Source organism: Stomoxys calcitrans, chromosome 4 (assembly GCF_963082655.1).
Source record: "Stomoxys calcitrans chromosome 4, idStoCalc2.1, whole genome shotgun sequence".
Taxonomy (NCBI): domain Eukaryota; kingdom Metazoa; phylum Arthropoda; class Insecta; order Diptera; family Muscidae; genus Stomoxys; species Stomoxys calcitrans.
Genome location: NC_081555.1, coordinates 44,990,964 through 45,135,142, shown reverse-complemented (window position 1 = coordinate 45,135,142; position 144,179 = coordinate 44,990,964). Strand labels below are relative to the sequence as shown.

At 40.4% G+C, this 144,179-nt stretch overlaps 1 protein-coding gene across 1 annotated transcript; it reads right to left on the bottom strand.

Moving 5' to 3' along the window:
- Positions 1–37,391: 37,391 nt before the first annotated feature.
- LOC106093175 (chondroadherin) lies at positions 37,392–122,426 on the bottom strand. Its single transcript, XM_059367518.1, has 3 exons — positions 122,045–122,426; positions 43,215–43,394; positions 37,392–38,714 (listed from the first exon to the last, which is right to left on the bottom strand). The coding sequence occupies exons 2-3, from the start codon at positions 43,335–43,337 to the stop codon at positions 37,587–37,589; spliced, it is 1,251 nt and encodes a 416-aa protein (XP_059223501.1). The 5' UTR covers positions 43,338–43,394; positions 122,045–122,426; the 3' UTR covers positions 37,392–37,586.
- Between the last annotated feature and the right edge of the window lie 21,753 nt (positions 122,427–144,179).

The window sequence follows — 144,179 nt, the reverse complement described above, 5'->3', positions numbered from 1 at the left end:
CGAAAGAGTAATGCTAGCCGAGTGAAATTTTACTTTTTATTAGTGTAGGTCAGTTGGGATTGTAAATGGGCTAAATCGGTCCATGTTTTGTATAGCTGCCATATAAACCGATCTTGGGTCTTGACTTCTTGAGCCCCTAAAGGGCGCAATTCTCATCCGATTTGGCTGAAATTTTGCACGTGGTGTTCTGGTATCACTTCTAACAACTGCGCTAAGTATGGTTTGAATCGGTCCTTGTTTTGATACAGCTGCCATATAAACCGATCTTGGGTCTTGACTTCTTGAGCCCCTAGAGGGCGAAATTCTCATCCGATTTGACTGAAATTTTGCACTTAGTGTTTCGGTATCGCCTCCATCAACTGTGTTAAGCATGATTCAAATCGGTTCCTTATCTCGTATAGCTGTCATATAAACCGATTTTGGATCTTGACTTCTTGATCCAATAGAGCGCGCAATTCTCATCCGCTTTGGCTGAAATTTAGCATGAGGTGTTTTGTTATGACTTCCGTGAACTGTGCTAAGCATGGCGCAAATCGGTACATAACCTGATATAGCTGCCATAGAAACCGATCTGGGGTCTTGACTTGACAACGGCTTCTCTCATGACTTTTAATATACGTGCCTAATATGGTCTGAATCGATCAATAGCTTTATACAGCTCCCATATAAACCGATGTCCCGATTTTGCTTCTTGAGACCCTACAAGGCGCAATTCTTATTCGAATAAACTGAAATATTACACAATGACTTCTATAATGTTCAGCATTTAATTCATTTTTGATCCGAAACGGACTATAACTTGATGTAGCTCCAATAGCATAACAGTTCTTGTTCAATATTCTTTGTTTGCCTAAAATGAGATATCGCGCAAAGCACTCATCAAATGCGATCCATGGTGGAGGGTATATAAGATTCGGCCCGGCCGATATTAGCACACTCTTACTTGTTAAAATTTCATAAACAGTTAACTTCAAATGTTGAATATGATGCTTTGTATCAATTGGCATAACATTGAGATCTGGAATAATCCATTATCAAGACTATCAACAGTGTAACAAGCCGTTGCCACTCAGTATAACCACAAGAACCTGTTATTTGCCTAGATCATCGGCCTTCTCTGGCAAAAACATAGCCCCTAAATGATTTGGAAAAAGCGCTTTGCTCTCAAGTTGATTGAGAGGATCGATATGACGGATTCTAAGAACCTCATCAATAGGAAGAGAGATTCCCTTTACTGGGCTAGGGTATAGAAGCTAGCAAGGTAACTCCGTATGGTCCATGTACTTATTCGGCAACGGTACATCAGTCAGCCAAAAGACTGTGGTAATCTGGTCAACTAAGGCCAAGAACTGTATTGAGGGTTCCGAAGCTCTAATTATATCGCGAAGGACAGCTTGGTGATAGCGAATTAAGAGAGCTGCATACCTACGAACATGTGGTGTGTGATAAGCGGTGGAAAGCCATCGGGATACTCCGACATTCGTATGTAATTATCAGCATCTCGTCCAGATTGTGATGATACAGACGAGTACGGGGGCCGATTAAAAGCGTTAGCCATTGAGTCTGTGCTATACAGACTCATCAATGATAAAGATGTATAGAAATTATGGAATTGGGAACTTAGTAGACGACTCAACAAACGAGTATTGTGAGAATGAACTGCTGTGAGGCACAGACGATAAGGTTAACGCAACAGTGATGGAGAATTTGAACCCTGATAATGGTCTGATATCTATAGAGAAAATTTTCATCATTTTAAGTCTCTTCGTTTGCCTTTCTACTGTGATACAGGGTATTACAACTTAGAGAATTTTTTTATAGCATCCAGAAGGAAAAGAGATTGACCCATTGATAAGTATACCGATTTACTCAGAATCACTTTCTGATTCGATTTAGCTATGTCCGTCTGGGAATTCGGTTCTAATTTAAAAATCGCTAATTGTTTTCCATACCACATATTTATACCCTACATCAATACTGTGGTTCAGGATATTATAACTTAGTGACTTAGTTTGTAACACCCAAAAGGAAGAGAGATGGACCCATTGATAAGTATATCGATCGACTCAGAATTACTTTCTGATTCGATCTAGCTATGTCCGTCTAACTGTCTGTCTGTCTGCCTGTCTGTCTGTCCGTCTGTCCGTCCATATTAATTTGTGTACAAACTACAGGTGGCAATTTTCATCCGATCGTCTTAAAATTTGGTATGGGCATGTTTTTCGGCCTAGAGACGAAGCCTATTGAAATTGGAAAAAATCGGTTCAGATTTGGATATAGCTTCCATATATATGTTCGTCCGATTGCAGTAATAATGCAGTAAAATAGTTATTTGTAAACCGATTCTGTCGAAGTATGACAAGAAGGATTTTCTTATGACTCTCAATATTACAGTTGAATTTTATAGAAATCGGTTCAGATTTAGATATAGCTGCCATATATATGTTCGTCCGATATGCAGTAATACAGCAATAAAATGGTCATTTGTCAACCGATTCTCTTGGCAGGAAGAATTTTCTTACGAATCCCAATATAACTGGTGAATTTCATAGAAATAGGTTAAGATTTGGATATAGCTCCCATATATATGTTCATCCGATTTGCAGTAATACTCCAATAAAATTGTCATTTGTTAACCGATTCTCTCGAAATTTGGCAGGAAGGATTTTCTTATGTCCCTCGATATTAAAAGTGAATATTTTAGAAATCGGTTCAGATTTGGATATAGCACCCATATATAAGTTCGTCCGATTTGCAGTAATACAGCAATAAAATGGTTATTAGTTAACCGATTCTCTCGAAATTTGGCAGGAAGGATTTTCCTATGACTATCGATATTACTGGTGAATTTCATAGAAATCAGTTCAGATTTAGGAATTCCACAATATCCATGAAGTTTGATCGAAATCGGTTCAGATATATAGCTCCCATCTCCCGTCATTTGTCAACCGTAGTTATTATATTTTGAACATATTTGCTTTGCTCGAGATTTGATACAGTAATTTTAATAACCTATTTGAATACATCCGCCGAGGTCCATCAAAATTGGTTCAGAATTGGATATTGTCCTACTTTTGTATTTAAAGGGTAGGTGTAGGGTATTATAAAGTAGGCACTGCCCGACTTTTGCCTTTCCTTACTGGTTTTCCTTACATAGGTGCCGTTGTCTGTTAACAGCGGAAGACAGGCAGTGACATAGAAATACTTCAAAGTCTCATCATCTTCACCACATGCCCTACAAATACAATCATTCCCTACAAATACAAATAGACATTCTCACAATCCGGATCTTCCCATAGGGAAGATACGATGTGGATAGCGGTCGAACGCACATAGCTAGATACTTCATGTTGATGTAGGTCGTTGGAGATTGAAAATGGACCATATCGGTTCAGATTTGGATATAGCTTCCATACAACCCGATCTCCCGATTTGACTATTTGAGCCCCTGGAAGTCGCCATTAACATCCGATTTGGCTGAAATTTGGCACATACTGTTCTGCTTTAACTTACAAAAAGTGTGCAAGTATGGTTCAAATCGGTCTATAACCTGATATAGCTCCTATATAAACCGATCTCCCGATTTGACTTCTTGAGCTCCTGGAATTATTTGGAATTATTGACTATCAACAAATGCGACTAGTACGGTCCAAATCGGTTAAGAACCTGATATAGCTCCCGTGTAATTCGGTCTCTTGATCATCCTTGTTCGGTTCCTAGAGCTTTAATTTTTGCTGCTTTGACAGAAGTTAGGTATGTAGAATAAAATTCAACTAAAATTTATTTTGTATACATTTTTAGCAGAATCCATGGTGATCGGTTCCCAAGATTCGACCCGGCCGAACTTAGCACGCTTTTACTTGTTATACCTACCGCCATACCACCTAATCAAGTCATTCCGATTGTAAAACCTCCAAATATCATATATCTAAGATATCATCTAAGACCCCATAAAGTATATATATTCTTGATTGTCTCGATATTCTGAGTCGATCTAGCCATGCCGATCTAGCCGTCCATCTGTCGAAATCACGATAGCGATCGAACGCAAATTTTACACAGATGCTTTATGTTGATGTAGGTCGTTGGGGATTGCAAATGGGCCATATCGGTTCAAATTTAGATATAGCTCACATATTAACCAATCTCACGAGTTGACTCTTGAGCCCCTGGAAGCCGCAATTTTTGCCCGATTTGGCTGAAATTTTGCGAGTGGTGTTTTGTTGTGACTTCTAAAAACTGTGTTTAGGACGATCCAAATCGGTCTTGAGCCTTAAAAGCTTAAATTTTCACCCGAGTTCAATAAAATTTGGAACAAAGACTTGTGTTATAACTTTCAACATCCATGCCAAGTATGATCCGAATTGGTCTAAAAACATATATAGCCCCCATATAAACCGATCCCCAGATTTGACGTCTTCAGCCCATAGAAGCCTCAATTTTTACCCGAGTTGGCTGAAATTCGGAACAAAGCCCTATACAACATCCATTCCAAGTTTTATTCGAATTGGTCAATATGGTGATATAGGCCACCGATATGTGCCCATATCCCAATATGAAATTAGAGACCAAAACAATTCAAACACATTCATTCAACCCGGCCCAACATTCAACCCGGCCGAACTTTGCACGCTTTACTTGTTTTTTTTTTTTGCCTTTTTTGTCTTTTAGCTTGTCTCAGAGCGGCACCACTTACTAGAGAAGTAAACACGGCTGATCACCTTAAGTTAATACCTCACAAGTGTTACCTGCATTTAGAGGGAATAGTCACCTCTTAAAAATTTTGCCTGATGCTCTCGCCGGAATTTGAATCCAGGCGTTCAGCTTCAAAGCAACGGTGGCCCTATTAGCTTCGACTAATACCTGGGCAAAAATTTATAAATTGAATTAAATGAGAACCTTAAAATGACAAAGAAAACAAGTAAGAGCGTGCTAAGTTCGGCCGGGCCGAATCTTATGTACCCTCCACCATTGATCGCATTTGTCGAGTTCTATGCGCGGTATCTCTTTTTAGACAATCATAGAATATTGAATTAGAACTGTTATGCTATTGGAACTATATCAAGTTATAGTCCGATTCGGACCATAAATGAATGCTGAACATTGTAGAAGTCATTGTGTAATATTTCAGTTCATTCAGATAAGAATTGCACCTTGTAGGGGCTCAAGAAGCAAAATCGGGAGATAGGTTTATATGGGAGTTGTATCAAGCTATTAATCGATTCAGACCATATTAGACATGTATGTTGAAGGTTATTAGAGAAGCCGGATGAGAATTGCGCCCTCTAGAGGTTCAAGAATTCAAGATCCCACATCGGTTTATATGGCAGCTATATCAGATTCTATACCGATTTACGCCATACTTAGCACAGTTTTTGGAAGTCATAAGAAAACACCTCATGCTAAATTTCAGCCAAATCGGATGATTGCGCGCTCTATTGGCTCAAGAAGTCAATATCCAAGATCGGTTTATATGACAGCTATACCAGATTATAAACCGATTTGAATCGTACTAAGCACAGTTGTTGAAAGTGATACCAAAACACTACGTGCAAAATTTCAATCAAATCGGACGAGAATTGCGCCCTCTAGAGGCTCAAGAAGTCAACACCTAAGATCGGTTTAAATAGCAGCTATATCAAAACATGGACCGATTAAAGCCGTACTTTGCTTAGTTGTTGGAAGTGCTACCAAACACTACGTGCAAAATTTCAGTTAAATCGAACTAGAATTGCGCCCTCTAGAGGCTCAAGAAATCAAGACCCAAGATCGGTTTAAATGGCAGCTATATCAAAACATGGACCGATTTAAACCATACTTAGCGTAGTTGTTGGAAGTGCTACCAAAACACTAGGTGCAAAATTTCAATAAAATCGGGTAAAAATTGCGCCTTCTAAAGGCTCAAGAAATCAAGACCCAAGATCGTTTTATGTGGCAGCTATATCAAAACATGTACCAATTTGGCCCATTTACAATACCAACCGACCTGCACTAATAGAAAGTATTTGTGCAAAATTTCAAGCGGCTAGCCTTTATCTTTCGAAAGTTAGCGTGCTTTCGACAGACAGACGGACGGACGGACAGACGGACGGACTTGGCTAGATTGACTTAAAATGACGTGACGATCAAGCATGTATATACTTTATGGGGTCTTAGACGCATATTTCGAGGTGTTACAAACAGAATGACGAAATTAGTATACCCCCATCCTATGGTGGAGGGTATTAAAAGATACACCAACCTCTTTTAGTTTCAGTGTTTACATATTTTTTGCAAAATTTTCTCTGGGCGAAGAATATTGATTAACATCTTCCCAAGACCCCATACAATGCATCCTGGTCTGAACATGAATTCCTGTAGTTTTAACTACGTTGATGGCAAACATCTTCAACAGACATTGTTGAAGTCTTGGACGTTGTTTACGCTTATTCATGTCTTTGCCCATTTCCCCATTTTGTTGACCAGGTTTCGTTGTATCGCTATAATTCACTTAAAAATTAATTCGCCAACAATTGTCGAAGTAGCACGGACGTGAATTGTTGCCTCGAAAATGACAACAATGTTGTCTCTCCCCCATCACAAGGACTACCCACAGCCGCCGACTAAACAGACATTCACGTAGAGTTCTGAAATTCCTTTATTCTCGTCCTGGCTGGAACCTACTACGCCATGTGCCCTTTATTCTTATTTCTTCTCCTCCATCAGATACTTTTCCATGTCCCAGAATGGGTATTCCGCTCTGATTCTCACACGTACCATACACACACACACATGCATGTTGGTGACTTGCATACGTGTGTTTGCCGCTGTTTGTGTGAAACATGAATTACAAATTTGCGATAGTGCGAAGCGCGATTGTGGGATATTCTGATGACATTTCCGTGTAAAACTTGTGTATTTTAAACTCAAGCCATGGTCTCGCGTCTCCGGCCATCCGCTTTTGTCTGTGAATTATGTCCCAGCACCAGTTCGCAGGAATATTCTGTTAAATACATGAGGAATTATGTGCCATCAACAGGCATACATCAACATGACACATGCACACTCAGCTGAGTTTATTTATGCCACATTATCATTGTAGAAGTCAAGCCTGGGGGAAAGCATCCATAGTCGTAGCAGAATTAACTTACACATATTGACAGGAATCTTGTTGGATAAAAACTTAAAATTTGAACAAGTTACAGCGGCTCTAAGTTCGCACTGACCGAATTGCAAACATCGTCCATTGCAAATCGAAATAAACTTTTTTCTCTGTTCGGAAGACAATTTCATATACATGGCACTAACTTTTGTTAATTTTTGGTTTATCGAAAGCAAATTGACACAAGAAATAAAAACGAACAGAAACTCATGGCACAGGCTGTAAACATGGCTGTTAAATATTCCATTCGTTAGTATCGCTTTTACTGAGCTTGTTATAGCCACCATCATAGGATGAGGGGTATGCAAATCTAGTCATTCCGTTCGTAGCACATCACAATGTTGATCTGCGACCCCATGATCGTCTTGGCATTCTACGAAGAGGTGGAGAACTATCGATAGCCAAATCGGCACTATCGACGGTTGGGCACTATCGATAGCTGCCAAAACCCTATATAGCGCCCATCGATACTATATTCGATAGTTTGGTTTTCACATCACAAAGCTAAATTTGCGTTAATTTGTGGCTCTGGCTCAAAAAAAAAAATTGGTGAAAAAATTGATTAAAAGAGTTATACAAAGGAAAAATTAAAAGCGTGCTAAGTTCGGCCAGGCCAAATCTCTTATATCCTCCACCATGGATCGAATTTGGCCGGTATCTCTTTATAGACAAACAAAGGTTAATGCAGTCAGAACAATTTGTCTGCTGATATAAGCAAACACTGACTGCTGATATTTAATTGAAAATTTTTAACTATCAAATAAATAAAACCAGTAAGGAAAAGAAGAAGTCTGGCGGTGGCGTCTTTATAATACCCTACACCTACCATTTAAATTCAAAAGTAGGACTATATCTAATTCTGAACCAATTTTGATGGACCTCGGCGGATGTATTCAGATAGGTTATTAAAATTACTGTATCAAATTTCGAGCAAAGCAAATATGTTCAAAATGTAATAACTACGGTTGACAAATGACGGGAGATGGGAGCTATATCTAAATCTGAACCGATTTCGATCAAACTTCATGAATATTGTGGAATTCGTCGAGGAAAGCGTTGTACAAAATTTTGGGAAGATTGGTCAATAAATGCGCTTGTAGTGGGTCTAGGAGTGAAAATCGGGCGATATATATATATATATATATATGTGAGCTATACCCAAATCTGTACAGATTTCTATGAAACTTACCCGTATTATCGAGAGTCATAAGAAAATCCTTTCTGCCAAATTTCGAGAGAATCGGTTGACAAATGACCATTTTAATGCTGTATTACTGCAAATCGGACGAACATATATATGGGAGCTATATCCAAATCTGAACCGATTTCTATAATATTCACTTCTAATATTGAGAAACATAAGAAAATCCCTCCTGCTAAATTTCGAGAGACTCGGTTGACAAATCATTGCTGTATTACTGCAAATCGGAAGAACATATATATGGCAGCTATATCCAAATCTGAACCGATTTCTATAATACTCACTTTTAATATCGAAAGACATAAGAAAATCCTTCCTGCCAAATTTCGAGAGAATTGGTTGACAAATGACCATTTTATTGCTGTATTACTGCAAATCGGACGAACATATATATGAGAGCTATATCCAAATCTGAACCGATTTCTATGAAATTCACCAGTAATATTAAGAGTCATAAGAAAATCCTTCCTGCTAAATTTCGACAGAATCGGTTAACAAATGACCATTTTATTGCATTATTGCAGCAAATCGGACGAACATATATCCAAATCTGAACCGATTTTTTCCAATTTCAAAAGGCTTCGTCTTTAGGCCGAAAAACGTGCCCATACCAAATTTAAAGAGGATCCGATGAAAATTGCGACCTGTAGTTTGTACACAAATTAACATGGACAGACCGACAGACGGACATGGCTAAATCGAATCAGAAAGTGATTCTGAATCGATCGGTATACTTATCAATGGCTCTATCTCTTTTTTTTTTGGGTGTTACAAACTAATTCACTAAGTTATAATACTCTGCACCACAGTAGTGGTGTAGGGTATAATGAACATTTTTATACCCTCCACCATAGGATGGGGTATACTAATTTCGTCATTCTGTTTGTAACACCTCGAAATATGCGTCTGAGACCCCATAAAGTATATATATTCTTGATCATCATGTCATTTTAAGTCGATCTAGCCATGTCCGTTCGTCTGTACGTCCGTCCGTCTGTACGTCCGTCCGTCTGTACGTCCGTCCGTCTGTACGTCCGTCCGTCTGTACGTCCGTCCGTCTGTACGTCCGTCCGTCTGTACGTCCGTCCGTCTGTACGTCCGTCCGCCTGTCTGTCGAAAGCGCGCCAACTTTCGAATGAGTAAAGCTAGCTGCTTGAAATTTTGCACAAATACTTTTTATTAGTGTAGGTCGGTTGGAATTGTAAATGGGCCAAATCGGTCCATGTTTTGATATAGCTGCCATATAAACCGATCATGGGTCTTGACTTCTTAAACCTCTAGAGGGCGCAATTCTCATCCGATTTGACTGAAATTTTGCATGTGGTGTTTTGCCATATAAACCGATCATGGGTGTTGACTTCTTTAGCCTCTAGAGGGCGCAATTCTCGTCCGATTTTATTGAAATTTTGCACGTGGTTTTTTAGTACCACTTCCAACAACTGTGTTTAGTATGATTTAAATCGGTTCATAATCTGGTATAGCTGTCATATAAACCGATCTTAGATCTTGATGTCTTGAGCCAATTCAGTGCGCAATTCTCATCCGATTTGGCTGAAATTTTGCATGGGGTGTTTTGTTATGACTTTCAATAACTGTGCTAAGAATGGCGCAAATCGGTGCATAACCTGGTATAGCTGCCATATAAGCCGATCTGGGATCTTGACTTCTTAAGCCTCTAGAGGGCGCAAATGTTATCCGATTTGAAAGAAATTTTCTACAACGGCTTCTCTCATGACCTTAAACATACGTGTCTAATATGGTCTGAATCGATCAATAGCTTTATACAGCTCCCATATAAACCGATCTCCCGATTTTGTTTCTTGAGCCCCTACAAGTCGCAATTCTTATCCGAATGAACTGAAATATTACACAATGACTTCTAAAATGTCCAGCATTCATTTATGGTCCGAATCGGAGTATAACTTGATATAGCTCCAATAGCACAACAGTTTTTTATTCAATATTCTTTGTTTGCTTTTAAGGAGATACTGCGCATAGAACTCGACAAATGCGATCCATGGTGGAGGGTATATATTGGGTTGCCCAAAAAGTAATTGCGGATTTTTTAAAAGAAAGTAAATGCATTTTTAATAAAACTTAGAATGAACTTTAATCAAATATACGTTTTTTACACTTTTTTTCTAAAGCAAGCTAAAAGTAACAGCTGATAACTGACAGAAGAAAGAATGCAATTACAGAGTCACAAGCTGTGAAAAAATTTGTCAAATCCGACTATATGAAAAATCCGCAATTACTTTTTGGGCAACCCAATAAGATTCGGCCCCGCCGAACTTAGCACGCTCTTACTTGTTTAAGTTGCTGTAAACAACAAAAAATAGCGCTTGCATATCAAAACGTTCTGAGTACGTATAACCTCAAAAATTACAAGCTTTACAATTGGCAAATTGCAACGCATGGGTTGTCCAATCCCTCGTATGGACCTGCCCATTTAGAGTCTTACGCCAACAAATGCTGCATTTATTAACCGATTCAGCTGAAACTTGAAATAGTGAGTTATTCTGAGCCTTCCATCATCCGGTCGCATTGTGGCTCAGATAGTACCGTATTAAGATATTCCACAGATAGTACCGTATAGAGCGCATAACAAACCGATTACTGGCTTAGGTGTATGTCTATAGTGGCATGGGGCAGATTAATATCTGCACCCTCTTCTCAATCTAACCTAATATATAGCTGCCTTATAGACCCATCTTCCTATTTAGGGTCTGAATCCCATGAAAAGTGGACTTATTACCTTATTTCGCTAAAACTGTGACTTGTACAAGAGTTCGTTGCACCTGAATCAATTATGTTTCAGACCACCCTCATCTGGATATAACTATGGATTTGGAAGTGGAGTTTTAACAAAATGAGATGATGAATGTATCCATGGTGGTGGGTATCCAAAGTTTGCCGCAGCCGAACCTAATACATTTTTACTTGTTTTGTCTGTGTCAATATATTTAAACGAAAAGACAAGTCTTTAATATCCAACGAATATTCGAACGCAAAGAGACTACTGAGTTATCATTGCGTTATATGTAAAAACTTTCCTCGTGATGATCGATTTAACCATGCAAGCATGTCCACATTATCCAAACATGTCTTTGCAGCTGTCACTATGAACAATTTATGCACTTAATGTCGTTGTACATGCATTGATACTTACTTGCGGAGCATCGAGTTTATTATGGCCATTTATGAACAAGAAAAAGGCAGACATTTTTGTTGTAATTTAAATGTTCAAATATGTAACGTTTATTGAGTCGTCGTTTGTTCTTTGTCCTTGTTATTATTGTTGTTGTGTTTTGGTTTTTTCTTCTGGTTTGTTGTTATTTATTACATTAATCCCTTACATATTTATCATAATTCATTGTACAAATACCTACATGGTATAATATACTATCCTCTAGAGTTCGATAGATAAATAATAATTATATCAATAATAATACTAGTAATAATATGTATGTATGTATGTATGTTGATAGTAGAAACTATTATGCACGCATAGAGAGTAATACTTGTGGTAGGAAGATAGGTTTATTATTTATTTTATTGACATTCGATTTACGATCATTTAAAAACATAACATTTCATTACACTCCTTCAACTTGTATGCTTGTAATTATGAGTATTTGCTTATTATCTAAATATACGAATATGTAGTGAGTAGGGATGTGTTCACAGATACATGTGCAAGTAATTAGAGTTCCATGTACTCGCTCTGGTATGGAGCTGTTCGCTCGTTTGTGTACATACATATGCCATAGACTTGCGAATCCAAAGTGTTTATCTATGGATCAGTTACAAAGGACATTTATCCAGCGACTATACTACATATATATATACAGGATATGCTGTATATTTGCTCAAACCCCCTATATACACCTGAATGTAGGCAATAAAGTATGTGTGTGTTTACATAGACATATTCAAGCTATGTAGTACATCATGCATATGCACTATATTTACAAATAAAATATCGTATCAGCGTTTTATTGAGATAGTACGTAAGCTTCTTCATTTATATACTTAACAACAATAGAGTGTGCCGTGTAAAAAATGTATTATCAAATAGTACAAAAAGATTTAAAACTCTTAAGAAATGCTGGTTTTTTAATAGACCTCGAAAAAATGTTTAAAAATGACGGTTAGAGGAATGGTTCCAGGCGCCTTAGAGACATGCTTTAAAAAGTTTTGCGGGTGACTGCAAATTGAACTAACGACAAGTAAAAAGGGGTCAAGTTCGGTCAGGCCGAACTTTAGATACCCACCACCTCAGGTATACATGTAAACCACCTTTCATCAAAATCCGGTGAAAATTGCATACCTTATGTCCCATAGCAGTTATATGGAAATATTGGTTGCCCAAAAGGTAATTGCGGATTTTTTAAAAGAATGTAAATGCATTTTTAATAAAACTTAGAATGAACTTTAATCAAATACATAATTGCCATTTTGTTCGATAACCTTTCGCCATCTTCCTGGCAAATTTAGTATTCCACGCTCATAGAACTTCTGGCCTTTATCTGCAAAAAACTGAACCAAGTGCGATTTTATAACCTCATCATTGCCGAAAGTTTTACCATTTAAGGAGTTCTGCAAAGATCGAAATAAATGTCAGCCTTTGAAGTGGTTTGAGCTGGTTCACCGTGCTTGGACCATGATCGTTTTCGACTAACGTTGTTGTAAACAATCCATTTTTTTTCATCTCCAGTTATGATTCGTTTTAAAAACGGATCGAATTCATTGCGTTTAAGGTGCATATCAAAGGGTTGATTCGGTTTGTTAAATGAATTTCTTTCAATACATGTGGTACCCAAATATCAAGCTTTTTCACCAGTCCAAGACTTTTTATGTGATAATGAACGGTTGATTTTGGTATATTTAACTTCTCTCCTCAGTTACATGACGATCCAATTCGATTAATGCTTTGATTTGGTCATCATCAACTTCATTTGGCCGACCTGAACTTGGCTCATCTTTAAGTGAAAAATCTCCAGAACCAGAATTTGCGAAACCAATTTTGATACTGTCTTCCTTTTAAGGCTTTATCACCATACACATCTCGTAACTTTTTAGCAACCTGCTCCGCGTTTTTTTCTTTACGGAATAATAAAATAAAATATGACGAAAATGCTCCTTTGTGGGCTCCATATTAAAATTGACGCCAAACAAACAAATGTAAACAAAAGTAACAGCTGATAACTTACAGAAGAAAGAATGCAATTACAGAGTCACAAGCCGTTGAAAAAATTTGTCAACGCCGACTGTATGAAAAATCCGAAATTACTTTTTGAGCAACCCATATGTTCCGATATGGACCAAATACTAATAAGTTCAAGTCATTGCTGAATTTTGTAGAACATAATATTGGTCCTTTTGGTAGCTATATCCAAATATAGACCGATCTTAACCATACACGACACGGATATCGAAAATCCTAACATATGTCACTGTGTCAAATTTCAGCGAAATCGAATTATAAATGCCCCTTTAAGGGGCCAAGACTTTAAATCGAGAGATCGGTCTAAATGACAGCTATTTCAAAATCTTCACCGATCTGGGCAAAATTGAAGAGGAACGTTAAAGGCCCTAACACACTGTCCCAAATTTCGGAGAAATCGGACATTTAATGCACCTTTTATGGGCCCAAGATCTTAAATCGGCGGATCGGTCTATATGGCAGCTATATCTAAATCTGAACCGAATTGGTCCAAATTAAAGGATGATGTCGAAGTCCCTAACACAACTCACAGTCCCCAATTTAACCTGCTTATGGACAAAAAAAGAATCTGTGCAAAGTTTCAGCTCTATATGTCTATTTTTAAAGACTGTAGCGAGATTTCAACAGACAGACGGACGAACATGGCTAGATCGTTTGAGAATTTTACGACGATCAGAAATAATAGTTTGTAGGGTCGGAAATGGGTATTTCGATGTGTTGCAAGCGGAATGACAAAATGAATCTTTCGGTGTTGGGTATATCTTTTGGTTCCCCACAAATGCGCGGAATAATGAGTGATATAATTTTAAAGTATGAAAGATTTATTTAAAACTCATTTTGCTGCTTCGAGACTCAAACTTTGGACCTTTGTATTGAGAAGCAGAATGACATGCTCTGTTCTACAAAAACTATGCCCGCTTCCACTGCTGATAACATTGTGTCTTTAAAAAAATATGTGAATTGCAATGTTTCATACTACAGTTGTCTTCTTCAAACCAGCTTAGCAATTGACAGCATGGGGGTGGGAGTCAGGCGGAACTAAATGGGTTTTGTAATTAAGACGATCCGCCAAACTCGAATTTGACGCTTCCAAAATTTCAGAAGTGGAGATTTTTTTTAATAGTTTACCTTTCCGTATCAATGGTCGTTAGTTCATATTTTACCTATAGGAAGTTTAAAGTGAACTAATACTCTTTAAAAACAATTTCGTAGCTGTTATGGAATAATTGAACTCGTGGAGAGCACATAATTCTTTAGCGCCATAGGTAGTTCAATATTTTCCAAATTTAGTTCATTTTAACTAGTGTTGAGGCTAAATTTTTTTGAGTGTATATGTGTTTGGAACAGCATTTGATGTATTGGCCATAGCGTCCACCCATAGGTAGTTCAATATTTTCCAAATTTAGTTCATTTTAACTAGTGTTGAGGTTAAACATTTTTTGAGTGTACATGTGTTTGGAACAGCATTTGATGTATTGGCTATAGCGCCCACCCATTTGAGTGTACATGTGTTTGGAACAGCATTTGATGTATTGGCTATAGCGCCCACCCATTTGCACTTATAACACTCCTTTTGACTTCACGGTTCAGTCTGGTGAGCAAAGGCATGAGTTGCATATGCCTTATGCTACTTTTCTCTGAAGTGAAAACTTCTACATGTGGGCGGACACCAATTACGACTTCTACAGTATGTTATTCATCTTCTTATATATAACAAGAAAAAGCGTGCTAAGTTCGGCCGGGCCGAATCTTATGTACCCTTCACCATGGATCGCATTGGTCGAGTTCTTTTCCCGGCAAGGATATAAGAAAAGCCAAAAAAGGATATAAGAAAAGATTTGCTCTGCTATTAGAGCAACATCAAGATATGTTCCGGTTTGGGCAACAATTAAATTACATGTTGGAGACCTGTGTAAAATGTCAGCCAATTCGAATAAGAACTGCGTTCTTTGGGGGCTCAAGAAGTAAAATAGAGAGATCGATTTATATGGGAGCTGTATCGGGTTATACACCGATTCAGACCATATTAAACACGTATGTTGATGGTCATGAGAGGATCCGTCGTACAACATTTCAGGCAAATCGGATAATAATTGCGACCTCTAGTGGATCAAGAAGTCAAGATCCCAGATCGGTTTATATGGCAGCTATATCAGGTTATGAACCGATTTGAACCTTATTTGACACAGTTGTTGAAAGTATGAATGAAATACGTCATGCAAAATGGCGGACCCTCCTCTTACCCTAATTTTCAGAAACTCCAGATCTCGGAGATGGGCCGTCCGATTTAAGCGAATCTTTGTGTGCTCTCATATAGTACCCTAAAAATATAAATTTGGTATCCAAATTTCGGATGGGGTACCTAGGAGGACCGCTCACCCTAAAACCTACCAAACATATATTTATACCAATCACGACAATATGGGAATCCAATGCAAGGAATTTAGGATAAGAAAACGTATCTGATATCCAATTGTCGGACCAAGTGTTAGGGGGAACATCCCAACCCACAAAACCAAGTGTTTGGGGCAGTCTCTACCCAAAAACATCCACCAAATGGGACAAATTTACGACCATAGCAATATGGGGCTCAAATGAAAGGTATTTGGAAGTAAAACACGAATATGATATCAATATTCGGGAAAAGTGTCTACGGGGCCACCCCACCCCCACAACACCACCCAATTAGGTGGTATTTGCTGACTATTGCAATGAGGCTCAAATAAGAGGGTTTTTAGAGTAGAACACGATTTCGATTTTCAAGGCCAACTCACTGAGTTGCCGACCATGCCCCAAAACACCCCGAAGCCGGTTATGTTTGCCAACTATGGAAATATGGGACACAAATTAAAGGTATATGGAAGTCAACCACCTATCTTATATCAACATTAGGGACCAACTGTCTAGCGGACGTACCACCACCATAACAAATAAGACGTATTTGTTTATCACAACATTTTGGGTTTTAAAGAGATTGGAACTAAATATTTATAGTTTTTAGGGCCATTACCTCAAACCGGACATATTTGCTGACTTTTGCAATGAGGAGTTTAAATGAAATTAGAAAACGAATTTGATATCGAGTTTTCAGGCCAATGGCAATATGGGGTTCAAATAAATGATATATAGATATATGAGAATAGGGCACGTTGCTGATATATTTCCCAAAACACCCCTAAATCGGGCATATATACCGACCATGTTAATGAGGGGTTTAAATGAAAGGAATTGGGGGTAAAGCAAGAATTGATACCCATTTTCGGGACCAATTTTCTGGGGGTCTACCCCTTTCCCAAAATACCCCACAAACAGCAATTTTTTAGTGATTATCGCAATATGGGGCTCAAATATAGGTATTTGGGAGTATAATACGAATTTGATATCCAAATGTAGGACCATGTATTTAGGGCATCACCCCTTCCCCCCAAAGGGTAAAAATTTTTCGACCATGCCAATATGTGGCTCAATGAAAGGTATTTGAGACTAGAAAACGAATTTGATAACCTATTTTGCGGCCATGTGCTCGGGGGACGCCTCATCCTGTAATCTCCCCTCAAAACCAATTGCAATATGGGATTTAAATAAATGGCATTTGAGAGAAGAGCACGATCCTGATATTTTTTAGGGCCAAGAGCCGGGGGGACCTCCTCACCCCTGAAAACACCACTAAATCAGACATCATGAGAATATCGGGCTGAAATGAAGTATTTTAAGAATGGAGTACACCTTACATCCAAATTTAAATTCGTAGACCAATAAAGATCATTTGGGATTCAGATAAAGGCATTTATAACGTTCAACTCTTAGTCAAGCGATATACTATTTTCGTAGCATGGTATTTCACTAAAAGCTCTTTAATTGTCGAAAATAAATATTCCAGGGGAACTTTTGTTCCATATAAAGTAAAAGAAGGCGCAGCGGAGCGGGCCCGGGTCAGCTAGTATTCAATAAACGTTCAGGCCCAAACAAAGTCAGAATTCGAAAGCACAGCCTAATGTGAATAAAAACTTTTTACAAGTGCATGTGTGTGTGTGTGAAGAAATATGTAGCAATGCAGCAGGATAAATGTCAGTTTGTAGTTTAATGGGTTTGAAATTACATGTGTGTGGCATCTTAAAGATTTAATAAAACTTAGTGTCTTAACAATTATTTTCTCTTTCAATTACATAGTAAATTTTGTATTTTTTCTTGCGTGTGTGTGTATGTGTAGGCAAATAGAGTGTAGCCATGAATGTATTTGTTTAGGATATATCGACTATAGTGACTAGTATGCATGTTTGTATGTACATTTTTTTTTTAATTAAAGTTATTTATTGGCTTTATTGTATGTCTATAAAATGTTTGGTTTTTTTTGTTTATTGAGTTTAGCATTAGATTTGAATGTACAAAATTTGTTTTCGATATATACACAATTCGATTATAAGCATAGTAAGTGTATGTATATAAGTTTGATGTAGGAGTATATTGGACACGAGTAACTCAGTATTTTTTATATCATTATCACAAATAGGCACTGTAACTAACTAGAAATTATGATTTAGTACTACATCAAGTGAAATTTTATGCTAATTTTCTCTATTTTAACAACGGATTTTAATAAATGGTATCATGGTATGTTTTCATCTTAATCGGCTTACATTTTGGGGAGAAAATTACTTTTACGGCATTAAATTGGTCTGCTTTTGATGACAATGCTTAGGTTAAGTTAAATAAAAATCGTTTATAAAATCTCTTATTTTTTTTTAAAAAGAAACCAAACTTAATTTTTATTAGTTGAGGATTTACAGCCTTATTCACAAAACTTAATGAATCCTTAAAATAGGTTTATTTGAACGTTCTATAATGGAAATCTGTCAAATAAATCTATTTTAAATATACATTAAGTTTTGTTAATAAGGCCGTTCGCGTGATGTTATGCCAGGCGTGCAACTACCTATAGCAGCAATCCTTTGTTTAATTTTTTAGCTTTCAAAATCATCGCACCGATCATATAGGGTGTAGTAATATCGCCGTAGAAAAGAAAGCAATGAGTTCTTCATAGAGTTCGATTCTATAAAATGGCAGAAGAAGCTACAGGAAGAAGGCTGTCAAAGCTCACTGCGGTACATTAATGAGGTAGAAAGTCGAGTGCTATTCTTTCGCGCCTCGGATATATCAAATGGCACAAGTCAGACTAAACACAAAAGCTTACTGTAGAAAGATGTCTGTAGTTTAGAAAAAAATCCTTATTGATCTATCGGTTGCCATCTGAAAAGGGAACGGCGAGATCTTTGCGGAGTTCCATGGCATAAAAAGGCAAAAGTACATAAAGGTTGTTGCTTGCGACAAAGAAAAGCATTTAAGCTCTCATAGAGCTGATTTTGTTTCTCTCAACCAAACTCCCTATATTTTGATCTAATTGACCCTCTATACTTTGATTTAATTCTGTATGCCAGATTCGTAATCTACCCCCGAATACCTTTCATTTGAGCCCCATATTGATATAACCGTTCAATTTGTCTACTTGGAGGAGTTTTGGGGTTAGGGCAACTCCTTGGTCACTTGGACCAATCGGGCTCCATAACCACCCCGCTGGCTTCCATATAAACCGATATCCTGATTTAACATCTTGAGCCCCTGGAAATAGCAATTGCTATCTGATTTCTATTTCCAGGGTCATACGTGGTGTTTTTTCATGGTTTCCAACATCCATGGTTAGAATGGTCTATCCCATATATACCGATCTCTCAATTAGTCTCCCATGGTAAATTTTTAGTAGAATGGTATCCAAAAACTCGGCCTGCCGAACTTATAAAGTTTTTATACAAGCCACCACAGAATGGGGCCACCGTAGCGCAGAGTTTAGCATGCCCGCCTATGACGCTGAACGCCTGGGTTCGAATCCTGGCGAGATCATCAGAAAAAAAATTGTCTGAGTTGGTTTTCCCCTCCTAATGCTGGCAACATTTGTGAGGTACTATGACATATAAAACTTCTATCCAAAGAGGTGTCGCACTGCGGCACGCCGTTCGGACTCGGCATAAAAAGAAGGCCCCCTATCATTGAGCTTAAACTTGAATCGGACTGAACTCATTGATATGTGAGAAGTTTGCCCCTGTTCCTTAGTGGAATGTTCATGGGCAAAATTTGTATGTACCATAACCAATCCGTTTGTAACCCCTCAAAATATTGAACTGGGGCCCCATAAAGTGTATATATTCTGGATCATCTCGACATTTTGAATCTATACAGTCATGTCCGTCCGTCCGTCTGTCGAAATCACGATAGCGGTCGAACGCGTAAATCTAGCCGCTTGAAATTTTGCACAGATACTTAATAATGATGAAGCTCGATGGGGATTGCTAATGGGCCATATCGGTTCAGATTTAAACCGATCTCCCGATTAAACCGATCTCCCGATTAAACTTCATGAGCCCCTGGAAGCCGCAAATTTCTTCGATTTGGTTGAAATTTTGCATGTGGGGTTACGCTGGGACTTTCAACAACTGTGTAGGGTCCAAATCGGTTTATAACCTGTAATAGCTCCCATATAAACTGATCTACCAAATTGACTTCTTGAGCTCCTGGAAGCCTCAATTTTCATCCGATTTGACAGAAATGTGTACAAAGTGCTCCGTTATGATTTTCGACAACTGTGTTAAGGACGTTCCAAATCGGTTTATATGGGAGCTATATTAGGTTAAAGGCCGATTTGGGCCGTACTTGACACAGATTTTGAAGGTCATAACAGAATACTACATGCAAAATTTCTTTAAATCGGACAAAATTTGTGGCAAGAAGTCAAATCGGGAGATCGATTTGAATCGTAAAGGAGCACATTGTGCAAATTTTCTGTCAAATCGGATGAAAATTAAGGCTTCCAGGAGCTGAAGAAATCAAATCAGGAGACTGGTTTATATGGGAGCTATATCAGGCAAAAGGCTGATTTGGACAGTTATTGATACGGTTGTTGGAAGTCATAAGAGAACACTTTGTGCAAAATTTCAACCAAATCCGACGAAATTTGTGGTTCCAGCGGCTCAAGAAGTCGAATCGGAAGATCGATTTATGTGGGAGCTATATCAGGTTATAGACCGAGTCAGACCATAATTGGCACGTATGTTGATGGTCATGAGAGGATCCGTCGTACAAAATTTCAGGCAAATCGGATAATAATTGCGACCTCTAGGGGCTCAAGAAGTCAAGATCCCAGATCGGTTTATATGGCAGCTATATCGGATTATGGACCGATTTGAACCATACTTAGCACAGTTGTTAGATATCAAAATACAAAATACTTCGTGCAAAATTTCAGCCAAATCTGATAAGAATTGCCCTCTAGTGGCTCAAGAAATCAAGATTCAATATCGGTTTATAGGTCATAGCGAAACACGTTGTGAAAAATTTCATTCCAATCGGATAAGAATTGCGCCCTCTAGAGTCTCAAGAAGTCAAAACCCAAGATCGGTTTATATGGCAGCTATATCAGGTTATGGACCGATTTGAACCATACTTAGCACAGTTGTTGGAAGTCGTAGCGAATCACGTCGTGCAAAATTTCATTCCAATCGGATAAGAATTGCGCCCTATAGAGGCTCAAGAAGTCAAGACCCAAGGTCGGTTTATATGGCAACTATATCAGGTTATGGACCATCAGAAAACACGTCGTGCAAAATTTCAGCCAATTCGCACTAGGATTACGACCTCTAGAGGCTCAAGAAGTCAAGACCTATATGGCAGCTATTTCAAAATTTCAAGCGGATAGCTTTACCCCTTTTGAAAGTTAGAGTGCTTTCGACAGACAGACGGATGGACGGACAGACGGACGGACATGGCTAGATCGACATAAAATATCATGACGATCAAGAATATATATTCATTATGGGGTCTTAGACGAATATTTCGAGTAGATACAAACAGAATGACGAAATTCGTATACCCCCATCCTATGGTGAAGGGTATACAAATTGGTTATCATTTGGATATAGCTTCCATATATATGTTCGTCCGATTTGCAGTAATAATGCAATAAAATGGTCATTTGTCAATCGATTCTCTTGAAATTTAGTAGAGCGGGTTTTCTCTTAACTCTCGACTGAACCGATTCACAGAAATCGGTTCAGATTTAGATATAGCTCTCATATATAAATATCGCCCGATTTTCACTCCTAGAGACACTGCCAGCGCATTAATTGGCCAATCTTGCAAAAATTTTGCACAACGCTTTCCTCGACGACTACCTCAATATCTAAGAAGTTTACTCGAAATCGCTTCAGATTTAGGTGTAGCTCCCATATATATGTTCGTACGATTTTGAGAAATATTGCAATAAAGTGCTCATTTGTTTGGCAGAAAGGATTTTCTTGCGATTTTAATATTTCTGGTGAATTTCATAGAAATCGGTTCAGATTAAGATATAGCTGACATATATGTATATCGTAAAATTTTCACTTCTAGAGCTAATGCAAGCCAATTGACCAATATTGCCAAAGCTGTGCACAATGCTTTCCTCGTTGCTTTCCACACTATTTAAGAAGTTTGTTCAAAATCAGTTCAGATTTAGATATAGCTCTCCTATTGTGTTGCCCAAAAAGTAATTGCGGATTTTTTAAAAGAAAGTAAATGCATTTTTAATAAAACTTAGAATGAACTTTAATCAAATATACTTTTTTTACACTTTTTTTCTAAAGCAAGCTAAAAGTAACAGCTGATAACTGACAGAAGAAAGAATGCAATTACAGAGTCACAAGCTGTGAAAAAATTTATCAACGCCGACTATATGAAAAATCCGCAATTACTTTTTGGGCAACCCAATATATATGTTCGTCAGATTTTGGGTAATATGCAATAATATTGTCATTTGTCAACCGTATTTTTTACAGTTGGAACATATTTGCTTGAAATTTGATACGGATTGTTTAATAACCCATCAGAAAACATCCCCCGAGGCCCATCAAAATTTGTTCAAAATTGGATATTGCTCCCATTTTGAACTTATAGGGCAGGTGTAGCGTATTATACAGTCAGCACCGCCCGACTTTTGCCCTTCTGTACTTGTTTTGTATTCACTATGTGTGTGTAAATGTCATCGTTGTTCGACTTTGGTCCATACTTAAGGAGTTTTGATATGGCTTTGCAGCAACTCCTTTTGCTACCCATATCCCGTTGTTAAATTTCGAACTGCTTGTCGAACAAAACTCATATCAAGATTTAAACAAAGTTTGCTGTAATCATTTAATTGATACAAAATGGTCAAATCCAATGCTACCTGTTCCAAAATTAAATTAAACTCTTACTCTAAATATGGGTCTACATTGAGCCCGGAGATAATTAAATGAATAAATTTTAAAGAGTTTTTTGTTTCAAATCAGAGCAGTGGTATGAGGTAACCTTATTGGCATGAAAATGAGGAAAAAGTTTTTTGGGTTATATTCCATTTGGGATTTTTCTCTGTCATTTGAAATGTTTAAATAATGCCACTCATTGTAGATGCGGGAGAGACCTTTTGCTATTAGGTTCAATTGAAATGTTTCCCTTTGTTTTCTTTGACGATTCTTTGAATCTTTTTTGTTTGTAACTTAAAGTTTAAGGGTAGTTATCCCTTAAAAATAGTACCAACAAACACCATTACAAATGAGCGGAGTGTTTTACATTGAAGGTCATGTTCGTTTTAAATTTCTGCTCAAATGATATCCTAGTTGGTAGTTTCATCAATGATAATGGCCCGTGGAGTAAAACAAAGAAAATTAAGACAGCAGTACCTTAAGGTTAACGAAACTATCGAACTATGTTGGAGACCATGACTTGGAGATCTGCTACTGGAATGCTTCGGCACTTCATACGGTTTCTGCACTACAAGAGAAGTATGAAGCAATGAGTATCCCTTCAAATCTCCCTATGAGCTTTACGATAAACAATTTTGGGTCCTGGGCCAGGGATATCCTTCTAGAAATTGTGGAGCAAATGAGCTTGCAAGACGAGGAGCACCCATAAACATTTCAGGGGTATTGGAAAATGTGGGCATGATTCTAACTCTTCAAGATGACAGATGGTCACAAATGTCGGGTTGTAAATGCTTCAAAATTATGTGGCCAAATCTGAACTGGAAGAGTTCTATCGCTTTGCTCATGTTGGCTGGAAGAAAAGTCTCTCATATTCCGATTGTCAGTTCTTATTGGAACATATGGTGATAGATAAAATGTTGCATGTAAGGATTTCTGGAAAAAACAACTGTTAGGACGTCAATGAAGATTAAACTAGTGAAAGATTGTTGTATGCGTAGGCCAAAGTTAATAATTTCCCACTAACGTAAATCTTCCTGCGCATTCTTCTCTGCCCGCCTACCTACCACACAAGTAGGTAGGCGTGCAGGACCTATCTTACCTTAAATCAGGTGAGAATGGTCCTGCCCGCCGATGGTGACTACGCCACCCAGGCAATTAGAGGCATAAGCTACCGGAAGCTAAGCTAGTGCAGATTAACCTGCAACACTCAGAGGCAACCACGGATAAGCTGCTGAGAGCCATGCGGAGAGATAGCACTGATGTGGCCCTCGTTAAGGAGCCGTAGTTACGATGTAATAAGGTACTTGGAGTTAGATCACGAAATCTACATCTCATCTCCCCCCGCATGGAAGGTAAGATTAGAGCTGTATCATAGCCAGTAGGGATTTGAACCATAACTCTGATTTCTCGTTTCAGCGATGAAGACTTAACAATAGTGGCCTTGGAGAGACCCCCCAAACCATAACTGGTCCTGGCCACCGTGGACATACCCTACGATGTATGGAACCCCCCAACAGACACAGCTCGGGCATTGGTCGGTTGGTGCGAGAAGAAGGGGCATGACCTTGTGTTAGGGGGTGACGCCAATGCACACCACAGTATCTGGGGAAGCATGGATTCCAACGAAAAAGGTGAGTCACTATGTGTACAACCCCCCTACAGACACAGTTCGGGCCTTGGTCGGTTGGTGCGAGAAGAAGGGGCATGACCTTGTGCTAGGGGGTGACGCCAATGCACAGCACAGTCTCTGTGGTAGAATGGATACCAACGAAAAAGGTGAGTCACTTTTTGATTACATTTTGTCCACGGGCCTAGTTGTATGCAATAGGGGAAACGCCCCTAATTTCTACAACTGGATCAGAGAACAGGTTATAGATATAACGCTTTTGGCGAATACCGACATGGTGAAAGTTTTGGACTGGAACGTTTCCACCCAGTACTCCTTTTCGGATCGCTATAAGAATGTTTTCAGGTTGAGCACGAGAGGGGGTGAAGGATACCATACAGAAACCTGAGGAAGACAGACTGGGATAAGTTCAGGAAACAGATGCAGAAATTAGGAACCCATAAGAGGCCACTGTAGGACACCGCCACCACCGACACCAGTACCGCCACGTAAAACCAGCCAGTCGTAGTGGTCACCGGAGCTGAAGATGCTCAGCCGAGAGAGCAGAAGGTTTTGTAATAAGGCCAAGAGGGAGAACACGGCAGAGGGCTGGGAAGGAGACGAGGAAGGCGAGGAGGAAGGCGAAAAGGAGTTGCTGGGCGAAATTCTGTGGGGAATTGGTAAGCACTAGTGAGGCATCTAAGTTGCACAAAGTGCTCTCGAAGGATTCCATAACGCCTAGCTCCCTGATGAGGGAGGACGTGACTTACACTGAGAGTGGGCAGGAGACGGTGAAACTTTTGGTGGCCAGGTGACCAGGAAGAGGTCGGCGATCAAGATATCGCAATATATACATATGTGGCCTTTACGGATGACCTCATCAGGGACATCGTTGACTAGAAGAAGGTAGTGTGGGCAGTCTGCACTTTCCAGCCATTTAAGTCGGCCGGACCAGACAGAATTATCCCGGAACTGCTGCGGGAGTCCATTGGAGTCACTCTTCCCTGGTTTGAGAGAATTTTCCTAGCGAGCCTGGCATGGTGATATATACCAAGGGCGTGGATGGAGGTCAAGGTGGTCTTTATCTCCAAGGCGGGAAGAATAAAACCACAGTACGACGAAGGATTATAGGCATATTAGTCTGTCATCATTTTTGCTGAAAACACTGGATGGAGGTCAAGGTGGTCTTTATCGCTAAGGCGGAAAAAATAAACCACAGTACGACGAAGGATTATAGGCCTATTAGTCTGTTATAGTTTTTGCTGAAACAATGGAAAGACTGGTTAACCTGAAAGTGAGAGGAGCACTGACGCGGGAAAACTTTTGTGAGGCACAACACGCATACCTCAAAGGCAGTTCGGTGGAGGCGGCCCTATTTGTATATTGAGTTGGCCTTCAATAATGTGGAGATATGATCGATAGTCGCCGCACTGGACCGCATGGGGATCCCTTCCAGTGGACTAGTAATCTCCCAGTGGACCAGTAATCTCCCAATGGACCAATAATATCCCAGTGGACCAATAATATGCTTTATGGCAGGATTATAAATGCGAACCTAAAAGATAGTGTAGTCAGAAGGCAGGTGACCAGAGGAACACCCCAAGGGGGAATTCTCCCCGATTCTATAGAATCTCGTGAATATTGAAATTCTGATGGATTTCGGTGGGGATGGCACGAGGATTATCGCTTATGCGGACGACGTCGTGCTGCTGGTCCCAGACCGGCTTCAGTCGACGATCATCGAGATCAAGAAAGGGCCACTTAGGAGGGTGTAGCTATGGGATACCAGAAATAGGTTGAGGACCAACCCAGGGAACCCGGAGCTGGTGCTCTTCACGCGTAGATATTAGATACCGGAGTTCCGACTCCTGTCCTTGGACGGGGTCACCCTGCGGCTATCGAAGGAGTCGAAGTACCTAGGCATAATCCTCGATTCGAAACTGTCTCGAAAGAGGAACGCCTAGGAAAAAAGCCGATAGGCACTGTGCGTTTTTTACTCCTGCAGGAGAATGTTCGGTAGGTAGTAGGGGGAAAACCTAAGATGATTTTTTGGATGTATACGGCCATCGTGACACCAGTACTGATCTATGCAGCATTGGTATGGTGGAGCGTCGTAGAGAAGAGGACGCGTGTCAGGGAGTTTGAGAAGGTCCAGAGACTGGCCTGCGTCGGGGTAACAAGGGGAATGAAATCCGCACCACAGGCAGGCCTGGAGGCGCAGCTGGATATGCAGTCCCTTGAGGCCTATATTCGGAACTGCGACGCCAAGGTTTCAATTAGGCTGAGGAAGCTCGGCAATCTGAAGGAGGATGGTAGCGGTAACAGTTCAATTCTGGGTGTTATGGACAGGAGGGTAGACTGAGGAGGGTCTCCAACTACTTGGCACCAGTGCCGACTGGAGTGAGGGCATTTGAGATGGAATTGATGAATGGAGAGCGAATGCTGTACTTAAGGAGGATGAGACCTCGATTTACACCAATGGCTCCAAGATGGAGTCAGCGACTGGATTAGCGGTCTACTCTGACGCACTCAATATCCACATGTCATGTTCCTGGGCATGAGGGGATGTCAGGAAATGTGAGAACGGACGAGGAGGGTTTCGTCTGTGGCGAGCAGACCAGCCACCGGTCTTGCCTACTTGTAATTTGTCGAGCTGCTCAACACAGTAGAGGGGATGGCCAGGGCGGCGTCGGTGGCGAGATGGGACTAGGTGGATGGTTGCCGGACTCCAAAGGTGTTCTGGCCTGTCATCGACCGAAGGAGGATGAGAGAGTTGCTGATGTTCGATAAGAGCTCGGTGAGTATGTTGACAAGGGTCATAGCACTTTGCAATAGGCCGCATGGCGGCGCGCATGGGACCACCGCACTATGATTTCTGTAGGCGTTGCCTCGATGAGGATGAAGAGGAGACTATTGAGCACTTGAGCACTGTGTTCATGTCCGGGTCTGCAGGGATGTAGGCTCTCCTTTCTGGGGAGCCATTTCTTCTGGGTAGGTTTCCTCGGATTTGTTGAAGGAATAGAATGGTTCCTACGTGAGTGTCATAAGCTCCGACGTAGGTACATCCGTGCTTATGTGGGGATGGGTGTTCCTTCACCCCCCGCTCGGGTTCTTCATTCCTCCTGTTTTTATAGCCACCACCGAAGGGTATATTTATTTTATCATTCCGTTTGCAACACATCGAAATATCCATTTCCGTCCCTATAAAGTATATATATATATATATTCCTGATCAATGTAAAAATCTAAGACGATCTAGACATGTCCGTCCGTCTGTCTGTTAAAATCATGCTACAGTTTTTAATAATAAAGATATTGAGATGAAACTTTGCACAGATTCTTTTTTTGTCCATAAGCAGGTTAAGTTCGAAGATGGGCTATATCGGACTATATCTTGATATAGCCCACATATAGGCCGATTTAGGGTCTTAGGCCAATAAAAGCTATATTTATTATTAGATTATGCTGAAATTTGGGACAGTGGGCTGTAATAGGCCCTTCGACATCCTTCGTCAATTTGGCTCAGATCAGTTCAGATTTGAATATAGCTGTCATGTAGACCGATCCTCCGATTGAGGTTCTTTGGCCCAAAAAGCTACATTTATTATCCGATTTTGCTGAAATTTGGGACGGTGGGCTGTGTTAGCTCCCTCGATATCCTTCATTAATTTGGTCCTGATCGGTTCAGAGTTGGATATAGCTGCCATATAGACCGATCCTCCTAATTAGGGTCTTAGGCCCATAAAAGTCACATTTATTATCCGATTTTGCTGAAATTTGGGACAGTTAGTTCTGTAAGGCCCCTCGACATCCCTTCGTTAGTTTGGCCCAGATCGTTTCAGATTTGGATATAGCTGCCATATAGACCGATCCTCCGATTAAGGTTCTTAGGCCCATAAAAGCCACAATTTTTGACAGTGAGTTGTGTTAGGCCCCTCGACATCCTTCGTTAGTTTGGCCCAGATAGGTTCAGATTTGGATATAGCTGCCATATAGACCGATCTCTCGATTTAAGGTTTTGGGCCCATAAAAGGCGCATTTATTGTCCGATGTCGCCGAGATTTGGGACAGTTCGTTGTGTTAGGCTTTCCGACATCCGTATCCCATATGGTTCAGATCGGTTTATTTTTAGTTATTGCTTTTAAAAAGACCAATATTTTGTTATACTCAATTGAACAATGACTTTTACCGATTAGTATTTGGTCCAAATCGGAACATATTTCGATATAACTGCTATGGGACATAAGTTGTGCAATTTACACCGGATTTTGATGAATGGTGGTTTACATATATACCCGAGGTGGTGGGTATCCAAAGTTCGGCCCGTCCGAACTTAACGCCTTTTACTTGTTCCTTTATTCGTGTATAATTTCTTGTCCGAAGTCTAACATCTTATTTCTCTTCCCCTTTTTTCTGGGGTAACAAAGTGGGCCAGACTGGCCTCTGAGTGAACTCTTCTTTGCTGGGCAACCCAATTAACCTTACCTAACCTAAGTGGGTCCCAAAAGCGCTTAAAAATATAGTTTTCTTCATTTTGGCGTACTAGAGCCCGGGAATTAAAGCTACTCAGATTTCTTAAATTTAAACAAATTCATGCATTTTTATATTTTGTTGGTTGTTCATATGTACGTATGTACTCCTGTTTATCCTCCAACACTGTATGCTCAATGTCAAAAATAACATTTTCCTTATTCGGAGCTTATGATCGCCGATGTGGTAGTTGGTTGTGAATAATACTTTGAAAAGGGAGCAGGAGGATATGCCAACAACATCTTTTAGAGTATGAACATTCCTTTTATTTTTGTTTTTTTTGTTTTCTTGGCAATGTGCGTGAGTGCCCTTGTTTGTTATCCTTTTCCATTTGACACACTAATCCCTTTGTCGGTTTCCCTCTGTCATTCGTACTGGAGATTTTATTATTTCAGACAAAATGCTTTACAAAACATTTGAATTGAATGCCCTTGCACATGATTTCAATATCAATGACCATGATACAATTGAAAATACTTGAATCGTAACGCAGATGTGGATTAAAACTGTTCCTTTTCATGAGGAAATGCTCTCTGGCATGAAGGTAAGCAATTTCACTCAAACAAACATACACACTAAATATTCAATTGAAAGAACAATGGAATAAAGCATCATAAATGGGATAATACTTTAATGCCATACATGCATATGTGAAAATATTGTAGCTGTAGCTGTATAGCTTTGTATCTCTACAATGGCTTTTATTCTGTATATAAACACTGATTGCCCAGATATACAAAATATTAAATAAAACTATTAAAATTTTAAATGAAACTAGAAATAAATTGCTTACATGTTATCTTGAAAGGATATCAATTAAGGCTGACTAGTATAAATATTAGGGTGTCTAAGAATATGTCAGTTAAAATTGCTTAACATTTGGCTTATATGTGTAGTTCTTATTTATACCCTACACCACCATTGTGGTACATAGTATTATAACTCTGAGCATTTGTTTGCAAAGTTAAGATCGAGAAAAGCTAGACCCATTGATAAATATAGTGATCGGCTTAGAATCACTTCTTGATTCGATTTTTAAATATCCGTCTTTCTGTATGTCTGTCCATGTATGTACAATAGTTAAGGTATAGGTCACTTTCTTGGTCCGGACGAACGTGTAAATAAAACCCAATTTTGAGAGCTTTAGCTCACTCTCAATTTTGAGAGCTTTGACTCACTCTGTTATGGAAGTACCAATTTGTAAGTTTAAGTATCTAACAAGTAAAAAGACGTTAGATATCCACCAACTCGGGTATATATGTAAACCACCTTTCGTCATAATCCGGTAAAAATGCACAATTTATGCCCCCCTTACCAGCCATATCCAAATATAGACCGATCTGAACCATATACGACACGGATGTCGAAAATCCTAATATAAGTCACTGTTTCAAATTTCAGCGAAATCGGATTATAAATGCGCTTTTTATGGGTTCACGACTTTATATCGCGAGATCGATCTATATGGCAGATATATCCAAATCTGAACCGATCTAAGCTAAATTGATGAGGGCTATCGAAGGGTCTAACACAACTCCCTGTCCCAAATTTCAATGAAATCGGACAATAAATGCACCTTTTATGGGTCAAAAACCTCAAAACGAGACACCGGTCTATAATCAGCTATATCTAAATCTGAACCGATCGTGGCCAAATTGCAGAAAGTTATTGAAGAGCCTAACTTTCTAAGATGTGGAGGATTCTAATATAACTTACTATCCCAAATTTCGGCGCAATCGTATAATAACTACGCCTTTTATGGGCCCAAGACCTTAAATCGAAAGATCGGTCTATATGGCAGCTATATCCAAATCTTAACCGATGTTGGCCAAATTGCAGAATGTTGTTGAAGAGTCTAACAAAACTCACTGTCCCAAATTTTCGCAAAATCTGATAATAAATTCACCTTTTATGGGACTCAAGACCTTAAATCGAGAGATCGGTCTATATGACAGCTATATCCAAATCTGAACCGATCTGCGCCAAATTGAAGAGAGCTGTAAAGGGTCCTAACACAACTCCCTATCCCAAATTTCGGCGAAACCATATAATAACTACGTCTTTTATGGGCCCAAGACTTTAATCGAGAGATCGGTCTATATGGCAGCTATATGCAAATCTTAACCGATGTTGGCCAAATGGAAGAAGGATGTCGAAGGGCTTAACAAAACTCACTGTCCCAAATTAAGGCAAAATCGAATTATAATTGCGCCTTTTATGGGCTCAATACCTTATATCGAGAGATCGGTCTATATCCAAATCTTATCCGATCTGGGCCAAATTGGAGAAAGCTGTCGGAGGGCCTAACACAACTCCCTGTCCCAAATTTCAACGAAATCGGAAAATGAATGGGCCATATAAACCGATCTTGAGTCTTGACTTCTTGAGCCTCTAGAGGGCGCAATTCTCATCCGATTTGAATGAAATTTTGCACGTGGTGTTTTGGTATCACTTCCAACAACTGTGCCATGTACGATTCAAATCGGTTCATAATCTGGTATAGCTGTCATATAAACCGATCTTAGATCTTGATTTCTTGAGCCAATAGAGCGCGCAATTCTCATCGGATTTGGCTGAAATTTTGCATGAGGTGTTTTGTAATGAGTTCCAATAACTATAGCGTAAATCGATATATAACCTGATATAGCTGCCATATAAACTGATCTGGGGTTTTGACTTCTTGAACCTCTAGAGGGCGCAATTACCATCCGATTTGAATGAAATTTTGCACGTGGTGTTTTGGTATCACTTCCATGTTTTGATATAGCTGTCATATAAACCGATCTGGGGTCTTGACTTCGTGAACCTCTAGAGAACGCAATTCTCATCCGATTTGGATGAAATTTTGTACAACGGCTTCTCTTATGATCTTCAATGCACGTGTCCAATATGGTATGAATCGATTAATAGCTTGATACAGCTCCCATATAAACCTATCTCCCGATTTTGATTCTTTAGACCCTACAAGGCGCAATTCTTATCTGAATGAATTGAAATATTACACAACGACTTCTAAAATGTGTAAAAACCTCCAAGAGAGCAGTCGTGTTTTTTGTGGCTCTGTATTGAAATAATTCAAAAAAATATTCCTAAAGGAAATGTGTTTTTAAAAGTGTACTATTTTAATCGCATCACAACGTCGCATTCGGCCATATATTTGCACTGTTAAAACAAGCACTTACAATCGCAAAAATAAACTAAAATAATAGGCCCGACAGTGGCAGCATTGTGTTAGAACATAAACTTAAACACAAAAAGTCAATAAGAAAACAGAAAAGCAATAAGCATTAAGAACAAGCACCATACCATTTCGCTCACAGTTTCTGCCGCGCCAATCTAAAACAATGACAGACACTAGTTTTGATTTCTCGCAAAATAACATCAGTGAGAGTGTTGCACCACCGCAGGCGCCAAAACGAATGAGAGAAATAATGCAAGCATCATATATAGAAAGCACTTGCAAAACACCTAGACTCTCTAACTACGAATCACCTCAGCGACTTGTTATGCTCATCGATAAACGGTTTGAAAAACAAAACGAACTTATCCAAACACTAATAAAAGAGAGTGAAACCCGTTTGTTACATGAACTTGATAAGAGAATCAGTGACTTTCAAAGTGAAATTACATCTCTTAAAGAACGTATTGTCAATATGGAAACAGTCGCAGACAAAATAAATGTGATTGAAAAAGATATTTTTGAACTTAAATCGCAAAAGATGGTATATCCACAAAATAGTGAGCTTGAAAATGAAATTAAAATCCTTAAAGCACAGCTAGCAAAGCAAGAAAACTTTCATGTAGCTTCTGAATTAAGAATAAACGGTATTCCTTCGTACAACGGCGAAAACTTAAACATATTATTCAGTAATATTTGCAATTGTTTTAATATTCCTACACCCACAGTAAAATCAATATACCGTTTAAAAAATAAAATACGTCAAAACAATGATGCAACAATTATTGTGGACTTAATGTCATCTTATGATAAAAATTATATCTTGAAATCGATGGCTTTTTTCAAACGCACGAATAAAACCCCTCTCCTATTAAACCATATTGGGTTCGATTCAAATTATGTCGTTCACATCAATGAAAATTTGACAGCAGCGAACTACAAAATATTACAGAGCGCACTTAAACTTAAAAGGCAGAAATATGTGGATTCTGCATACTCTTTTCGTGGACTAATTTATGTTAAAAAAATGAGATCTGATCCCCCGCAACAAATTGATGACATCGAGCAGTTAAATAAATTTTTTCGTCAATCCGATGAAATACCTGAACAAACTTCCAACATTTCTTCAATCGTCACAGATCCATAGCACTGTTTCTTTATTTTTTGCAATTATTCACCTAAAATACACTTATATATTTTTAATGTTATCAATTTATTTTTTACTAAAATTTTTTATTATAATTTATTCATGCTCAATTATCTACATAATAGTCTCAAGCTTTCTAATCTATTTCATCAATCTACAAACTTCAGAAGCATTGCTAACACCTGAAATTCTTGATGAGTAACAACGCTTATAGTTCCAAAGCCAGCCTTAACTGTATGATTAAAATAATGGCAAAACAAAAACCTGGTTTACGTGTGGTACACATCAACGCGCAAAGTCTAAATAACAAAATTGATGAGTTCAGATATGTTTTCTGTAACTCTGGAGTGGACATTATTTGTGTATCTGAGACTTGGTTTCAGCCCACAATATGCGACAGTATCTACAATGTCAATGGATACAAACTCTTAAGAGCTGATAGACAGTCGAATGCTGGCGGAGTAGCTATATATATAAAACTTGGATTACGTTTTACCCTTAAGCTTCGGTCCAATAATGACTCTAGTATGGAGTATCTTTTTATTGAAGTTAGCATGCAAAATAAGGAAACAATTTTGCTAGGTTGTGTTTATAGGCCGAACAACCACGTCGATATCGAACCCGTTAGAAATGTTATTGAAAACTTATCACTCTGCTACAATGATATAATCATCGCAGGCGACTTTAACAGCAACTTGCTACTGGACAACAACATCTCTAACATCATGCAAACACTTGGATTATTCTCCTTTAACACAAGTGTTCCTACTCATTTTACCAACACAAATGCAAGCTTATTGGATTTAGTATTCGTTAACAACTATTCTAAAATACTTTTGTACGATCAGCTGTGTGCTCCTGGTTTTTCGAAACACGATCTTTTATTTTTTATCTATGATGTGCATGTTAATACCACGCCTACAAGTTACACCTACCGGGATTTTAAAAACATCGATCTCAATCTGGTAAACAGTTGCCTTGATAAAATCAATTGGAATTTCATTTATGCACTGAGTAGTGTCGATGACCAACTAACGTTTCTGCAAAACAACCTTCTTTTTCTATATAACTACTGTGTTCCTGTTAAAACCAAGGTGGTGAATCACAATCAGCAACCCTGGTTTAATAATAATATTAAAATTTTAATCAAACAGAGAGACCTGGCTTATCAAAGATGGCAACGTTTTAAAACATCGTATCTACATGATATTTTTAAGCATGCCCGGCGTGCAGTTGTAAGAAGCATTAATGCGGCTAAATACGAGTATTACAGCAGGAAGTTTAAATGTGCTGTGGACAGCAAATCAAAATGGAAAACTATTCGCGATATCGGTATTGGCACTATGCAATGCAATACAACTAACGTTAATTTAAATCAATTAAATGAGCTATTTACAAAAGTGGGTAATTCTAGCACCTCTAACGATTTTTATTCATGTCTCCAGACGGTTCCCATTGAACATGATTTTTCATTTCAATGCGTCAATAGTACTGATGTCATGAAAAGTATCACTTCAATTAAGTCCAACGCTGTGGGTACTGATGACGTTAGCCCAATTTTTATTAAACTTTTGATGCCTCAGCTATTACCGTACATTACGTATCTAATTAACAGCATAATTACAAAATCCACGTTTCCCCAGAAGTGGAAACAAGCTAAAATAATACCAATACTGAAAGCAAACAACGAATTTAGACCAATAGCAATTTTACCTTTTCTATCAAAAGTTTTGGAAAATTTGTTAAGTTCCCAGATAACAGCGTTTCTTGAAAATGAGAAACTGTTGACTGAGCACCAGTCTGGGTTCAGGAAAAAAAGAAGCTGCACAACAACTCTTATTGGTGTCGTCGAAGACCTTCGTAAAAAACAGGATAAAAATATGATATCCATGCTCGTCCTGTTGGACCATAGTAAGGCGTTTGACACAGTAAATCATGATATCTTGTGTTCAAAACTCAATAAGCTGTTTTATTTCTCCGATACCGCCTGCAATCTTATTGCGTCTTATTTGTCAAATCGTTCCCAGTGTGTTGTCCTAAATGAACAAAAGTCGAACGTATTGGATATATCGCGAGGTGTGCCTCAGGGCTCTATTCTTGGTCCTTTATTGTTTACCCTATATATAAATGACCTTCCTGACGTCCCTGAGACATGCAGTATACAAATGTATGCGGATGACGTACAACTATATGCTAGTACAAAAGTCGAAGATATCAATAGCTGTATCTCAAAATTCAATAAAGACTTGCAAGCAATCAGCGAATGGGCATGTACAAATTGTTTAAACATAAATCCATCGAAATCTAAACTAATAATTATTGGCAAGACTCCAGCCTCTCAACCCGATATTAACTTAAGAATTTCAGACTCAACTATTCAGCGAGTGGAGTCATCTAGCAATTTGGGTTTGACTTTTAACACCAAGTTGAATTGGACTAACCACATAAATCGAGCTTCCGGCAAAATTCATGGCATGTTGAGAAACCTATGGAAATTACGTACATCGACTCCTCAAGATATTCGCTTATTGCTTGCTAAAACGTATTTAATCCCAACGCTTCTCTATGGATGTGAAGTTTTTGCATGCTGCGGTTATAATGACACAAGGACACTTAATGTTGCCTATAATAATATTGCAAGATATGTCTTTAACAAAGGAAGAAGGGAAAGAATTTCGGAGTTTTCATACCAAATTTTTAATGTCCAATTTGACAACTATCTTAAAATCAAATGTCTATTACAACTGCATAAAATAATTTATACACAAGTACCTCCTTATCTGTACAATCGTTTACAGTTCGCAAGATCCAATAGAGGAAAAAAACTAATTCTACCCAGATTTAGAAAACTTTCTTCAGAACGACAATTCTACATAGGCACACCACGTCTTTGGAACTCGCTCCCCAATAATATTCAATTGTTAAGCAATGCTTCCGCCTTTAAAACTGAACTTTTTAAATTTTATGCTTGATTTATATAATCGTTTTTCATATTCAACCTATATAATGTTAATTCTTACCATAATTACTCTATAATTATTCTTTAAGTATCGTTTGCATTTTTTGTGTGTTCACTTTTAATTCTAGTACAGTCAATTATAAGATATTTCATCTTGTTGTACTAGTAATGTCAATAAATAAATCAAATCAAAATCAAATCAAATGTTCAGTATTCATATATGGTCCGAATCGGACTATAATTTGATATAGCTCCAATAACACAAGAGTTCTTATTCTATATTCTTTGTTTGCCTAAAAAGAGAAACCGCGCATAGAACTCGACAAATGCGATCCATGGTGGAGGGTATATAAGATTCGGCCCGGTCGAACTTAGCACGCTCTTACTTGTTCTCTTTCGAGATGAGCTCAATGATCGAAAATTTTTGCAATGGAAACCTTTGATTGTTGAAAGTAGAACAAAGTAAATTCATTGGGGGGTAGAAAATCGGTCCCGACTTTAGTCTCTCCTCATTAGCTATATTTTTCAATAAAATTAAATTCATTACCTGTAGCATATTCATTTTCTTAATCCTCATAGCAAAACAAAAAAAAAAAAATGAGAATTTTCTCATTTGAGCACCCATCCACTCTATTATTTTGAGAGAGTGTGTTTGGCATCGAATTTTCCATGTCCATTGATATGTTCAGAGTCCCTAATTAAGGCAAGAACGCATTCGAAAGGGAATAAAGAATGCTGATGGATAGTTAAGTACCCTAATCACTGGGGGATTAATAAAACGAGTGTCCGTAAGCTTATGGATGGAGATGTTGCTGCAAGCTGAGTTGTTTGGGGAGTAAACAAAAAACACATCTTGCCTGTGTGCCTGGCATACTCACCACCACGCACAGATTTGTGTGCATTCCGTTTCCTATTTGCTATTTGATTAAGGACGATAGGTTTGATTAGTTCCAAAAGAGAGTGAGAGAGTGAGAACGAGAGAAAGAGAGAAAGAGAGAGATGAAGAACGATTTTTTATGTCTTGTAAAGTGTAAGCTTAAAGATGATGATTTTCATAGTTTTCTTCCTTGGCAATTTTTAGGTATTTTAAAAGTTCTCCAAATGGAACACAATGTGTCATAAGCATTTTAAGGGATCTGAGTATGTATGTTTGCATGTATGCATATGTATGTAGCTAGGAACTACTTACGACTAGCTAGGATTTATATCGTTATACAAAACTACTACAAGATACTCGTTTCACATATGTTTAATTCTTAGAGAGATTTCAGACTAATTATGGGTAGTACATTTCCTGTGCGGGGGGGCTAGCCTGCAGAACGACGTCATCACATTCAACTGTATGTGTCATGGGGCACTGTCATGGACCCCAGAACCAATAAGAACACCAGATATTTAACAAAGTGATTGGTTGTAAGCGATATCAGTACCAGCGTGCACAGGCTAAGGGCCATGGATGATGCAGAGGAACCCAAATTGCCCTTGGTCAGCTGGTCCTGACACCGTCCAATGGCATCAATGTCTAGCTCGATCATGGAACGCCCATTGACGTCCAGCGGTGATATGCAGAAGTTCTTTTGAAGGAATTCACTCAGATTGTGGGCACCCTCGACCAGCGGCCCATCCAGCAGGGTGTGTATGTGACAGCCGCAGGGAAAATGGTTATTCACCAGCTGCAGGTGTTCAACACCATCGACAATGATGGCATTGGGATCCGGCGTTTCGAGTATGTGATTGCCGTGCATCTTCAGGTGTTTGATATTGGCGGTGTAGGTGAAGTTCAGTTCCTCGATGGAATCAATTTTATTGTTCAGTATTTGCAGGGTCTCTACCTGCGAGAGCCCGGTGAAGGCATCTGTGCAGATAATGCCCAAGTCAGATTCCTGCAGCGTCAGCAGCAGCACATTTGTCAATCCTCGAAATGTGAATGGCTGCACCTCCTTCAGATCCATGTAGGCCAACTTCAGCAAGCCCACTGTGTCCATGCCGTTGAAGGCGTCCGGTTCTATGGTGCGTATGCCCGAAGGGAATATCACATGGCCCACATTCGTCAGGCTCGAAAAGGCCGAGGTGTCGATTTTAATTAGGGGATTGTTGCTCAGCAATATCAACTTGACATTGGAGGTGCCGGCAAAGGCATGGGTCTCAATGCGCGATATTTGATTGTGGCTCAGCAATATGGTGGAGAGATTCTGTAGGCCGGCAAAAGCAAACGATGTCACCGACTGCAGGGGCGTGTATTGAATGGAGAGCTCCTTTAGACGCGGCAAGCCTCGGAATGCAAACTGTTTTACTTTGGTGATGTTGTTGCCGTCCAACGATAGTTTCTTCAATGCTCGTAAACCAGCAAATGAATCAGGTTTTATGACCGGAAAATTGTTTTTGGTCAATGCAAGATTTTCCACGGTGGCGGGTAACTGTCGTAATGGAATTTTCTCAAGTCCGCCAGTATTACAAAGCACCTAGAAAAGCCAGAGAGAGAGAGAGAGAGAGATGGGAAGAAACAGAAAAAAGAACAAAAAGAAATTCAATTCAAATGTTCAAAGCAAAACAGCATTTAGCAATAACATCAGAACAACAGCAACAACAACAAAAACTGATGGTAAGTCATTATGAAAGGGAGTAACAGTCAGTCGCTGGCTACTACAAAGGATGAAGATTTCAACGAATTTATTCTAATGATTTCTACATACAATGAAGGTCAGTGCGCCCGTCCCTTACTCTGGTACGCTGGGCGCTGGTCATGCGATGTTGTGCTTTTGGAGGGTTTTTATAACCGCGGGTAAATTGAATCTACGTGGTTATTACAGAAAATTAAATTAAATCGAGAATTTCTTTCGCTTTGTTTTCATTTGGCCCGTCTTGCCCAGCCACCACCGCTTTGCTACTATGATGTTTGCCAGCAGGGATATTTCTCTTGCCTCTTGCATACGTCATCTCCTTAAATGGGGATTCTTTTGTGCCAGCTACCTTTTCGTGATACAAATGCTCGTTTAGCTCTTTCCTCGCCGGAGGCTATTTTATTAGAGCTTGGCCACAACCATGGTAGTAGAGCAGCACTCCCGCAAATTTTAAAAGTTTCTACAAAGTTTGAATCTGTTTTACATGATGATGATGATGGCTATGCTTTGCTTGTCCTTGCACAGGTAAGGAAATCAAATTGTTGATTTCTTGGCAAACATTTTTCTCTTAACAGATTTCTTCAATGATGTACCAAGGACGAATGATGACAGTTATGGTGAGTTTTTATTTTTATTTCAAACTGCATCACAAACAATATTCGTGCACTGATACAAAGAAAATTCAGCAAGAAATTTGACAAACTTTTCTTTAAGCAAATAAAAGTGAAATATTTGATAATTCTTGTTTGCCAAATTGTATTTCAATGTACTTGGTGCTGTTTTCGAAATGTAGTTGGAAGTAATGTTTAAAGCTACCGCAAAATGCAAAAACAAGTAAAAAGGCGTTAAGTTCGGTCGTGCCGAACTTTCGATACCCACCACCTCGGGTATATGTATGTAAACCACCTTTCATTGCGAATCTGGACCGATCTGGACCAAATTGACAAAGGATGTCGAAGGGTCTAACACATCTCACTCTCCCAAATTTCATCAAAATCGGATACTAAATGCGGCTTTTTTGGGCCTAAAACCCCGAAATCGGAGGATCGGTCTATATGACAGCTATATCCAAATCTGAACCGATCTAAGTCAAATTCACGAAGGATGTCGAAGGGCCTAACACAACTCACTGTCCCAAATTTCAGCAAAATCGGATAATAAATTTGTCTTTTATTGGCCTAAGACCCTAAATCGGCGGCTCGGTCTATATGGGGGCTATATCAAGATACAGTTCGATATAGCCCATCTTCGAACAAAAAAAGAATCTGTGCAAAGTTTCAGCTCAATATCTCTATTTTTGAAGACTGTAGCGTGATTTCAACAGACGGACGGACGGACGGATATGTCTAGATCGTCTTAGATTTTTAAGCTGATCAAGAACATATAGGGTCGGAAATGGATATTTCGATGTCTTGCAACCCGGACGACAAAATGAATATACCCCCATCCTTCGGTGGAGGGTATAATACGTAATAGCTTGAAAAGTTCGGCCTGGCCGAATCTTACATACCCTCCATCATGGATCGCATTTATCAAGTTTTTTGATAGACTTTTTGAAATATATATGAACTGTATGAAGTTATTGACCGATATGGACCGTACTTGCCATGCCGCCGAAGTAATAGAAAAATATCACCTCGAAAATATCAGGCAAATAGAATGATAAATTCACCCTCAAGAAAAAGAAAGTCAAATTGCGAGACTGGTATATATGACACCTGTATCAGATTATGAACCAGTTTACTTGGCACAGTTGTTGGAATTGGTTAAGAATTGCGACCCCTAAAGGCTTCAGAAGTCTAATCTGGAAATCGGTTTATGTGGCAGCTATATCAGGTTATAAACAGATTTAGATCATACTAAGCACAGTTGTTGAAAGTTATACCAACACGACTTACGCAAACTTTCAACCAAACTGGATAACAATTGCCCCCTCTTGAGGCCAAGAAGTCTAATCTAGAGATCGGTTTATACGGCGACTATATCTGGTTATAAACAGATTGAGATTATACTAAACACAGTTGTTGAAAGTCATACCAAATCGACATACGCAAACTTTCAACCAAATTGGATAACAATTGCGCCCTCTAGAGACTCAAGAAATCTAATCGGCTAATCGGTTTATATGGCGGCTAAAACAGGTTATAAACAAATTTAGATCATAATTGGCACAGTTACTGGAAGTCATACCAAAACGACATAGGCAAAATTCCAATTAAAAACTAATCGGGAGATCAACTTATATGGCAGTTATACCAGGATATAGACTGATTAAGACCAACCTTAACAGTGTTGTTGGAAGTCATAGTAAAACGATATGTGCAAAATTCCAGTCAAATAAGATAAGAATTGCGCCCTCCGCAAGCTCAAGAAGTCTTATCGAGAGATCGCTTCATATGGCAGCTATACCAGGTTATGGACAGATTTAGATCATACTTAGCACAGTTGTTGTATGTAATACCAAAACGACATAACCAAAATTTCAACCAAATTGGACAGGAATTGCGCCCTGTAGAAGCTCAAGAATTACAATATAACCTGGATATCGGTTTGTATGGCGGCTATATCAAGTTAAAGACAGATTTAGATCATACTTATCATAGTTGTTGGAAGTCATACCAAAACGACACACGCAAAATTCCAACCAAAATGGGTAATAATTGCGCCTTCTAGAGACTCAAGAAATCGATCGAAGAAGAAGAAGATCGGTTAATGTGCCAGCTATATCAGGATATTGACTGATTAAGACCATACTATACACACTTGTTGGAAGTCATCCAAAGTTCCAACATATCCAAAAGTTCAACCAACTTGGATAACAATTGCGCACCCTAGAAACTCAAGAAGTTTAATCGGGAGATCGGTTTATATGGTGGCTATATTAGGTTTCAAACAGAGTCAGATCATACTTGGCACAGTTGTTGGAAGTCATACTAAAACGACATATACAAAATTGCAACCAAATGGGATAACAATTGCGCCCTCTAGAGGCTCAAGAAGTTTAATATGGAGATTGGTTTATACGGCAGCTTTATCAGGTTATAAACTGATTTAGACCGACCTTAGTTGTTGAAAGTCATAACAAATCACTTCATGCAAAATTGCTGCCAAATCGGATAAGAATTGTGCCCTCTAGAATCTTAAGAAGTCAAAACCCAGTGGGGCAGTGAGTTGTGTTAGGCCCTTCGACCTCCTTCTTCAATCTGGCCCAGATCAGTCCGGATTTGGATATAGCTGTCATATAGACCGATATCTCGATTTAAAGTCTTGACCCCAAAAAAGACTCATTTATAGCCCGATTTAACTGAAATTTGACACATTGACTTATGTTAGGCTTTTCGACATCCATGTTGTATATTTTTCAGATCGGTTTATTTTTAGATATAGCTACTAAATAGACCAATATTTTGTTATACACAATTGAACAATGACTTGTACTTATTAGTATATGGTCTAAATCGGATCATATTTCGATATAACTGCTATGTGACATAAGGTATGCAATTTTCAACGGATTTTGATGAAAGGTGGTTTACATATATACCCGATGTGGTGGGTATCCAAAGTTCGGCCCGGCCGAACTTAACGCCTTTTTAGTTATTAGATGTTGCTAGGGATTTTATTTGGTATATTGACATGGACAGAAACTTTAGAAATACCTAAACGCAACTGAGATTTAAAATCTGTATTCATTGAAGAATGCAAAACATAACATAATGCAAAAACATCAAACTACAGGATATCATAGTTAAGGCAACGAATACTTTCTCTCCTGTATCACCGCATGCGGGAAACATTGGCTGTTAAAGAAGGAAATTCAACATTCGTATGCAGATACCGTAGCAGTTTATGCTAAGAGCAAGTTGCACCCTTCCCATTCGTCGCCGGTCGGACCCCTCCTGGGTTTATCGTTTTTGTCGAGATGTCATTGCTTCTGTTGTCTCGTTTCGCTTTGGCTCGCTGGGTAGTTTTCTTTTGTTGTGCTAACCGAAAACTTTTGTTATATATCATTGTCTGTTTCCGTCACTTGACTTCCCGACCAGTTACTTTCTTTTCCACCAACAAATATTTGCTTTTTCTTCTGTGTCGTCTGAGTCTGGGTCTTTCTTGTCCTTTTACTTTTCACCCCTTTTGTTGCTGTCATTGTCGAAGTCACTGTCATTAGTGTTGTTCTACTTGCTTGCTGTTTAATTTGGAACTCCAAATTGTCCACTCAGGCCTGGATGCCAAACAACGGCACCGCTGCAGTATCAGTGGAGCGCGCATTTTAAACTTTGCTTTTTTCCCCCCTCCTCTTAGAAAGACTTGGGGGGGGGGGGGGGAGAGGTGTTGGATACTCACTTGTGTCTGGGATAAGCAGATGCATTCAGTTGGGCATGATTTCGATGATGTTTCAGTTAGTTGCGAATTCCATAAGCATCCGACGAATGTAATTGATGCGATGACTAACCAGGTATTGTACATTTCACGTTGCTAAACACACGAAGCTCTCCAACTGCAATACAATGATGACGACATCCACTGCAAATACGGACAAGAGAAAGAAAAACAAAACAAATGAGAACAACATCGCCATCATTGGCAGCAAAGAATACTCGAATTCGTGTAGTGTGGTTTATTTTTCTATTTATTTAAAATTAGCTTTGACTGGAGGAGAGATTGGTAGCAATCGATATCACATGGCAGAGTAGGACTTTGGTTCACGTAACCACATCTAGCCAATAAAAAGGAAGAAAAATTCGAACAATGTTAATAAGTACTACTAGTAGGCGAATTCAAATAAGGGAGTTTGAGTCGCCCAGGTGCATTGATTAGCATGCCCTTCTATTGCTCTAAGCTTCAGGGGTAAATTTATGAGCACGAAAGCCAATTTTTAGCTTTGGTGATAATCTTCCATTAAGGAACTGGGGAAAACTTCTCACAAATCAATTCGATTAAATTTTAAGCTCAATGATAAGGGACCTCCTTTTTATAGCCGAGTTCGAACGGCGCGCCGCAGAGCGACACCTCTTAGGAGAGAAGTTTTCACATGGCAAAGTTCCTCACAAATGTTGCCAGCATTAGGAGGAGATAACCACCGCTGATAAATTTTCTGATTTTCCTGCCAGGATTCGAAACCAGGCGTTCAGCTTCATTGGTGGACATGCTAACCTCTGCGCTGCGGTGGCCTCATCTTACATATATGCAGTTGATTTTTGAGATATTTAACTTATTGCGGGGAACTTAACATTAAAGCCATTAACAATGTATTATTGTCTAAGGAAGCAAATATGTTGAAAAAGTCGAGTATGCAAAAGACGTGTCTATTGCTGTTTAAGGAAAGTTTCCCGACACTTCTAGAGACATACTTCAGGAAACTCTATGTACGAAAGAGAAGTGCGCTACCGAAAGTGGTCTGAGTCGAAAATTTTATTTTTCAGCAGGAGACACAAGTTACTCCGGTGTCACCTGTCTCCATGGGAGGAGAAAAAGTTATATTTATTGAGAGCGCAAAATCCATAGGTGTTTTGTTGGACGGTTTAACGATCCGATTTCGTCTCGTACGTTACATATCTTCCTGTCCACTGCGTCTTAGTGGCCAACTCCTAATACGATATTATATGCTTTAATTCGACTGCATTGATTTTATATTTGATCAACGAGGATTATGTATTACGACAACTGTCACTATTGCTTTTTACTTCTCTTTTTATAGCCACCACCATAGGATGGAGGTATACTAATCAAGTCATTTCGTTTGTAACACCTCGAAATATTGATCTTGAACCCCCTAGAGCATATAAATATATTCTGGATTGTCTCGACATTCTGATTCGAACCAGCCAAGTCCGTCCGTCCGTCTGTCGAAATCACGATAGCGGTTGAACGCATAAAGCTAGCCACTTTAAAGTTTCACAGTTACTTAATATTTATGTAGGTCTTTGGAGATTGCAAATGGACCATATTTTTTCAGATTTAGATATAGCTTCCATTAAACCAATCTCTAGATTGGACTTCTTGAGCAACAGAAAGCCGAAATTTTTGCTGGATTTGTCTGAAATTTCTTATGCGGTGTTCCATTTTGACTTTCAATAGATGTGGCAAGTACGGTTCAAATCGGTTTATAACCTGATATAGCTACCATATACGGACCCACCCCATTAGACTAATTTTCAGAACCGCCAGATCTCGGAGATCGGTGATGCGACTTAAGCGAAATTTTGTGTGCTCTCATGTAGTACCCTACAAATAAAAATTTGGTATCCAAATTTCGGATGGGGTACCTAGAGGGCCGCCCCCCTAAAACCTACCAAACATATATTTAGACCAATCATGACAATATGGAACTCAAATGAAAGGTATTTAGGATAAGAAAACGTATCTGATATCCAATAGTCGAACCAAGTGCTAGGGGGACCACCCCAAGCCCAAAAACACCCCCAAATCGAACATATTTACCGACCATGGCAATATGGGACTCAAATGAAAGGCATTTGCGAGTAGAATACGAATCTGATATCCAAATGTGGGACTGGGGGTCCACCCCTTCCCCAAAACACCCCCCAAACAGGACTTATTTACTGACCATGGGAAAATGGGGCTTAAATAAAAGGTATTTTAATGAAGAATACGAATCTGATATCCAAATCCGGGACCAAATGTTTGGGGGCCGCCTCTCCCCAAAAATTTCCCCCAAAGGGGACAAATTTACGACCATAGCAATATTGGGCTCAAATGAAAGGTCTTTGGGAGTAAATCACGAATTTGTTATCAATATTCGGGAAAAGTGTCTACAGGCCCACCCCACTCCCACAATACCACCCAAATAGGAAGTATTTTCTGAGTATTGCAATATGAGGCTCAAATAAGAGGGTTTTTAAAGTGGAACACTAATCCGATATATATTTTCAAGGCCAACTCAGTGAGTGGCCGCCCATCCCCCAAAACACCGCCCAAGCCGGTCATGTTTGCCAACTATGGAAATATGGGGCTTAAATTATAGGTATTTGGGAGTAGACCACGTATCTGATATCAACTACGGGACGTCCCACCACCATAACAACCCCCCAATAGGCCGTATTTGCTCACCAAGATAATTTGGGTCTTAAAGAGAGTGGAACTAAATATTTATAGGTTTTAGGGCCAATACCCCAAACCGGACATATTTGCTGACTTTTGCAATAAGGAGTTTAAATGAGATTAGAAAACGAATTTGATATCCAATTTTGAGGGCAGTGGCAACATGGGGTTCAAATAAATGATATATAGATATATGAGAATAGAGAACGTTGCTGATATATTTTCCGGGCTTAGTGTTTGGGGGACCACCCCAATCACAAAAAAAAATCCCTAAATCGGGCATATTTACCGACCATGTTATGGTGGAGCTTCAATTGATGGTATTGGAGGGTAGAGCAAGAATTGATACCCATTTTCGACACCAATTTTCTGGGGGTCTACCCCTTTTCCAAAATACCCCACAAACAGCAATCTTTTACGGACCATCGCAATGTGGGGCTCAAATAAAGGTATTTGGGAGTAAAATACGAATTTGATATCCAATTGTAGGACCATGTATTTAGGGCATCACACCTTCCACAAAACACCCCCCAACGGGTAAACATTTATCGACCATACCAATATGTAAATCAAATGAAAGGTATTTGAGATAAGAAAACGAATTTGATAACCAATTTTGGGGCCATGTGTTTGGGAATGCCTCATCGTGTAAACTCCCCTTAAACCAATGGCAATATAGGGTTTAAATAAATGGTAATTGAGAGAAGGGCACGATACTGATATTTTTTTCAGGGTCAAGTGTCTGGGGGACCACCTCACTCCGGAAAACACCCCTAAATAAGACATCATGAGAATATCGGGCTGAAATAAAGTATTTTAAGAATGGAGTACATCCAAACTTAAATTCGTGGACCAATAAAGATCATATGGGATTCAGATAAAGGCACTTATATTGTTAAACTGTTAGTCAAGCGATATACTATTTTCATAGCATGGTATTTCACTAAAATCTCTTTTATTGTCAAAAATAAATATTCAAAGGAAAATTTTGCTCCATATAAAGGAAAAGAAGGCGCAACGGAGCGGGCCCGGTTCAGCTAGTATCTTATAGAAAAAATAAACTTTCGTTTTAGTTGGAATTGAAGACAAACGCTTGTCATCGTTGTATTCAATAGCAACCTTGATTTTTCTTTGCATTGAAATTTTAACTTTTGTAGAAATTAGGCCACATGTACCATCGACAGACACTCAAATGTGCGCCTAAATAAATGACTGACTACCTATTCAAAGGATGTGCAGCCACAAAAAGTTCATCTTGCGAAACCACCAACGTGGAATTGGGTTAGGTGTTATATGAACAAAAAAAAAACTACAATGGGACATGCATACAAAACTGCTCACTTTATTCAAATTTAGAAACGCGAAACCTTCACATGCAGTTAAAAGCAACGGATGTAGGAAATGAGGAGAAAATTTGCTAAAAGTTAACACGCACACATAACATAACTGCATCCGACAAGGAAAGAGGCAAATGTCCAAATAACTTTATAGGAAAATGTGCATGTCATTAACAGCAGAAATGTTTGGGAATGCAACTGAATAAAGCGCTTAGCGCTTCAAAAGATCACATGTTTTGTTTCTTCCTCAGTCCATTTAGAGGTTCATCAAATTGCGTTAGCTAATTTTGTGATTTTGCATTACGATTGAAATTTTGTAAAATGTTTCCATACTGGTCGTCACTTTAAAACCATTATTTTTTATTGTTCAATGTTTCCTTTTATTTCTCAATCCGACGATGCTGATTTAACAGTGAACCTGGTCATTTCAAAGAGATGCTTTTAGTCTTCACAAGTAAGAGCGTGCTAAGTTTTGCCGGGCCGAATCTTATATACCCTTCACTATGGATAGCATTTGTCGAGTTCTTTGCGCGGTATCTCTTTTTAGGCAGACAAAGAATAATGTAAAAGAACTGTTATCCTATTGGAGCTATATCAAGAAATAGCCCGATTCGGACCATAAAAGAATTGAATGATGAATATTGGAGAAGTCATTAGGCAATATTTCAGTCCATTGCCCCCCATTGTAGGGGCTCAACAAGCAAAATCGGGAGATCGGTTTATATGCGAGCTGTATCAAGCTATAGATCGATTCAAACAGTTTTAGACACGTATGTTGAAAGTCGTGGTAAAAGCTGTTGTATAAAATTTCTGCCAAATCCGATGAGAATTGCGCCCTCTAGAGGTTCTAGAAGTCAATATCGCAGATCGGTTTATATGGCAGCTATATCAGGTAATGTACTGATTTGCGCCATACTAAGCACAGTTCTTGGAAGTCATAACAAAATATCTCATTCAGCCAAATCGGATGAGAATATCGCCCTCTAGCGGCGCAAGCAAAATAACAGCCAGATCGGATGAGAATTGCTCCCTCTAGAGGCTCAAGAAGTCAAGACCCAAGATCGGTTTATATGGCAGCTATATCAGGTTATGAACTGATTTGAACTATATTTAGCACAGTTGTTGGAAGTGATACCAAAACACCACGCGCAAAATTTCAGTCAAATCGGACGAGAATTGCGCCCTCTAGTGGCTCAAGAAGTCAAGACCCAAGATCGGTTTATATGGCAGCTATATCTGGTTATGAACCGATTTAAACCATATTCAGCACAGTTGTTGAAAATGATAGCAAAACATCACGTGCAAAATTACAGGCAAATTGGATAAGAATTGCGCTCTCTAGCGGCTCAAGAGGTCTAGACCCAAGATCGGTTTATATGGCAGCTATATCAGGTTATGAACTGATTTTAACCATATTTAGTACAGTTGTTGTAAGTGATACCAAAAAACCACGCGCAAAATTTCAGTCAAATCGGACGAGAATTGCGCCCTCTAGAGGCTCAAGAAGTCCAGATTGAAGATCGGTTTATATGGCAGCTATACTCGGTTATAAACCGATTTGAAACATACCCAGCACAGTTGTTTGAAGTGACAGCAAAACAGCACGTGCAAAATTACAGGCAAATCGGATAAGAATTGCGCCCTCTAGCGGCTCAAGAAGTCTAGATCCAAGAACTGTTATATGGCAGCTATATCAGGTTATGGACCGATTTGAATCATATTCAGCACAGTTGTTGGAAGTGATACCAAAACACAGACGAGAATTGCGCCCTCTAAAGGCTCAAGAAGTCAAGACCCAAGATACCAGGTTATGAACCGCTTTAAACCATACTCAGCATAGTTGTTGGAAGTGACAGCTAAACACTAAGTGCAAAATTTCTGTCAAATCGGATGAGAATTGCACCTTCTAGAGACTAAAGAAGTCAAGATCCAAGATCGGTTTATATGGTAGCTATATCAAAACATGGACCAATTTAGACCATTCACAATCCCAACCGACCTACACTAATAAAAAGTATTTGTGCAATATTTCAAGAGCTTGCTTACTACAGACAGACGGACGGACAGATGGACGGACAGACGGATGGACATGGCTAGATCGACTTAAAATGTCATGACGTCCACGAATATATATAATTTATGGGGTCTTAGACAGACCTTTCGAGGAGTTACAATGGAGGGTATAAAAACAAATTGAGTTTGAATTCAACAAAAAAGATTAAAGGCGTGTCGTATCTCTGCGAACATGTGTTCGCTTAATATTTGAAATTAAGAGACCCGACAAGGATTTCCATTAAAAAATTGTGTCTTGAAAAATAACAACAAAGCATTGACTACGAAAGCCGGGCACTGTCATAGGATATGTTCAAATGTATCATCATCTTCCACCTTTTCTACGTAAGTGTGGTTCTAGTCCTATGAGACCCGTTATGATACTGAAAGAGATACTGACCTCTTCCTACTTCTTGCTAGTCTTCCCAGGAGCCTGGAACACCCTTGACTGCATTGTGGAACAGTGAAACGGTCTGTAGGACAACGAAAGCCGTATAGGGCGGCTTTCGTTGTCCTACAGACCGTTTCACTGTTCCACAATGCAGTCAAGGGTGTTCGTTGCGGGTTAACGTTGGTGGCAGTCCTCTGGCCTCTTAGGCCAAGTCGTCTGTCTTTCGTTCCCCCTTATTACGCTTCGGCCCCGAACCCAAACGATTCCGATTATGTCAGCTTCTGAGAAGATGTCCTGGTTTTTAATGTTCTGATATTCAGTTTACTATCCGTAAAGGTGTTCACACTCGACGTTCTTGCGATAATACCATGTCACCCCGCACATAATCGGAATTACCACACATTCGTCACTACATGACTGTGCAGCAGTAGATCGCGCTCGACCTCAAGTGTCGTTTAAGATAACCGATACAAAACCTCTTCCATTAGATCTTGCTATCCTATCGTCGCACAGTGGACCAAACGGCAAAAATTTAGAACTAAGTTTTCAACTTTCTACCATTTGATCTGAGCGGTAAAAAAAAATTATAGACATGGCAAATACAAATTTGCCCATGAACATTCCATTGAGGAACATTAGCAAACTTCTCACATAACAATGAGTGCCGACTCAAGTTCTAAGCTCATTGATAAGGCACCTCTTTTATATAGTCGTGTCCGAATGGCATGCCTCAGTGTGACACCTCTTTGGGGAGAAGTTTTAACATGACAAAGTACCTCACAAATGTCGCCGGCATTAGGAGGGGAAAACAACCGTTTGGATTCGAACCTTGGCTTTGAGCGTCATAGGCGGACGTTCTAAATTCTGCGCTACGGTGGCCTCCATAGACATAGGCTTTCAGGAAAATGGCGTTGCTGGTCAATATTTTTAATACAGGGTGAGATACAGGGTGTTGAAGTTGACTACTTTCCACTTCAAAAACCTTCAAGTGGCAATAACTTTTGATCTAGTGTACCGATTTGCATATTTTTAGACTCTGGAAAAAGAATTTAACGAGATCTTTGCATTATAAACTTAGCCATCGTTTACCGTTAAGGAGGAATGAATAGCTTATTTTTAAAATATCAACATTTTTCCTCAAAAGCTTTACGTGCAACAGCGAAGTGGGCTACCGAATGTGTGTAGTATAAATCTGTGCAAGACAGAACTAGTTCTTTTCAGCAGGAAATACAAGTTGCATACAATGGCACTTGTCTTCTTGGGAGGAGAGAATGTTCCATTTACAGAAAGCGCAAAATACCTGGGTGTTTTTTTTTCTGGACAGGAAGTTGAACTTCAAATCCAACAATTTGGAAAAGGCAAGAAAGCTGACTCTTGCCCTATACACCTGCAAGAGCGCCATTAACAAAAGTTGGGGGTTTGACCGCGTGTTATGCATTGGGTATATACTACAGTTGGCAGACCTATAATGCTATATGGTGTTGTGGACTGGTGGACGGCGATTCAAAAGTCTTCCTACTACTCAATACTTAACCGGATGGCTTGTTTGTGCATAACAGCCGCTCTGAGGACGACACCATCTGATGCACTGAATTTAATGCTACATCTAATAGCCACTGATTGTGGCTAGATAAATTGCTGCGACCACTGCCGTGAGTTTAAGGTAGATTTCTCCATGTTCATGTGGTGGCAACGGACACTGTGTTATCTTTGAAACAATATCCGATGTTACAGGCAGTGTGGATTGCACCCTACCTGAGCCGTTTTTTGATAAAAAGTACTGTACCACTATTCCTGATAGAACCGATTGGTACTACGACATCCAGGATAACAGAAGTTACATAGACTTCTATACGGATGCTTCCAAACTAGACGACCAGATGGGCTTTGGGGTGTGCTCTATAGATGTATAATTGGTCATATCCAAAAGGTTACCCGACCACTGCAGTGTGTATCAAGCGGAGATCCTTGCAATTGAGGAAGTGGTGGAATGGCTAAGTTATAATGTTATAACGACGATTGGCATAAATATGTTCTCAGATAGCCATTAAATCCCTGAAGAACGTATTTCTGAACACAAAAACCGCCCTCGACTGTCGTAGATCTCTCAACGAGATGGCTGAACAGTTCAAAATTCAACTGTTCTGGGTGCCGGGCCACAGAGATATCACAGGGAATTGTAAAGCGGACGAGCTCGCGAAACTAGGTACTACCTTACACACTCCAGGGACACTAGAATCTGTGGCTATGCCTCTAGCGACATTTAAGCTAAGTTTTCAGGACTAGGCCCGAACGACATCAAATGATAGATAGTCACAAAGAGGGGGCTGTGAGCATTCCAAAACTATGTGGCTTAATCTAGACTTGAAGAGGTCTACCGCTTTGCTGTCACTGGGTAGAGCAGACGTCTCAGTCATTTTGACAGATCACTGTCTAATCGGAAAATATGGTGACAGACTGAAGGTTGCCAGCAACGGCTTTTGGCGAAGATGTGAGGACATCGAAGAAGAAGAGACTTAGGACACCTTTTGTGTGTGTGTCCCGCACTCGCAGTCAGAAGGAGTTCCACTTTAAGTTATCATTTCTTTGAGCATCTGTCTGAGTTAGCAGATGTGAATATTTGCAAGTTTTTAGGCTTTTTAAAGCGATATAGATGGTTCAACGATAAGAACTGGAAAGCATCTTCCTTCTTCTGTTTCTGCGGTATCATAATGGACGAAAATGTCTAAATCAGTCTGATGGCAGACTGTCACCTTAACCTTACCTAACCTATACCCACCACCGAAGGATAGGGGTATTTGTGTATTGAAATCACGCTACCGTCTTTAAACATAGAGATATTGAGCTGACACTTTGCACAGACTGTTTTCTGTCCATTGGCTGGTAAAGTTGGAAGATGGGCTATATAGGACAAACCGCGATTCAAGGTCTTAGGCACATAAAAGCCACATTTGTTATCCGATTTTGCTGAAGTTTAGGACAGTGAGTTGTGTTAGGTCACTCGACATCTTTCTTCAATTTAGCGCAGATCGGTTCAGATTTGGATATAGCTGCCATATAGACCGACCTCTCGAGTTAAGGTCTTGGGCCCATAAAAGGCGCATTAATTGTTCGATTTTTCCACAATTTGAGACAGTTGCGTTGTATTAAGCCCTTCGACATCGTTATTCACCTTGGCTCAGGTCGGTTCAGATTTGGATATAGCTGCCATGTAGACCGATCTCTGGATTTAAGTTCTTGGGCCATAAAAGGCGCATTTATTGTCCGATTTTGCTGAAATTTGGGACAGTGAGTTGTGTTAGGCCCTTCGACATCGTTATTCATCTTGGCTCAGGTCGGTTCAGATTTGGATATAGCTGTCATATAGACCGATCCCCCGATTTACGGTTTTGGGCCCATAAAAGCCACATTTATTATCCGATTTTGCTGAAATTTGGGACAGTAAGTTGTATTAGGCCCTTCGACATCCTTCGTCAATTTAGCTGAGATCAGTCCAAATTTGAATATAGCTGCCATGTAGACCGGTATCCCGATTTACGGTTTTGGGCCCATAAAAGGCGCATTTATAATCCGATTTGACTGAAATTTGAAATATGTGAGGCTTTTCGACATCCGTGTCGTATATGGTTTAGATAGGTTTATTTCTGTACAACTGTTCTTATTAGTATTTGGTCCAAATCGGAACATATTTCGATATAGCTGCTATGGGACATAAGGTAGGAAGTTTTCACCGAATTTTGATGAAAGGTGGCTTACATATATAGCCGAGATGGTGGGTTACTTGTTTTTTATCTGATTTCGCTTAAATTTGAAACCTTAAGTAGTTTTAGACCAACCGCCGCCGTACGGTAAAGGTCGAACTGTATTTAAATATAGCTGTCATATAGACCGATGTGTCGATTAAGCGTCTGAAGCTCATAAAAGCTTTGTTACTTACCAGATTTTGTAGAAATTTTAAATTAAAAAATGTAACTGGGACTTATAATTATTAGACCACTCAATATCCGTGTCGAATTTGAGTGGATAAGTTATCCAATTTTCACCGGATTGTGACGAAAGGGGGTTTTCATATATACCCGAGGTGGTGGGTATCCAAAGTTCGGCCCGGCCGAACTTAATGCCTTTTTACTTGTTTGAGTTGCTATGCCCTTATCATGAACTGATCAATTGGCTCCAAAATCGAATATATCTTCCGTATGAACTGATTTCCCTAATTAATTTTTTGGTTCCCACTAAGGCACAAACCCTATTCGAGTTGGTTGAAATGCTACAAACAAATTTAGGCCTAACCAAACTATAACTCTTATCTTTTTCGACTTGCCTACTCTTGAATCCTGCACAGAGTTTAGCTATGCTTTTAGTTTTATGAAATTTCAAAAAGTAGACAAGTGCCAGTATATGCATTTATTGATTTTTAGTTGCACATAGACAAATTCTACAGTGCTGTGCACACATGAAAGTGACATCAAATATGATTGTTCATTGATTTACATAGTCAATAAATGTCAACATTAATGGTTATTTGCATAAAGAAATGTACGGAAATTACTCTCGCTACTAATTGGACACTACGTAGTTCAGCTAGCTAAACTCTGGCTGTAGGAAGGAGTTGGTGGAAACCATCAGAGCGTTTGCCATTTTAATGTATTGGAGATTTCCAATCAAGCCAAAGACAAAAGTTTTGCCAATGCAACTGACAGCAAATTGAAAAATTATGTGTAGTCACAAGTGGCCCGGAGACCACACACGGATATATCCAAATTCAGCATCTAGGAGTATGCTGCTGCAACTGCCAAAACTAAGTGACACTGCAGCAACAAATGCTGAGTTCCATACAGCCAAGGCAACCAAGGTTTCGGCAATGTTTGCTGCTGCATATGATGCATACAGCTGTGTGGGTGTTAGTTTGACTGTATGTGTGTGTGTGTGTGAGTATGGACACTATGCGGATGTGGCCTCGTACATAAATCAGCTTCGATGCCAATGCTGAATGGTGTCGGAGTAGGAGTTGGAGGAGGAGGGCAGGCAATTCTCTACGAATATTTGCAATTTTATGTGGTTCAGTAGTGTTAAGGGGCGTTTTGGCAAAGTCAAAGTTTATATTAGTTGCTAATAATTCTTTGAAAGTCCATGCCAGACTAGACCGTAGGGGTGGGACATCATATGCACACACACACACACACACACACACACACACACACACATGCACTCACATCGCTGCGGAGTTTTTGTGTTTGTGAATCATCTTTGGCCTTCGGTCGGTCGTATCCATGGCACGACATTGCAAAAGTTGTCGAAATTTAAATATGCTGTGACTTGCCTTAAAACCTGAACTGTATTTAAAATGCAATAACTTTTTACCGGAACATATTTCAGAGTTGACCAGTAAACTCCTTCCTAATGGTTTTGGCAATGAAATATGACCATGACTACAGGTCGGCATACCTTTATTTCTATGTGTATGACTGCTGGCCAACGAAAGCCACTTAGGAAAATGCCTTCAAACGAGTTCTGCTATTTTATGCCTCTGTCTACTACAGGTTTTTCCCCTCTACCTCTTTCTCTCTACTATAGTTGAACACAATTTACTCGCAGTTTCACTCATTTGCAGCAGAGCCGAACGAATGGAAATGTTGTGGCCGGAATTTGTTTAACTATTTGTAGTGAGAGCTAGTCACTGGAAACATCTTCGTTAGTTATGTCAACATAGAATTGCTTGAATTTATTTTTGGCCTGATAATTGCGTTTGGGGCTACATCACTTCCATATATCGTTTTCATTTTTGTTTGTGCTCGAAGGAGTTTAAAGGACCTCGCTAACACGGAAAGTATTCAAATTTGTTTAAATTATTTTAAATAAAATGCCAGGCCTATAAACACAACAAATGTCAGTCGTATTCTTTCAAGGTAGACTGGTCGATGTTCTCTTTGCAAGACTAAGACTTTCAATGGAATAAGAAACCTTATTTGGAAACCTGTTTGCCTAGAACCCAAGTAAAAACCTTTCCTCAAAGAGGTGTCGCACTGAGGCACGCTATAAAAATGAGGTTCCCTATCATTGAACTTAAACTTGAATCGGAGAGTACTCATTTATATGTGAGAAGTTCGCCCCTGTTCCTTGATGACCGAAACATACTTAAAAAATAGCCGTTGAGTGGAGCCAGCGTGTTTTCATTTCGCTCCTTAAAGAAAAGTATCCGTATCTTTGAATAGGCACTACCTATTAGTAAAAATTTTAAAGCCTTTTTGGAGTAGGCTCAAAATGAACTTCAAAGACCCAACAGCTGCAGTGGTGGTGTCAGACCGCAGTATGTTGTCCTCCCCTCCCACAGGTGTGGGCGCCTTGGCACCTGAAGACAAGAGTAATAATTCAAGCGCAAAACTAGTCTTCAGAGTTATTAATGAGGAAGAGACGGATAAACCAGAGGTATGCACAGTTCATCCCCAGCCTTTAACTAAATGTGCTGTTTCCGACTCGAATTTAGACAGCGACAGTGTCAATGAGACAGTCATCGCAGCCGAATCGAGACATGAGGGCAGTGGGATGACGGCAGAGGTGAGCAATCGCTTTGCTTAGCTCACAAGCAGACCGGGAAATCGATCCGCGGAACAACGAAGGAGACAGAGTAGTATATACCGACAGCACAATTGGGCGAAAGTGCATAATGCTGGAAGGGATAGAGCTTACATTCCAGGCACTTCTACGAAAGCTGGAAAGGGAAGAGCATAACAATGCTAAAATACTGTAGAAGAACAAGTAAAAAGGAGTAAAGTTCAGCCGGGCCGAACATTGGATACCCACCACCTCCGGAATTTGGACCAAATACTAGTAAGTACAAGTCATTGTTCAATTGTAAATAACACAATATTGGACTTTTTAGTAGCTATATCTAAAAACAACCCGAACTGAACCATTTACAACACGGATGTCGAAAAGCCTAACATAAGTCACTGTATAAAATTTCAGTCAAATCGGTTTACAAATGCTCTTTTGTGGGGCCAAGACTTTAAATCGATATATCGGTATATATGGCAGCTATATGCAAATTTTGATCGATCTAGGCCAAATTGCACAAATATGTGGAGGGGCTTTACTCAACTCTTTGTCCCAAATTTCGGCAACATCGGAAAATAAATGAGCCTTTTATGGGCCCAAATCATTAAATCGAATTGACGAAGGATGTCGAAGGGCCTAACACAACCCACTGTCCCAAATTTCGGCGACATCGGATAATTAATGATGATGATGATTTTAATGGCCCCAAAACCTAAAACCGAGATATCGGTCTATATAGCAGCTATATTCAAATCTGAACCGATCTCTACCATATTGCAGAAGTATGTCAAGGGGCTTAACTTAAATCACTATCCCAAATTTCGGTGACTTCGGACAATAAATGCGCCTTTTGTGGGCCCAAAACCTTAAATCGATGGATCGACCTATATAGCAGCTATATCCAAATCTGATCCGATCAGGGCCAAATTGCAGAAAGATATCGAAGGGCCTAACACAACTCCCTGTCCCAAAGTTCAGCAAAATCGGAAAATAAATGTGGCAGCAATATCCAAATCTGGACCGATTTAGGCCAAATTGACGAAGGATGTCGAGGGGCCTAACACAACTCACTGTCCCATATTTCAGCAAAATCAAAAAATAAATGTGGCTTTTATGGGTATAAGACCCTAAATCGGAGGATCGGTCTATATGGCAGCTGTAATCAAATCTGGACCGATCCGGGCCAAATTGACAAAGGATGTCTAGGGTTCGAACACAACTCACTGTCCCAAATTTCAGCCAAATCGGATAGTAGATGTGGCTTTTATTGGCCTAAGATTTAAAATCGGCGGATCGGTCCATATGGGGGCTATATCAGGATATAGTCCGATATAGCCCATCTTCGAACTAAACTAGCTTATGGACAAGAAAAGAATCTGTCCAAAGTTTCAGCTCAATATCTCCATTTTTAAAGACTATAGCGTGATTTCAACAGACAGACGTACAAATGGGCAGACGGACGGACATATCTAGATCGTCTTAGATTTTTATTATGATCAAGAATATAAAGGGTGATTTTTTTGAGGTTAGGATTTTCATGCATTAGTATTTGACAGATCACGTGGGATTTCAGACATGGTGTCAAAGAGAAAGATGCTCAGTATGCTTTGACATTTCATCATGAAGAGACTTACTAACGAGCAACGCTTGCAAATCATTGAATTTTATTACCAAAATCAGTGTTCGGTTCGAAATGTGTTCATTCACCGTAACGTTGCGTCCAACAGCATCTTTGAAAAAATACGGTCCAATGAATCCACCAGCGTACAAACCACACCAAACAGTGCATTTTTCGGGATGCATGGGCAGTTCTTGAACGGCTTCTGGTTGCTCTTCACTCCAAATGCGGCAATTTTGCTTATTTACGTAGCCATTCAACCAGAAATGAGCCTCATCGCTGAACAAAATTTGTCAAAATTTGAACACATTTCGAACCGAACACTGATTTTGGTAATAAAATTCAATGATTTGCAAGCGTTGCTCGTTAGTAAGTCTATTCATGATGAAATGTCAAAGCATACTGAGCATCTTTCTCTTTGACACCATGTCTGAAATCCCACGTGATCTGTCAAATACTAATGCATGAAAATCCTAACCTCAAAAAAATCACCCTTTATATACTTTATAGGGTCGGAAATGGATATTTCGATGTGTTGCAAACGGAATGACAAAATGAATATACCCTCATTATTCGGTGTTGGGTATAAAAAGTGCTCCCCGCTTTCAAGTACTCTGGGAAAACTAAGCCAGCCCCACCGCAATGGAGACGCCAGACAGTGTCCTGTGGAGGAGGACAAAGTCGGAACAGGGACGAAGGAAGCTCGCACGGTCCCTGAGTCTTCATGGAGGACTGTGACAAAAAGGATGCCACAGCCATCACAGAAGGAAAGATAATCCCTGAGAAAGGTAAGGAGCCACCCTCTTACGCCGGAATGGCAAGGAAGCACAACAGAGATGAGATGACTTATGCAGTCATTGATATCGGCTGTGCATCTGGTAGGATTCCACCAGATCGTCGGTCCTAGGTGAGTCATTTAGTAAACGATCGGGTTATCGAACATGCATTGAACTCTGAAGGAAGTCCACCCATACGAATAATGAGCTGCGAGTATAGAGGGGACATCTTTTGCGTCAGCGGAATGTATTGATGCCGTAAAAAAGCTCGTTGGACATATACAAACTCCCTGGGGCGCAAAACTCCACCTTGTGAGAAAGTTGGACATCCCGTAGCTAAAAAGGCGGTGGTCTTCATCAAGAATGTGAGCGGCAAAATCGCGACGGAACGCATGATGGAAGTCTTAAGCAAACAAAGCCAAGAGTTGGTCGTGGAGAAATGGGAGGTGTTCCACAGGGAGGAGAAGGAGGAAGAAACTCTACTTGTAGTGGGCATTGCTAAAGACTCCTTGACAGTTTGGCTAATGGCATGGCGTGCTACTGGACCGGGGCCGTCTTTTCAAGTTTGGAAAAATTAGGATAGGCAAATATCCTCATATTGAGCCATCAGGCGGTGCAGTGGCGGGATACTCGATACCGCCTAACGGACAAGGAACCGAAGAAGAGACAATCAACGTCTCTCCCAATATTGGGAAGACAAGGATAAGCAAAGATCCTAATACTAAAACATCAGGCAGTGCAGGGACGAGAGACCCAACGATGGACCCATCAACGACTTTCTCGAGATTAAGAAGACTTGGATGTATAAAGATCTAATGCTGAAACATCAGGCAGTGAAGTGACAGAGAACACAATGCCGCCTGACGGACAGGGAGCCGCAATCAGGTCGGTGGAGTCTGCCCTGCACGAGGATGTGCATAAAATAGAAGAATCCTTCGATGCCAACACGTATACATTGGCGATTTGCATTGACTCCGTTTAACAATGTGAGGACTGACACATTGATCCAATCCATACACCAGTAAGGGTCTTTAGAGACTGAATAAACCATGTAATAAGGAACAGGTGAAATAATTGCGGGTCCCATGAAGTAAAGATACGGGAGAAAGTGTAACATGGCACGCCACAGGGGGGCATTTTATTTCCTCTCCTTTGGGTGACCACCAAAATAAGCTACTGAGGGGAATCACAGATGTTGGGTACTATGTAGATGGGCCGTAGACTAGAAATGAGGCCTGAATCAGAAGATAGTTCACTTGCTTTACAGGAGCGCGATTAGACCAATACTTACTTACGCCTCAGTAGTTTGGTGGACTGCTATGGAGAAGAGGTACAACATAAGGACCATAAAAGGGGTTCAGAGAACATGTTGTCTTAGCATAAGCGGAGCGCTGGGGACCACGCCCACTAGGGCACTGAAAACTATTCTAGATATCCGAACCATTGCTATACAGATTAAATGTGAGGCAGCCACTGCGGCTATGACACTTAAGTCGATGTGAGAATGGATTGAGGATGGTTGCAGCTCATACCATCGCGGTATACTCGAGGCGACGATAGGAAACCTGGATAGAGTGCGAGGCACTGCTGCCAGCTACACAGTCTTGGATTGACGGAACCCTAGTATTGACATCTGGAAGATCATATTAAACGGATGGATCAAAGCTAGAGGACAGAGTGGGCCTGGGGGTTTACATTGAAAACCCTGGCACTGACATATGTTTTAGACTGTCTGACCATAATACGGTCCTGCAGGCGGAGATCCGGGCGATCACGGAAAGCGTGAGGTGGTGTGGTGCTAACGCGAGGACGTCGAGTCTGAACATCTTTACGGACAGTTAAATTGCCATAAGGGCAATAACAATCAGGAAGGTAATGTCAAGAACAGTCTTCCAGTGTAAGAAGGTTATTAACGCCTTCTCTGAGGATGGCCATATCCGCATCGTTTGAGTGTCCGGCCATAATGGAGTAAGGTGAAATGAAAGGGTAGGTAGGATTTGGCGGTGAAGGCTAGAGGACTGCCGTCAATAAACTTGGTTAACCCGAAGCCTTTTGAGTCGACGCAGTCCTAGTTAAGGGAGTGGGTGACGAATGCGCATGCAACATTGGGGAACAGCGAAACGGTCAGTAGGACAGCGTAAATCCTATGAGGGATCCAAATCGTGAGAAGACGAGGCTATTACTGAAAGGAAGCAAGAAGGAGGTCAGTATAGCTGTTGGTATCATAACGGGAGACATAGGACTACGAGCTGACTTATGTAAAATCGGTGCGACAAGTGATAGCATGTGTAGGGCATGCGGGGAAGATGATGAGACGTAAGAGAATTTCTTTGGCACTGCCCGGCTTTCGCGTCTAACAGATACCGGCACTTTGGTGGGGACACAATACCAGACATGAACCAACTTAGGGAGTGGCATTGAAAACAATTAAGGATTTTGTAAGTACCACGGAATTCCTAACTTAACATTTTCTTTTTCGAGGTTACTTTATAGTTTTTAGAGAGTGCAACAAGCCGATTACTGGCTTAGGTGTATGTGCATAGTGGCATGGGGCGAATTAATATCTGCACCCACTTTTCAACCTAACCTAACCTATGTAAAAGGGTCTACCGGGTGGCTATTAGTAAACGACATACGCAAAGTTCTTTGGTAAGGCGAAGGTTTATGACAGGAAAGCTATCTTTGACAATTTTTTGAGGTTCTATCTGGGATTTGAACTTAGTCATTCTGATGGTTTAAACAAATCAGCAGCTGGACAATCAAAGCGAAGACATTCGATGGCAACGACCCATTATTTTGCATAAATACATATAGCCGTTGCAATTTTTTTTTTTTTGGTTTTTACCACAAAAACCCATTATCGAAGGATGGGGCGTAGAAATCTAAGACGATCTAGCCATGTCCGTCCGTCTGTCTATTGAAATCTCGCTACAGTCTAAACAATTGATATATTGAGCTGATACTTTGCTCAAAATCTTTTTTTGTTCATAAACAGGTTAAGTTCGACGATGGGCTATATCGGACTATGTCTTGATATAGCTCCCATATAGACCGATCCGGCGATTAAGAGTCTTAGGCCCATAAAAGCCACATTTATTATCTGAGTTTGCTGAAATTTGGGACAGTGAGTTGTGTTAGGCCCTTCGACATCTTTCCACAATTTGGCTCAGATCGGCCAAGATTTGGATATAGCTGCCATATAGACCGATCCGCCGATTAAGGGTCTTAGCCCCATAAAAAGTTCATTTTTTGTCCGATTGCGCCGAAATTTGAGACAGAGAGTTGTGTTAGGCCCTTCGACATCTTTCCACAATTTGGTTCAGATCGGCCAAGATTTGGAAATAGCTGCCATATAGACCGATTCGCCGTTTAAGGGTCTTAGGCCCATAAAAGGCTCATTTGTTGTCCGAATGCGCCGACATTTGAGACAGAAAGTTGTGTTGGGCCCCTCGACATCTTTTTGGAATTTGGCTATGATCGGATCAGATATATAGCTGCTATATAGACCGATCTCTCGTTTTAAGGTCTTGCGCCCATAAAAGTCCCATTTATTATCCCATATTGCCAAAATTTGGGACAGTGAGTTGTGTTAGGCTCTTCGACAGTTTTCTTTAATTTAGCCCAGATCGGTCCAGATGTGGATATAGCTGCCATATAGACCGATCTCTAGATTTAAAGTTTTGGGCCCATAAAAGGCGCATTTATTGTCCGATGTCGCCGAAATTTGGGTCAGTGAGTTGTGTTAGGCCATTCGTGAGCCCTCTTCAATTTGGCTCAGATCGGTCCAGATTTGGATATAGCTGCCATATAGACGGATCTCTCGATTTAAGGTTTTGGGACCATAAAAGGCGCATTTATTGTCCGATTTCGCCGAAATTTGGAACAGTGAGTTGTTTTAGGCCCTTCGAGATTTTTCTGAAACTTGGCCCAAATCGGTCGAGATTTGGATATAGCTGCCATATAGACCGATAGCGCGAGTAAAGTCTTGGCCCCATAAAAGGCGCATTTATAATTCGATATCTCTGAAATTTGAAACAGTGACTTATGTTAAGCTTTTCGACATCCATGTCATATATTATTTTTAGATAAATATCTACTCAAAGACCAATATTTTTTTTTACACAATTGAACATTGACTTGTACTTATCAATATTTGGTCCAAATCGGCACATATTTCGATATAGCTGCACTGGGGCATAATGCATTTTTCACCTGATTTTTCCGTTAGGTGGTTTACATATAAGCCCGAGGTTGTGGGTATCCAAAGTTCGGCCCGGCCGAAATTAACGCCTTTTTACTTGTTGACCTTTAGACTGAGGTAGTGAAATCATGATCTCTACGTGTAAAGCCAGGCAAGGCATTTTAAAACAATACTGTTTTCCAAACTTTTTAAAAGGGGGCTTTTTTATGCTGTCCCATTTTAGATAGAAACAAAAGAAAAAAGTTCTTCTAAGCCGGACAATATTCAACAAAAAATCATGAAAATATTATGAAAGTTATTTTTTCACTTTCAAAAATATCTACATCCAACATTGTACTCAGTTACAAATGCTAACCAAGATGGTGTGTTATTGTTGTTCTGACAAATTTAATCCTTTTCTTTTTGTTTACCATGGGTAAGGGTTTTTATTATTTTATTGCTGCAAAATAGCTACTTCATGGAAGTTGTTATGCGCGTATCATCACAATAATGCTCAGTCACTAAAGTTGCTACGGCGACAACAAACGCGTAATGTATTTTATTATGCTTCAACTAATTCGGTTTAATTGAGCGGAAATGCATTGTGGCGTTAGTGTGTTTGCCTTAATGTGTGTATACATGTGAGTGTGCTTTCAGACGAGTGTGTTAGTTTCCGGCGGGAAGGAAGTCATTACACACAGAAATGTTTCCTACCGAACAGATAGACGATATTCTTTTGGGTATGCTGTGGTGGCACTCAATTTATGCGAATCGTCAGAACTTCTTGTTGCTGGCTGCCAAAGTCTTGGGCAACACAAACAAGCGAATGAAGTCAAATCCAGTCCGTTGATAAGAAGGTGTTTCCTTAGCTGCAAGTGCACGTGTATGGGTGTAAGCTCTTGTCGGAGTTAAGAACACCGGCTGCTTTAAAATAAATCTTACTCATGTGAGCTCACTTTGGAGGGAATTCACTAGTAACGTAAAATAAAGTGAAATAATCTTTCTTGAGGAGATATTGCAAAATTATTAAATTTTCAAATTTGCATATATACACATGCTTACAACACATAAAACGCCAGACACACACACACACACATGGATATGGACTGGCTCACAAACACAACATATGTATTCATACCCCACATACACATACACATGCATACAAACTGAGATTTGTGTTGGTGTTTGCGTAGAAGAATATGCAATAAATTGTGATAAACTACTTAAACCATAAACATGAAAACTTGAACCACAAAACATAAACCGCAAAAACTTTGCATACGTTAGAAGACAACATTTATTTAAACGAAAATCCATTCATAGTACACCAAGGTCCGTCCGACATTAAGGCCGCTCGAATTTTGTATGAAAACTTTCAATTTTGGAGGAAGCCACCGTGGCATACTGTTGAACATTAGAAACAGGTATAGAAATCATGTTAAGTTCGGCCGGACTGAATCTTGCAAAACCCACCACCATGGATTCTAGTAAATGTTTACAAAGGATTCGGACCATGCATGACACGATTGTGGAAAGTGGTAACAGAACACTACATACAAAATTTCAGCCCCATCAGATAAAAATTGAGGTTCTCAGGGGCTTAAGATGACAAATCAGGGGATCGGTTTATATAGCAGCTATATCAGGTTATACACCGATTTGGGCCATGCTTGTCACGATTGGCATAACAAAACCCTACGTTCAAAAAGTCAGCTCAATCGGATAGGTTAGGTTGAAAAGAGGGTGCAGATATTAATCCATCCCATGCCACTATGGACATACACCTAAGCCAGTAATCGGCTTGTTGTGCGCTCTAAAAACTCTAAAGTAACCTATAAAAAGACAATTTTAAGTTAGGAATTCTGTGCTATTTACAAAATCCTTAATTGTTTTTAATGCCACTCCCCTAAGTTGGTTCATGTATGATATTGTGTCTCCACCTAAGTACCGGTGCCTGTTGGACGCGAAAGCCGGGCAATGGCAAAGGAAATGCTCCAACGTCTCACCATCTTCCCCGCATGCCCTACACATGCTATCACTTGCCGCACCGATTTCACACAAGTGAGCTTGTAGTCTTATGTGTCCCGTTATAATACCAATAGCTATATAATGACCTCCTTCTTGCTTCCTTTCAGTAATAGCCTCGTCTTCTCACGATCTGGATCCTCCCATAGGATTTTCGCCGTCCTACCGACTGTTTCGCTGTTCCACAATGTTGCATGTGCATTCGTCACCAACTTCCCTAACTCGGACTGCGTCGACCCGAAAGGCTTCGGGTTAACCAAGTTTATTGACAGCAGTCCTCTGGCCTTCGCCGCCGAATCGCCTGCCCTTTCATTTCCCCTTACTCCGCTATGGCCCGGCACCAAAACGATGCGGATTTTCCCATCCTCAGACAAGGCGTTAATCTCCTTCTTACACTGCAAGAACGTTCGTGACCTTACCGTACTGGTTGTTGTTGCCCTTATGGCAATTTTACTGTTGGTAAAAATGTTCACACTCGACGTTTTCGCGTTAGCACCACACCACTTCACGCATTCCGTGATCGCTCGGATCTCCGCCTGCAGGACCGTATTATGGTCAGGCAGTCTAAAACAGATTTCAGTCCCTGGGTTTTCAATGTAAACACCCAGGCCCACTCTGTCCTCTAGCTTTGATCCATCCGTGTAACATGATCTTGCAGATGGCAATACTAGGGTTCCGTCAATCCAAGACTGTGCCAGACTGATGGCAGCAGTGCCACGCACTCGACCTCAAGGTTCATCTCAGGTATCCGATGGGACACCTTTCCCCTTCCTTCCAGGTTTCCTATCGTCGCCTCGATTATACCGCGATGGTATGAGCTGCTCTTATCCTCAATCCATTCTCCCCTCGCCTTAAGTCTCATAGCCGCAGTGGCTGCCTCACACCTAATCTGTATGTCAATGGCTCGGATATCTAGAATAGTCTCCATAGCTCTAGTGGGCGTGGTCCTCATCGCTCCGCCTATGCCAAGACAACATGTTCTCTGAACCTGATGTATGGTTCTTACGTTGCACCTTTTCTCCATAGCAGTCTACCAAACTACTGAGGCGCAAGTAAGTATTGGTCTTATCCCGCTCCTGTAGAGCCAGTGGACTATCCTAGGATTCAGGCCCCATTTCGAGCCTACGGCCCGTCTACATAGTACCTAATATCTGTGAGCCTTCTCAGTACGCTCCTGAATGTGACACTTCAAATTCAGTTTCCTGTCCAAGATCAATCGAATAACAACTGCGGCTTTATGTGTATCAATATGTCAAATCGGGAAGGGTATATGTGGAAGCTAAATCAGGTTATAGACCGATTTAGACAATTTTTGGCACGATTATTGGAAGACGCAACGGAACAATATGTGTAAAATGTCAGCCCAATCTGTGAATAATTACAGCTTCTCGGAGCACAAGAAATCAATTCGAAGGACCACTTTATATTGGAGCATTGTCCAAATCTGAACAGACATGGCCCTTTTATAACCCCAAAGACCTACATCAATCAGAAGTATTTGTGCAAAATTTTGTGACGCTAGCTATTCGCATTTGAACGCTATCGTGATTTCCATAGGCGGACGGACACGACGGACGAACGGATGGATGGATGGACATGGCTAAATGGACTTAGAATGGCAAGTCAATTAAGAATATATTGACCTTAGGGTCAAAATTTGGTGTTGCAAACGGAATGACTAGATTAGTATACTCCCCATCCTATGGTGATGGCTATCAAAATTCTCAGGACATCGTAATACCTACACATGTGGCCTTAACGGATGACCTCATCAGGAACATCGTGGACGAAGAGAAGATAGCTTGGGCGGTCCGCACTTTCCAGGCATTTAAGTCAGCCAGTCCTGACGGAATTATCCCGGCACTGCTGCAGGAGTCCCTTGGAGTCACCCTGCCATGGCTTGAGCAGATCTTCAGGGCGAGCCTGGCATGGTCTTATATACCGAGGGCTTGGAGGGAAGTCAAGAATAAACCACACTACGACGAAGGATTATAGGTCTATTAGTCTGTCATCGTTTTTGCTGAAAACACTGGAAAGACTGTTTGAACTGAAGGTGAGATGGGGACTGACGCCGGAGTACTTCAGTGGGGCACAACAAGCATACCTTAAAGACAGGTCGGTGGAGACGGCCCTTCACGAGGTGGTACAGGAGGTCGAGACGTCTCTCCGACAGAAGGATTACACTTTGGCGGCCTTCTTGGATATTAAGGGGGCTTTCAATAATGTGGACTTAGTCTTCGTTACAAGTTTGGCTATGACCATAGGCATGACGTTCTACGGGAGAAAATCTACCATTTTCAAGATTGGAAAGACTAAGGCATGCAAAGATCCCAGTGAGACAGGAAACTCAATACCGCTTAACAAACAGGGGACTGACGACGAGACCATCACCGATTATTCCGATAATAGGAAGACCAGGATAAGCAACTCTTTGGTGAGCAGTTTTTATAAAGCTTCTTAAATGGCATAGTACCTCACGATTGTCGCCAGTATTAGAAAGGGACAATCACCATTAAAAATTGTTTTTGATGTTGTCTTCAGAATTCGAACGCAGGTGTTCAGCTTCATAGGCGGATATACTAATCTCTGCGATACGCTGGCCTCCAGACGATGTTATAATACTTCAAAGGGGGTAAGCATCCGAACCAGCCATGCAGAAAGGCCGAAAGGTTCTTGCAGATGGCATACGACTGGGCTAGACCTAGGGGTCTCCAGGCTAATTCCGAGAAGACTGAAATCCATCTGTGCACGAAGAAGACGAAGGTGGTCCAATTTGAGGCACCACGTTTACTCTACAAAATGATTTCGATATGTGACAAGGTCAAGTACTTAGGAGTGATCTTGTACAGGAAACTGATTGGAAGTGTCACATTTATGAGCGAACTGAGAAAGCTCAAAGACGTAGGGCACTATATAGACGGGCTCTAGGTTCGAAATGGACCTGAATCTGAGGATAGTCCACTGGCTCTACTGCAGCGTGATAAGACCTCAGTAGTTTGGCGGAGAAGAAGTGCAAAGTAAAGATAATAAGATAAGTTCTGAGACCATGTTGTCTTGGCTTAGACCGTGTGATGAAGACCATGCCCACTAGGGCACTAGAGACTATTATCCTATTATAGATATAGGGACTGAGATCTATTTTCGACTGCCTGACAATAATATGGTTCTGCAGACGGAGATCCGGGCGATCACGAAATACGTGAGTTGATTTGGTGTTAATGCGAAGAAATCGTGTTTGAACATCTTTACGGACACTTAACTGCCCATCAGGGCATAACAATCAGGATGGTAAGGTCAGAATAAGTCTTGAGTCTAAGAAGTAGATTAACGTCATCTTTAAGGAAGATTAACGTCCGTCACCTCGTTTGGGTGACGGAATAAGGGGTAATGAAAGACCAGACTATTTGATAGTGAAGGACAGAAGACAGAGTGGCAATGAAATGGCTAACGAACGGCAAATAGTTCGTTAGCTATTAGAATGCCACTAAGAAATGGATTTCGCTGGATTCGAGCCTTCACTCGCCAAACCCTCTCAGGTTTGTTGCACATTTTTTTTTATCACCACCATGGCGTTTGGCAATGCTACCAGGATCATTATAAAATTTTATATAGCGATATACATACATTTTGTTCACTTTGAGGTGTTTTAGTTCGCCAACCAAAAACGGTTGTGATTTTCCAATCAAATATAACGACATCACACTATTAAGCTTAAACTAAGTCACAAATAACATTCTTTTGTAAATAAATTCTGAAGCAAATGGTTTTGATGGCCTGTAAACAATATAATGAACTGCCAACAAAACAAGTAAAAAGGCATTAAGATCGGCCGGGACGCTCTTTGGATACCAACCACCTTGAATATATATATATTAACCATCTTTCGACATAATGGGGTAAAAATGCATAACAGCCATATCTAAATATAGTCCCATCTACGCGTAAGAATTTAACAAATCTCATAATATCCAACTGATGAATTCATCGGTTAAAAAATTCACCTTTTATGGGTCTTAGAACTTAAATCGGGAGATCGCTATATAAATATGACAGCTATATCCTAATATAGACTAATGTCAATGTCAACCAATGTGTCAAAGTTCAGCGAAATCTAAAAATAAACGTGCTTTTATTGTCCCAAGAACTTAAATCGGGAGAACGGTATAGGTATATGGTAGCTTTGTCCAAATGTAGTCCAGTCTTAACCGTACTCTGTACGAATGACGATGGGCCTAATAGAACCCTTTGTGCTGAATTTCAGCGAGGTCGGTTAATAAATTCACATTTTATGGGTCTAAAACCTTAAATCGGGAGATAGGTATGAATGGCATCTACATCCAAATCCGAACCTATCTACGCCGTTTTGAAAAGAGACAACTCATTATACCTAATTTCAGCGAAATAGGACTATAAATACGCCTGTTATGGGCCCATGACCTTCTGACTACAAGTGCGGGACACACAGAAGGTGTTCTATAGTCTCTCCTTCTTCGATGTCTTCACAGCTTCTGCAAAAGTCGTTGCTGACAGCCTCCAGTCTATCAGCATGTTTTCCAACTGGACAGTCACCTGTCAGGACAGACACAATGACTGAGAGGTCTGTTCTAGCGAACGACAAGTCTAGATTAGGCCACATAGTTTTGGAATGCTCACAGCCCCCTCTTTGTGACCATCTATCATTCATTGTCCTTCGGGCCTGGTCCTGAAATCTCAGCTTACATGTCGCTAGAGGCATACCCACAGATTCCAGTATCCCTGGAATGTGTAGGGAGGTTTTTTGTCCCGCAAGCTCGTCCGCTTTAGAATTCCCTGGGATATCTCTGTGGCCCGGCACCCACAACAGGTGAATTTTGAACTGTTCAGCCATCTCGTTGAGAGATCTGCGACAGTCGAGGGCGGTTTTTTTGTTCAGAAATACGTTCTCCAGGGATTTAATAGCTGCCTGGCTGTCTGAGAAGATATTTATGGCAATTGTCGAAATGACATTAGATCTTAGACATTCCACCACTTCCTTAATTGCAAGGATCTCTGCTTGATACACATTGCATTGATCGGGTAATCTTTTCGATATGACTAGTTCTAGATCTTTAGAGTCACCCAAAGCCCATCTGGTCGTTTAGTTTGGAACAATCCGTATAGAAGTCTATATAACTTCTGTTACCAGGCATATTGTAGTTCCAATCGGTTGTATAAGGAATAGTGGTACAGTAGTTTCTATCGAAAAGCGGCTCAGGTGGGGTATATTTCCCACTGCCTGGAACATCGAACATTGTATCAAAGATAGCATAGTGTCCCTAGCCGCCATATGACCGAAGAGAAAGTTCCCTTAACTTCACGGCAGTGGTCGCTGCAATTTGGGTAGCCACAATGTTCAGAAGCATAACATGTAGCATTAAATTCAGTGCATCAGATGGTGTCGTCCATCCTTTGGATCCGGTTAAGTATTTAGCAGTAGGTGGGCTTTTGAAACGTCGCCCACTAGACCACAACACTATATAGCATTATAGGTCTGACAACTGCATTACATACCCATTGCATAACTCACGGTCTAAACCCCCAATTTTTGCCAATGGCTCTCTTGCAGGTGTATAGGGCAAGAGTTGCCTTTATAGCCTTTTTCAAAATGTTGGATTTAAAGTTAAATTTCCTGTTCAGCAAAACACCCAGGTATTTTGTGCTTTCTGTAAATGGCACATTCTCTCCACCCAAGGAGACAGGTTCCACTGTAGAAAACTTGTATACCCTTCTGAAAAGAAATTCTTCTGTCTTTCACGGCCCTAAACCTAAACCTCTTTCGTTAGCCCACTTTGCTGTTACACGTAGGGATTTCTGAAGTTTACCTCTTAGAGTGCTGGGATACTTTTCCCTAAACGCAATTGCCACGTCAACAGCATACGCGACCACTTTTGTGCCTTTTTCTTCCAGAGGCAATAATATATTTTTATTGGCTATATTCCAAAGTAGAGGAGACAGTACACCTCCCTGAGGTGTTCCTCTGCTGACCCATTTTTTCAGATCCATACATCCCAAGCCTGCCGCAATGCATCTTTTAGTAAGTAAGTTATTAATAAACTTTCTTACGGTAGAGTTGATGCCTAGGAATTTCAACTAATTCATGATTGACGTCGATTTTACATTATTGAAATCACCTTCAAATGCTACCATTATATATTCCTTCAATATACCATTATATATTCTATGTAGCCTTCTAGGTCGTGAAGGGCTGTTTCAGTGGATTTGCCTTTACTATATGCATGCTGCTGCCGCGACAGGCGATCTCCAGGGATCTTTGCCCTAAGATATGTTTCAATCAACCTCTCAAGAGTCTTTAGCACAAAGGATGACAGACTAATAGAATGAAAATCTTCCTCCATCCCACAGGTATATATGACATTCTGATACAAGCAGAGTATCAGAAACAGATTACAACACTTGGTATTGAAATTTTAACATGTTGGGATACCTCACAAATGTGGCCAGCATTAGTAAGGGGAAAACCACACCGGGATTTGAACCCAGGCGTTCGGCGGACATGCTAACCTCTGCATGATGATGATGGCCCCCACATAGTTATTATTAGATTTGGTATAAACATTTTTGTATGGGATTCTGCTCTCATCTTCTTAGTGACATCATTCGCTCACACCTAATACACATCTAAGGGTAGTCGCACTTAAGAAAGACATCACTGTAACTCCTCAAACTTACTATATTTTGAAAAATATTTCAACTTTATGACCGGCAAAAAGTGGATAGTCATTCTTAGTGATATGAGCAAATACAGAGATACTCTCGTGTGTGTGCAAGTGGGTTTTGGTTGCTTTGTGTGTGTGTGTGTATGCCCAGATAAGAACTAACCCGTAAGTAACCCTTTGACTTTCGGATATGATACTTTTGAATCTGGCTTGACTGGGTAGAGTGGAGTAATTTTGATTTAATCACATCAACTATCATCACGAACTTCATTACTGTCACAAGTGAAAGCCATCAAATCTTAAAGACAACAACAAAAGCAGCAGCGGCAGCAGCACCACCATCAGCATTGTATGAACCAAAGTCGTTGTCATATCTTGGTGAATAAGAGTAAGAGACAAAACTCCCACGCACACAGGGTGCTTTTAAGCCTTTTGTTCCTTGTTAGCCAAGTCAGCATCAGTGTGCAAGTGTGCTTTTCGCAGTGTGGAGACAGACGTATGGAGTGAAAATAAGGTTGAAAGTTAAAACATTTTTCTTGTCTTTCTGCTTTCTGTTTGTCTGGTCCTTTTTGAACGGTTTGAGGCATGGCGTTTGTGCGTCGCTGTGTGTGTGTGTGTGTGTGAAAAGGAAGAACTCAAGTTTCCTACTGTTGAGTGCGTTTTTATCCCGGCGGTATTGAAATATCTGTGTCTGATTCAATGATGTGATCCGAGGCGGCCTTAAGCAACTTTTTGCGATTACGAGAAAATTAAATTAACTTAAAGTCTAAAAGTTTTAATGTTATCTATCACCGAAGTGACTTTTATGTTAATCACTGGCGTACGTACACCAACACTTCCGTAGTCATCACTACCCCGAAAAAGTGCTATCTATGTCCGTCCATCCGACAGACAGACACAATCACCCCGAAGGTTATTGCAGTTAAAGCTATCGTTGGGAAGGGGGTTTTTCAAGTTTATTCACTTTTGCAAATTCCCACCTACGACCCACCCTTCACCCTTAACCATGCCATCCAAATGTTCAAAATCGCCTACATCTCCAGTTCTGTCTGTGTCTGTAATGTTAATTAAGTGGGTAAAATCAACAATTAAGAAAATTACAGTCGCCCCACACAAAAACTCCCAAAAAACACCTAAAGGTCAGCCATGAAACATATTACTAAATTATCTATGTGTTTTTGTTTTTTGCTAAACTCATTTGGATGCTGATTGAAACAACCGTTTTTTAGACTCAAGGCATATTTAAATTGGGAATTCGTTCCCGAAATGTTGAGATTTCCCACAAAGGCAAAATAAAACAAAAACAAAAAATGACTTCGATTATAATCAGCAGATGAAAACATCTGCCTTCTATGTCATCACTATGAATGACCAAAACGTTTACAATAAAAAATTTGTTCCTGGAATTCGAATATTATCTGTCCATGGAAAAGATACACGGGTTTCGATAAAAACCGATTAGTGTTTACTTAAGGTTACATTTTTATGATGACTTGTGTCCACAGTGTCTACAGATAGAAATAACAAGTAAAGAGGCGTTAAGTTCGGCTGGACCGAACTTTGGATACCCTCCACCTTGAGTATATATGTAAACCATCTTTCGACGAAATCCGGTGAAAAATGCATACCTTATGCCCCATAGCAGCTATATCGAAATATGTTCCGTTTTGGACCAAATACTAATAAGTACAAGTCATTGTTCAATTAGGTATAACAAGATATATCTATATTCGGCCGGGCCGAATCTTATATACCCTCCACCATGGATCGCATTTGTTCAATTCTTTTCCCGGCATCTCTTCTTAGGCAAAAAAGGATATAAGAAAAGATTTGCTCTTCTATTAGAGCGATATCAAGATATGGTCCGGTTTGGACCACAATTAAATTATATGTTGGAGACCTGTGTAAAAAGTCAGCCAATTGGAATAAGAATTGCACCCTTTGGGGCCTCAAGAAGTAATAAAAAGATCGATTTATATGGGAGCTGTATCAGGCTACAAACAGATTCAGACCATAATAAATACGTGTCATTGATGGTCATGAGAGGATACGTCGTACAAAATTTCAGGAAAATCGGATAATAATTGCGACCTTTAGAGGCTCAAGAAGTCTAGATCCCAGATCGGTTTATATGGCAGCTATATCAGGTTATGAACCGATTTGAACCTTATTTGACACAGTTGTTGAAAGTAAGAATAAAATACGTCTTGCAAAATTTCAGACAATCGGCTAGGAATTGCGCCCTCTACAAGCTCCTGAAGTCAAGACCCCAGATCGGTTTATATGGCAGCTACATCAGGTTATGAACCGATTTGAACCATACTTGGCACAGTTGTTGGATATCATAAAATACTACGTTCAAAATTTCATTCCAATCGGATAAGAATTGCCCCCTCTAGAGGCTCAAGAAGTCAAGACCCAAGATCGGTTTATATGGCAGCTAAATCAAAACATGGACCGATATGGCCCATTTACAATACCAACTGACCTACACTAATAAGAAGTATTTGTGCAAAATTTCAAGCGGCTAGCTTTACTGCTTCGGAAGTTAGCGCGCTTTCGACAGACAGACAGACGGACGGATGGATGGACAGACGGACGGATGGATGGACAGACGGACGGATGGATGGACAGACGGACGGATGGATGGACAGACGGACGGACATGGCTAGATCGACATATAATGTCGCTACGATCAAGAATATATATACTTTATGGGGTTTCAGACGAATATTTCGAGTAGTTACAAACAGAATGACGAAATTAGTATACCCCCATCCTATGGTGGAGGGTATAAATATAAACCGATCTGAACTATATACGACACGGATGTCAAAAAGCCTGTATCAAATTTCTGTCAAATCGGATTATAAATGCCCTTTTGTGGGCCAAGAGTTTAAATCGAGATGTAAGTCTGACAGCTATATCTAAAGCTGGACCGATCTCAGCCAAATTGAAGAAGAATGTCGAGTGCCTAAACTTAACTCACTGTCCCAATTTTTGGCGAAATCGGACAATAAATGCGTTTTTTATGGGCCTAAAACCTTATATCGAGAGATCGGTTTATATGATAGCTATATTCAGATCTGGACCGATCTAAGCCATATTGCACAAGTATATCGAGGGGCTAAACTTAACTCACTGTCTCAAACTTGGGCGACATCTGACAATAAATACGCCTTTTATGGGTCCAAAACCATAAATCGAGAGATCGGTCTATATGGCAGATATATCCAAATCTGTACCGATCTGTGCCCTATTGCTCAAGTATGTGAAGAAGCTTAACCCAACTCGCTGTTCCAAATTTTAGCGACAACAGAAAATAAGTGCGTCTTTTATGGACCCAAAACCTTAAATCGAGAGATCGGTCCATATGGCAGCAATATCCAAATCTGCACCGATCTGGGCCAAATTGCAGAAAGTTTTCGAAAAGCCTAACCCAACTCAGTGTCCCAAATTTTAGCAACAACGGACAATAAATGCGCCTGTTATTTACCCAAACCCTTAAATCCAGTGTTCGGTCTAGGTTAGGTTAGGATTAAGTGGCAATCTGCCATCAGACTCATTTTGACGTTTTCGTCCATTGTGATACCACAGGAACCGAAGAAGGAAGATGCCTTCTAGTTTCTACCATTGAACCATTCAGATCGCTTTAAAAAGCCCAGTTATTTGCGCATGTTCACATCCGCTAAATCAGACAGGTTCTCAAAGAAATGAGAACCAAAAGTGGAACTCCTTCTAAATGCTATAGCGGAATACACACACAGAAGGTGTTCCATGGTCTCTTCTTCCTCGATGTCCCTACAGCTTCTGCAAAAGTCATTGCTGGCAACCTTCAGTCTGTGAGCATGTTTTCCGATTAAACATGATTGAGACGTCTGTTCTAGCCAATGACAGCAAAGCAGTAGACCTCTTCAAGTGTAGATAAGGCCACATAGTTTTGGAATGCTCACAGCCCCCTCTTTGTGACCATCTGTCATTCGTTGCCCTTCGAGCCTGGTCCTCAAAACTTAGCTTACATGTCGCTAGAGACATACCCACAGATTCCAAGAGTCCCTGGAGTGTGTAAGGTAGTACCTAGTCTCGCAAGCTCGTCTGCTTTAGAATTCTCTGGGATATCTCTATGGCCCGGCACCCAGAACAGGTGAGTTTTGAACTGTTCAACCATCTCGTTGAGAGATCTGCAACAGTCGAGGGTGTTTTTTTTTTTGTTCAGAAATACGTTCTCCAGGGATTTAATAGCTGCCTGGCTGTCTGAGAAGATATTTATGCCAACCCTCGTTATGACATTATATTTTAGCCGATCTGGTGGGCATGAAGGTTCCCCTCTTTTGGTGAAATGTTTTGATAGGATGCTAAACGTTCAGCATCAGAGGGCTTTAAGAAAGCTGTTTGGACTGGAGATTGGAAACGGTCTTGGCATAAACCCAAAACGATGGTGCTCTTCACCTGGATGAGAAGATGGGGTTTTCAGGAGTTCTGTCATGGATGGAGTGGAGCAGCCGATGTCTCCGGAGGCCAAGTGCTTGGGCGTGGTTCTTGACCAGACACTAAGCTGAAGCAGTAACTTCAAGGCAAGGGATGGAATCGACCCTTTTCCTGTAGCCACTCGAAAGGGAGGCGTTGCGGTCTAAGAGCGAAGACAGTACGCTAGATGTGCACGGCCATTGTTCGGCCGATTCTGACCTTTATGTATAGTAAGGCATCGGGCTCTGGGCAACTGTTGTCCATAGCGACAGCCCTTAGGCTGAGGGAGTCAAGTATTCTTCTGTTCTGCTGGGGAATGGAGATGTGGTGTGCCGTCGTGCTATATGCGTCGAGGCTGATAAGTCCTTACTTGTTGGCGGGTTACAGTTCTTTCTTGTTGGCGGGTTGGACGTCATTTTTCCGACAATAGATCTCTCGGTTGAGGGAATCTTAACCTTCCCAGGACCTTTTGTATATAAGGATGGGTCTAAATTGGATGGGGGAAACGGGACAGGAGTCTTCATTGAACTCCTTAAAATCAGGGAATCATATAGGCTTCTGGACCGGTGCAGTGTCTTTTGGTCGGAGGTCTTCGCGATACTGGAGGCACTCGAGACGATGTCTTTGAGGGGTTGGTGTTACGTGGACAGTCAGACAGCGCTGAAAGCTCTCGCGTCGGTCCATATAAGGTCAACTCTGGTTGGAAGGTGAAAAGAGTTTCTGCGAACCATAGAAACGACTGTCAGGCGCTGCTGGGTCCCGGGCTACCAAGTGGTGGAAGAGATCGTATCGGTCAACGAGCTGGCCAGGAATTGATTGCAGCAGATCGTGCTGCGGAATCAGTGAGCCCTCTTCTGTGCAAGTTTTTTGGTAGGGTGGTCGCCTTCAACCATCACAGCGAAGGCCCTAAGGGCGCGCTTTTCATGGAACAGAACGTCGCTTATCCTGCGGTTGAGGAAGCATGTCTTAGGTCTGCTGACAAGTCCTGGCTGGCCATTGTTACATTATGTATTAGATGTAGCGCTGTGCACAGGGATGAACAGACTTCTGCTGGGTATGCGATGACGGGGAGATGTTACAGATGGTCGAGGACACTTTGAAGACTTTCGAGTACCTTTTCGTCTACTAGAAAACTGTTCTATATGTTCACAGGTATTTCAGTTTGATTTTGTATTATGACTCTAACTAACATACATTACTCGGTTAGGTGAGATTAGGTTGAGGAATAGGGTGCGAATTGTAAACCGGCCCATACCACTATGGCCATACACCTAAGCCAGCAATCGGCTTGTTGTGCGCTCTAAAATCCTTATTATGCTCAGAAAATCTATTTTTGTTCTCCATTCTCTGCCAACTAAGTTGGTTTAAGTCCGTTATAGGACCCTGTGTGTCGTTGTGCGAATATGTGTTTGATGTACCTAATACAAACATATGCACTTCAATGGCTGTGTGTGTGTGTGTGTGTGTGCAGAAATAAAATGATATTACTTACATACTTGTACAAATTTAATACGACTACATTATGAATTGATGTGCATCCGTAAATTGAAAACACGTCAGAGCACTTTGCTATTCCCGAAATGCCGCTGCAGCACCTAACGACAATTTCGCAAAGGGGGTGGCCATAAAATGAGCTCTTAAACTATCAACCATAAACTAACTGGCAACAGTGGCAGCGTCATTTGGCCGAAGACTCATTGTGCCAACATCATCAGCATCTCTAATAACTGCCAACTATTCATTTGGACTGATGATGACGTTGCTCATGCCGCATTTGCACTGAATGTGGACTAGCTTGGGACGACCGAAGCGACAGCTGGAGCACACCAGTCGGACGAGCATCAGGCATTTGATGCAAAAGTGCACTTGTTATTTTTATGGACAGTTAAGTGCAAGCTAAGAATTTTTATATCATCCTTGGTGTGAGTACTTATGATATGGAATAATTTTATTGCCCTCCAGTGTCGTTACTGCCGGGCTGCAATAAGTAGATCTCCTTGTAATGCATGGTGCATAGTGCAAGGACTGGTGACTTTCCATGAGCGGAACTTAATGAAACGAATTCGAGCGCTACAAATAGCTGACCTGAATTCCCTCAGAGGGTTTCGCAAACAATTTCGAACTATTTTCATGCATTACTAATGCAAGCCATGTGTGTAAAGTGGATATTCCATACAATGGCTTCAAACCATGTTTTTTACATTGACAATTTTAAATTACCTCCATGTTGTATTTGTATTAGACAATGGCATTGATGCATAAAATGTTAAATTACCAATGGCTTTGGGGAGATGTGAATGGATGGATTACATGCCTTAAAAGGAAATTTAACTAAACAAGTAAAAGCGTGCTAAGTTCGACCTGGCCAAATCTTATATACCCTCCACCATGGATCGCATTTGTCGAGTTCTATGCGCGGTATCTCTTTTTAAGCAAACAAAGAATACTGAATAAGAACTCTTATGCTATTGGAGCTATTTCAAGTTATAGGACCATAAATGAATGCAGAACACTGTAGAAGTCATTGTGTAATATTTCAGTTCATTTGGATATGAATTGCGCCTTGTAGGGGCTCAAGAAGCAAAATCGGGAGATAGGTTTATATGGGAGTTGTATCAAGCTATTGATCGATTCAGACCATATTAGACACGTATGTTGAAGTTCATGAGAGTAGCCGTTGTAAAAAATTTCTTCCAAATCGGATGAGAATTGCGCCCTCTAGAGGCTCAAGAAGTCAAGATCCCAGATCGGTTTATATGGCAGCTATATCAGGTTATGTGCCGATTTGCGTCATACTTAACACAGTTATTGAAAGTCATAATGAAACACCTTCTGCAAAATTTCAGCTAAATCGGATGAGAATTGCGCGCTCTATTGACTCAAGATGTCAAGATTCAAGATAGGTTTATATGACAGCTATACACGATTATTGACCGATTTGAGTCATATTTGACGCCGTTGATGGAAATTATACCAAAACACGACATTCAATATCGGACGAGAATTACCCCCTCTAGAGGCTCAAGAAATCAAAACCCAAGATCGGTTTATATAGCAGCTATATCAAAACATGGACCGATTTGATCCATACTTAGCGCAGTTGTTGGAAGTGATACCAAAACAACACGTGCAAAATTTCAATAAAATCGGACGAGAATTGCGCCCTCTAGGGGCTCAAGAAGTCAAGACCCAGAATCGGTTTGAATGGCAGCTATATCAGGTTATATACCGATTTGCGCCATACTAAGCACAGTTGTTTAAAGTTATAATAGAACATCTCACGCAAAATTTCAGTCAAATTGGACCAGAATTGCGCTCTCTAGAGGCTCAAGAAGTCAAGACCCAAGATCGATTTATATGACAGCTATACCAGGTTATGAACCGATTTAATCCATACTTGGCACAGTTGTTAGAAGTGATACTACAACACTATGTGCAAAATTTCAGTCAAATCGGATGAGAATTGCGCCCTCTAGAGGCTCAAGAAATCAAGACCCAAGATCGGTTTATATGGCATCTATATCAAAACATGGACCGATTTGGTCCATTTACAGTCCCAACCGACCTACACTAATAAGAAGTATTTGTGCAAAATTTCAAGCGCCTAGCTTTATTCCTTCGAGCATCTAGAGGGCTCTAGAAGCTTCTTGAGTCTTTAGGGCGCGAAAGAGAATTGCGCCCTGTAGAGGCTCAAGAAGTCTAGAGCCAAGATCGGTTTATATGGCAGCTATATCAGAACATGAACCGATTTGGTCCATTTACAATCCCAACCCACCTACACTAATAAAAAGTATTTTTGCAAAATTTCAACCACCTAGCTTTACTCCTTCGAAAGTTAGCGTGCCTTCGACAGGGCGGACGGACGGACGGACAGACGAATGGTCATGGCTAGATCGACTTAAAATGACATGACGATCAAGAATACATATACTGTAGGGGTCTCAGACGAATATTTCGAGGTGTTACAAACAGAGTGACGAAATTAGTATACCCCCATCCTATGGTGGAGGGTATAAAAATAAAACTGTAATTTTGAATTTTGCAAACGGTCATGTGGCCTCTTCCAGACTAGAATCATTTGGAAGGAAGCACACCGACATTCGCCTACATAGCTTAAACGTCTATTTAAATTGATTGCTTCTTTCTACTTGCATGTATCTCCAACCGCTTTCGCTGTGCCTGCCAACACAGCTTATTTTTGTCATGCTTCAGCAAACTGAAACTTGGTTCAGATTTTCAAATCTTTTGCAAAAGATAAAGAACGAATATTTCCTTTTTACAATTTAGAATCACAAATTATTATTACAGTTGTAGCACTGATGGCCGAACAAAAACATACATGTGAGGGTCACTTTATCCCTGCTGACCATGGTTGTGCGAGTTTCTCTGCTATTTCTTTCATCTCATTCTTTCCATTGCTATACTTGGATAATTTGTATGTAGTTCTAAATATTTTACAACCCTACATACGGAACTGTTTCCCTGCCATTGCGAATGGGATTCCATGTACCTTTGTTCAAATATACGATTGCAACCCATCCCAGTTGTAACGTTTTAACCGAAGGTATGGAAACTTGCAACGTTGGCGACTTTTTGATAAACGCATAGCGAAAAAAGATGGTGTCCATACACGGTGGTACAATAAATATACGGCATTTTACACAGGGATAGGAAAAAATCCCTGCGAAAAGTAAACGGCAGCCTGAGGGAAGGCAAGTCTAAGGGATATAAATTATGTCGCCAGTGGAAATATTTAAATGATTTGAACATAAATTACAAGACGAATTGTGACATACAGCCAGGACTAGCAGAGAGCTGAAATATTCTTTAAGGCAAGAAAGAAATTCCACCAAGTGATCGAAATGGAAAGTTAAACTCGTTTTAACTCTATAAATGGAGAAATTGAGAATACATTGCATTCAGTTGTGGCCAGATAATATTTTTGTCTCTTACGAGAGTTGCTACTTCTAATTTGGATCCCAACAGTACCAGTGTTGCCGGAACTTTCATGGAAAGTCGAACATTTTTCACTCAAAACTTTCTTCATATGGGAGCGAATTGTTTTGTTTTCAAAAGGCAAGAGTATCCCTGGTGCCCAATTTGGGCACTCCAAATGAATGGCAGGAGGCAAGGCATATTCAAACCCAACTCCAACAAGGCAAGCCATGTGCCAACAAAGACCTACAGTCCAAAAAGCCTTACGTTCTTTCTACTCAAAACCATATAAAGAGTAGGCCATACAGTGCACTGCTCAAACACAAACAACAAGCCTATGTCAAGGAAAGATCGATTGAGACTGTCTTGCGCTACGATGTGCATAAAATAGTAAAATCCTTCAATACCAAGACGTGCACATTGACAGTATGCATAGATATCGAGGGGGGTTTTAAATGTGTGCGGAACGACACACTGATCCAATCCTTAGACCACTATCGGGTGGACAGGGTCCTTGGAGACTGGATAAACTGTACGCTAATGAAATTCTTGTTTAAACCGATGAGTGGATCGGACGTTTTTATACCCTCCTCCATAGGATGGGGTATACTAATTTCCTCATTCTGCTTGTAACTCCTCAAAATATGCGTCTCAGACCTAATAAAGTATATATTGGGTTGCCCAAAAAGTAATTGCGGATTTTTTATATAGTCGGCGTTGACAAGTTTTTTCACAGCTTGTGACTCTGTAATTGCATTCTTTCTTCTGTCATTTATCAGCTGTTACTGTTTAGCTTGCTTTAGAAAAAAGTGTAAAAAAAGTATATTTGATTAAAGTTCAGATTAAAGTTGTAGTAAACATGCATTTACTTTCTTTTAAAAAATCCGCAATTACTTTTTGGGTAACCCAATATATTCCATGTCCGTCCGTCTGTCCGTCCGTCCGTTCGTCTGTCTGTCGAAAGCACGCAAACTTTCAAAGGATTAAAGCTAGCCGCTTGAAATTTGGCATGAATACTTCTTATTAGTGTAGGTCGGTTGGGATTGTAAAGGGGCCATATCGGACCATATTTTGATATAGCTGCCCTATAAACCGATCTTGGATCTTGAATTTTTGAGCCGCTAGAGGGCGCAATTCTTATACGATTTGGTCGAAATTTTGCATGAGATGTTATGTTATGATTTCCAACAACTGTGCCAAGTATGGTTTAAATCGATCGATTTAAATCGATTATTGTTAGCTAAATTTTCAGGACCAGACCCGAAGGACGACGAATGATTAACGATCACAAAGTGGGGGCGGTAAGCATTCCAAAAGTATGTAGCCTTAACCGGTCTTGAAGAGATCTACCGCTTTGCTGTCATTGGCTAGAACAGGTGTCTCGGTAATTGTGTCCATCATGACAGGTCACTGTCTAATCGGAAAACATGCTGACAGATTTAAGGTTGTCAGTACCGACTTTTGCAGAAGCAGTGAGGACATCGAAGAAAAAGAGACTATAGAACACCTTCTGTGTGTATGTGTCTCGCACTAGCAGTCAGAAGGAGTTCCACTTTAGGTTCTCATTTCTGTCTGATTTAGAGGATGTGAACATTCGCAAGTTGTTGGGCTTTTTAAAGCGATCTGGATGGTTCAACGGTAGGCATCTTCCTTCTTCGGTTCCTGTGGTATCACAATGGACGAAATCGTCTAAGTGAGTCTGATGGCAGACTGCCACTTAAACCTAACCTAACCTAATCTAACCATCGTTAATGCCGAGAGTCTTAAAAAAAATCCGTCCTCCTAAATTTTGAATGAATCGGTTAACAAATGACGATGTTATTACAATATTACTCCAAATCGGCCGAACATGTATATGGTAGCTATATCCAAATCTTAACCGATTTGTATAATCACCACCGAAGGATGGGGGTATATTCATTTTGTCATTCCGTATGCAACACATCGAAATATCCATTTCCGACCCTATAAAGTATATATAATCTTGATCAAAGTAAAAATCGAAGACGATCTAGACTTGTTGTACGTCTGTCCGTCTATACGTCTGTCTCTTAAAATCATGCTATAGTCTTTAACAAGTAAAAGCGTGCAAAGTTCGGCCGGGCCGAATCTTATATACCCTCCACCATGGATCGCATTTGTCGAGCTCTTGCCTCGGTATCTCTTTTTAGGCAAACAAACGATAAAAGAATAGAATTGCTATGTTATTGGAACAATATCAAGTTATGGTTCATTTCGGACCATAATTGAACTGAATATTGGAGACCATAGTAGAAGTCATTGTGTAAAATTTCAGCCAAATCTAATAAGAATTACGCACTTTAGGGGCTGAAGAAATAAAATAGGGAGATCGATTTATAGGGGAGCTGCATTAGGCCATAAACCGATTCATGCCATTTTCGACACGTATGTTAAAGGTCGTAAGAGAAGCCGTTGTACAAAATTTCAACTAAATCGGATAATAATTGCGCCCTCTAGTGGCTCAAGAATTCAAGACCCCAGATCTGTTCATATGGCAGCTATATCAGGTTATGAACCGATTTGAACTATTCTTTGTACAGATGTTGAAAGTCATAACGAAACACCTCATGCAAAATGTCAAATCGGATAATAATTGTGCCCTCTAGCGGCTCAAAAAGTCAAGATCCCAGATCGGTTTATATGGCAGCTATATCAAAATGTGGACCAATATAGCCAATTTACAATCCCAACCGACCTACGCCAATAAGAAGTATTTGCGCAAAATATCAAGCGGCTAGCTTTATTCCTTCGAAAGTTAGCGTGCTTAAGACAGCCAGACGGACGGACGGACATGGCTAGTTCGATTTAAAATATGATGAAGATCAAGAATATATATACTTTATGGGGTCTTAGACGAGTATTTCGACGAGTTACAAACAGAATGACGAAATTAGAATTCCCTCATCCTATGGTGGAGGGTATAAAACTAGGCATATTGAGCTGAAACTTTGCACAAATTCTTTTTTTGTCCATAAGCGGGTTAAGTTCGAAGATGGGCTATATCGGACTATATCTTGATGTAGCCCTCATATAGACCGATCCGCCGATTTAGGGTCTCAGGCCAATAAAAGCCACATTTATTTTCCGATTTTGCTGAAATTCAGGACAGTAAGTTGTGTTAGGCCCTTCGACCTCCTTCGTCAATTTGGCCCAGATCGGTCCAGATTTGGATATAGCCGCCATATAGACCGATCCCTCGATTAAAGGTTTTGGGCCTATAAAAATCGCATTTATTATTCGATGTCGCCGAAATTTGAGGCAGTGTGTTGTGTTAGGCCCTTCGACATCATTCGTTAATTCGGCTCAGATTCGTCCAGATTTGGATATAGCTGCCATATGGACCGATCTCTCGATTTAAGGTTTTGGTCCCATAAAAGGGGCATTTATTGTCTAATGTTGCCGAAATTTGGGACAAAGAGTTGAGTTAAGCCCCTCCACATATTTCTGCAATTTGGTATAGATCGATCAAGGTTTCCATATAGCTGCCATGTAGACCGATATCACGATTTAAAGTCTTGGCCCCAAAAAAGGCGCATTTATAATCTGATATTTGACGCAGTGACTTATGTAAGGCTATTCGACATCCATGTTGATTATGGTTCAGATTGGTTTATTTCTAGATATAGCTACTAAAAAGACCAATATTTTTATATACACCATTGAACAATGACTTGTGCTCATTATTATTTGGTCCAAATCGGATCATATTTCGATATAACTGTTATGGGACAGGTATTAATTTTTCACCGGATTTTGATGAAAGGTGGTTTACATGTATACCCGAGGTGGTGGGTACCCAAAGTTCGACCCGGCCGAACTTAACGCCTTTTTACTTGTTTTTCAATTTCAATAGGCTTTGAGAAAAAAATGGCTCTGCCAAATTTGAAGATGATCGGATGTAAATTGCGATCTGTACTTGGTGCGCAAATTAACATGGACAGACAGACGATCATGGCTTCATTGAATCAGAAATTGATTCTGAGTCGATCGGTATACTTATCAATGGGTCCTAGCTCTCTTCCTTCTGGGTGTTACAAACAATTGGGCTTAGTTATAATGACCTGTACCACAGTAGTGGTAACCGAAATTCAACACCCAAACATTTATTTAGCCTATTTCAATTACACCAAGGTAAGAGTCGTACTTTGATTGAAAATATAAAAATTGCTAAAATGCCCTCGGTTTAAACAAATGTTATGTTTAATTCTTTTATTTACACTTTTTTTAGTTTTTTTTCGCAAACTATTCCGAGTTTCTATGTTGAACTTCAACAGTCATCTTATTTAGGTACATTATGTGGGGAGAGCGTTGGCAATGTATTCCGGGAAGTGTTACCGGACACTGCGAGTACTCAATGCTTGGCTTACATGGGTCTATTGCTATTTGGTGTTTGGTGTGTGCTTTTCATTATGAGTGTAGTGGTGTGGAGTGGAGCAGCCGCGGCAGCAGCAGCAGCAGCAGCAGCAGCAGCAGCAGCAGCATTTATTAGCATTCTGCTTTGCAAAATAACAAAAACTAATTTAATTTTCAATGCCTTCCCATTTAAAGTGCATATTACTGTGAGTTGCTCGAATTCGTAGTCTTGTGACCGCAACATTGTGGCAACGTTCCGCTTCTCTGATGCCCCATCGTCGAGCTGCCCTATTGCCTTGCTGCTAGGAATGTTTGGTAGTTTTCGAGAATGCGTTCGCCTTGTTTGCAATTGTAATGGCCGGGCTGCAACGACTATGGTTTCATACATTTTTAAGGCGAGAACGTTTCACTTCCAATTTTGCTGTATTGCCCCACTCGCCTTCATTCATTTCTCTGGTTGTTGGCGTTGTTGGTGGTCGGAAGTATTCATGTTGGCGCAACATTGACTGCGAGCGAGCGACATTCCGGACAGCAAAACTAATTTTTGGCATATTCAACATATTGTTGGGATTGCCAATGCTGTTGCTATTGCCGTTGCTGGTTGTTGGTTGCTTTTCTATTCCATTTTTATGTGTTTTGTGAACACTATTCGCTGTTCATTGTTGTTTTCGTTAAGGATGAATAATGAGTGCTGGTCCTGCGGAATGTCCCTGTGTCCTGGTGAGCGTTACCCTTGTCCTGGGGATAGCATGGCAGCGTAGCTGTGGTAACAACATTTTTTGTAGCATTGAAAAATGAAATTAAAATAATTAATTCAGTGGAAAATGCAAGCGGTTTTTTTGTGTGCCTTAGACATTCATAATGATACGAATTAGGGGGAATTAGGTTTAAGTCGAAGGAGGGACTACAGAATAGTGGTGTAATTTAATTTCGGGCATTTGCCAATAGGCATCTTCCTACTCTTTTGCTTTAAAAAACATAGCTCTTAAGCGGAAGCATTCAAGCTTTCAAAAAAGGAATATTGAAGTTTCTGAAACCAAAATAGCAAGCATATCTTAAAAAATCAAACAAATTGTGGATGATTTGTTAGGAATAGAGGGCATTATTTTATTACACCTTGGTCGCCCATTTGCTCAATCCTTTTACAATTTCACACATGCATATTTTTATATCCGCCACCATTCTGTAAGGCCCCAACCAAACTATTATCATTTAGGTCGTTTGTTCAAATCACTGTATATAGGGTAACTGACACTAAGTATTACCATATGATCACATTTTTTTGTGTGAAAACATTTCTATTACCACCACCATAGCGTGAGAGGTATATTCATTTAGTCATTCCGTTTGCACCGAAATCCCAAACGGGAATCATCGAATATAAAATTCCGACCCTTCATGTATATTCATACATTCACGATCGTCCTAATATTCAGAGAAGATTTAAGAAAGTCCGTGTGTCTTACCGTCTGTTTTCTTAAACGATTTGAGGATGTCCGTGTATCTGCCCGTCTGTCCTTTTGGCCGGCGGACTGTTGTAATTACGTTACAGACTTAAAGATCAAGATATTGAGCTGGAATTTGTTACAGATACGTATTTTTAGTACGCCAATGTTAAGTTCTTGAACGGGTGAAATTCAACCATATTTCGATATAGATGTCACATGGGCCTATCTGCCGACATAGGGTCTTAAGACTATAAAAGATGCATCTATTATCAAATTTCGCGGGAATTTAAAAAAAGTAGAAAGGCATTAAGTTCGGCCGGGCCGAACTTTGGTTACTAACCACCTCGGGAATATAAAAAAACCACCTTGCATCAAAAACCGGTGAAAATTGTATATCTTATGTCCTTTAGCAGTTATATCGAAATATGTTCCAATTTGGACCAAATACTAATAAGTACAAGTCATTGATCAATTGTGTATAACAAAATATTGGTCTTTTTAATAGCTACATATATCTAAAAATTAACCGATTTGAACCATATACAGATCGGTTTATACCATAAGGATGTCGAAAAGCCTAACATAAGTCACTGCGTCAAATTTCAGTTAAATCAGATTATGAATGCGCCTTTTTTGGGCCAAGACTTTAAATCGAGAGATCAGTCTATATGGCAGCTATATGCAAATCTTGATCTATCTAGGCCAAATTGCAGCTATGTCCAAATCTGAACCGATCTGAGCCAAATTGACGAAGGATGTCGAAGGGCCTATAACAACTCACTGTCCCAAACATAGAGATACATAGAGATATTGAGCTGAAATTTTGCAGAGATTCTTTTTTTGTCCATAAGTAGGTTAAGTTCAAAGATGGGCTATATCGGACTAAATCTTGACATAGCCCCCATATAGACCGATCCGCCGATTTAAGGTCTTAGGCCCATAAAAGCCATATTTACTATCCCATTTTGCTGAAATTTGGGACATTGAGTTGTGTTGGGCCCTTCGACATCCTTCGTCAATTTGGCTCAGATCGGTCCACATTTGGATATAGCTGCCATATAAACCGATCCTCCGATTTAGGGTCTAAGGCCCATAAAAGCCACATTTATTATCCGATCTTGCTGAAATTTAGGGCAGTGAGTTGTGTTAGGTCCTCGACATCCTTCGTCAATTTGGCCCAGATCGGTTCAGATTTGGATATAGCTGTCATATAGACCGAGGGCCATAAAATATGCATTTATTGTCCGATGTCGCTGAAATTTGAGACAGTGAGTTTGCTTAGGCTCTTCGAAGTCCTTCTTAAGTTTTGCCCAGATCGGTCCAGATTTTAATATAGCAGCCATATAGAACGATATCGCGATTTAAAGTCTTAGCCCCATAAAAGACGCATTTATAATCCGATTTCTCTGAAATTTGACACAGTGACTTATGTTAGGCTTTTTGACATCCGTGTCGTATATGGTTCAGATCGGTTTATTTTTAGATATAGCTAGTGTACTTTTAGTATTTGGTCCAAATCAGAACATATTTTGATGTAACTGATATGGGACATAAGGTATGAAATTTTCACCGAATTTTGAGGATAGGTGGTTTACATATATTCCCGAGGTGGTGGGTATCCAAAGTTCGTTCCGGCCGAACTTAACGCCTTTTTACTTGTTTTTTATACCCTCCACCATAAGATGGGGGGTATACTAATTTCGTCATTCTGTTTGTAACTACTCGAAATATTCGTCTGAGACCCCATAAAGTATATATATTCTTGATCGTCGTGAAATTTTATGTCGATCTAGCCATGTCCGTCCGTCTGTCCGTCCGTCCGTCTGTCCGTCCGTCCGTCCGTCCGTCCGTCCGTCCGTCCGTCCGTCCGTCCGTCCGTCCGTCCGTCCGTCCGTCCGTCCGTCCGTCCGTCTGTCTGTCGAAAGCACGCTAACTTTCGAAGGAGTAAAGCTAGCCGCTTGAAATTTTCCACAAATACTTCTTATTAGTGTAGGTCGGTTGGTATTGTAAATGGGCCATATCGGTCCATGTTTTGATATAGCTGCCATATAAACCGATCTTGGGTCTTGACTTCTTGAGCCTCTAGAGTGCGCAATTCTTATTCGATTGGAATGAAATTTTGCATGACGTGTTTTGCTACGATATCCAACAACTGTGCCAAGTATGGTTCAAATTGGTCCATAACCTGATATAGCTGCCATATAAACCGATCTTGGGTCTTGACTTCTTGAGCCTCTAGAGTGCGCAATTCTTATCCGATTGAAATGAAATTTTGCACGACGTGTTTTGTTATGATATCCAACAACTGTGCCAAGTATGGTTCAAATCGGTCCATAACCTGATATAGCTACCATATAAACCGATCTTGGGTCTTGACTTCTTGACCCTCTAGAGGGCGCAATTCTTATCTGATTGGAATGGAATTTCGCACGACGTGTTTTGTTATGATACCCAACAACTGTGCCAAGTATGGTTCAAATCGGTCCATAACCTGTAATAGCTACCATATAAACCGATCTTGGGTCTTGACTTCTTGACCCTCTAGAGGGCACAATTCTTATCCGATTTGAATGAATTTTTGCACGAAGTATTTCGTTATGATATCCAACAACTGTGCCAAGTATGGTTTAAATCGGTTCATAACCTGATATAGCTGTCATATAAACAGATCTGGGGATTTGATATCTTGAGCTTCTGGAGGGCGCAATTCCTATCCGATTTGGCTGAAATTTTGCATGACGTATTTTATTTTTACTTTCAACAACTGTGTCAAATAAGGTTCAAATCGGTTCATAACCTGATATAGCTGCCATATAAACCGATCTGGGATCTTGACTTCTTGACCCCTAAAGGTCGCAATTATTATCCGATATGCCTGAAATTTTGTACGATGGATCCTCTCATGACCATCAACAAACGCGTTTATTATGGTCTGAATCGGTCTATAGCCCGATACAGATCCCATATAAATCGTTCTCTCTATTTTACTTCGTGAGTCCCAATGGGCGCAATTGTTATACGAATTGGCTGAAATTTTACACAGGTCTCCAACATATAGTTTAATTGTGGTCCGAACCGGACCATATCTTGATATCGTTTTAATAGCAGAGCAACTCTTTTCTTATATCCTTTTTTGCCTAAGAAGAGATGCCGGGAAAAGAACTCGACAAATGCGATCCATGGTGGAGGGTATATAAGATTCGGCCCGGCCGAACTTAGCACGCTTTTACTTGTTATATCCTCCACCATTCTGTTTCGTCATTCTGTTTTTACCACCTCGAAATATGCGTCTAAGACCACATAAAGTATATGTATTCTTGATCGTCGTGATATTTTAAGTCGAACTAGCCATGTCCGTCCGTCCGTCTGTCTGTCTGTCCGTCCTTTCGTCCGTCCGTCCGTCTGTCCGTCTGTCTGTCGAAAGCACTCTAACTTTTGAAGGAGTAGAGCTAGCCGCTTGAAATTTTGCACAAATACTTCTTATTGGTGTAGGTCGGTTGGTATTGTAAATGGGCCAAATCGGTTCATGTTTTGATATAGCTTATATGGCAGCTTTTGTTTTGACTTCTTGAGCCTCTAGTTGGCGCAATTCTCGTCCGATTTGACTGAAATTTTCCACATAGTGTTTTAATGTCATGTGTGCTAAGTATGGTTTAAATCGGTTCATAACTGATATAGCTGCCATATTAACCGATCCTGGGTCTTGACTTCTTGAGCTTCTAGGAGGCGGAATTCTAATCCGATTTTAATAAAATTTTGTGCATAGTGTTTTGATATAACTTCCAACAACTGTACGAAGTATGGTTCAAATCGGTCCATAACCTGATATAGCTGCCATATTAACCGATCTTGGGTCTTGACTTCTTGAGCTTTTAGAAGGCGCAATTCTTATCCGATTTGGCTGTAATTTTACTCGTGGTGTTTCGGTATCACCTTGAACTTTTGTGCGAAGTATGGTCCAAATCGGTCCATACCCTGATATAGCTCTCTTTACACCGATCTGGGATCTTGAGTTCTTGAGGCTCTGGAGAGCGCAATTCTCATCCGATTTGGCAGAGATTTTGTACAACGGCTTCTCCCACGGCCTTCAACGTACGTGTGCAATATGGTCTGAATCGTTCTATAGCTTGACACAGCTCCCATATAAACCGATCTCCTGATTTTGCTTCTTGTTATACCCACCACCGAAGGATGGGGGTATATTCATTTTGTCATTCCGTTTGCAACACATCGAAATATCCATTTACGACCCTATGAAGTATATATATTCTTGATCAGCGTAAAAATCTAAGACGATCTAGACATGTCCGTCCGTCTGTCTGTTGAAATCACGCTACAGCCTTTAAAAATTGAGATATTGAGCTAAAACTTTGCACAGATTCTTTTTTTGTCCATAAGCAGGTTAAGTTCGAAGATGGGCTATATCGGACTATATCTTGATAAAGCCCCCATATAGACCGATCGACCGATTTAGGGTCTTAGGCCCATAAAAGCCACATTTATTATCCGATTTTGTTGAAATTTGGGACAGTGAGTTGTGTTAGGCCCTTCGACATCCTTTGCCAATTTGGCTCAGATCGGTCCAGATTTAGATATAGTTGCCATATAGACCGATCCTCCGGTTTAGGGTGTTTGGCCCACAAAAGCCACATTTATTATCCGATTTTGATGAAATTTGGAGAAGTGAATTGTGTAAGGCCCATCGACATCCTTCGTTAATTTGGCTCAGATAGGTCCAGATTTGGATATAGCTGCCATATAGATCGATCCTCCGATTTTGCTGAAATTTGGGACAGTGAGATGTGTTAGGCTAGGTTTTAGGTTTTGGGGCCATAAAAGACGCATTTATTGTCCGATGTCGCTGAAATTTGAGACAGTGAATTTGGTTAAGCTCTTCGACGTCCTTGTTCAATTTTGCCCAGATCGGTCCAGATTTGAATATAGCTGCCATATAGACCGATCTCTGGATTTAAGGTTTAGCGCCCATAAAAGAGGCATTTATTGTCCGATTTCGCCGAAATTTGGGACAGTGCTTAGTGTTAGGCTCTTCGACATGTTTATGCAACTTGGCCCAAATCGGTCCAGATTTGGATATAGCTGCCATGTAGACCGATATCTCGATTTAAAGTCTTGGCCCCATAAAAGGCGCATTTATAATCCGATTTCACTGAAATTTGACACAGTGACTTATGTTCGGCTTTTCGACATCCGTGTCGTATATAGTTCAGATCGGTATGAGGTATATGAGTATAAGGTATGAAATTTTCACCGAATTTTGATGAAAGGTGGTTTACATATATACCCGAGGTGGTGGGTATCCAAAGTTCGGCCCGGCCGAACTTAACGCCTTTTTACTTGTTTTTATACCCACCACCGAAGGATGGGGGTATATTCATTTTGTCATTCCGTTTGCAACACATCGAAATATCCATTTCCGACCCTATAAAGTATATATATTCTTGATCAGCGTAAAAATCTAAGACGATCTAGACATGTCCGTCCGTCTGTCCGTCTGTCTGTTGAAATCACGCTACAGTCTTTAAAAATTGAGATATTGAGCTGAAATTTTGCACAGATTCTTTTTTTGTCCATAAGCAGGTTAAGTTCGAAGATGGGCTATATCGGACTATATCTTGATATAGCCCCCATATAGACCGATCCGCCGATTTAGGGTCTTAGGCCCATAAAAGCCACATTTATTATCCGATTTTGCTGAAATTTGGGACAGTGAGTTGCGTTGGGCCCTTCGACATCCTTTGTCAATTTGGTTCAGATCGGTCCAAATTTGGATATAGCTGCCATATAGACCGATCCTCCGATTTATGGTGTTAGGCCCATAAAAGCCACATATATTATCCGATTTTACTGAAATTTGGGACAGTGAGTTGCGTTGAGCCCTTCGACGTCCTTCGTCAATTTGGTCCAGATCGGTCCAGATTTGAATATAACTGCCATATAGACCGATCCTCCGATTTGGGGTCTTAGGCCCATAAAAGCCACATTTATTATCCGATTTTGCTGAAATTTGGGACAGTGGTTTGCTTTAGGCCCTTCGACATCTTTCTTCTATTTGGCCCTGATCGGTTCAGATTTGGACATAGCTGCCATATAGACCGATCTCTCGATTTAAGGTTTTGGGCCCATAAAAAGCGCATTTATTGTCCGATGTCGCCGAAATTTGGGACAATGACTTGTGTTAGGCCCTTCGATATTTGTCTTCAATTTGGCTCAGATCGGTCCAGATTTGGATATAGCTGCCATATAGACCGATCTCTCGGTTGAACAATGACTTGTACTTATAAGCATTTGGTCTAAATCGGATGATATCTATAGAGCTATAGAGCATAAGGTATGCATTTTTCACTGGATTTTGACGAAATGTGGTTCACATATATATCCGAGGTGGTGGGTATCCAAAGTTCGGCCCGGCCGAACTTAACGCCTTTTTACTTGTTTTTTTTTTTTTAATTTTGTTGAAAAAATATGAAAAATATAAAGTGCTCGTAGTTGAGTCCCGAGTCGGACAATCTTCCCTGAGTCGGAGTCGAGTACAAATTGTTCGAATCCACAGCCCTGAATGCGACACTTCTGGGGGGAGAAGTTTTTACATGGCAAAATACCTCACGAATGCCGCCAGCATTGGTGGGTTATAACCACCGCTGGACATTTTTTGACCCTAAACCACCATTGTGGTACGGGGGTATTATAAATTTGGCATTTGTTTGCAACGCTAAGAAGGAGAAGAGCTAGAAGCATTGATAAGTATACCGATCGACCCAGAATCACTTTCTGATTCGATTTAGCCATGTCGGTCTGTCCGTCCGCCCGCCTGTTCGTCTGTGAGTCCATGTATTCTTGTAATTAAAGTGCTGGTCGTATTTGTTGTCCAATCATCAAGAAATTTTGCACGTATCACTTTTTTTGGCCCAAGAAAGGACGCTATTTATTTGTAACCAGTAAGGAAGTGCAAAAGTCGGACGATGCCTACTGTATAATACCCTACACCAACCCTATAAGTACAATGTGGGAGCTATATCCAATTCTGAACCATTTTTGACGGACCTCGGCGACCAAAAATGTGTTCAAACTGTAATGACAACATTATTGCAAATTACCCAAAATCTGATGAACATATATATGGGATCTATAACTAATACTGAACTAATTTCCATGAAATTCGCCAGTCATATCGAGAGTCATTAAAAAATCCTTCCTGCCTGAGAAAATCGGTTAACAAATGACCATTTTATTGCAGAATTACTGCAAATCGGACGAACATATATATGGGAGCTATATCCAAATCTGAACCGATTTTTTCCAATTTCAATAGGCTTCGTCTCTAGGCCGAAAAACACGCCCATACCAAATTTGAAGTCGATCGGATGAAAATTGCGACCTGCAGTTTGCACCGAATAGGAAAGACAGACAGACGGAAATCGAATCAGAAAGTTATTCTGAGTCGATCGGTATACTTATCAATGGGTCTATCTCCAAGCTAATTCGCTAAGTTATAATACCCTGTACCACAGTAGTGGTATAAGGTATAAAAATCGGTTCAGATTTAGATATATATGCTTCGCCCGATTTGCACTTACATGGTCATAGTAGCTACAGTTTTCAACCGATCTGCACAAAATTGGTACGGATTGTTTTGTTACTGTTCTTAATATATGTGCAAGATTTCATCCAAATCGGTTCAGCTTTAGATATAGCTCCCATATATTTGTATCATTCGTCCTTGCCAAGCCAAAAAAGTGAGATGTGCAAGATTTTGTGACGATTGGAAAACTAATACGACCTGTACCTTAATTACAAGAATACATCGACTCACCGATGGACAGACGGACATGGCCAAATCGAAAGTGATTCTGAGTCGAACTTATAATACCCCGTACCACAGTGGTGGTGTAGGGTATTAAAAAACGAATTAATTTTGTATTTCATAACTTTCAAGACAAACCCATCATCAAACACAGTCCGACATCAAATTCTTACCAACAAACTCCACTACAATTCATGTGAACTGTGAACTGCGACCAGTTGAATTGTTATCCATGGAAATAATTTATCTAAATGAGCAATTTGCATGGCCATACAAATGGTGTAATAAGAATCAAAATGATTGCGTTGAATTGCAGATTTTGGGTTGAAGTCTTCCAGAAATGCATGAAAATGTAATTGAGATTACAAACTTAAATAAAAACATCCATAAAGCATGCAAAACATAGAGAAGGCAAATAAAACCACTCTGGCGAACAAACACAAATGAAATTTGCTGCATTTTGACTGGAGGACTGACACCAATACCAGCACAAACGGCAAGCGGGTGTACAATGTGACTATCCATGGTATTAATAAAGCGAACAGCTCGAACCAACTACAATGGGGGAAATGTGAAGACAACACCCCACAAACTACCACACATACACATTTGCCCTCACCAACACATGACCGTACAGATCTTAGACCGGAAATGAAGGAAATAACCCAAAAAGGCAGGGATAGATTGAACGCAGCGAAACCTAAACGAACGAATTTAGCTTGCGAAGAAAGAAGGCAACACCAAGATTTCACAACATATTTATGTAGATGCTGGAGTAAATGGTCCAGTTAAGTATTTTCTTTACCAGAGCAAACAAAAACGAAATATCCCAGTGCAAACTACACAAAAGACAGAATGAAAGTAGGAAAAAAAAAAGAACCGCATCACATCAACGCAGCAGAATTATGTATTCTGCACACAAAATACAACATACAACGCACAGAGAAGATGCATTGAAGTCATCTTGAGGCAGCAAGGATTGAAACGAGACGTTGTTGCTGGACAACCACAAGACTCTCTGAACAGCATGTAAGGACTCTGAAGCAGAAGACTTTGGAGTGTTGAGGCCAAAAAAGGCGAATATATCCACTTCAGTGTTCAACATAAAGACGAAGAATATATGGCCACCATTATGGAATTACCAAAACACCAATGCAGTCACCGCAAGAAATCGACTACAACCACAGGGCACATGCTTGTTGGACTGAGCTCAGAAGATGGTCAAGACCATTGCAAAAAAAAAAAGAAAACGCGTTTTCACACGCAAACACAAATGTACGCGCCTTGCAAGACAATGCTCCAAAAAGTTTGCCTCAGATGGATCGCTGTTGCAACATTAAATTTCCCAAAATGGGCAAAAGTTTTGTCTCTTAAATATCTTCCTCAAGTGCTGTTTATTATAACATTTGCATGCATCCATCAAGGAGGTGCATAGAACAGGTATGCAGATCTCTATGTAGCGCATAGTCTTAAATTCAAGTGTGTGTTGTATACAAAGGAACTTGGAGGCCACAAAAAACGAATACTAAGACCGACCATGACAATGTGGTGCACAGAATATGAGAATTTGTATAAAGAGTAGGAATCGAATATCCAAACTAAAAGTTGTTTCTCTGGAATAATAAGTGCAGTAGGTGGGGGCTAGAACTGAAGCTCTTAGAAACAAAATTTTACATCAAAATCCAGTTTAAAATTTCCCCTGAACATTCCATTAAGGAACCGGGGTTATTTATAACCTACACCACTACTGTGGTACAGGGTACTATAACTCAGAAAGAAGAGAGAAAGACCCATTGGATAGGCCCACCTTACTGTGGTTCGAAATCGAAAAATTCTCAAAATCCTTCTGTAACTGTGAAATGGATAAAAATGTTCCAATTTATTTTTATGGAAAACTAGTCAAACCGGGCCCGCTCCGCGGCACCTTCTTTAACTCTCTAATGTCTTTTTGGGGTGGGGACACTTCGCCCAGTATGTGCCATGTAAATTCTCCCCAAAGAGGTGTCGATCTGCTGCATGCCGTTCGAACTTGGCTATAAAAATAAGGTCCCTTATCATTGAGTTTAAACTTGAATCAGTAAGCACTCATTGAAGTGTGAGAAGTTTGCCTCAGCTCTGTTCATGGGCAAAATTTTACTTTACTCCCAAATGACTTTCTTTTGAGTCCTATACTCAATTCTTATCCGATTTTGACATCCAACAACTGTGTTAAGTATGTTCTTAATCAGTCCATATCCTGATGTACCCGCCATACAAACCGATCTCCCGATTAAATATTTCCTGTTCACGGGTAAATATTTCCGGTTCACGGGTAAATATTTCCTGTTCACGGGTAAATATTTCCTGTTCACGGGTAAATATTTCCTGTTCACAGGTTATTTCGGGGGTTGGGTGGCCACCCAGACACTTGGCCTTCAAGCAAATATAAGCTTCGTGCTCCACTTATATTTGTGCTCCATATACATTTTATATGTGACCCATATTGGCATGATAAATAAGTTCTGTTTAAGGTTGGAGTGGGCCCCAGGGTCTTTGTCTCAAAAATGAGTATCAATTTCGTACTCCCAAATAGCTTTTATATAAGTCACATAATGCATTGGTCGGTAAATACGTCCGATTAGGAAGGTATTTTGGGGTGGACCCTCCCGATTCACTGATTTCACTGAAATTTAAAACAGTGATTAGCTTTAGGCCTCTCAACACAGGACTCAAATATGGTTAAGATCGGACTATATTTAGATATAGCTACCATATACACCGATCTCCCGATAAAGGGTCTGAAGGCCATAAAAGCTTTATTTTGTTATTCGATTTCGCTGAAATTTAGAAAACTGTGCAGTTTTAAGCTTCCTAACATACGACCCTAATATGGTACAGATCGGACTATATTTAGATATAGCTGTCATATAGACCGATCTGCCCCAGGTGGTGGGTATCCAAAGTTCGGCCCGGCCGATCCTTTTTACCTGTTCTATTTGAAAAAGCCATTCAAAGAACTTGACAAATGCGATCAATGGTGGAGGGTATAAGAGGGCCGAACTAAGCAGGCTTTTACTTGTTACACATAAGAAGATGATTGGGGTATATAATATTTTGTCTAACATTCCAGCGAATTGGTTAGTATTTTGATGATGTTTTTGATACCCTGCATCACCACTGTAGTACAGGGTACTACAGCAGCCGGTTGTACGCACCGGATTGACTCGATGGAATCCTCATCGGCAAGGGCTGCCGCCTCAGTGTACGTGTTCGTCTTTTTTCGTCATGGGAGAGGCACATCCCGGAGTGCCTTCTCCGTATGCTTCTGGTCCGTGCCGGGATTGAAAAGAACCCCGGACCCTGGTTCTGTTCCGTTTGCCAGAACCGCCTTCATCATCGGTCAGTGTCGGTGAGGTGTAACCGGTGCTTGGAGTGGGTACATTTCCGTTCTTGCTCTGGCCTAACCTCGCTACGGGAGTATAGTCATACTGGCTATGTCGCTAGGTGCTGTGCGAACATAGCCAGCAGTGGGTCACAAGCGTCGCCGTCGTCGCCTTCGGCGTCCTCGTCGTCGGACTATGTGACCCCCCCGACCTCTCCCGTACGGCAATTTATGCAACGACAGCACCCTAGCCCTACTATTGCCAGGCCAGTGTCGGGAAATGTATCGTTCTTGCAGTTAAACTGCAATGGACTGCGAGGCAAGATTGATGAGATTGTAGATTTTATGAGTCGGAAGAGCATATCGGTCGCAGCGATCCAGGAGACAAAGCTGACTAACACCTGCAGCTTGCACAGTTGTCACGGCTACAATGTGCTACGTAAGGATCGCTCAAGGAATGGAGGTGGGGGATTGGCCTTCGTTATACACCATTCCGTGCAGTATAGACCTATCTCGCCTGCGCCTAACGCTAGTAACCCATACATGGAATGTATGGGGGTAGCAGTCAGGTCTGGTACTGCCGAGTTAGAGATATACAACGTGTATATACCGCCGGTTGGTAGCTGTGTCCCGATTAATGGCCAGGCCTACAGCCCCGACATAAGTGGGTTGCTATCTGGCCATAGTCGTCTGGTTCTGGGGGATTTTAATGCACATCACTCGTCATGGCATTCTCCCCTAGGTAACGACCAGCGTGGCATAGATTTGGCAGAGCAGATAGATAGCTCCACGTTTTGCACGGTGAATGAGGATGCCCCCACTAGGATTACGAGGAGGTGCAGCAGCTCGCCAGACATCTCAATCGCATCCCCTGATCTCCTGAGTGACGTATCCGGGCAAGCCGTCATCTCTTTGGGGTCAGACCACCTCCCCATAATTCTCACCATCGACCGACCACCCGACTTCATAACCTCTGAGCGCCGGACGTTCATCAATTACAAGAAGGCCAATTGGACCGGTTTCAGAGAGTATACCAATCGCCGCTTCAATGAACTGCCACCCCCCTCTGATGTGCTTGTGGCCGAGAGGAAATTCCGAGACATCATCAACGCAGCAGCCGCTCGCTTTATACCAGCCGGTCGAATACCGCAAGTGCGACCCAATTTCCCGGCGAAAGCAGTGGTACTCGCAGACGAGCGTGATGGGATTCGTGCTATGGACCCCGCTAACCCCAGAATCAGCGAGCTGAATCTGGAAATAAACAGGGTAGTCAACGAACATAAGCGGAATTTGTGGCTGGAACACTTGGAGCAATGTAACTTAGGCACCGGTGCAGGCAAATTGTGGGCCACTGTTAAATCTCTCTCGAACCCCGGTAGACGGGACGACAGGACCTCAGTCACTTTTGGCGAGTTAACCGTGACCGATCCGAAGAGATGCGCCAGGTTGTTCAACCGTCAATTTATTGTGCATCCCGAGAGAGACAGGGCAAGGAGGAGAGCCATTCGCCGTATTCGTGGTCTCCGAGCCGATGAACAGCCATCACAATTTACCGTGGGCGAAGTTACGAATGTCATCCGTGGCGCCAAACCTTCCAAGGCGTTGGGCCCCGACGGAATCTCTACATTGATGCTGAAGAATCTGGATTTACCTGGAGTTGAGTACCTTACCACAGTCCTTAACCTGTCATTGAACACTCTTATAGTTCCCGATGTCTGGAAATTGGGCAGAGTGATCCCGCTACTGAAGCCTGGTAAGGACCCGAGTTTGGGGGAGTCGTACAGACTGATCTCTCTTCTCTCACCAGTGGCTAAGACGCTTGAGGCATTACTCCTCCCGAGCCTCATAGGAGAATTTCCATTCGCCGAGCATCAACACGGATTTCGGAGACTGCACAGCACAACAACAGCTTTGCATGCCATCACCACACACATTTGCCGTGGCTTCAATCAACCCAGGCCATGTGATAGGACGGTCCTCGTGGCACTGGACCTATCGAAGGCATACGACACGGTCAGCCATGCCAAATTATTTGAGGACATCGCCAACACGTCCCTCCAGCCAGGCCTGAAACGTTGGGTCGCGAATTATCTGTGTGGCCGCCAGTCATTTGTGGAATTTAGGGATAAGAAGTCAAAACACCGTAGAGTGAAACAGGGAGTTCCCCAAGGTGGGGTGATATCTCCGGCTCTGTTTAACCTCTACCTATCCTCCATCCCACCTCCTCCAGACGGCATAGAGATCGTATCATATGCGGACGACTGTACGATCATGGCATCATACCCCCCACCCATTGATGACATCTGCGATAGGCTGAACGTCTACCTCAACGAGCTTGCCTCATATTTCGCTGCAAGAAATCTGAAGATATCCGCCAACAAATCTTCAGCCACACTGTTCACTGTGACTGTGATGGTCGATGGAGAAATGATTCCGACCATCAAGTGTCCCAAAATACTTGGCGTCACATTTGACAGCTCCTACACTTTCTCCCCACATGCCACAGCAATCTGCAATAAAGTCAAAAGTAGAAACAAGGTCCTCAAGTCACTCGCTGGCAGCACTTGGGGTGCAGACAAAGAAACCTTGTTGACCACGTACAAAGCAATTGGCCGGTCTGTGGTAAGTTATGCAGCGCCAGTGTGGTCACGTCAACTTTGTGACACGCAGTGGAATAATATTCAGATCTGTCAGAATGTCGCCCTCCGAACTGCGACGGGCTGTCTCCTTAGTTCTCATGTGGACCACCTCCATCAGGAGACAAAGATCCTACCAGTGCGAAGACATAACTACATGCTGTCTAAGCTGGTTCTGGCTCAATTACGTTCCGGCAGATGCAGCCGCCTCAATTCCCACAGAGCTAGGATTGATGCCGACGTGCAAGATGTATGTCCCGATTGTAACCAGGGACCGCACGATACACGTCACCTGTTTAACTGCCCCGCCAGACCCACTCGACTCAGACCCAGATCCCTGTGGACGCACCCCATCTTAGTCGCGGAGTTCCTGGGTCTTGACACTCAACAGAATCAAGCAGACGAAAGATAGTACACAATAAACTGCTACAACAACAACAGGGTATTATAATTTTGTGCATTTGTTTGCAACGCTAAAAAGGAGAAGAGCTTGACCCATTGATATGTACACCGATCGGCTTAGAATCACCTTCCGATTCGATTTTGATATGTCCCTCTGTCTGTCCATGTATTCTTGTGATCAAGGTAGAGGTCGCATTTGTTGTTCGACTTTCACAAAATGTTACACAAGTCACTTTTTTCGTCCAAGGACGAACGCTAATAATTTTGAAAAAAAACGGTCCAGATTTATATATGGCTCCCATATATATCATTCATTCGATATGGCCTACTAAGGCTGTGGAAGCCAAAATTTTGTTCCAAAATTTCGCATAATATGTTTTTTTGTCGCCCAAATACATGTGCTGAATTTCATAAAAATCAGTCGGGATTTAGATATTGCTCCCATATATGTATCTTTCATCCGTTATGGTCTATTAAGGCTGTAGAAGCCACAATCTTGTTCCGATCCTTACAAAATTTTGCATGATATTTTTTTTTATGTCGAAATACGTGTGTAGAATTTCATAAAAATCGCTTCAGATTTAGGTATAGCTCACATATATATCTTCCATCCGGTATGGTCTTTTAAGGCTATAGAAGTCACTATTTTGGCCCGATATACGTGCTTATTAATATGTTGAAATAGCTTCGATATGGCTTTTTCAGACTGTAGAAGCCCTACAATTTAGCCAGAGGTGTTTTATTTGACGTCTTAGTACTTGTGCTAAATTTCATCAAAGTCGATCTAGATTTCATCCCATATGGCCCTTTAAACAATCGACACAAATTGTGTTAGGTTCTATTCAATATTTCAATATGTATGCAAGACTTAAGTCTAACTAGATTTCAACATAGCTACATGTATTAATAGTAGTATGTTCGTAGACTCGGTGATGTAGTGTATTATATAGTCAGCTCCGTCCGACTTTTGCCCGTCGTTACTTCTTTACTTTTGTTAAATATTGTAAAACTTTATATGTTGCTCTGGTTCAAATTTGTCTCAAAAATGGTTATGTGATTTCAACTGGACATTGTTCCGATCTCGACAATCGGTTTTAAATAATAATTATTTCCGAAGTATTAGACCTTGTCAGATATCGAAATCGTGTGTAATTTAATGCACCACGTTTCCTCACTAAGACGATTGAGATATTTGACAAGGTCAAATACTTAGGTGTGATCTTGGACAGGAAACTGAATTGGAAGTGTCACATTCAGGGGCGTACTGAGAAGGCTCGCATATGTTGGACACTATGTAGACGGGCCGTAGACTCGAAATGGGGCATGAATCAGCGGATAGTCCATCTGTCTACAGGAGCGTGAGTAGATCAACTGAAAAGGCTCACAGATGTTGGACGCTATGAAGACGGGCCGTAGGCTCGAAATGGGGCCTGTATCCGCGGATAGTGCAATGGGTCTACAGGAGCGTGATTAGACCAATACTTACTTACGCTTCAATAGTTTCGTGAACTGTGATGGAGAAATAGTGCAATGTAACGATAATGCAACAGGTTCAAAGAACATGTTGTTTTGGCATAGGCGGAGTGATGAAGACCACGCCCACTAGGGCACTAGAGACTATTCTAGATATCCGACCCATTGATATACGGATTAAGTGTGAGGCAGCCACTACGGCTATGAGACTTAAGGCGATGGGAGAATGGATTGAGGATGGAAGCAGCTCATGCCATCGCGGTATAATCGAGGCAACGATGGGAAACCTCGAATGAAGGGAAGAGGTTTCCAATCTGATACCTAAGATGAACCTTGAAGTCGAGTGCGAGGTATTGCTGCCATCGCCACAGTCTTGGATTGACGGAACGCTAGAATTGCCATTTGGAAGATCATGTTACACGGATGGATCGCAGCTAGAAAACAAAGTGGACCTGGGGGTTTACGTTGAGAACCAAGGGTAAAGAACGGTTATTAGAGATTCAAAATCTGAAGTTCATCATGCCAGTTAACAGGGGTAACCGTTTAATAGAGGCCCGGATAATCGAGTTTCAATTGTATTAACATTCCAAAAGTGAACTTTGATACTACTGGTATACCTAAAATGATAACAGCTGATCGTGGTGAGTATAATGACTTTCAGTATAAACGTGGTGAGTATTTAACCAGTAAGGAAAGACAAAAGTCGGGCGCAGCCGGCTATATAATACCCTACACCGCCGGGTGTAGGTAGTACTTTCTATATGTAGAACTTATCCCGAAATCTAGTCAGACTTTAATTTGGATACCAATTGACATATCAAATAAAACGTTGGAAGATTTTCCTACGATAGGACAACAAATTTGGATTTCCACATCCTTAAAAGGCCATATCAGATACAAGATTATATGTGGAGTTATTTAAAAACCTGTACTAATTTTGATGACATAAACATAAAATTTTCTTTTTCGAGGTTACTATTTAGTTTTTAGAGCGCACAACAAGCCGAAAACTGGGTTAACTGGATATTTGCACCTTCTTTCAACCTAACTTAACATCAAGTTATTGACCGATATGGACCATACTTGTCATGGCTGTTAAAAGTCATAGAAAAATACCACCTTGAGTAAAAATTGCGCCCTCCAGTGGCTCAGTGTGTCAAATTCGGAGATCGGAGATCGGCAGCTATATCAGGTTATCAACCGATTTAGAACATACTTGGCGCAGTTGTTGGAAGTCTTACCAAAACGATATATGCAAAACTTCAACCAGATTTGCAAAGAATTGCGTCCTCTAGTAGCTCAAGAAGTATAATCGGGAGATCGGTTTATACGGCGGCTATATCCGGTTACGGGGAGGTCATCGTAGCGCAGAGGTTAGTATGTCCGCCTATGACGCTGAACACCTGGGTTCGAATCGTGGCAGGACCATCAGCAAATTTTTCAGCGTTGGTTATCCCCTCCTAATGCTGGCGACATTTGTGAGGTACTTTGCAATGTAAAAACTTCTCTCCAAAGAGGTGTCGCTCTGCTGCACGGCGTTCGAACTCGGCTTTTGCATACCAGGTTAGGGACGGATTTAAACCATACTTAGCACAGATGTTGGAAGTCATGTTGGAAGTCATCAACGTTATGTGCAAAATTTCAGCCAAATCGGATAAGAATCGCGACGCCTAGAAGCAAATAAGGTCAAGACCCAAGATGGGTTTATATGTCAGCTATATCAGGTTATAAACTGATTTAGACCATACTTAAAACTGTTGTTGGAAGTGATACCTTAACACCACGTGCAAAATTTCAGCCAAATCGGATAACAATTGTGCCCTCTAAATGCTCAAGAAGCCAAGACCCGGGATCGGTTTATATGGCAGCTATATCAAAATATGGACCGATTTGGCCCATTTACAATCTCAACTTACCTACTCTAATAGAATATGTTTGAGCAAAATTTCAAGAGTCTAACTTTATTCCTTCGATAGTTAGCGTCCTTTCCACAGACGGACGGACATGGCTAGATCGACTTAAAGTGGAATGACGCTATGACCAAGAATATATATACTTCAAGGGGCCTAAGACGCATATTTCGAACTGTTACAAACCTATGGTGGACGGTATAAAATTAATTTTAGTTGGGAAAAAATATGATATGTTAATATGTATTTTGCAAAAGTCCCAGCAACGATGCCAAATGCGTCTTTCCGTTGTATAAAATTTGAATCCCCCAATATGTATGCTCAATACGGTTAAGAAGGTTCAGTTTTACATAAAGGGTCAGCATAAGATTCGACGAAATGCTATGGAGGTGAATAAAAACAAGTTTGGTTTAAAAATAATTTTGGTAGGGAAAAATGTGATATGCTCCCATAGCATGCTCCAACAAAGGATCGATCCGATCATAAAATTTTTGAATATTTTAAGTCACACCAGAGCCACATTTAGCTCTCCAATGGGCAAGTTTTTGGATCCCTATCAAATGAAATGTACTTTAATTCTCTGCAAGATGACTTTGAACTGTACGCAAACGAAGAAAAACATTCGTACAGCCAAACAAAACAATTTATGTATATGGTGGTTGTGTCCAAATTGCAGCATTACGTGCTCCTTCTCTGATGCACCCTGGCAGAGTAACAACCTCACTTGGCTATCTTCTGTAGGTACGAGTATGTGCCTGCTACAGGAACTTGTTACAAAAGTTTTGCATCAACACTAAAAAATTCATAGTTTTGTGCTGCATAAAGATTTTTTATTCGCACAGCCTTACTACAGCCAGGACACAGACAGCAGCCAGCAATCGTCAACAACGGCTGAATTGTTGCTCCCATTTGTTTTGGGGGGGCTTTTCGACAGAAACAGTATTGTTTTGGCAAAGAGGCGGATTTGAAATAAATTTGTTGTAAGGCACAAACACACACATACACACACAAGTATTTAGATATTATTGTCGTTTCTCCCGGCTCTCGGTATCCAGATTAAATCGCACTTTCCCAGTATGCTTTACGATGCTTGCTGTCTTAGCGTTTTGTTTTTTTTTTCTTATTATAATCATCTGATATTGATGTGAACGCAGCAAACTTCCGCCAAGTACAGCTGAAATAACAGCATTTCGAAAGCCACTACAACTGCATATTACATTGCCCTTTGAACTTTTACTGTGCACAATGATTGCATAAGCATGCGACAATCGTTGTCTTTTTTTTTTCTCAAATTCCTACAATATTTACCAACAGCCCAGGGATGCACTTGACAATTTTCCTTTTTGCGTTTGTTATACCCTCCACCATAAGATGGGGGGTATACTAATTTCGTCATTCTGTTTGTAACTACTCGAAATATTCGTCTGAGACCCCATAAAGTATATATATTCTTGATCGTCGTGAAATTTTATGTCGATCTAGCCATGTCCGTCCGTCTGTCCGTCCGTCCGTCCGTCCGTCCGTCCGTCCGTCCGTCTGTCTGTCGAAAGCACGCTAACTTCCGAAGGAGTAAAGCTAGCCGCTTGAAATTTTGCACAAATACTTCTTATTAGTGTAGGTCGGTTGGTATTGTAAATGGGCCATATCGGTACATGTTTTGATATAGCTGCCATATAAACCGATCTTGGGTCTTGACTTCTTGAGCCTCTAGCGTGCGCAATTCTTATCCGATCAGAATGAAATTTTGCACGTCGTGTTTCGTTATTATATACAACAACCGTGCTAAGTATGGTTCAAATCGGTCCATAATCTGATATAGCTGCCATATAAACCGATCTTGGGTCTTGACTTCTTGAGCCTCTAGAGTGCGCAATTCTTATCCGATTGGAATGAAATTTTGCACCACGTGTTTTGTTATGATATCCAACAACTGTGCCAAGTATGGTTCAAATCGGTCCATAACCTGATATAGCTGCCATATAAACCGATCTTGGGTCTTGACTTCTTGAGCCTCTAGAGGGCGCAATTCTTATCCGAATGGAATGGAATTTCGCACGACGTGTTTTGTTATGATACCCAACAATGTGCCAAGTATGGTTTAAATCGGTCCATAACCTGATATAGCTGCCATATAAACCGATCTTGGGTCTTGACTTCTTGAGCCTCTAGAGGGCACAATTCTTATCCGATTTGAATGAATTTTTGCACGAAGTATTTATGATATCCAACAACTGTGCCAAGTATGGTTTAAATCGGTCCATAACCTGATATAGCTGTCATATAAACAGATCTGGGGATTTGACTTCTTGAGCTTTTAGAGGGCGCAATTCCTATCCGATTTGGCTGAAATTTTGCATGACGTATTTTATTTTTACTTTCAACAACTGTGTCAAATAAGGTTCAAATCGGTTCATAACCTGATATAGCTGCCATATAAACCGATCTGGGATCTTGACTTCTTGACCCCTAGAGGTCGCAATTATTATCCGATATGCCTGAAATTTTGTACGACGGATCCTCTCATGACCATCAACAAACGTGTTTATAATGGTCTGAATCGATCTATAGCCCGATACAGATCCCATATAAATCGTTCTGTCTATTTTACTTCGTGAGCCCCAATGGGCGCAATTCTTATACGAATTGGCTGAAATATTACACAGGTCTCCAACATATAATTTAATTGTGGTCCGAACCGGACCATATCTTGATATCGTTTTAATAGCAGAGCAACTCTTTTCTTATATCCTTTTTTGCCTAAGAAGAGATGCCGGGAAAAGAACTCGACAAATGCGATCCATGGTGGAGGGTATATAAGATTCGGCCCGGCCGAACTTAGCACGCTTTTACTTGTTTTTTTATTAAAGTCAAGTGAAAACCTGCGAAGTTTTTGGAGACGGTAAGAAAATTTAATGCATTATAAGTTATGCAATTTATTTGAGAATTTTCGTAGAAATTATTATACCCTGCAACACCACTGTGGTACAGGGTATCATTATACCCTTAAGGTTGGGTAAACTAATTTCGTCATTCTGTTTGTAACACCTCGAAATTTGCGTCTAAAACCCCATAAAGTATATATATTCTTGATCGTCATGACAAATTTATGTCGATCTAGCCATATACGTCCGTCTGTCTGTCCGTCCGTCCGTCTGTCCGTCCGTCCGTCCGTCTGTCCGTCCGTCCGTCCGTCTGTCCGTCCGTCTGTCTGTCGAAAGCACGCTAACTTTCCAATGAGTAAAGCTAGCTGCTTAAAATTTTGCCCAAATACTTCTTATTAGTGCAGGTCGGTTGAGATTGTAAATGGGCCATATCGGTCCATGTTTTGATTTAGCTGCCATATAAACCGATCTTGGATCTGGACTTCTTGAGCATCTAGAAGCCGCAATTCTTATCCGATTGGAATGAAATTTTGCACGATGAGTTTTGTTATGACTTCCAACAATTGTGCCAAGTATGGTTCAAATCGGTCCATGACCTGATATAGCAGTGATATAAACCGATCTGGGGACTTGATTTCTTGATCCTCTAGAGGGCGCAATTCTTATCCGATTTGAATGAATTTTTGCACGAAGTATTTAGTTATGATGTCCAACAATTGTGTCAAGTATGGTTCAAATCGGGCAATAACCTGATATAGCTGCCATATAAACCGATCTGGGATCTTGACTTCTTGAGCTTCTAGAGGGCGCAATTCTTATCTGATTTGAATGAATTTTGGCACGACGTGTTTTGTTATGATATCCAACAACTGTGCCAAGTACGGTTCAAATCGGTTCATAACCTGGTATAGCTGTCATATAATCCGATCTGGGGACTTGATTTCTTGAGCTTCTAGAGGGCGCAATTCTTATCCGATTTGAATGAAATTTTGCACGAAATATTTTGTTATGATATCCAACAACTGTACCAAGTACGGTTCAAATCGGTTCATAACCTGGTATAGCTGCCATATAAACCGACCTTGGGTCTTGACTTCTTGAGCCTCTATAGGGCGCAATTCTTATCCGATTGGAATGAAATTTTGCACGAAATATTTTGTTATGATATTGAACAACTGTACCAAGTACGGTTTAAATCGGTTCATAACCTGGTATAGCTGTCATATAATCCGATCTAGGGACTTGACTTCTTGAGCTTCTAGAGGGCTCAATTCCTATCTGAAATTGGCTGAAATTTGATATGTTTGACGTAAATAAGGTTCAAATCAGTTCATAACCTGATATAGCTGCCATATAAACCGATCTGGGATTTTGACTTCTTTAACCTCTAGAGGTCGCAATTATAATTCGATTTGCCTGAATTTTTTGTACGACGGATCCTTTCATGACCATCAACTCACGTGTGTATTATGGACTGACCCGATCAATAGCTTGATACAGCTCCCATATAAATCGATCTCTCTATATTACTTCTTGCGCCCCCAAGGAGCGCAATTCTTATTCGAATTGGCTGACATTTAACACAGGTTTCCAACATATTATTTAATTGTGGTCCAAACCGGACCATATCTTTATATCGCTCTAATAGAACAAATCTTTTCTTTTAACCCTTTTTTGCCTTAAAAGAGATATCGGGAAAGAACAAATGCGATCCATGGTTGAGGGTATATAAGATTCGGCCCGGCCGAACTTAGCACGCTTTTACTTGTTATATATAAGAAGATGAATAACATACTGTAGAAGGCGTAATAGGTGTCCGCCCACATGTAGAAGCTTTCACTTCAGAGAAAAGTAGCATAAGGCATATGCAACTCATGCCCTTCCTCACCAGACTGAACCGTGAAGTCAAAAGGAGTGTTATAAGTGCAAATGGGTGGACGCTATGGCCAATACATCAAAAGCTGTTCCATACACATATACACTCAAAAAATTTTCAACCTCAGTAATTGTTAAAATGAGATAAATTTGGGAAATATTGAACTACCTATGGAGATGCAGAGATGCCGGGAATAGATCTCGACAAATGCTATCCATGGTGGAGGGTATATAAGATTCGGCCCGGCCGAGTTTAGCACGCTTTTACTTGTTTACAACTTTCAAGGTGGATTAACTCAACAGTAGTTCATCGATGAACTTAATATAATTTTTGGCGATGAAGTGTTTATCGATGGAATGGTGAATTCAACCGAGGTCGTAGTTTACTCTAAGTCCTGACCTGAATGACCTATCGTGAGATTGAGACACCCTTAGGTATTAGTGGGACCAGCATACATTCAAAATTGCATAGACATTTGACTAGCAAAAAATTTGATCTCGTTGGATCCAATTTATCAATTGCTCAAAAAAAGGCTCGTTTAAAGATACCCAGTAGAAATTTTGCACAGCGACTTTTTATTGATGTCAATCGTAGGGCATTGGGTCGTATATGTTCAGATTTCCATATAGCCCTATATAAAACGATCCCCGGTTTTTACTTCTTGAACTCCTAAAATCCTCAATTTTCATCCGATTGGGATGACGTTATGAGCGGTCACCTAGGTCATAATGCCCAACGGACACTACGTCCAAATTTTTTGGACGTTATGTCCTCTTTAATGACGGTAATTTTTTTGGCGTTTTTGTCTGTAGGCGGACCCAAAAAAATTTTTAGGCGTTATGTACGATGGTCGTTATAACTGGTCACCTCGAGAATATATACACATAACACGTCAGAACACTAATATTTTGATGTGTTGCAAACGGAATGACAAAATTAATATGCCCCCACAATTCGGTGGTTATAAAAATGTATGAAACCGGGACCAATTTCAGAATGAAAGGAGTGCGAAGTCATGGTTCTTCAGACACAGGCTAAGCGAATACCTGTTCACCAAAATACTCAACCACAGGGCCTTTGTCACCCTGCAACCAACAGCACCATCTCTCCCCTCATTCGTGCGGGCATCCTAAAATGCTTCCACGTTACCAAGATGCTCGCACAGGAAGCAATCAGTGATTTATTTCTGGCTAGCTCGTCGGCCACTTCGTTCCCCGCCATAGTCAATGTCCCTAGACACAAAAAACCCTGACAACTATTTTAAGGCTAAAAGAAGCTCTTTGCATTTTCTAACCAATCTCAACTTCAGAGCCTTCAGCGCCGCCTACCTGTCCGAATCTATCGTCACAAACTGATCGAACCACTACTCCTGCAATAACATCGATTTCAGTGCCTTTAGAAAGGCGAAAACCTCAACCTGGAACACCTTGCACCCGTCCATAAGTCTATCCGTGATTCTAAGGAGACTCCTTGAAGACTTCTGACTGGTCGCTTCCATCCAATTTAGACCGATCTGTGTATATAAAAGAACCCATAAACTCAAGCTAAAGTTACAGCACTAATATGGGACAGGCTAACAGGGTTCCAAAAGGAAGAGAGACAAATCTAATGATGGGTATAAATATCGACTCACAATCTCTTTCTGATGCGGTTTAGCTAAGTCTTTCTGTCAATCCGTCTATCTGTTCGTCCGTCTGTTTACCTGTCCTTGTTAATTTGTATCAAAAGTACAGGTTGCAATTTTCATCCGATAATCTTCAAATTATTTTTTACCTAAAGACGAATCATAATCTGAAAGAGGTTCTACTCATATTTGGATATAATGCCTTAATATATGTGTGTTCGATTTCTTAAGTGATATGCACAGAATTTGGCGCGACTGATTCTCTTATGACTCGTGTTATTACGTAAGGAAAAGAGGGTGCGGATATTAATCCGCCCCATGCCACTAAGGACATACATCTAAGCCAGTAATCGGCTTGTTATACGCTTTAAATATTAAAGAATGACCTCTAAGTTAGGAATTGCGTGCTGTTTATAAAATACTTAATTGTTTTCCATACCACGCTCGTTGGTTCATGTCTGGTATTTCATCCCCACCTAAGTACCGGTGTCTGTTAGCGGTGAAAGTCGGGCAATGACAAAGGAAATGCTATAACGTCTCATCATCCTCCCCACGCACCTAACACATACCATCATTTGCCGCACCGATTTTGCATAAATGAGCTCGTAGTCCTACATGTCCTGTTATGATACCAAAAGCAATATTAACCTCCTTCTTAATTCCTTTCAGTAATAGCCTCGTCTTCACACGATCTGGATCCCCCATAGGATTTTCGCCTTTCTACCGACCGTTTCGCTGTTCAACAGCGTTACATTCGTCATTCGTCGACCACGCCCTTAACTCGAACTGAGTCGACGCGATAGGGTTCGGCTTAGTCAAGTTCATTGACAGCAGTCCTCTAGCCTACACTGCCAAATCGCCTGCTCTATCATTCCCCTTACTCCGCTGAGACCCAGCATCTAAACGATGCGGATTTTGCAATCCTAAGAGAAGGCGTTAATCTCCCTTTTACACTGCAAGACTGTTCCTGACCTTACCGTTCTGGTTGTTATTGCCCTTATGGCAATTTTACTGTCCGTAAAGGTGTTCACACTCAACGTACTCCAGTAAGCACCACTCCACCTCACGCATTATCCTTTCTTTGCCTATAAAGAACTTGACAAATGCGATCCACGGTGGAGGTTATGTTAGATTCGGCCCGGCCGAACAAAGCACGCTTTTTTATACCCTCCACCATAGGATGGGGGTGTACTTATTTCGTCATTCTGTTTGTAACTCCTCGAAATATACGTCTAAGGACCCACAAAGTTAATATATTCTTGATCGTCAAGACATTTTAAGTCGATCTAGTCATGTACGTCCGTCTGTCTGTCGAAAGCGCGCTAACTTTTGAAGGAGTTAAGCTAGCCGCTTGAAATGCTTCTAATGAGTATAGGTCGGTTGTGATTGTAAATGGGCCATAACGGTCTATATTAAGATATAGCTGCCATCTGAACCGATTTTGGATCTTAACTTCTTGAGCCACTAGAGGGCGCAATTCATATGAAATTTAATTTTGCATGAATTGTTTCGTTATGACTTCCAAAAACTCCGCCAAATATGGTTCAAACCGGTACAGAACCTGATATTGCTGCCATATAAACCGATCTGGGATCTTGACTTTTTGAGCCTCTAGAGGCTCAAATTATTATTCGATTTGGCTGAAATTTTGTACAAGGGCTTCTCCCATGACCTCCAACATACGGTCTGAATCGGTATGTAGCCTGATACAGCTCCCCTATAAACCGAACTTTCTATTTTACTTCTTGAGCCACTAAAAGGCCCAATTCTTATTCGATTTGACTGAAATTTTACACATAGACTTCTACTGCGGTCTCCAACATTTGATTCAATTAGCATAGCAATTCTTTTCTTTTATCCTTTTGTCTAAAAAGAGATACCGGGAAAGAAATCGACAAATGCGATACATGGTGGAGGGTATATAAGATTCGGCCCGGCCGAACTTAGCACGCTTTTACTTGTTATGTATGAGATGGGGCTCAAATTAGAGGCATTTGGGAGTGGACCACGTATCTGATATAAACATTCGGGACCAACTGTCTAGGTAACGTCCCACCACCTAACAATCCCCAAATAGGACGTATTTGTTCACCAAGACAATTTGGGTCTTAAAGAGAGTGGAACTAAACATTCATAGTTTTTAGGGCCAATACCCCAAACCGGACATATTTGCTGACTTTTTGCAAAAGAAGTTCAAATGAGATTAGAAAACGAATTTGATATCCAAACTTAAGACCAATGGCAATATGGGGTTCAAATAAATGATATATAGATATATGAGAATAGAACACGTTGCTAATATATTTTCCGGGCTTTGTGTTTGGGGACCACCCCAATCCCCAAAACATTCCTAAATCGGGCATATTTACCGACCATGTCTACCCCTTACCCAAAATACCCCACAAGCTGTAATTTTTGAGTGACCATCGCAATATGGGGCTCAAATAAAGGTATTTGAGAGTAGAATACGAATTTGATATCCATATGTAGGACCATGTATTAAGGGCATCGCCCCTTTCCCAAAAGACCCCCAAGGGGAAAAAATTTTTCGACCATGTCAATATGTGGCTATTTTATGGAGTACACCTTAAATCCAAACTTAAATTCTTGAACCAATAAAGATCATATGGGATTCAGATAAAGGCACTTATATTGTTAAACTGTTTGTCAAGCGATATACTATTTTCGTAGCATAGTATTTCACTAAAAGCTCTTTAATTGTCGAAAATAAATATTCCAAGGAAAATTTTGTCCCATATAAAGTAAAAGAAGGCGCTACGGAGCGGGCCTGGGTCAGCTATTATTAGATAAATATTGACCTAATTTGATTAAAAATCATTCTGCATACATGACGTACTCAAAATTTCCATCGAATTACACTTAAATCGACTGAAAATGCTTTTCTACAGATAAAATTTCAGTTAAATAATGAAACGAGAATTCATATAGAATTATGTCTTAGAACAATTTTTGTTAAATGTTTGTCTTTCGGAACAATTTTTAAACAAAAAAAATTTTTGGCAAGAAAATTTAATGAAGACTTTGGCTTAAAGAAACATTTAAAACCTTTCATTCAAAACAATCACAAAAATTTTTTCTTTTGAAAAAATTTCATTGCGATTCGTTCTTTAAAAAAATTGCTTCATTCCATTAACGACAAAAAATACCCAAGAATAGAATTTCCTTTAAAAAAATTCAAGCTCGAGTTAGTAAAGAGGTATTGTAATAAAATTTGGTTTGGTGCAAAGTGGACGACTGAAACCAGTTACGTCAATTTTCCCATCATTTTAGGGGGAAAAGTTAGCAATTTTTTACATTCCAAAAATCAAACAAGAAAAATTTTATTAAAATTTTGGCTTTGAAAATAATCCCGAGGTTAAGTTGTCGCTAAAGAGTTTTTCGCTGAAATTAAGTCCTAAAAAGAAGATCATTAAAATTAATTTTAAGGAAAATTTTTATTCCAATTCTTTCATAAAAATTTTGTATTAAGAAAAAATTTTAAATTAAAATCTTGTCTTTACAAAAAATTTTATACAAATTTTGTTTTCAAAATATAATTTCGAGGGGGTCCGGCCCATGCTGACGTTTTGTCACTTGAGAATGCAACGCTGAAATTTTGTCTTTAGGAAAATTTCATTAAAATTTGTTTAGAAAAAATTTCATTAAAATTTTTTTTCTAACATTTTTATACCCACCACCGAAGGATAGGGGTATATTCATTTTGTCAATCCGTTTGCAACACATCAAAATATCCATTTCGGACCCTATAAGGTATATATATTTTTGAGCAGCGTAAAAATCTAAGACGATCTAGACATGTCCGTCCGTCTGTCTGTTGAAATCACGCTACAGTCTTTCACAGTAGAGATATTGAGCTGAAACTTTGCACAGATTCTTGTATTGTCCATAAGCAGGTTGAATTCGAAGATGGCTATATCGGACTATATCTTGATATAACCCCCCTATAGACCGATCCGCCGATTTGGGGTCTTAGGCCCATAAAAGCCACATTTATTATCCGATTTTGCTGAAATTTGGGACAGTGAGTTGTCTTAGGCCCTTCGACATCTTTCTTTAATTAGGCCCTGATCAGATCAGATTTGGATATAGCTGCCATATAGACCGATTTCTCGGTTTAGGTTTTGGGGCCTTAAAAAGCGCGGTTAATGTTCAATGTTGCCGAAATTTGGGACAGTGAGTTAAGTTAAGTCCCTCGACATACTTCTGCATTATGGCACAGAACGATCCAGATTTGGATATAGCTGCGATATAGTTTTGGGGCCTTAAAAAGCGAGTTTATTGTTCGATGTCGACGCAATTTTGGACAGTGAGTTGTGTTAGGCCCTTCGACATCCTTCTTCAATTTCAATCAGATCGTTCCAGATTTGGATATAGCTGCTATATAGACCGATCTCTCGATTTAATGTTTTGGGCCCATAAAAGGCGCACTTATTGTCCGATGTTGCCGAAATTTGGGACATAGAGTTGAGTTAAGCCCCTCCACATATATCTGCGATTTGGTATAGATCGATCAAGATTTGCATATAGCTGCCATATAGACCAATATCTCGATTTAAAGTCTTGGCCCCAAAGAAGGTGCATTTATAATCCGATTTCACCGAAATTTGACTTATATTAGGCTTTTCGACATCCATGTTGTATATGATTTAGATCGGTTTCTTTTTAAATATTTTAGTAAACACAATTAAACAATGACTTGTACTTATTAGTATTGATCCAAATCGGATCATTTTTCGATATAACAGCTATGGGACATAAGGTATGCAATTTTCACCGGATTTTGATCGAAGGTGGTTTACATATATATTCGAGGTGGCGGGTTATCCAAAGTTCGGCCCGGCCGAACTTAACGCCTTTTTAATTGTTTTTTAATTTTTTTTTAGGCAAAATCAATTAGGGTTGGCTGGGCGAACCACCCCATTTTTCTGTTTGTAACCCCTTAAAATATGCGTCTAAGACTTCATTCTTGATTGTCTTGACATTTTAAGTCGATCTAGCCATGTCCGTCTGTCCGTCCGTCTGTCGAAAACACGCTAACTTTCGAAGGAGTAAAGCTAGGCGCTTTAAATTTTGCACAAATACCTCATATTAGTGTAGGTCAATTGGGATTGTAAATGGGCCAAATCGGCCCATAACCTGATATAACTGTCATATAAACCCATCTTGGGTCTTATCTTCTTGAGCTTATAGAGGGCGCAATTCTTATCCGAATGGCCGAAATTTTGCATGAAGTGTTTTATTTTGACGTTGACCAACAACTTGGTTAAGTATGGTCTAAATCAGGCCATATCCTGATGTAGCCGCCATATAAACCGATCTCCCGACTAAACTTCTTGAGCTTCTAGAGGGCGAAATTCGTACCAAATATGGTTGAAATTTTGCATATATGGTTTTGCATGGCTTCCAATAACTGTGCTAAGTATGGTCTAAATCGGTATATTATCTGATGTAGCTGCCATGTAAACCGATCTCCTAGTTTAACTTTTTGAGCCTCTAGAGTGTGCAATTATTGCTCGACTTGCCTGGAATTTTGGAAGTGGTGTTTTCCTATGACTGGTGTTCTTCGATTCGAAAAAGTAATTTAAAGAACTTGACAAATGCGATGGAAGTGGGGGGTATATAAGATTCGGCCCGGCCGAAGTAAGCCTCTTTTACTTTTTTTATTGAAAATTTTCAAAACAAATATTTGTTATTTTGTGGTAATTTCGATGTGGGCCTAAGTGAAAGATCTTTTTAAAAAAGTTTTAACTGATATGTTTTCATTACAGACATTTTTTTGTCTTACAAATCCCCAAAATTTTGTCTTTAAAAATAATTTCACTAAAATTTTGTTCTAAGAAAAAAAAATGTTTTAGCGAAATTTTGTCCTAAAATATTTTATTGAAATCTTGTCTTAAGAAAAATTTTACTGAATTTTTGTTCTTATAGATAATTTCACTGAAATTTTGCCAAAAAAAAAAAATAAATAAATAATATAAATAATCATTTTTGGGGAAGGCTCTATCCCTTCAGCCACCCCTCTGGCTACGTCCCTGAGCTCCAATATATGTGTTTGTCCGATATGTACTTATATTGCAATGATATCTTCATTTGTAAACCGATTCTCACGAAATTTTTGACGAAGGTTTCTTTTATGGGTTGAATTTTTAAGAGCTGTAGGAAAGTTTTCAAAAACACAAGTAAAATTGCGTTAAGTTCGGACGGGCCGAACTTTGGTTACCCACCACCTCGGGTATATATGTAAACCAAATGTTTTGCACATTTTGCCCATGAACACTCCACTAAGGAACTGGGGCAAACTTCTCACATATCAATGAGTGCAATCCGAGTCCGAACGGCGTGCCGCAGTGCGACACCTCTTTGGAAAGAAGTTTTACATGGCAAAGTACCTCACAAATGTTGCCAACATTAGGAGGGGAAAACCACCGCTGAAATTTTTTTTCTGATGGTCTCGCCAGGATTCGAACCCAGGTGTTAAGCGTCATAGGCCGACATGCTTGCCTCTGCGCTACGGTGGCCTCCTCCATCCTCTATCCATTCTCCCATCGCCTTAAGTTTTTAAATGTCTGATTCCCCATATGGTTATTTACCCAATAAATAGGTTATTTGGGTATTTATAAATTTTCCAATATTTTGGAAACTTAAAACATTTTGCACCATTTCATTTTTAAATTTCTAATTTTTTGTATATAAACCTGAATTTCTGATCGGACTATAGTTATTTATACCCGCTATATAGACCCATCTCCCGACTTAAAGTCTTAGGGCAATAAATTGCTAATTTTTCATCCGATTTCGCTGTTTCAAAAATCATGAAAATCGGATGAAAAATTATTTTAGTGACTTAATTCTCTATATCGAGAGATCAGTCAAATATGGTGCGATCTGGACAATGTTCAATAAAAATATGTAGGGTCCTACCAGATGTCACTGTTCCAAATTTCATTGAAATCGGATAGAGTGAGCCACTCTATATCGGAAGATCGGTCTATATGGCAGTTATATCCAAATATGTTTTGATCTGAACCACATCTTGCAAGAATGGGGTCTACCAAAACTAAATGTGTCAAATTTCATAGAAATCGAAAGAAAATGTTCCTCTTACGGGCTCAACAATCTATATTGGAAGATCGGTCCATATATGGCAGCTATATCCAAATGTGGACCGATCTGGACCGACCACACAGTGCCAAATATCATCGAAATCGGATGAGAAATGCTTCGCTTACGGGCTCAATACCCTATACCGGGAGATCGTTCTATATGGAAACTTTATTCAAATATGGTCCGATCTGGATCACATCTAACAAGAATGGGTTGGGGTCCACCAAAACTCACCGCGTCAAATTTCATCGAAATCGGATGATAACTGCTCCTCCTACGGGCCCAACCCCCTATATCAGGAGATCGGCCTATATGGCGCCTTTATCCAAATATGGTCCGTTGTGGACCTCATCTCACAAGAAACACTCACTGTGCCAAATTTTATTGATATCGGATGATAAATGCTCCTCTTACGGGCTCAACACCTTATATCCGGAGATCGGTCTATATGGCAGCTATATCCAAATATAGTCCGATCTGGACCACATCTAACAAGATGGGTAGGGTTCACCAAATCTCAATGTGGCAAATTTCATCGAAATTGGGTAAAAAATGAATTTTTTTAAGGTCTTAATATCGGGAGATCAGGCGTTCGGTCTGTACGACAGCTATATTCAAATATGGTCCCATCTGGACCACATCTCACAGGGGTGAGATGGGATCTACCAGAACTCGCTGTGTCAAGTTCCATCGAAATCGGATGAAAAATGAGCAATAAATTGCTCATTGCCTCAAGACTTTAAGTCGGGAGCCGATATAGCGGCTTTATATAACTATAGTTGGATTTTATGAGATAAGAAGGGCAGATTTGTATACTAAGTTTACGAAGTCACAAAAATTGTTTGCGAAATGTTTTATATAGGCAAGATATCTGCAAAATTATAAATACCCAGCTATATGTGTAAATATCCGGTTGTTTACCCAATTTACCGGGTAAATTCATTTTGGGTATCTACCCATCGCCCATCTCTACCCACATGGAAATATCTGAATTTTAATTACATTTCATATTAAGTAAAGTCTTTTGCCTGAGACTTTATATACAATCAGATGCCATTGTGCCCAAAGTGAGTTAAGATTTATTACTGCCAACTAAATGCTGTCTGTAGACTACTATCAAGTGCAGCAATATATGAATTCAAAACTTAAATTAAAACTGGGAATAAGTAAAGCTTTTACTAGGGATGAGTTAATTACTTAAACGTAAAAACAAGTAAAAACGTGCTAAGTTCGGCTGGGTCCAATCATGGGTATCAACCACCATGGGTTCCCTCAAATATTTACCCCAAATAAGATCAGTTTTCAAAAGTCTTTTGAAGGCAAACACGGTGGTACACGCAAACCGGGAAGACCAAAAGCCCGATGGAAAGATCAAGTGGTGGGAAACACCTCGAAACTTGGTGTCAGAGATTTTAGAATGAGCGCAGAAGATTCGGCTAGTGGAACAAATATTCTGTCATTATCATTAGTCATAGCCGCTTAAAGTAAGGTCACTTTACATTTGAAGTATTTTATGATAATCAAATCGGGATTTAATTGCGGCTACTATGGTTTCAAGAATTCATAACGGGGTATCGGTATTCAAGTTAAAGACCCGATTCGGATCATGCTTGTCTCGTATGTTGGAACAGAAGTCTATGTGTCAAATTTCAGCCAAATCGGGCAAAAAAACCGGAGCTCTGTGGTTGCTCAAGAAGTTAAAGCTGTAGATCGGTTTATACGAACGCCATATCCAAAATCTGAACCGATATGACCCATTCGCAACTTCCAGCGACCTACATCAATAGGAAGTCTTAATGCATAATTTGAAGAGGATATATTTATTCGTTTAACCGTTATCGTGATTTCCACAGACGGACGGATGGACGGACGGACGGATGGACGGACGGACGGATGGACGGACGGACGGATGGACGGATGGACGGACGGATGGACGGACGGACGGATGGACGGACGGACGGATGGACGGACGGATGGACGGACGGATGGACGGACGGATGGACGGACGGATGGACGGACGGATGGACGGACGGATGGACGGACGGATGGACGGACGGATGGACGGACGGATGGACGGACGGATGGACGGACGGATGGACGGACGGATGGACGGACGGACGGATGGACGGTGTTACAAACGGAAAGACTAAATTAGTATTCCCCCATCCTATTGGTGGTGGGTATAAAATACATTGGGTTTTCTTGAAGCTAAGGTTAAGATGCTAAACTAAAACAAGTAAAAGCGTGCTAAGTTCGGCTGGGCCGAATCTTATATACCCTCCACCATAGATCGCATTTCTCCAGTTCTTTTTCCGATATCTCTCTTTAGATAAACAAAGGATAAAAGAAATGAATTGCTTTGCTAGTAGAATTTTGGAGACCACAGCAGAAGTATATGTGTAAAATGTCAGCCAAATCGATTAAGAATTGGGCCTTTTAAGGGCTCAAGAAGTAAAATAGGGATATCGGTTTATAGGGGAGCTGTATCAGGTTAAAGACCGATTCAGACCATATTTGACACGTATGTTGGAGGTCATGGAAGAAGCCATTGTACAAAATTTCAGCCAAATTGTATAAGAATTGGGCACTCTGGAGGCTCAAGAAGTCAAGATCCCAGATCAGTTTACATTGCAGCTATATCAGGTTGTAGACCGATTTGAACCATACCTGTCACAGTTATTGGAAGTCATAACAAAACACCTCATGGTAAATTTCCGCCAAATCGGATGAGAATTGCGCCCTCTAGTGGGTAAAGAAGTCTAGATTCAAGATCGGCTTATATGACAGCTATATCAGGTTATGGCCCGATTTCAACCATACTTAACACAGTTGTTGAAAGTCATAATAAAACACGTCATGTAAATTTTCAGCCAAATCTGATAAGAACAGCGTCCTCTAGTGGATAAAAAAATCCAGATTCAAGAGCTATATCAGGATATAGACCGGTTTGAACCATATTTGGCATAGTTGTTGGAAATTATAACTAAACTAAATTTCAGACAAATCGGATGAGAATTGCGTCCTCTAGTGGCTCAAAAAGTCAAGATGCCAGATCGGTTTATATGGCAGCTATATCAAAACATGGACCGATTTGGATCTTACTTAGCGCAGTTGTTGAAAGTCATAATGAAACACGTCATGAAAATTTTCAGCCAAATCGGATAAGAACTGCGCCCTCTAGAGGTTCAAAAAGTCAAGACCCCAGATCGTTTTATATGACAGCTATATCAGGTTATATAAAGATTTGAACCATATGTAGCACAGTTATTGGAAGTCATAACAAAACACCTCATAATTTCAGCCAAATCGGATGAGAATTGCGCCATATAGATGCCCAAGAAGTCAAGACCCAAGATCGGTTTATGTGGCAGCTATATCAAAACATGGACCGATTTGGATCAAACTTAGCGCAGTTGTTGGAAGTGATACCAAAACATCACATGTAAAATTTCAGTCAAAAATGGCAACTATATCAAAACATGGACCGATATGGCTCATTTACAATCCCAACCGACCTATACTATTAAGATGTATTTGTGAAAAATTTCAAGCGCCTAGCTTTACTCCTTCGAAAATTGGTGTGCTATCGACAGACAGACGGACGGACAGACGGACGGACAGACGGACGGACAGACGGACGGACAGACGGACGGACGGACAGACGGACGGACATGGCTAGATCGACTTCATCCTATGGTGGAGGGTATAATAAAAATGTGATTAACTCAGATAATAAATATTCACACGAAAGTCATAGCATAAGACTTATTTCATTCGCATAATTTGCACACAAAATACATTTTTATTTAAAGAATTTAGCCAAGAGTAAAAAACATTGTCATCAAAGGAATCATAAGACGGCTAAGGTAGCCTTTATGGAAAATCCCATACAAATGTGTGTGTTTTTCTAGTGCCGCGTAACATCTCTCACATATTTGGCATTCAACAAAAGAGCACTGCTTAAATCTGGCATGAATTAAACGCTCACATTACCACAATTATGTTTCAACCAAGGACATGAGACATTAAAGATATTAAGGGACAAATATGGCAGTGGACTACTGACATTCTTCCCTTTGGCAAAACCAGCATGGGTGTTTGTCTTTGTGTGCGTGTGTGTGTGTGTGTGTAACAATCAGTTAAATTACCTCTTTGCAATGCAATATGCGCTGTCCAAACGGCTGTGTGTGTGTGGCGGCAAAACAACAACGTTTTGAGTTCCCCAATGCTATGGACATGGGATTTATGCCAAACAGACAACGCAAAGTAGCTGTGAATGTGCTTCGGTTTGTGGCAACAGCAGCAACACGGTCATACAGCGATAATGATGCGGCTTACAACATTGTCAGATATCGCAAAACCGACAAGATTTGATTACCAACGAAACGGCACAACATACGGCACACACGCACTCCACAAGGACATGGCCTGGTATCACTTTCATCTGCTGATTCGTTATGAGCGCCGCGGATGACCGAAATTATAAACGGATATGCTAAATGATAAACGCACACATTCACACGCGCGCTTTCACACCGGCACGCACACACACAGGCAACCGCACATCTATTTATGAACATCCCTTTTGGAAGAGTGTGTGGGCGTTATGCCAACAATACAGTTTGTCGCAATAGATTACCCACAATGATATCACAATGACCAAAACCGAGTCACAATCACACACACGCACTTTAGTCGAGTCGATCCATGGTCTGGTCACTAGTCGGTCAAGGGCTATTCGAAAACGTTAACGCCACGGATCCACCTGTTATGGCCAGATGATTTCACCGCTAAAATAAATGTTCCGAATACTACTATCGCCACCCGCAATGCCACCGAGTACATCTGAGTGAGTGATGAATGAGTAAATGATGCAGCGAGAACGAAATCGTGCGAGCGAGCATTCAATTGCAGATGCACTTGCACTTGGCTATGACAGTGGGTCTTTGTGGCATATGCCGAGGAGGGACGACTCACTCATATGGTGGTGGTGGTGGTGGTGGCGGAGAGAAATGGTAACAATACTTCGAGCGTGCTTGCATGGCAGGACATATGGTCCATCCGTATCCGGTACCGGTGTCAACAAGATTCAATTCGCAACTAATTTGAAATCCTTCTAAAGGATTATAAGCTCTAACGGCTGAACAATTTCGCCGAGCATTGTAGCCTTTACAAAACCGCACACAATCGTCTAGGTTCGCTCCGCTCGGCTGGCACAAGCTTTTTGGGGCAGCAGCAAATGATGACAAACGAAATCGAGTCAACCTCACGAACACTTCGTCAGCAAGGAAAGTTTGGAGCATCGTATTCTGGTTCGTGTTGGCACGACCAATAAACAACGTTGTATGGCCATGCTTCCAGTATTTCTGAAATTCTCTCTCCCACTCTTTGCTATGTCACAAACACAAAAGCTTTTCGTTTCGCCGCCACTTGGATACGACTCTCTCACCCATTCTCTCTTTTGTCATTTCGTTTTTCAATTTCGTGGTGTTCCCTAACAGTATCGCAGTACCCAAAACCTTCTGTGTGTAGTAGGTTTAGGTTTGTTTTGCCTGCTCTCTCTGTACACGGACACCAACAACACGTGGTGGGTGTCCTGACAGAAGCAGGCTTAGCAATTCAAATGTGCGTAGCCGTTGATTAATGGTGTTTTGAGATTTTATTATTTTGATTATTAATTATCATTGTTTTGGTTTCCCATTGTGCTCGCATCGCTGTTGGCTGAGTTGGCCGTTTAATGTTGCCCCTTTAGCTCATTGTGACAATGTACAACTTGTTCTCGCAACTAGCATTGAGGCAGACAAATGTAGTCACTTCAGAATGTTTGGGTTTGCAACAGAGCTATGGGGAGTATGGAGTGTGGCGATGTGTTGCTGTGTCATGTGGAATTGGCTATTTTAAGCTGACGAAAACAAAGAGAATTTTAAAGGGGTGCAGTTATTGTTACGGCTTTTGAGCATAAGGACATAGCTTAAATACATTGACAAAACTAACAATGGGAGAAATTGTAAAATTTCTTATGATGAAAGAAGATTACCGTCTGATGCAAGTTGTATGGTCAATACTTACATCTCGGAATATTGGTCTGTGACCCCAGAAAATACATATATTTTTGATATTCATGAAATTTTAAGTCGATCTAGTCATGTCCGTACGTCTGTCGAAAGCACACTTACTCTAATATAAATCGATCTACAGGTTATACTTTTTATACCCTCCACCATAGGATGGGGGTATACTAACTTCGCCATTCTGTTTGTAACTACTCGAAATATTCTTCTGAGACCCCATAAAGTGTATATATTCTTGATCGTCGATCTAGCCATGTCCGTCCGTCTGACTTTCCGTCCGTCTGTCTGTCAAAAGCACTCTAAATTTTGAAAGAGTAAAGCTAGCGGCTTGTAATTTTGCACAAATACTTCTTATTTGTGTAAGTCGGTTGGGATTGTAAATGGGCCATATCCGTCCATGTTTTGATATAGCTGCCACATAAACCGATCCTGGGTCTTCATTTCTTGAGTCTCTAGAGGTCGCAATTCTAGTCCGAGTTGACTGAAATCTTGCTAGTGGTGTTTTGATATCACTTCCAACAACTGCGCTAAGTATGATTTAAATCGGTCCATAACCTGATATAGCTGCCATATAAACCGATCTTGGGTCTTGACTTCTTGAGCCTCTAGAGGGCGCAATTCTTACCCGATTTGAATGAAATTTTGCACGACGTGTTTTTTCTGATATCCAACATCTGTGCCAAGTATTTTTTAAATCGGTAAATAACCTGATATAGCTGTCATGTAAACCGATCTTGTGTCTGGATTTCTTAAACCTCTAGAGGGCGCTATTCTGGTCCGATTTGACTGAAATCTTGCACGTTGTGTTTTGATATCACTTCCAACAACTGCGCTAAGTATGGTTTAAATCGGTCCATGTTTTGATATACCTGCCATATAAACCGATCTTGGGTCTTGACTTCTTGAGCCTCTAGAGGGCGCAATTCTTACCCGATTTAAATGAAATTTTGCACGACATGTTTTTTTACGATATCCAACAATTGTGCCAAGTATGGTTCAAATCGGTTCATAACCTGATATAGCTATCATATAAACATATCCGGGGACTTGACTTCTTGAGCTACTAGAGGGCGCAATTCCTATCCGATTTGGCTGAAATTGTTCATGACATATTTTATTCTTACTTTCAACAACTGTGTCAAATAAGGTTCGAATCGGTTCATAACCTCACATAGCTGCCCTATAAACCGATCTGGGATCTTGACTTCTTGAGCCTCTAGAGGGCGCAATTATTATCCGATTTGCCTGAAATTTTATACGACGTATCCTCTCATGACCCTCAATGACACGTGTTTATTATGGTCTGAATCGGTCTATAGCCTGATGCAGCTCCCATATAAATCGATCTGTCTGTATTACTTCTTGAGCCCCCAAAGGGCGCAATTCTTATTCGAATTGGCTTACATTTTACACAGGTCTCTAATATATAATTTAATTGGGGTCCAAACCGGACCATATCTTGATATCGCTCTAATAGCAGATCAAATCTTTTCTTATATCGTTTTTTGCTTAAGAAGAGATGCCGGGAAAAGAACTCGACAAATGCGATCCATCTTGGAGGGTATATAAGATTTGGCCCGGCCGAACTTAGCACGCTTTTACTTGTTAAGCCTCTGAAGGTCGCATTTTTTATTTCCAATAACTGAAATTTGGCACGATGGCTTCTTTATGACCTCATATAGGGTCCAAGTAAAACGATTTTCTGATTAAAGTTCTTGAGTCCCTAGAGAAAACTATTCTGGTTCCGATTTGGCTCAAATTTTACATGGTGACTTCTTTGATGATCTCCAACATTTAAACCAAGCATGATCTTGAGTATATTTTTGACTTCTTAGAGAGCACAATTCTTTTATTGCTTCTGCTTGATTCTGTTATGTATCCAGATCCAGGAACTCTGTCACTAAGATATGGTGCGTCCAGAGGGATCTGGGTCTGAGTCGAGTGGGTCTGGCTGGGCAGTTAAACAGGTGACGTTTGTCGTGAGATCCTTGGTAACAATCCGGACATAGATCCCGCACGCCGGCATCAATCCTTGCTTTGTAGGAGTTGAGCCGATGCATCTGCCGAATTGTAATTGAGCCATAGCTACTTTGGTTTGCAGGGGAAGGTCAATTGCTTCAGGTGCAATAAGAGGCGTTCGCTCTCCAAGGACTACAATCACCCGGTAGCTATTTACCGTATCTGCTACCGTGTCTGCATGCATGTTGTCTAGACCCGCTTGATATGCCGCTTGATCTAGAGGTTCTCTCTTAAAGCGATGAATCTCACGCTCTAGATCAAGCAGATTCAACTTAAGGCTTCTGGGCGGTGAATACCTATCCACAAGATACAATCACATGGCAGCCAGTTGTACGAACCGTATTGACCCAATGAAATCCGTCCTTTTTTCGTTATGGGAGAGGGAGAGGCACATCCCGGAGTGTCTTCTCTTCACGCTTCTGGTCCGTGCAGGGAACCTGGATTTGTTCTGTTCAGGCAGGTTTCACTGTAGGCAACTTGTAACTCCTGCTGAAAAGAAATACTTCTACCTTGCACGGATTTATAGGTAAATCACTTTCGGAAGACCACTTTGCTATTGCACATAGAGCTTCCTGAAGTATATCTCTTAGAGTGCTGGGAAATTTTCGCTCAAATAATTCCCCAGAGATCTGGCGTTTTAAAAACTCAAAAAGAAGGAGGGTTAGCCCGTTACGGATACTGAAGAACGAAGCATCCTGTCTTCACAAGGAACTAAAAAATACCATATCTGAAAATATTTGAAAACTCGGTTCAGCCGGTTTTGAGTCTATATGGCACAGACAATCAAAATTACAACAAAGGGCACATTTGAGTTCTATATTGTAGTGATTGGCATATTTACCCATTTGGTGGTTTTAAGGAATTTTTTGTTTTTAGATTACTTTAAGAGTACAAACAAAATTTCGTTTGAATCACCCCACCCAGATCCAGATCTGGCGGATTTGAAAATTATGGTAAGGGGGATGGTCCGATTTTGAGCAATACCGACATAATTTGGTAATTTCTTAACCTATCCTCACGAAATTTTGTCATTCTCTTATGACTCTTGATATAACAGGAAATTGGTTCAGATTTAGATATAGATACCATATAAAGACGGAGGCTACCGTAGCGCAGATTTTAGCATGTCCTCCTATGACCCTGAACGCCTGGGTTCGTATTCTGGCGAGAACATCAGAAAAAAATTTTCAGCGGTGGTTATGCCCTCCTAGTGGGCCTCACAACATTTGTGAGGTACTATGCCATGTAAAATTTCTTTCCAAAGAGGTGTCGCACTGCGACACACCGTTCGGACTCGGGTATAAAAAGGTGGCCCTTAACCTTTAACGTTGAGCTTAAACTTGAATCGGACTGCACTCATTGATATGTGAGAAGTTTGGCCCTTTTCCTTAGTGGAATGTTCATGGGCAAATTTTGCGTTTGCATTTACCATATAAAGGGTGACTTTTTAAGAGCTATTGGAAAGTTAAAAAAAAAACCATTAAACTCAGAAAAATGCATGAAATCTTAATTTGAATCGATAGTATGGTCGAGACAATTATTCATGCAAATGTTGACCGTGACTGCGCCTCAAATAGTCTATCCGCTAAGCCCAATTTAGGCATACCCATTCCAACATTTCATGAGATTTAACCTAGCCCTACAAAAAAAAAAAAAAAAAAAAAACATGTTAAAAGGCGTTAAGTTCGGCCGGACCGAACTTTGGATACCCACCACCTCGGGTACATATGTAAACCACCTTTCATCAAAATCCGATGAAAATTGCATGCCTTATGTCCCATAGCAGTTATATCGAAATATGTTCCGATTTGGACCAAATACTAATAAGTAAAAGTCATTGCTCAATTATGTATAACAAAATATTGGTCTTTTTAGTAGCTATATCTAAAAATTAACCGATCTGAACCATAATTTACACGGATGTCGAGAAACATAATTAAGTCGCTGTGCCAAATTTCAGTGAAATCGAATTATAAATGCGCCTTTTATGGAGCCAAGACTTTAAATCGATATATCGGTCTACATGGCAGCTATATCCAAAACTGGACCGATTTTGGTCAAGTTGCAGAAAAATTTCGAAGAGCCTACCACAACGCACTGTCCCAAATTTCGCCGAAATCGGACAATAAATGAGCCTTTTATGGGCCCAAAACCTTAAATCGAGAGATCGGTCTATATGACAGCTACATTCAAATATGGACTAATCTGGGCCAAATTTAGGAAGGACGTCGAAGAGCCTAACACAACTCGCTGTCCCAAATTTCCGCGATTTCTGACAATAAATGCCCCTTTTTTGGCCCAAAACCTAAAACCCAGAGATCGTCCTTTAAGGGAACTATAACCAAATCTGGACCGATCAGGGCCAAATTGAAGAAAGGCTTCGAAGGGTCTAAGACAACTTGCTGTCCCAAATTTCAACGATATCGGACAATAAATGCGCCTTTTATGGCCCCAAAACCTAAAACCGAGAGATTGATCTATATGGCAGCTATATCCAAATCTGGACCGATCTAGGCCAAATTTACGAAGGATGTTGAAGGGCCTGAAACAACTCACTGTCTCAAATTTCAGCCAAATCGGATAATAAATATGGGTTTTATGTTCTTAAGACCCTAAATCGGAGGATCGGTCTATATGGCAGCTTTATCCAAATCTGGACCGATCTTGGCCAAATTGATAAAAAATCTTACTGTCCCAAATTTCAGCAAAATCGGAAAATAAATGTGGCTTTTATGGCCCAAGACCCTAAATCGGCGTATTGGTCTATATGGGGGCTATAGCAAGATATAGTCCGATATGGCCTATCTTCTAACTTAACCTGCTTATGGGTAAAAAAAGAATCTATGCAAAGTTTCAGCTCAATATCTTTATTTTGAAAGACTGTAGCGTGATTTCAACAGACAGATGGACAGACAGACGGACATGTCTAGATCGTCTTAGATTTTTACGCTGATCAAGAATATATATACTTTATAGGGTCGGAAATGGATATTTCGATGTGTTGCAAACGGAATGACAAAATGAATATATCCCAACCTTCGGAGGTTGGTATAATAATAATAATAGGATTCGTCATCGTTATAGTTGGTTCACCATTTTATACCCTCCACCATAAGATATGGGTGTACTAAATTTGTCATTCTATTTGTAACACCTCGAAATATGCTTTTGGGGCCCCATAAAGTAGTAAAGAAGGAGTAAAGCTCGCCCCTTGAAATTTTGCACAAATACTTTCCAGTGTTTTGGTATCACTTCCAACAACTGTGTTAAGTATTATTCAAGTCGGTTCATAATCTGGTATAGCTGTCACATAAACCGATCTTGGATCTTGACTTCTTGACCCAATAGAGGTCAAAAGTTATCCTATTTGGCAGAAATTTTGTACAAAGGCTTCTCTCATGACCTTCAACATACATGTCTAATATGGTCTGAATTGATCAATAGCTTGATACAGCTCCCATATAAACCCGATTTTGCTTCTTGAGCCCCTACAAGGCGCAATTCTTATCCGAATGAACTGAAATATTACGCAATAACCACTACAATACTCAGCATTTATTTATGGTCCGAGTCGGACTATAACTTGACATAGCTCCAATAGCATACCAGTCCTTATTCAATATTCTTTGTTTACTTAAAAAGAGATAGCGCGCATAAAACTCTACAAATGCGATCCATGGTGGAGGGTATATAAGATTCGGTCCGGCCGAACTTAGCACGCTCTTACTTGTTTTTGCTGTTTACATCGAAAAAAAGTCTTCGTACTTGTCATAGTTTTTTGTGTAGACTTATGTAACACCTTATGCTAATCGTATTATCTGGGGGCTATTACAAAAATCATATTCGATACAGGTTGCCACCGTTACCTCACAGTTACCTTAACTGTTGTTTAAATTGCTCACCAAGTAAAACACATTGTATGTGTGGGATAATCGAAACCACGAATTTTCGCAAACGTTTTTAGATTGTTTTGTTGAAATTGGCACTGGTGGCTGTTATTCGGTTGATGTGGCCGCTATTTGCTTTTTACTGGGAAATACATGCACACACAGAGAGAGAATGAAATGAATCATGACGTCTGTGTGCATCGAAAACCTCTTTGTTTTTAATTAGTAAAACCAAAAGTTATTTTAATTTTCGGTTTTGATTGAAAAGCGATTTTGATCAAATCGATTTAGTGCAAGCATTGGCCAAATACACCCAACACACTCCCCCTTCGTTTTCAACTGCAACAAATCACAGTCCTTTAAAAAGTGGACGCAAAAGACTAAAAAAAGCACAATAAATATCAAAATAAATTTTGTGCATATGTTTCAATTAAATTCAATTTGCAAACCATTATTTGTTGTGTGTGTGTGTGTGTGTGAGTGTGCTAGGACATACCCATGGACTCGTACACATATACTACGCTACACACAAACACCCATCGCTGTGGGAATATGGAACTGCTATGGCATGGGAATTTGGTTTCACTTGAATGTGTGCCTTCGTTTGGTTCGTTGTTTTTTCTAAGTTCCCTCTTTTGTTTTTGTTGTTGTTTAGGAATTTAATACGTTTTCTATTTGCCGAGGAGGGCAAAAAGGCAAAAGTAAATATTGAAACATTTCCATATGGTAATTCATTTTATATTTATTGTATGATTGTGTGAGAGTTATGTTTGATCATGTCCACACTCACACAAACACACAGATATGGTATGCATATGCTAGGGCGAGCTATTGAGAAGAAAAAAAATCATATGAATGACGAAAAATCGTTCACACATACTTGTACATGGGTATCCTACACAGCCTCGCTTGCATTTTGATGGTAACCATCACAATTTTCTCTTTAGATAAACATACACAACGAACAATGCTACAAACTCACGCTCCGGTAGATATGTATGTACTCTGTTCATGCTAACATGGCACATACATTCACACAGACATACATATCTTTCAGTATGAATGAGTAGGAGAACACATTTGCACTCTTAACAGAGTCGCCGACAAATGTACTCCTTCCAATTCTAGAATTTCCGCTTGGCTGCATAGACTTCTTTGCAAGTTTCGAATACGTTGTTGCTTGCATGCTCATATCTACGCACAGTGTTCGGTTATGCCGAAGGCCAAAGTCTTATGTAATGTATATTACAACACTAAACATTTAAAATTGTATTTGTGTTCATAACATATGTAGAGGCTATTGTAGGTCCTGTACTTTTAACGAAGTGGTACACAACTTTTGAGTTTAAATCTGTTAGGCTTGATTGAAGATCAATATAGACATACAGGGTGGCTGATGAAAGCCGCTACCAAAAAAAAATGTAATAACTTTTTTTCTATTTAATAATAATAATTTAATAATTAATTTAATTAATTAATTAATTAATTTAATTAATAATAATTTAATAATTAATTTAATAATTTAATTTAACATGAATAAAAGAAAAATGTATTCCATACACCGAAAAAAAAATGTAGCAATATTCATCATTGTAGCAATATTCATCAGCCACCCTGTATAAGTAATATTATACGACGTCATATGACATGTCGGTTTCTGTATATGAAATGTCATATGACATGTCTGTATCCACATGTCTGTCAGTTACGAATAGAGCGCAGATCTATTAGAATAGAGCTTCATTTAGAATCAAGGCAGGCGAAAATGTGCTAAATTCGGTCGTTCTGAATATTGGGAATGTTGTTGTTGGGATCTGGGTCTGAGTCGAGTGGGTCTGGCCGGGCAGTTAAACAGGAGACGTGTATCGTGCGGTCCCTGGTTACAATCGGGACATACATATTGCACGTGGGCATCAATCCTAGCTCTGTAGGAATTGAGGCGGCTGCCGATCTACCAGAACGTAATTGAGCCAAAACTACTCTCGTTTGCCGGGGGAGGTCGATTTCTTCAGGTGCAATGGGAGGCGGTCGTTCTCCAAGGGCTACATTCTCCCGGTAGTCATTACCGCATCTGCCACCGTGTCTGCATGAATGTTGTCTAAACCTGCTTGATATGCCTCCTGATCTAGAGGTTTTCTCTTGTAGCGCTGAACCTCACGCTCTAGATCATGTAAATCTACCTTAAGGCTTCTGGGCGGTGGATATCTATCCACTAGATGATGATTTGGATGGTCTCTGCGATAACAGCCCAAAAGGTATTGCTTAGACAGCATGTAGTTATGTCTTTGCACTGGTAGGATCTTTGTCTCCTGGTGGAGGTAGTCCACATGAGAACTGAGGAGACATCCCGTCGCAGTTCGGAGGGCGGCATTCTGACAGAACTGAATATTAATCCACCGCATGTCACAAATTTAGCGAGACCACACTGGCGCTGCATAACTAATCACAGACCGGCCAATTGCTTTGTACGAGGTCAACAAGGTTTCTTTGTCTGCAGCCCCAGTGCTGCCAGCAAGTTACTTGAAGACCTTGTTTCTACTTTAGACTTTATCGCAAATTGCTGTGGCATGTGGGGAGAATGTGTAAGAGCTGTCAAATGTGACGCCAAGTATTTTGGGACACTTGATGGTCGGAATCATATTTCCATCGACCATCACAGTCAGCTCAGTATTCACCTCACGCGTATTTGTAGTGAACAATGTGGCTGAAGATTTGGTGGCAGATATCTTCAGATTTCTTGCAGCGAAATATGAGACAAGTTCGTTGAGGAATGGAGGATAGGTAGAGGTTAAACAGTGCCGGAGATATCACACCACCATGGGGAACTCCCTGTTTCACTCTACGGTGTTTCGACTTCTTATCCCTAAATTCCACAAATGACTGGCGACCACCCGTCGTTTCAGGCCTGGTTGGAGGGACGTGTTGGCGATGTCCTCAAATAATTTGGCATGGCTGACCGTGTCGAATGTCTTCGATAAGTCCGGTGCCACGAGGACTGTCCTATGACATGACCTGGGCTGATTGAAGCCACGGCAAATGTGTGCGGTGATGGCATGCAAAGCTGTTGTTGTGCTGTGCAGTCTTCGAAATATATATTGATGCTCGACGAATGGAAATTCTCCTACGAGGCTCGGGAAGAGTAATGCCTCAAGCGTCTTTGTCACCGGTGAGAGAAGGGTGATCGGTCTGTACGACTCCCCCAAACTCGGGTCTTTTCCAGACTTCAGTAGCGGGATCATCATTCCCATTTTCAAGACATTGGGAACTATGAGAGTGTTCAGAGACAGGTTGAGAACAGTGGTAATGTACTCAACTCCAGGTGAATCCAGATTCTTCAACAACAATGTAGAGATTCCGTCGGGGCCCAACGCCTTGGAAGATTTGGCGCCACGGATGACATTCGTAACTTCACCCACACTAAATTGTGATGGCTGTTCATCGGCTCGGAGACCACGAATACGGCGAATGGCTCTCCTCCTTGCCCTGTCTCTCTCGGGATGCACAATAAATTGACGGTGGAACAACCTGGCGCATCTCTTCGGATCAGTCTCGGTTATTTCGCCAAAAGTGACTGTCTACCGGGGTTCGAGAGTTACTTAATAGTAGACCACAGGTTGACTACACCGGTGCCTAAGTTACATTGCTCCAAATGTTCCAGCCACAAATTCCACTTATGTTCGTTGACTAGCCTGTTTATTTCCAGATTCAGCTCACTGATTCTTGGGTTAGCGGGGTCCATAGCACGAATCCCATCACGCTCGTCTGCGAGTACCACTGAGCGGCTGCTGCCTTAATGATTTCTCGGATTTTCCTCTCGGCCACTAGCACAACAGAGGGGGGTGGCAGTTCATTGAAGCGGCGATTAGTATACTCTCTGAAGCCAGTCCAATCGGCCTTCTTATAATTGATAAACGTCCGGCGCTCAGAGGTTATGAAGTCGGTGGTGGTCTGACCCCAAGAGATGACGTCACTCAGGAGATCAGGGGATGCAATGTCTGGCGAGCTGCTGCACCTCCTCGTAATCCTAGTGGGGGCATATTCATTCACCGTGCAAAACGTGGAGCTTTCAATCAGCTCTGAGAAAGCTATGCCACGCTGGTCGTTACCTAGGGGAGAATGCCACATCACATATTCCGAAGACGAGGACGCAGAAGGCGACGACGACGACGCTTGTGACCCACTGCTGGCTATGTTCGCACAGCACCTTGCGACATAGCCAGTATGACTATACTCCCGTAGTGAAGAGAGGCCAGAGCAAGATCGGAAATGTACCCACTCCATGCACCGGTTGCACCTCACCGACAGCGACCGATGATGAAGGCGGTTCTGGCAAACCGAACAGAACCAGAGTCCGGCGTTCTTTTTAATCCCGGCACGGACCAGAAGCGTGCGGAAAAGGCACTCCGGGATGTGCCTCTCCCATGACGAAAAAATACGAACACGTACACTGAGGTGGTAGCCCTTGCCGATGAAGATTCCATCGGGTGAATCCGGTGCGTACAACCGGCTGCCACACCACCATGGATTCCAATAGCGAAGTTAGTTGGAGGGCACATTTATACTTTATGTACAAAATTTCTGCCAAATCATGAAAAAGTTTAGTATTTTTGGGCCGAAGCGAAAAGACTAATCAGGAGTTCGTCTACTATAAAATATCAGGTTATAGACCGATTTGGACCAAATTTACCACGGATGTTGGAAAACTTAACAGAACACTACGTGCAAACAAATTGGACAACAATTGCGGCTTTAAGAAGCTCATGTGTCTTATTAACATATCATAAGACAAAAACATGTCGTGAAATAGCACTTAATCGGCCTGTTATGCGCTCTAAAAGGAATTCCATGCTGCTCACAAAATCTCTAATTGTTCTCCATTTCACGAACCTATGTTGGTTCAAGTCTAGTATCGTATCCGCACCTTAGTGCAGGAATCTTAAAACTAGTTGCGAAGGACTGGCATTAGGATAAGAAACCTTACCATTATCTTCCTCACATGTTTGACGCACAGTATCATTTGCTGAAAGTATTCCGTAATGATGCCAAAAAACCTTATAACCTCCTTACAACCTCCTCTCAGTAATAGCATTTCACCGTAAAGGATTTTCGCCATTCTACCGACCGTTTCACTGTTACGCAGAACTCTATGTGTGCTCGTCGCACTGAAAGGCTCCGGATTCATCATATTTATTAAAAGCAGTCCTCTGGCCCTTACGGGTAACTCGGCTGCCCTCTCCAGGACTGTCCATGACCTTAGATGAGGTTCAGTTAGGTTCAAAAGAGGGTGAGGATATTAAAACATTCCCTTACCTCTATAGACATACAATTAAGCCAATAATCGACTTGCAGATGCATATTTGCCCATGAACATTCGAGTAAGGAACAAGGACAATATCAATGAGTGCTCTCCGATTCAAGTTTATGCTCAATGATATGATATGATGAGGGTACTCCTTTTAATAGACGAGACCGCCGCAGAGCGGTGAGAGAACTTTTTACATGTCACACCTCGGAGGCCACCCCAGCCCAGAGGTTAGCATATGACGACAAACGTCTAGATCCAAATACCCGCGGGAACAGCAAAAACTAGTTAAAGCGTGCTTAGTTCGGCCGGGCCGAAGCTTATATACCCTCCACCATGGATCGCATTTGTCGAGCTCTTGCCACGGTATCTCTTTTTAGGCAAACAAAAGATAAAAGAAAAGAATTGCCATGTTATTGGAACAGTATCAAGTTATGGTTCATTTTGGACCATAATTGAACTGAATATTGAAGACCATAGTAGAAGTCATTGTTTAAAATTTCAGCCAAATCTAGTAAGAATTGCGCACTTTATGGGCTAAAGAAGTAAAATAGGAAGATCGCTTTATAGGGGAGCTGCATTGGCCTGCAAACCGATTCATGCCTTTTTCGACACGTATATTAAAGGTCATGAGAGAAACCGTTGAACAAAATTTCAGCTAAATCGGATAATAATTACGCCCTCTAGTGGCTCAATAAGCCAAGACCCCAGATCGGTTTATATGGCAGCTATATCAGGTTATAGACCGATTTGAACTATATTTGGAACAGTTGTTGGAAGTCATAACACCTCATGCAAAATTTCAGACAAATCGTATGAGAATTGCGCACTCTAGAGGCTCAAGAAGTCAAGACCCAAGATCGGTTTATATGGCAGCTATATCAAAACATGGACCGATATGGCCCAAGAAGGGGCTAAAGAAGTAAAATAGGGAGATCGGTTTATAGGGGAGCTGCATTAGGCTGCAAACCGATTCATACCTTTTTCGACACGTATATTAAAGGTCATGAGAGAAACCGTTGAACAAAATTTCAGCTAAATCGGACAATAATTGCGCGCTCTAGTGGCTCAAGAAGTCAAGACCCCAGATCGGTTTATATGGCAGCTATATCAGGTTATGGACCGATTTGAACTATATCTGAAACAGTTGTTGGAAGTCATAACACCTCATGCAAAATTTCAGCCAAATCGTATGCCATCGGTTTATATGGCAGCTATATCAAAACATGGATCGATATGGCCCATTTACAATCCCAACCGACCTACACTAATAAGCGGCTAGCTTTACTCCTTCGAAAGTTAGCGTGCTTTCGACAGACAGACGGACGGACAGACGGACATGACTAGATCGACTTAAAATGTCATGACGATCAAGAATATATATAATTTATAGGATTTTAGACGAATATTTTGAGGAGTTACAAACAGAATTACGAAATTAGTGTAGCCCCATCCTATGGCGAAGGGGATAAAAAGATGTCAAAATGCCTAACACAACTCACTGTCCCAAACTTCAGCAAAATCGGATAATAAATGTGGCTTTAATAGGCCCAAGACCTTAAAACGGCTGATCGATCTAATATATGGAGGCTATATCAAGATATAGTCCGGTATAGCCCATGTTCGAACTTAACCTGCTTGTGGTCAAAAAGCAACATATCGAAATATCCATTTCCAACCTTATAAAGTATATATATTCTTGATCGTCGTAAAAATCTAAGACGATCTATCCAGGTCTGTCCGTCCGACTGTCCGTCTGTCTGTAGAAATCACGCTTTAGTCTCAATAAACCGCCATCATTCGATGGTGGGTATAAAAAGTTGATGTACTTTGCTGGCAAAACTGGTTGCTATCGCAAATAACGAAAAGCTCAATACACACAGCTTTGTAAAGCAAGTTTAGGCTCTGTGCCACTTATATCTTTTATTTTCAACTCATCATCCTTCTATTCATATTTTGGATAACGGTACTTGGTCTATTCTTACAAATTAATCCTTGAAAATAAACAACAATTCCAAACACATGATATTACAGCTGATCGAACTGGTTAACCTGTGGAAACATATGATCGAAACATATGATTGAGAGATGTTCCAATTCAATAGTCATTAATATAAGGGTAGTTCACAATGATATATATTTTGTAACACCACGACAAAAAAGGTCTCTCAAGTGTTTGTATTTTGTAAAGATATCAAAACCAGTTACACTCTGCCACACAATAATTCACGTTCCCAAGATACTATGACTTGAATGGCAGCATTAGATCAAATTATGCCTCGCAAGTACTTCTGGATGCAAACGTTTGTAAACATAGATGTTCGCATGGGGGTTTACACATAAACACCCATACATGTGGATGTTATACATTCAAAGACTCATACACACATACATATGTCACTCACTCACTTCCAGTAACAATTGGAATTGTGAATTTTGTGACTCACGTCGCATTACAAATTCAATTACATGCTTAGGTTCATTTTCAATAAAGCAAATTTTCGTGCTTATTTCCCTGCGCTACTTACTCTGTATGTGTGTGTGTGTGTGCAATTGTGAGAAAAGCCAAAAATAGTCTTACATAATGCCGCCACTGATATCGCATGGAACATGTAAAATATCTGTCTTTTTTTTTTTCTTTCTCTGGTAAAATGCAAAAGATAATATTAAGAAAATAAATTACAATTGTGATGATAAAACAACAGAATGTCGGCAGAATTTGCATTTGGCTAAACCAAAAGACTTATCGCTGGCATTCGAGAAACTGGTTAACATTTGCCAAGATTTTGGATAATTGACTGTCTTGGGATGTGATATTCGATGTAAAAAGAATTAATTTAGTCAGCGTAACATATGCCTAACCGTTGACAATATGTAGAACAGGTTTTGTAACCACCACCATAGAATAGGCGGTGTACGAATCTAATCATACCGTATGTAGCACCTCGAAATATAAATCTTTAGCTTTATTGATATTCATGGTCCTCTTGACATTCTAATTTGATCTAGCCATGTCTGTCCGTCCGTCTGTTGAAACCACGAGAGCGGTCGAACGAATAGAAATATCCGTTAAAAGTTTTCTACAGATATTTTTTATACCCTCTACCATAGGATGGGGGTATACTAATTTCGTTATTATGTTTGTAACTCCTCGAAATATTCGTCTAAGACCCCATCTTATATATAACAAGTAAAAGCGTGCTAAGTTCGGCCGGGCCGAATCTTATATACCCTCCACCATGGATCGCATTTGTCGAGTTCTTTTCCCGGCATCTCTTCTTAGGCAAAACAGGATATAAGAAAAGATTTGCTCTGCTATTAGAGCGATATCAAGATATATAATAAACACGTATGTTGACGGTCATGAGAGAATCCGTCGTACAAAATTTCAGGCAAATCGGATAATAATAGCGACCTCCAATCGGATAAGAATTGCTCCCTCTAGTGGCTCAAGAAGTCAAGACACAAGATCGGTTTATATGGCAGCTATATCAAAACATGGACCGATTCGAACCATACTTACCACAGCTGTTGGAAGTCGAAACAAAACACCTCGAGCAAAATTTCAGTCAAAGGGGATAAGAATTTCGCGCTCTAGAAACTCAAGAATTCAAGACCCAAGATCGGTTTATATGGTAGCTATATCAAAATATAGACCGATTTTGCCCATTTACAATCTCAACTGACCTACACTAATAAAAAATATTGGTGCAAAATTTCAAGCGTCTAGCTTTACTCCTTCGAAAGTTAGCGTGCTTTTGACAGACAGACGGACGGACAGAGGGAAGGACACGGCTGGATCGACTTAAAATGTCATGACTATTAAGAAAATATAAACTTTATGGGGTCTTAGATGAATATTTCGAGGTGTTACGAAATTAGTATACCCCCATCCGGGTATGGTGGAGGGTATAAAAATGATGCCATTCAACTAAATTTATTTTGCATAAATTTTTAGCAGAATCCTTGGTACGTAGTTCTAAAGATTTGGACCGGTCGAACTTAGCACGCTTTTCTTGTTTCAGTGTACTCTTGTATTTGACAAGTGGATGCTTGTGTGAGTACGGGCGGACGTTCAGAATAACATGCGTGGTGGCGTAATGGATTGGCGCTTGCTCCTTATTCTATTCTTATAGTAATTGCATATCTCATATTTCGTCATCTCCCCCCTCTCCGCTTCGGATCGAAACAGGCGACTGGTACTTCATCTTCATATTTTTCGTCTAGTCTTCTTCTTTCCTTTTTTCTCTTTTTTCTTTCCAGTTTATCACAATGGGTCGGACTAGCCTCCGAGTGACCACACCTTTTCAAAGTTAACCAACTCCCACATTTCGATAGGTTGAGTCCCGTATTAGCCTTAGCTCTGAAAGTTTGAGTTTAACCCTCATTTTAGAAACTAATGAACGAACAAAGATATGTCCACTCAAACTAGAGATTTTAAAAATTTTGTATATACTGTGGACATTTTTTGAAAAATCGTCATTTTTGTGTCCTTCCTCTATGCCGTCCGGTGTCATATGCAAATGCATGCTAGGTCTTGAATACGTGTCAACGACGGGTAAATGTTGACAGATATTCTTTTTTGTGAAACTACGTGCTTTTATTAAGAGATTATAAACTCACACACCCACACACACACACATGTCTATTTTGCATTTTGTGTGAGTTTCTATTTGAATGTGTATTGATAACAATTTCCGTTTCCTTTATTGACACCATCTTTGTTAACTTTGTTTCATTGAATTCGGCAAATTCGCGCTTTCCGGACGCTTATGACAGCTAGCACACCTTGAGTGCGAATATGTATTCGATTATAAGTGCTCGTATGTGCCTGTGTTTGTATGACATCTGAGACGATGATGAAACTGTGGGTGCGAAGGGAACAAATGCGCTCAATGGAAAATTGTATGGAAGTGTGTCTTAGGCCCTTGTTTCATTACCTACATACACTCGTAAATAAAAAATTGCATTTTATTTACATGGAATCTATGGCAAAAGAGCCCCCACTTACACATACTACAATATATACGTGCACCTCAACCGAACTCTCATACATATTCGACATAAAACACAGCAGCACCAAAAGTGGCTTTGTATGGGTGCTGGCTGGCTGGCTGGCTGACTGGTAGGTTGGATGCCACTTAACATTTTTCACTTGTTTTCCTTTGTTTTGCAGCGAAACGTGACACTTTTGTTGACGTTCTGTCAATCCAGTATGCGAGCTTTCATCTTTTCCCCCCTTGCAAGGGGAAAAATTGTTGGAGGGGGGTCCTCATCGACTAGCATACGCTCGCACCGACATACAGACGGCGAACCACTCGTGCAGTACACTCTTCTCCAAATGAATGAAGGGTATAGTTTTGCAGATGCTTGTGAATTCACACCCAATGGGATATATCCAAAATAATTGCTCGCTTCTCTTGTCACTCGGCACCGAGATAATAAAAAGTATCGCTGTTTATTTTCAATCCCATAACAGCAGCAGTGCCCAAAGTTGGATACAATAAACTACGAATACGACTATGACTATGACTACGACCACCCTTGGATATGAGGAGAAAGTGATGATGATGGCATTGTTGTCGCATTACAGGTATCCTTGCTTTGGCGTTCCCTTTCATTGGGTTGTCACAAAGAGTTTTTCACAGTTTTTGTAAAGTTTTCCTTTTGCAGCGCCTGATTGCTCACAAAAAGGGGTGGGGCAAAAGGGGAAATCAATACCTCAATCACTTACGACACATCGAGAATCTGGCATCCAAAGAGAAAATGCCATACGATATGCAAAGCGTGTCATAATGAAGTTAAGGCCTGAAGGACATTAAAAGCAATGACTAATTTAAAAATGCTTTCATTCGATTGTGTGAAATCACTTTCGCTGTTAACGCACTCAGTTGAGAATTTCATTAAGACCAACGAAGGAAAACGTGTCTCGAAATCAATCTAAATAAACTACCTATGCAGTCCCACATGTCTAAGGGACTTAAATTGGGAAATTGGGCTTCTTTTGCGCTTCAAGGAGCAGAGAATTAGGGGGTTTATTTCATATAGTCAAAATGCAAACAACAGATTGTGATGTGGAATATCTAACTGCCTAATAATGTATTTTAATGGTATGTAATTGATTAGGTTACGTCTGGACGGCGTCCAGAGATTTCAATAACACCAAATATGGAACGAATGTAAAGGACCATGTCCATTTAGACACACAATTTACCTACAGATTAAGTATGGAGCAGCAGTTGCGGCTATGAGACCTAGAGCGCATGATACTTGGCAGTAAGTCACACTAAGATGGCATAACTGTTTTGTGGACTCACAACCTTAAATCGTCGTATAAATGGATCATCCAAAAATTTAGACTAGGCAAACAACCTAAAACGATGACATCAGGCAGTGCTGTGACAGGAAAGTTAAAGGGGCTTAACATAACTCTCTGCCCCAAATTTCATCAACATTGGACAATAAATGCGCCTTTTATGGCCCCAAAACAAAAACCGAGAGATCGGTCTTTATGGCAGCTATATCCAACTCTGAACCGATCTGTGCCATAATGCAGACGTATATCAAGAGGCGTAACCTAACTCACTGTTTAAAATTTCGGCGACATCGGACAATAAATTACGCTTTTTATGGGCCCAAAACCTTAAATCGATGGATCAGTCCATAAGGCATCTATATGCAAATCTGATCCGATCAGGGCCAAATTAAAGAAAGATGTCAAAGGGCTTAAGACAACTCACTGTCCCAAATTTCAGCAAAATCGGATAATAAATGTAGCTTTTATGGGCCAAAGACCCTAAATCGGAGGATCGGTCTATATGGCAGCTCTATCCAAATCCGAACCGATCTGAGCCAAATTGACGAAGGATGTCGAAGGGCCTAACACAACTTACTGTCCCAAATTTCAGCGACATCGGACAATAAATGCGTATTTTATGGCCCCAAAACCAAAAACCGAGAGATCGGTCTTTATGGCAGCTATATCCAAATCTGAACCGATCTGCGCCATAATGCAGAAATATATCAAGGGGCTTAACCCAACTCACTGTTCCAAATTTCGGCGACATCAGACAATAAATTACGCCTTTTATGGGTCCAAAACCTTAAATCGAGGGATCGGTCTACATGGCATCTATATGCAAATCTGATCCAATCAGGGCCAAATTAAAGAAATATGTTAAAGGGCTTAAGACAACTCACAGTCTCAAATTTCAGCAAAATCGGATAATAAATGTGGCTTTTATGGGCCAAAGACCCTAAATCGGAGGATCGGTCTATATGGCAGCTATATCCAAATCTGGGCCGATCTGAACCAAATTAAGGAGAGATGTCGAGGGACCTAATACAACTCACTGTTTAAAGTTTCAGCAAAATCGGATAATAAATGTGGCTTTTATGGGCCTAGGACCCTAAATCTGCGGATCGGTCTATATGGCAGCTATATCCAAATCTGGGCCGATCTGGCCCAAATTGAGGAAAGATGTCAAAGGGCCTACAAAAACTCACTGCACCAAATTTCAAAAAAAAAATCGAATAATAAATGTGGATTTTATGGGGCTAAGAACCAAAATCTGAGGATCGGTCTATATGGCAGCTATATCAAAATCTGGACCGATCTGAGCCAAATTGAAAACGAACATTGAAAGGCCTGACACAACTCACTGTCCCAAAGTTTCGCAAAATCGGACAATAAATGCGCCTTTTTTGGGCGCAAGACCTTAAATCGAGAGATCGGTCTTTATGGCAGCTATATCCAAATCTTTACTGATATGGGCCAAATTGAAGAAGGATGTCGGGTGGCCTAACACAACTCACTGTCGCAAATTTCAGCAAGATCGGATATTAAAAGTGGCTTTTATGGGCCTGAGACCCTAAATTGATCGGCCTGTATGGCAGCTTTATCCAAATCTGATCCGATCATGGCCAAATTGGAGAAAGATGTCGTAGTGCCTAACACAACTCACTGTCCCAAATTTCAGCAAAATCCGATAATAAATGTGGCTTTTATGGACCTAAGACCCTAAATCGGAGGATCGGTCTATATGGCAGCTATATCCAAATCTGGACCGATCTGGGCCAAATTGAAGAAAGATGTCGAAGGATCTAAGACAACTCACTGTCTCAAATTTCAGCAAGATCGGATATTAAAAGTGGCTTTTATGGGCCTAAGACCCTAAATCGGCGGATCGGTCTATATGGCAGCTATATCTGAACCGATCAGGGCCAAATTGACGAAGAATGTCGAAGGGACTAATACAACTCACTGTCTCCAATTTCAGCAAAATCGAATAATAATTGTGGCTTTTATGGGCCTAAGACCCTAAATCGGCCGACCGGTCTATACGGGGGCTATATCAAGATATAGTTCGATATAGCCCATTTTCGAACTTAACCTGCTTATGGACAAAAAAGAATATGTGCAAAGTTTCAGCTCAATATCTCTATTTTTAAAGACTGTAGCTTGATTTCAACAGACAGACAGACAGACATATTTAAATCGTCTTAGATTTTTGTTTAATAGGGTCGGAAATGGATATCTCGATGTGTTGCCAACGGAATGACTAAATGAATAAACGCAAAACCTTAAGTATAAATTAAAATAAGCGTAAAGAAGTGATAACTCGTTAATTGATTTGCACCATCACTAACAGTGCACCATGCCCAGCAGTTTCTACCTGTACAGCAATTTGTTCTGGATTTTCAGAGTTTCGTAATCATAAATCTCATGAAATCCAGAGGGATATTTGTCACTTCAATATTTGCAAACTTTTTCCATGTATGTGTGTGTGTGTGACTTTATGTGCATTCATATGGAGGCCTTTGAAAGGAGCGCAGTTCCATAGTAAATCATGTTAATTGAATTTCATTAAATATGAAATGGGATTGTTTAAAATTGATAATTATTTATTCAAATGTCTCATTCGACATTCAGAAAGGAAACAAGGCAACATAAAATATATGAACTGAACTAATGAAAAGCGTATACAGTCATGTATCTGATTAA

Excerpts from the sequence above, each read along its gene's own strand:
- LOC106093175 (XM_059367518.1), bottom strand. The coding sequence starts at position 43,337 with ATGTACAATACCTGGTTAGTCATCGCATCAATTACATTCGTCGGATGC. Across the intron at positions 38,715-43,214 it reads TCTGCTTATCCCAGACACAA|GTGCTTTGTAATACTGGCGG; the intron begins GTGAGTATCCAA and ends TGGCTTTTCTAG.